Here is a 109,767-nt window from a genome sequence, read left to right as displayed (position 1 = left end):
GAAAAAACGAAACTGAGTTTCATTGCAATTTTTGGGATCATAATCATATATTTGTTTTATGAGATATGCATGAATGGAAAGATTTATTTCTCTTCTTTCATTTGATGCACAACTCATTGTTCATAATTCATGCATGGCTGAGTTAGAACAATAGAAAGTAAAACTACTAAATTTTCATTTGCACGAGCAAATGGCGACTTTGGATGAGTTTTTTAGGCTTTTTCTGCTATCCTTTGTAAAAAATGAAATCATGACCTTAATATCCATTCTTTTACCTTTCAAATGACATCTCATGCGTAAAAAATGATCTACGCCTACTCGAGGAAACCTAACTTGAAAATATGCTTCCATTTTACTCAGAAAGATGGATAGTAAGTAAGGAGTCAGTTAGCTTTCCCGACGCCTGCCCGACTTGGCAAATAACAATGGCCTTCATGCTTCAATGAATTTACACAACCGTGAAGAGAGGGGTTAAAAGGGAATGTTAGAGACGGTTCGGAATGGGGTCGTATATTAGCACATGATCCAACCACAGAGCAAGGGTGTTCATCAGCGGAATGTGAAGGGGGAGAAAAGTAACTGAAAAAGCCTTCCGAGCCCTCCCCCCCCCCCCCCCCCACACAAAACAGAACAAAACAGAAGACGACTTTTTGTCCTGCACTTGTACCTTTGAAATGTACAAAGCAAGTTCAGTGATAAATAAAGTGAAGAACCCTCTCTTTCTGCTTCCCCGCCCCCTTCAAAAACTTCGAAACCCTGTCACTGATGAAGGACTAACCACGCTTGAGGGAAATGTAGAGAGGAATGAAAACAGTGAAATAAGTTTGAGGTATAAAATCATCAGAATGTGTATCATTGTTTTACGATTTCACGTAGCCATTGGACTGCGTGCAGCCTGAGAATACTCACGATATTAGTCTTTAATTATTGGTTATGTCTCATAGCTTATTCTTAATGAATGACAACAAAGAGCTGTTCGTCTCATACAGCATCCTCTGTAAATATCCCCCCCCCCCCAACAACATTCACTGTAGCACTTCGGTTATTTTGTGTGAATTCAATGGTGCAGATGAGCCCATTGTCTAATGCTATGTCGGGAGAGCTGAATGCTTGCTTTTTTCGACTATCCGTAGAATTGGCAGAAATGAAGCATGCTTTCATACAGATTTTTCTCAAGCATGCGTTATTCATATTTGACTCGTAAGGTCTCATATGAAAGAAGAAAATATGAATATTTGGGTTAAGAACTTTGTTTTTCGAAACCGTAACGTTAAAAGTCTGAAAAATTCACTTAAAGTCACCATTTGCGCGTGCAAATGAAAATTTGGTAGCACCACTTTTCATTGTTCTAACTCAGTCATGCATGAACAATGAACATTAAGTTGTACATCAAATGAAAGAATAAAAGGTTATCTTTCCATTGATGTATAGCTCGTAAAGAAAATGTATGATTTCGATAGTAAAAAGTTGCACGGAAACCCGGTTTCGTTTTTTCTGGGACACGCTGTATAGGGTTAAACCAATTATTAGCTTAATGCATGTGATATCCAATACACATTTTGTACTTGATCAAGGTGACTGTGACACATCAGAAATGGCTTAAACGATGGAATAGTGACAATTTTCCTGACATTTGTTCCATTTTGCTCACACTTTCCCAAATAAAAAGCATCTTTTCTCTTCATTTTTGCCTTTGTGAGCTACCTTAAAGGGACTGTGCAGTACTGGTTGAGGTGGGGATTCATGTTTTGAACATTCCTAAGAGAGATAATGAGAAACCTCTTATGAAATATGAAAGAGCATGTAATTTTAAGAAGGATTCGACATTTATTTGATGAAAATTGGTTTTCAAATGTTTGAGATATCCAAAAAAAGTGATAATAATAAAAGGTGAGAGGCCATGCCTTTTATTAGGATCTCTTTGTTTCACCTTGTTTTTGGATATCTCAGCCATTTCAAAACCGATTTTCATCAAATAAACTTTTGATACCCTTTAGAATTGCATGCTCTTTGACATCTCATAGAGTGCTTTCTGAATATCTTGCAAAATGTTAAAAGCTAAATCCTCACCTTGACCAGAACTGTACACACCCTTTAACGGAATGTTCTGAAATTTCATGCATGACAATTCAGGGTTTATTCAGTAAATTAAAGTATATTAGGTGTCATTTCTGAATCCCGAATGATGTGATACATGTGTATCAGTAAATGATTATAGAAAGTAGTGACTCCTGTAGTTACTCCTCAAATATGATGACAGTGGCATTGCCCATTTTGTTTTTGCATAATACTATTTCCTTCCTAAAGAATACATTTTTTCTCCTTTTGTAAAGTGATGTCTATTCTGATTTCCAACAATGCCTTGCTTACTTTTCCTACAAAGTTATGCTGTCTTTGATTGAAAAACATCAGAGCAATCAATCAGAATTTGCATGTTAATTTGTCTGTCATTTTGCGTGATGATACAACAGTCCGAGTTGTGATGAGATATGATGAATTACGTGTATTATTATGAATAATCACAGAGAGAATGTGCAGTGTAGAAACGAAGAGACAATACAATTTATGCCCTGCATTATGAAATGGCCAAACTCCATTTGCCTGTACCAAGTACATGTACAGTACTTAATCATAAAAAAGTTTTCTGCAGTCATTACAGCTCAAAAATGCAGAGAAGGTAACAAGAACTTCAGGAGTTTTTCAAGGGAATGTGAGAACATACAGATTAATTTGGTTTTTTTTAAACATTTATTTATCAATTTATCCATTTATTTACTTTTGCTGGAAATTTACTGGACCATGCATAAAAATGTAATGTTATAGTACGATATACCAAAATTTATTTTACCATTATGTCAAAAAGACTTTCTGTGTGCCTCAGACCTTCTGTCAGTTATTGGTTTGTATTTCTTCCAACATAGTGTGTGCTTGCATGCGTGCGTGTGTGTGAGAGAGGGAGTGTGTGTGAATCCTGAATGTGAATGCTACCAAGAGGTGTTGTGTTTGACCAACCAAACAAACAGACAGGGATGCAGGAAAGTTCTGGAATTTTGAAATAAGACCCAGAGTGTGAAGGGGGACAAGTGTAAGTTTCTTCTGAATTTTTGCAAGTTCTGAATTCCGATATCATATTCATGATCATATGGATAGGCAAAATAAAAATCTTGGAGACACTGCTGAAAACAGTACTGTGCTAATATAACCCGATTCACAAAAAAAAAAAAAACCACCAACACACACACACAAACACATATTTTACATATATACATTATATATGTATATATATATATATATATATATATATATATATATATATGTATATATACACTCAACCAAAAAAGTAAGTTCCCCCTTAGCATTTTTTGATATATCTAAAAAAGTATTTTACCGATTTTCATAATTCAAACGGGAATATATATATATATATATACATATGTATATATATATACATACATATGCAGAAAAGGGAAGCAGGAAAGTTCTATGATCATATGGATAGGCAAAATAAAAATCTTGGAGACACTGCTGAAAACAGTACTGTGCTGACCCGATTCACACACAAAAAAAATTACATAATTATATACATTATATATACATATATATATATATATATATATATATATATATATATTATATATACACTCAACCAAAAAAGTAAGTTCCCCCTTATCATTTTTGGATATATCTCAAAAAGTATTTTACCGATTTTCATAATTCAAACGGGAATGGAGAGGGAATTTTATTACTCATAACATGAATGGCATATCATTGCTGCCAGTTATCATTATTGGTGTGAAAAAATGAATTTTATGTCAAAATGCATGGGAAAAAAAGTTGCACTTTAGTGATTTGCATTGACTTTTACACAAATAATCAAACAATCTCTCATGATTCTGAACTTTTAAGCATGGTTTATTGTATATTTCTCTATCTCTTTCTTTTCATGAGCATACAGTGAAGTATTTGATAAATGATATGTCCTCCATCCGCTTCAATGACCAGCCGGCATCTCTTCCTCATACTGTTAACTTAAGTTTGTACTTGGCGCTGCTCAGTGTTGGCCTATGCTCTCTGCGAAAAGCACATGGCTTCGACCAACATTTTCATATCGAAAAGGCCTATTGTGTAAAAGTATGCATAACATCTGTTTAATAGGGAAGCACATTGTACCTGAAGAAATTCCCGAGAATTACATAACAATTTAAAAAGGTCATCTGCTTAACTTGCATAGGAAATGTATGCAATATGCTTCATATAACCTCAAGTGCAACTTTTTTTTCCCGATGCATTTTGACATAAAATGCATTTTTTCACACCAATAATGATATCTGGTAGCTATGATATGCCATTCGTATTATGAGTAATAAAATTCCCGATCCATTCCCATTTGAATTATGAAAATCGGTAAAATACTTTTTGAGATATATCCAAAAATGCCAGGGGGGAACTTACTTTTTTGGTTGAGTATATATATATATATATATATATATATATATATATATATATATATGTATGTATATATATATATATATTCATACATGTGATATAGATATATGTTATGTATAATATGTATGTATATACATGTATATAATTATATATATATATCAGGGCTCCACACTAACTTTTATTTTTGGTGGCCCAAAGGCAAACATCCGACCTTTTTTGGTGGCCCGATCAGGCCACCAAATTCTTCATTTCTGAAATTTTGGTGGCCCGACGTGCGTTTTTGGTGGCCCCGGGCCACCGGGCCACCGTTAGTGTCGAGCCCTGTATATATATATATATATATATATATATATATATATATATATATATATATATATAGTTGGTGTTCTCTCGCTTCAAGAACACTTTAGAAAGAGTGAATCGCTTGAAAATTTGTGTGCCGAAATATATATATATATTTTTTCATATATTTATATAAATGCCTCCCCAATTAAAAAAAGAAATACGGAATTGTCTCAGAAACATAAGTTTGAGAGTTGTTTTTATGCCTCCGCCAACGAAGTGGCCGGAGGCATTATGTTTTCGGGTCGTCCGTCCGTACGTCCGTCCCGTTTTGTTTTTGTCGATATCTCAAGAACCGTGAGGTGGTTTGGCATCAAACTTATTATGAGGGTATATCCTCGGGGAATGATACTTTGTTTGGATTTTAGGGTCACGGGGTCAAAGGTCAAAGGTCACAGGTTATTTTGTGAAAAAAGGTTGAAATTTCATGTTTTTCTCCATATCTCGCAAATGGTTCAAGGTATCTTCATGGAACTTAGTATATATGCATGTACCGATGGGCAGTGATTATCTAGGGAATTTGGGGGTCATGGGTCAAAGGTCAGGGGGGTCAAAGGTCAAGGTTAACTCCTCAAAATATCACTACTTTCCTTATATTTATGCAATGCCTGAAGGATTTTTTTTTTTACTTGATGTATGCATGTATAACCCAATATATATTCTGTGGGAAGTTTCTTGCCAAAAGGTCAAAGGTCAAAAGGTCAAAGGTCAAGTGAAAGTGCTAAATTGCACTTCCTCCTCCATATTTCAAGAGTAACTCAAGGTATTATCATGAAACTTACATATTTATGCATGTTCTACCTAACAGTGATTCTCTTTGGAACTGTGAGGTCAAAGGTCAAAGGCCAGGTTTAGATAATACTATTTTATCATTTGATACTGAAATTTTACTTTTTCTCAATACCTTGAAAATTACTCAATGCATAAATTTATAAAAGGGTCAAAAGTCAAGTAAAACTCATCAGTTCCCCCAAATACCTGCACTCTGACGTTTTAATCATTCATCCAATTGAACCTAGTTCTAGGAAAGTGAACATTCAGCACATTTGTGTCAAACCTGTCATTTTAATGTTTTGCCAATTGTGTGAAACTGTCATCACGCATTGTCAAGACATTGTACTATAGACCTATTAGGAGAACCATGCATTATTGCGGAGGCATACACCAGTCGCCGTAGCGACATTTCTAGTTTTTTTTTTATGCCTCCGCCAAGAAGTGTGACCGGAGGCATAATGTTTTCAGGTTGTCCGTCCGTCCGTCCATAATCAATTTTGTTGACAGTGTTGCTTAAGAACCGTTAGAGGCGTCCAAATGAAACTTGTCATATTATGTATGTATGAGTGGACGAAGTTGTGCCTATCTCCTTTTAGTTGGACATGTTCAAGAACAAAGTAGATATAATACCATCCGTACATATATTTTTTTCATGATCAAAATTGCTTAAAAGTTGAATTGGTAAATGTATCACCTTGTATTATGTATTTCCTGTTATTGATGGAAAAATAAATAATTGAATTGCATTGAAAACTGTCATCTCACTTTGTCAAGACGTACTCTAGACCTATTGGAGAACCATGCATTATGACGGAGGCATACCAGTCACCATAGCGACTTTCTAGTTTAGTATAAACGTTCTTCATATGTTTGTTTATTTTAATAATGATAAGTCTTTTGCACTTCTGTACATTAATCCGCTTCGAAAGTCTCAAAGATATTTTAAATGAAAGAACCGTAAAACACAAAGAGCAAAGCAATGTTAATCTCAAAATACATTGCACTCCATTATTGTATATCACTCTTTTACAACACGTTTTAATTAGTACATATTTCACTTCTTTCACATTTATTCAGAAAAACATACTATTGCAATAATAAGGTATTTTGTTTTTGACCTATCAAGAACATGTTTGTTTGTTTGTTTGTTTGTTTTTTGCATTCATCTTGGGAACGGAGAATATAATTTCTTCGCTCTCTTAGTTTTCATTTTGGTTATAAGTGCCATATAGACTTTTTTTATATCATTTGTTATCATTATTTAGTGAGCAGATGAAAGACGAAAAAGTCAAAGATGTGAAGCAAGGAACGAGAAAATGCGTTCCTCTGCTTCCTTACAGAGGTGCCATGTATGCACATAGGGATTTTCGAAATATGGGAAATGAAACTATTCGCTAAGAATGTGAGGGTAATACATGTACATGTATCAGTTTTGAGTGTAAACGTATAATGTAAGGGAAAAGCTAAATACCAATAATATATGCTTTATCATAATTATTTCTAAAATGTGCCTGTAAATTATGTATTTTTAGATATTAGGAAATCACTCAAATTTTGAAAACTTGTAATAAAGTAAGATTGCACATAGAAATTATACACTCAACAAAAAAAGTAAGTTCCCCCCTAGCATTTTTGGATGTATCTCAAAAAGTATTTTACCGATTTTCATAATTCAAATGGAAATGGATAAGGAATTTTATTGCTCATAACATGAGTGGCACATCATTGCCACCAGATATCATTATTGGTGTGAAAAAATGCATTTTATGTCAAAATGCATGGAAACAAAAGTTGCACTTTAGTGATTTGCAACGACTTTTACACAAATAATCAAACAATCACTCATAATTCTGAACATTTAAGCATGGTTTATTGCATATTTTCTATCTCTTTCTTTTCATGAGCATACAGTGAAGTATTTGATAATTGATGTCCACCATCCGCTTCAATGACCAGCCGGCATCTCTTCCTCATACTCATAACTAAAGTTTGTACTTGGCGCTGCTCAATGTTGGCCCATGCTCTCTGCAAGATGCGCTGAAATTCTTGCAGTGAAGTGTCTTCTTTCACCTTCTTGCTCGCTTTCCGCTTAATGATATCCCAAAGATTCTCTTCTGGATTACAGTCAGGAGATCTTGCAGGCCACTCCATACGTTCGGTGCCATTTCCCTCAACAAACTAATCTACAACTTGAGCGCATGATGCAAAATGGCCATAGGCACATTAATGTGATCAACCCAGATTGGGAGTACAAATCACATGGCTTCTACCAACTTTTCATATTGAAAAGGCTATTGTTTAAAAAGTATGCATAACATCTGCTTAATAGGGAAGCACATTGTACCTGAAGAAATTCCTGAGAATTGCACAATTTAAAAAGGTCATTTGCTAACTTACATAGAAATGTATACAATATGCTTCATATAGCCTGAAGTGCAACTTTTTTTCCCATGCATTTTGACATAAAATGCGCTTTTTTACACCAATAATGATATCTGGTGGCAATGATATGCCACTCATGTTATGAGTAATGAAATTCCCTATCCATTCCCGTTTGAATTATGAAAATCGGTGAAATATTTTTTGAGATATATCCAAAAATGCTAGGGGGAACTTACTTTTTTTGCGGAGTGTATAATGTAATATAATATAATTATATACATATATATATACATATATATATATTCATATATTTATATATACATACTTCTGCAAGGCTGATATTAGGCCTATATCTGTTGCACAGTTACATTCATTATGTATTCACAATCTAAATCATTTTTACGGTATACTTCTTACACCTAACTGTCTTCAAATGTACTTTCTTAGATTATCATCATAATGTACACATTTGTAAGTCATCAACAGACAAAATATTTAGTAGAGAAATAATTCATTTTTGTTATTAAGGATTAACTTTGCATTGAACATCTCAATTTTCAGTAGCATGCAGAATATTAAGCCACTTTTCAGGTTGTTACGTACAACCCTTTAAAGACACTAACGATATAATGAAAATGCCTATTACGGCGTCTGTAACAGACATTTACCTGCGTTGGTGGCGTATAGGGGCAGCTGCTTAACTGGGTTAGCAAAACGACACGGGAACATCATTTCCCATTCTAAATGGGTTCCTTCACCCGATTAGATTATCAGCTAAAAAGATACAGTATAAAATCGCTTATCATTGAATTTAAAAATGTATTCCGCTTAATGAAATCGTCGTGAAAACGCAGAAGACACATCTTTAGGATATCAAGCCAAATGCAAAAGAGAATTTAAAACAAATACGGGGTAAATGAAACAGCTTGTTTAGGCCTGCAATGATATTTGCACTCCCTCTCCCCGAGACGAGACTGCATACAAAGCATTTCTCCCACACACATCATACACACAGCATCCACATAATACACACACGCTGCATCCATGAAGTCAGCGTTACAGACCCACACACCAGGGCACACACACACACACACACTGTGCATGTCTTCTGCCGCAAGCCGCCGGCCGCTGATCAATGAAAAATTCACGTTGCTCCATCCTCGCTCCTTGTACGCCATCCATCCACCGTGTTATGTACATTGCAGTTTAGTGTAGTGAGGATGTACGCCAAAAAATCTCAGGTCTACTCCTGCAGCGTTCAAGTGAAAGCCACCCAATCGGCTCCGCCAATGTTGCAGAAAAAATGAATGCAAGGACGAATTGCTCTGCAGGCCTTGCCTAAAACCCACCGGGCATCCTGTACCATCAGTGCAGACGTGATGAATATGTCTGGAAAGGACAAGGATTCTGACCTTATCTGAATCAAGGAAACACCGAGAAAAGGAGGAGAGCATTTCACCCTGCCTTTGAAGCCTTTCTGGTTGGTGAGCCTCTTGCAGACAGGTGTTTTGGCGGTGAGAGAAGGAGTGGTGGTTGGCGGCCAGTAAGGACGGCATGGAGAACAAAGGTACGACTGATATATTGCAAACGAAAGATATTTTAATCTGCCACCAAACTTCTCATTATGCTTATAAAACTTAGATAGCTCTTCCATCATCTTAACGTTATTCTTCAAGGCCATTTGGTAGTCAAGTTAGTATTCATTCCTACGACAGTGTAAAACTGGACCTCCTGATTGACCTCCTGATTGACCTTTTAATGCCTCTAAAGCCGGGTCCATCTTTCACAGAATGATATAATTGCATGACTAAATGTTTCTGTGAGTGTTCTCAGTCATCCAGGTAAAGTATCTCATGATGACTTAATGGTTGTAGATGAGTGAATATCCGAATACAGATTTTGATACATTGGTGTCGTCCCGGTAGGCCTGATAGCCCTAAACCAGTTTACTCATGCCCTCATATTATTGTGTACTGTACATTAAGGGCTTCACTGTACTAAATATATAGACCTTAATACCAAAATATATTGTAGTGAATTACGCTTCATTAAACCAAACAAAATTAGCACCGCATTATATAGCTACCCATCATGCTATGCCGACGACTTTTTAAATATTTTGATATTCCCTTGGATAAACAAACCTTTATTGAGACTCACTACATTTTCCATCGGAAATTAGATACCTTCCGTGTTTGTGGCGTAGACCTTGGTCTATGTACCGCTGGCATAGTTCATGGCCTTCTCAGTGATATGCAATTTATGAGATAACGATATGATGAGAGACTGCCGAGTGAATAAGCCCAATTTTTCCCCTTTTCAAAGCAGAGTGAAACTGGGGCTGAATTATACATGCAAATACTTCATGTATCAGCGGCCTTCACTGAGGAGTGATGAGTATGAGAAAATAACAAACTAACAGACAAACAAGAGCTGGAAACGGTATCTCATCAATGGATGATAAATGAGGTTTTTTTATTGTTTTGTTTTGCGGAATAGTAAATGCGTTATCAAAGGTCCTGTTTGCCTTTGGGAGCAGTGATTTAAAAAATGAGTTCAAGATATCACTTTTGATGCATATGTGTAGGTCAGTTGTATCACAAAACATCCTACCGTATAATATTTTTGCAATAAAGCCTAAAATATAAGGAGATATCACTATTTTTATCATTAAACCATAACTGTAGACGGTTTAGCCTGTAAACATTTTTATTATAACTATTGTTCACATTTTGTATATTTAACAATACTTAACATCGATTATACTGGTTCAAATTTTTACATTGGATGTTTCTATCCCTAACTCACATTTTATAACTGTTTTGAAGCACTAATGCAGTTTTTTTGTTTCATCTGCAAATGGTAAATTATGCCTTTAAAGATCAAATCAATGTCTTTTCTGTTTCTGTACCAGCAGTCATTCGTCGGTTGTACGTGTAAACACAAATTATGTACAATGTACTAACACTGTATTGACTTTAGAAGACGAAACTTACATACATTAGGTTTGGCCACGACAAGATATTTCTTGTAAACCCGTTTAAAAGGCACATCCCCAACTGATGTTTTCCGTGATAAAAAACTCACTTACCTAGCGGCCACGGTCAGGGATTTTTGTCACAAAGTCTTTTGAGAAATCAGTGAGATACAATGGAATGAAGATGTGTTCAAACAATATTACACAAATAAAAGTAACTGCATGTTACTAGTATACCTCGAGATATCTCACCATGTTCAACTTTTGCTGTGTGTTGATTGCTGATAGGAGCAGGTCTGTTGTTTGTGAGTGTCTACAAAAATCCGGAGCACTGATATTTTTTTCGTCAACCGCAAGCCTTCCAGCAGTATAGTTACTACCTTTTTTCTTCTTATATGCCTTCTCTTTGAGATCTCTCTCCCTCTCTCCCTCTCTCCCTATATATCTCTCCCAGTATACATGCACTCATTCCTTCTTACTGTCTAATATTCGCGCGCACACACACACACACACACACACACGTATTATTATTTCGCATTGTGTTCTTGACAGCGGTCACCATACTTCTATGTCGTTACATTTCAAAAAAATCACACACACACTCACACACATTTATCACTCTTTAATTTTACTGAAGTACTGCATGGACTTCAAGTGCCCTTAAAGAACATTGCAGTGTTTTGATTTTAATCAGCAGTACACGAACGAAAGCGAAAGAAACAGCATCAAGAATGAAATTAATCATACGCATACAGAAAAAAAAACATTGTGTTAAAGCTGACTAAATAGCATGCATGAAGAATCAGTTTAGTTGCTGAAAGGAGAAAGTGCAGTGGGTCGTGGATGAGAGGACCGATGTCACTTCAATGATAAAAGCCACCAGCACATTGCTATATGACTGATTTAGGTTTAAGAATATATCACACGTATGCCTATAATACTACATAATACATTAACAACCTCTGCCCAACTTCCTCATTCAATTGTCTATTTCGTAACACATTTGAAGATAATGATGTAGTGTATAGATAGACGCATGTATACAATGTCGTGATACATATTTTGAATCACGCACACATTCAGAAAAGTCTGAATACACCCCTGGCGTCTTTGTATTGTGGTAGACACACACATGACATACTGGGCTTTCAACATGAGTGTTCATTCATTGCAGATCAGCTCCGCAGATCCCCCTTCGTGAAATAATTATGAGAGGTAGCCATAATAAAGATGATGAACAACTGGTCCTCGAGGAAGCAGAAAAAAACTGGCCATACACTCGGTTTGGCTGGTATACCAGAAATCCCCAACATGCAGCTGTTATACAAAGACCGTATCGAGCTATCATATTCATACGCGTCTTCGATCATCGAGAGATATCCGATCCGCGCCAAGCACCGGAGGGATTTACCTCTATTCTATTATGTGTCGACCTTACCTTGACGTTCATAGAGACCGTCATTCTTATTCAAACCCACTGTTCTGCAGAGGAGTGAATGACTCACTGACTAAACGAATCATCTGGTTGGCCTTGGATTCCCTGTACTCGTACCATTAATAACCTGGTTTGAACTTCGCTGTATGTAGTATATGATTGTCATTACATTGAACAATGACTATAGCGGAAGGAGAGAATATACCACTTTTAGTACAGAAACCACTAATGTTCACTCTCCGTATTACACCGTGAAATATGAACAATGAACGTTTGCAGTTTTGAGTCGCGGTTCATATGACAATCTCAACTCGAGTGTTACTGCTCAGTTAAAATTATTGGCCACTCATCCCAGCCGAGTTTAGATTTGCAACAGACGGAAATATTAAACATATCAAGGTGAACACGTATAGTTGTCCTGAATGCCGACTAATAATAGCCCTTTTCCGTTCTTTCAATTTCGAGGTAAAAAAAAACACACAACACGAACAACGCTCAACTGTAGAACATATAAATTCTACAATGACATATGCCAAAAAGACGAAAGTAAAAATGTGTGTCCCATAATACTATAAATACGTGATTGGATGTTTACTCACGTAAAACTCGCTGAACACGTTTTATAGAGAACTGTTAGATTTCCTGTAGCGATTGCCATGACAGATACAACAACACCCCCCCCCCCCCAATCTTATTTAGTACTGGCCGTTATTGTCTTTGTAACGTTTAACCAAGGAGGCATCACACCTCCTTGATAGTTTAACTATGGACTTAGGTCCATGGTTTAACCAACCACTGATCAGCCAGGGAAAATGGGAAAAAATTTCGCACCTCCCTTGTTCAGGTGTGGACTGTCCCTTCCCTTTCTTCGCCGCACCCTATTTTCAAGACCCCCCCCCCCCATACACACACATAGTGTACAACATTCTCCCTCTCCCCATTCATTTGTGTTCCTTCCTTCCTTCCCAATCATTCCCTCCTTCCATTTCTCCCCCCCCCATAGCTCTCGATCGCTCTCCCCCTCTTATCCACCACCACGGGCCCCTCCCCCTCATGGTGACCCCCCCCCCCTATCCACAAGGCTCTCCCCGCCCTCTCTCCCCCTCTATACCCACACCGCTCTCCCCCTCCCCCTTCCCTCATTCTCCCCTATTTAAAGACCCCTCCCCTTCTCCCATTTCCCCATATCCCCTCTCCCCTCCTTTTTCCCTCCCCCTTCCTGGCGGCGCGGGGACACAATAGTCATGCGCAGAGTACTTTGAGTATACGAAGGATAATGTTACGTTCACATCGTACATACCGGCGTTGCGGTCACCAGGGTTGAGTCATATCCCGACACCAGACGACTTCAAAGATAGGAAAAGACCGTGCGCTTGTACTGCTGCCACAGAGCCAGACAGAACCACACACAATGACTTCTGCTCGGGACTCGAGACAGACGCATCGCTGAACTTGAAACACGCGTCTTTGGATTTATAAATCTGAGAGAATTTCGGTCAGAGCTATCACAATACGCTCACAATGGAGTCGAATTCAGCAGAAAAAGGTAGGAGTTTCACATCAACCGATTTTTCGCGCACCGGCCGGTCCTCTATCCTCCATACGTGCTGTTTCAGGTTTTGTAGAACGAAGATAATCTGTTGTTGTTTTCAGAGTGCATGACCCTATCTTATACTATTGTGTAAATTTAGTGTGTAATATTCAGTTAAGGGAATGGACATACAATCTATGAAATACTATGCTTTGCATTTTCTCCGAAGGTATATTGGAGTGCTGCATGAATCATATATGCCATTATGCAAAAGCCAAATGGCTCAAAAGTTTTTCATCATGGTATGCCGGGCCTATGCAGGGATGTTTTAGCATTTGCTATTCAGCATAATATACTGTATTTATTGCTGAGATTCGTGGAAGAACTGTGTATCAAAGTGAAATGATACATTTGAGTCATCTTGAAATGACGAATATTCTTATATGCTGCACCTGTATCACCAGCGCTTATTGTGAACTAACATAATTTTACTTTAGTCAAACAAAAAAGTCAAAGTCAAATTCTATGGTGCGACGACAAAACATGAAGGTAAACATAATGGCTATTACAGCAGTTGTACGATGACTTTATTATGTTTGTGTCTTTGCCTATTTCGTTTTTATTGATTCGGGGGGGGGGGGGGGTGGGGGGTAAGAACAAGGGAGAATGCGTCATTGGTCGATAAAGTCAAGCTTTATTTTATCACCACTGATCACTATAGGTATTATGGAGTACATGCAAACGTCGCTTCTGTTATTTCACGGATCTCATTTGCTTTGATATGAATGCTTGCGTTTTCACTCAAGAAGTCTATGAGTGAGACCAAAGCAAGAAGGCCTACATGAGCTGAACGTATAATTCTTTTCACCGAATGCCCCTAGCGATTGTTTATACTTCCTATACGTTGTTATTAGTGCTCCCATACCTCACTTCCGCCGACTTACAACTATATACTACACATCGTATTTATACCCCTTTGCTATCATACCCACCCCCTTAGTGAGTAGATCGGTGTCACTTCTTATTTTCCTGGACATAAGCTTCAGTTGTCTAATGATCGGACATCCTGGCATCTTATCCTGTTATGATGGATTCCTGACCGGAACTTCACACAAAACAGAATACTCAGTACCCTGGTCATGCTGGTTATAATCTCTGAATCATGTGATCACTCGGTACATGCCGCCTTTGAGTCAAAAAGCGATGGTGTCTTAATGCAATTAACACTTTCGGGACCAGCGCTAAACACGCCATTGCAATCTTATGTGGCGCACATTGCCAATGGTTATGGACGAGTTAAAATCCATGGGTACATATTAGGTCGAGACCTATTGCAGGCCTTCTGTTTACTGAACTCACACCGATGCTGTAACCACAGTGATTAAATTATTGAGCTCATTTCGACTCTGCACACCACGCCTATAGATACAGAGACAATAATGAGAATATGAAATGAATTCATGCCATATTTGGCTCTTCACTGATGGGAATACCGTTCGCTATACATCGCCGTCACGAAATACCACCTATAGTGGCATTTGTTTTTACTTCGGTGCTCCGATGCTCCTTGTCGCATGCTCCACGCGCCCAGCCGAGTTTTCCCCCATCAATATTCAGACGAGACTTCGCTAAAATGTTTACCCTGGTGCAAGATTGCCGCGCCCTGAGGAATGAAGCTCTTTAAATGTCACGTTCTACATGCATTGAAATATTACTCCTCACACAAACATCTGCCAGGGAGCTCCATTTCGATTTCTAGGACATCTCATTTTGATTGCAAATTGATCGTGACCCATTCGCCACCACAGTGTGACAGTTTTCGATCATGAATTGATAATAGCAAAATAGCCCTGCAAATCTGCAATCGTCTACTGCGATGCCGTAGACAAACCTAAAGAATCTTGTGCGTTCGATTTCAAAACAGCATTCGGTTTAGATGATTCTAATGAGTATATAGTTAGATTGGACCCAAATCAACCGTGCCAAACTATGTACAGAGATATTCAAACTGAATCAAGTGATATTATGTCAAATTCTTCTGGAGTAGAGGGATTTCCAATTTCACCATTGAACAAGTCTTGAGAAAATAAAAGGACAAATTCACCTTATTGTATAACACGCATGTGGATTGAGTGAATGAAGCAATATTAGAAAAACACACCAGTGAAAGTTTGAGGAAAATCAGACAGTCCGTGTAAATGTTGTGAATCTTTAAAGTTTCTGCGAGGTCACTGCTGGATGAGAAGACTACTACTCAGCATAGTGTGGACCGATATAAGGCAAATGTTCAGTGAATTTCATAAAATTTCGTGTGTTTTTTTTTTCAAAAGAAGTACACTTTCCCTCGACTTGTTACCAACGTATGTTAAGGGTAATATGATTCCCCCTTCCTTTGTAAAGATGCAAGTTCTCTTTTATTATGCGAGAAAGTGAAAACACGTTGAATGTTCTTTATATTGTCCTTATATCGTTCTACACAATAATGTGACATCACAAGCTTTAGTAGTCTTCTCATCCAGCGATGGCGGCACTGAAAAAATGAACAGATTGTCTGAGTTTCCTCAAACTTTCACTGATGTGATAGATCTGCTAATATTGCTGCATTCTCTCAATTCGGAAGGTGAACTTGTCCTTTAAAGGACTGTCAAAATTTTGATCATTAATCCTATAATCCTGCTGCAGAATTATCATCTTGCCTTCACTTCATTGGCTCCTCTCAATTTCACTGTATAATCTTCTATTGGAGAAAGATGAGATAAAACTGGTCAAAGTCACCGGATCTGAAAAAAAAAAAACTTCGGAAAGAAACATGCTCTAAAAATCGCCAATTTGAGATAGAAGCATGAATTTTGATCAAATAAAATGTGTTGCCAATAAGATAATCAATTATGAATACAGCAATCAAGCGGCCTTCGGATATTCTGCAACCAAACCAAATACAAAATTAATGATGTGAACAACAAAGGGCTCTAATTCTCGAAACACTGACGATGTAGAGTATAAATCTATAATGATAAAAGGAACGGCAACGCAAAACAATAACAACAACAAAACAACACCACAAAAGATGGTTTTTGGCACTTGATGTATTAATGCTTGAATGGGGGTGGTGAGGGAGTTCAATGTTTTGTAGAGTTAGAAGGGGGATGGGTACTGGAAGGGAAAAGAATGTGAGTACAACTGTATTGCTGAAACTTAATCAGCTAAGGAATAAAACAGGGGAAACCCTGATTCATATCAGTTTCTGCAGTGCTACATTATACAGAGTCAGAATATAGGCGGAGCTATGTTAGATACGATATTTCACTTGGGATCTTTTGTATGATGGTATCATATCTCTACTAATTCATATTGTATATGTAACGGATCACCATGTCTATACCGTCACGATTGTTGTAAAAAATTGATAGACCAAGCCTATTAGCATTAAAGGCTGTCCCTATATTTCTGAACATGACCGTGGAACGTAAACATGAGTTGACTTTTAACTGATCGAAAACTGGGGCCAAGAGTTCATAATATTATCTCTTGTTATTATATGCAGTATACTCGTTATTATAACCGATTTTCTTTTTTAAGCTACAATTTTGAGTAGCATAATCTAGATGGGAAAATTCAGGGACGATGAAATACTGCTTTTTCATCCACGTTAGAAAAACAGAGTACAACTATGTATACAGTGTACGTTGATGGAAACAGGCCTGTGAAAGACATTGGCATTTATTGCCTTCTGTGAATGCCATAATCATGGGGGAAAGTCATCGCAAACCCTGCAGATAGTGTATGCGACGTAGGGTTATAATAAAGAGACTAGGTGTCACCCACAAAGGTGATGGCAAAATGTGTTTCTGTGGCTGGCTGGTATCTCATGAATATTCCCATACAGAGAGATAGGTGAATACAACGCTGTACATCCATATATCCGACACAAGAGCGCGCGTAAAATCGGTCATACATACGATACGACCTCTTCTGCCGAATCCTGAGGTCGATACCACTTAAAGCCATTAACAGCATGTTGTCATTTTCACAGTCGATAACATATAATAAGTGTATTATGTTTGACCAATATGGTGTGTGAGTGCATACACAGATCGAATCCTTTCAAAATGAACACTAATTAAAACAGAGGTCTAGATTAAATCGCACATAACCTGTGTTGAGATCCTATACAGTCATACTAAAAAAATAGACGACTGCCATATGAAGTGGTTTGATTCAACCAAGAAAATATAAAGAGAATTCCACAAAAATTAATTTTTCATTAAAATTACACATTCCATCAGTTTAATACTGATATATGTTAAGGGTAGTAATTATTCCCCTTGCTTTCCAAAAACCTCCTTGATTCAACCATGAACCTACTACACAGGACGTTCATCGCTCGTTAATTAATTCATGCACCTGTTTCCGTCAAAGGCGTTACAATTACATTTTACACGAGCTTTCCTGCTTTGATCTCAGTATTTCCGCCGACAGCCAACCTGGATAAAAACAGTTAACAGAAATCTAAAAACTACATGCGCAGAAGATCAAATCAAGAGAAATGCATGAACAGTTAAATGTAATTTACATTGCGAAATTTCAATTTCAATTTCAATTTCAATTTATTTTCATATTTCTCGATGAAAAATTACATCAAATATAACAAAATTAAATGAAATACATGACATACATAGAATATTGCAAATATGTAAAACATAATAGTGGTCGATCTGTTCAGTTTGGAATCTGTGAATGAATGCTAAAGAAATATGAAGGGACCTACTTAAAAAGCGAGCTTGTTGAGCGTAGGTCCCGGTTAAAAACGAGTTTAAGATTGAGAAGGGGAGCACGGGTACAACAATGACCGGAACATAAGAGAAAAACAAAAAAAAAATAAAAAAGTACAAATATACAGTTATATAGCAAATTCTTCTCTAGTGCAGGTTAGGGATCGGAAAAGCCACATGCTGTATATAGGCGGATGAACCATTGTCGTTCTGGCAATACAATATGACTTAATATAGTTATAATAACAATGATACCGTTCAGACAGTATTAGAAATGTGTACATTGCGTGTATTAAGAAGGGAACACATGCACCTGCAAATCCATTAAAAAAGACATCGAACAACCAGTTGCAGTGCAGTGAGAATGTGAAATACCAGCTGTTTCCTCGTCCCAGCTATCTTTAAAGAAGGAAAAATATACATAAACACAGTGATAGAATTTAAGGGCGCAAACAGCTGGGCTCTTAAAGTCTGGTTTTACATGACAACAACCCTGGAGTACAGTATAACGGGATAGTCCTGGACAGCACAAAACAGAATTTCAATGAGCTGATGTAGCGTAATTATTTCAGGGACCTTTCCAGTCGACAAAAAAAAAAAATCATCGCTCAAACAATTTCATTTGCGAAATACACGTACTTTCCAAGAGAAAGCAAATATTTTGGCAGGTCGATTGCGCTTTGTTACTCTAAAGAAAAAAATCGAGTGAAAATATTCACTCTCGAAGGAGTGAATAAAAAAAAGAGTGAATTTAGAGTGAAATTGGAGTGAATTTTGAGTGAAAATGTTCATTTTCACTCATTTTGGAGTGTATCACTCGAAGATTTTGGAGTGATCCCTGAGGTCACTCCAAAACGGTTCATTTTCACTCAAAATTCACTCCAAGTTCACACTAAAATCACTCTTTTTTGTGTTCACTCCTTCAAGAGTGAATGTTTTCACTTGATTTTTTCCCCATTTTTTCATTTTTTTTTCCATTTTGCGCACATTGTTTCAGGGAAAACACGGACAGTAATTGTGGATGATATAGTTTATGTATGTCTCACCATCAAAGGGGAAATCCAGTCCAAATATCCAATCCAGTCCAAAGTTAGTCTGATAAGAAAGAGTAAAATATTTCGAGTTCAACGGTAAAACTTCGATCAAAATAGGGTGAAAAATAAGGAAGTTATTACATTCTGAAGTTTCGCATTTTTTTTTTCTCAGGAAACAGTTCTTGAACGGTCAATATGAATATGCAAATGACAAAGTGAGCATGTCATACCCTCACAACTTGCCAGATAGTTTGTACATAAAATTTTGGAATTTCCAGTTTTTCATTCAAACGCATTTATGCCCGAGGCTCAAATCCTGATATATCTAACTGATCACTATTCTGAAGTTATTCAACCATTCAGGAATAACGTCATGTTTTAGACTTCAAGGTGTTCAATGACAGAAATATTGAATTTTCGTAATTTTTTTGTACACTGTCAATGGAAAATTGCGAGGTTATGACATGGTCAGCTCACTCATTTGCATATTCATATCCACTGTACAAGAACTGTTTTGCAAAAATAAGCAAAACTTCAAACTTCATAACTTCCTTATTTTTCACCCGATTTAAGTCATATTTTTACAATTGAATTTGTAACATTTTACTCTCTTTTATCAGACTAACCTATTCTGGGACTGGATTTCCACGTTAGATGCGTGTCCACAAGCTTAGTGTCCACTTCAGTACAGTAATTATCAATTTTGTGACATAAAAATTGCCATGCTTTGAGGTTTGCTGCCCCCCCCCCCCCCCCCGTCATTGGCGTTTATTCAACGGTAGTTATATAGTTGAGTCTGGAAAGGCAATGAGGGAAACGGTTCTTCTGTCAGTCACAATGCACGAATACACAATCGCCATTGTCCAAACATCTGAGGACCGTTTCATGAAACTTTTTGTCGGTGATTTGCACTGACAACTGTTAAAAGCTACTGAAATCCTTGCGTCTGATTGGCTGATAGCAAATTTGTCGGTGAAAACCTCCGACGAACTCGTTGATGAAACACCCCCCAGAATGTGCTCATTAAGATGCACATAATCAGGTGGCGGCGGTGATAATGGTGATGATTCATAGTGCATGTTATGTGTAGTAGGTCCATGATTCAACTTATAAAGCTCGTGATTCTTATCCAAATAAGACTGATAATGTGACGTATGTTTCAAAATATAATGATGTGACATATTTTGCAAAATATTCGTGATTCTTAGGTTTAATGTGATTAATTTTGATTATTATTATCTCCTTTGACGCTACATTCAACATCGACACACTGATTCTCTTTCCAGCCGAATATGAAATGATGAAGCGTATACTGGTATTCGTGTGACATTTTACGTATTACAGGAATAATGAGAAATCACTCGTCTTATGTACGGGAATGGCGACAGCAGCACATTTTCTGGATCTGTGTCCGTGTAGTCGGGGAAAATAAATCCACCAGGAAAGAACAGCTGGGATTCTACATGATGCGAGCTTTAACGCAATATCAGTCGTGTTCATCACACCTTAATTCCATTAATGGTATCCTGAGTATACTCAAATCAAATCACCGGCCTGTCAGACAGGAAAAGGAAAGAAAAAATATCTGTAGGTCTATATATAAATACTATACATTATTATTAAGATCTGAAATGATATCAACTCAATTTACCATCCATGCACACGGCATTTAGGGACTGTGTTCTCTCTCATGTATTACGGAATATTGTTAACGTGAAAGTTTGCCATTAATGTTGGCTGTATATAGGATGGAGAGGGAAAAAAATAAGCTCAGGCGGAATTCGAGAGTACAGGGAAACATCTGTTTAAATGAGTCATTAACAGGAAGTGAGGCAGAAGCAAAGGTATTAATTACATAATTATAAACCAGAAGAGTGTTCGTAAAAACAGAATTTGGCACAACATCCAATATCGCTATTTTACACTGTTATAGACCGTGAGAACAAAACAACAACTTCCAATTAACGTAGTTGACATCGCATGTTCTTTATCAATATTGCGCAGTGGCGTGTTATGGAAACATGAAAGAGCTCTTTACTCTCATTGTGTTTCACTGCATGTGCCAATGCTTATAGTGACTGATCAATTTTGCTGATGATTAATTAGAATGTCGTATAACTTTCATTATGTTGATGACTGTGCAAGTGATAATTCTCCCATTGAACAAAAGCACCAATGATAAAATATCACATGATGATATTAGGTGATTTTATTGATTTATATAGGCCTATCATTTATCATGTGCATGCAGTACAATTGGAAATTGGGAGGTTATTGTTAGAGTGCAATTAGGATCTACGGTATCATCACTTCTTGTTCATGAATTATAATCTTAATTGTGACCGATGGTGCTTATTGCGATCGCATGAACAAATCAACAATTTCTGTAATTTCCTTGTTTTTCCGAGATTTTCATGAAAATATCAAATTGTTTCTTGGTGTGATTTTTTTGCCTCAATCCCCGTCGAGTCATGCAAGGATAGGAGTGGAGTTTGTCATAATTGAGAAAGGAGTGTGCGTTCAGACCGACACACATCATGACCATATGACATGTGAGAACGCACACGAACAATCACAATGAGATCGTGTATATTCACGTGAATTATGATTGCACTCACACCACCCTTCACTTTAAAGGAAACCGAAACCCGAAGAGCAATGTGGATTGAGTGAAAGCAGCAACATTAGTGGAACACATTAGTAAAAGTTTGAGGAAAATCGGATAATCGATGCAAGGGTTATTAATCTTTAAAGTTTTGGTGCTGTAACGACTGGATAAGGAGACTACGAGAGTTCATGACGTCATATGTGGACAACAATATAAAGAAAATATAAAGAGAATTCCACAAAAATTGATTTTTCATTAAAATTACACATTCCATCAGCTTGATACTGATATATGTTAAGGGTAGTAATTATTATTCCCCTTGCTTTCTAAAAGCGGTTATAGCCAAGTGCTATTTCGTTAGTACGCTAGAAAAGTGAAAGCATGTTGAATTTTCTTTATATTTTCTTTGTGTTGTTGTCCACTTACGATGCCATAAACTCAAGTAGTCTCTCCTTATCCAGTGGTTCCCACACCAAAACTTTCAAAATCCATAACTTTTGCATCGAATGTCCGATTTTCCTCAAACTTTCACAGATGTGTTCAACTCATGTTGCTGCTTTCACTCAATCCACACTTCTCTTGGGTTTTTGGTTTCCTTTAATATCCAGATCTGTGTGAAAGCTTCAACGCAATCATTTCAACAGCGGAAAGTGCACTTTCGCTGCCCTCAGTGTTTTGTCACCCAAAGAAACCTCACGTCTCGATTACTTCGCTTGGTAAAGAAAATGTCCGCTCCGACAGAATGACAAACGCTTGCATGTAACTTAATGTCGAGATGTAGAAGATCAATGATGTGGGTGATCTTGTTTGATTTTTTAGAGGCCCTTCATGCGTGGGTTTACGGGTCCATCTCTGCCATTAAGTGCAGGCTTTGTGACTGGATTCCGTGTGCTGTCTTGTCTTAACTGTGGTATAATTAAGAAAATAAAAGTTTTTGGGCCACTTGCGTAAGTCGTTCTCCACGGTATATAGGCCTAAACAAGCAATGCTTTTTATTGGAACCCTCATTTTCTGTTGTTAGAATATACATAATGTATCAAGTTTGGTTTGAATCTATGTATATATGCCTCATATGGGGCTAATTTTTATCTGACAGTCAACCAATGTGTATATTCAAGATCCTTTCTACTCTTCTTATGTTGTATATGAAAAAAGAAATAGGGTGAACTAAATTAAATTGAATGGCTTGGTAGGACCATAGGCGTGAAAAACTTTCACTTCTAAGATGAGAAGAGCAGGACTGTCACTTGGTTCCATAGCACGAAAAGAGCAGTATATAATGCTATGGATAACGAAGTGAAAAGCATCTTAACATACAATCCAGATAATTTGTCAAAGTATGAACTTGTACACGTGATTATATGACCTCGTATGAAATTATGAAGTAGATCCTAATCAAGATTGGTAGCTAGCGTAAACGTGACCAGGCATTTATTTTGTCTATCGCGTATAATTTCGCCCCTTTGACCGGTCATTAGCACTTTCGCGTCGCCATGGTGACGGGGCGAGATTTTGTCGTCTTATTTACTCGCGAAAATGGCTGCCGCGGAATTTAAAACGCCAACATTTGGCATTCTTTCGACGACAAGGATTTTCTTCATCATTTTATAAAACAAATAATACACATTTTGTTCGGGCATAAGGACAATCACCCACACTCGGTATCTTCGAAACAGTCCAAACGCCTTCGGCTTCATCACATTGGGCGTGTTATATACAGACCGTTCCAAAGGTAACTTGTGTGGGTTATTCTTACTAATACCCTCTCTGATGTGTATTATTTGTATAGGGCTACTACTGAACTAAATGCGTGGACATAATGAAAAACGACCACTGTAATTTAAGTCGAGGAAAGAATCGAGGAGCAGAAACCGTGGACGTCTAGTAGAGATTGACATTGAATTCCTGGCTGTGGTAGGTTATAGGTTATAAGTTTATTGCACTACTTGTATTTGTACTTCTATACTTCCTGCATAAGGCTCTACACAATTATAAGAGAGGCTATACGATTACAAAACTTACTGTCACTAACTGCAGGCCTACTTCGTGTTGTATCGATGTAACCCTAGACATTCACTGTCTGTGACTCTGCGTGGCCATGTGCTGTTCATATTAAAGGGATTAAAGGGATACATTCACTCTTTTTCTCAAATGTGCTCTCATAATTGCTGCGCTGATTTTCCTTGCGAGATGATTCATGGAAGAGAGACGCAAATGCCTCTGCAGCGGCATAGATGGATAGCGATAAAAAGGCTAATACCTTTGTCGATGAATGTAATAAATTTCCGTAGTTAAAACTTATTAGAGTACCATCAGATATGTATTTATTCTGCCACCTCATTATAGCCTGCACTGCGAGGCAACCGTCCTTTTTGGGCACGCAGGGACAAAATTATACTAATTGAATGAGATCCCGATATCAGCGTGTAATATAAGTGTAATCGAACCTTGATTTAACATTTAGCGATCAAATCATTTGCTGCAAACGCATTTTAGATTTGCATAGAATGATTATGTTTATCTGAATGTGGCAACAATAGCTTAACGGAGTCAGGACTCGAGATTCAAATTCTGGATGGGAAGCACTCGCTATGTTTACTCAGACGCCATTTTGTCCGAGTGTTGTCAGTGGTATAAAGCCAGTTGGCCATCTTGCAGTTTGTCACTTTACATAGCTCATATCTAGTATCAGGCCCTACCACGATTATCATTATAGACCCATTAGGACTACTTCAAGTTGTTTTATTTAATCTTCAACAAATTGAGGATACAATAAAATGTTTGGGTATAGCCTACAAATAATGACATGAAATCAGTACAACAATGCAAAAAACACAGGGAATTGTTAACAGAGATACAAATAAATGCTATATCTTCATGGTAACTGCTGAAACAAAGTTGTTATGGAAATGGAGGGGACTGCTAAAAAGCAGCGCCTGTAGTATACGGTCCTCTCTTAAAAAAAAGGAAACCAAATTGTTGATATACTGTTTGTAATTGTTAATACTTATGTTCTTTATAGCTTCCTCTATGTTTTAATGATTAGTTGGTCCTCTGTATAAATGGCTACAAATTACCATTTTTTTTATAGGCCGATTCATGTAGTCCATTGTTAGGTTGCCCACTTCCTATGTATATGGCAGTACCAAAGTTGTTTATACCCAGCATGTTCACTTCTCATTTCGCGTACAAATCAGTTCGTCTGTGTATCAATCGTTCTCATATCAGGTTGGTCTCTTACAACAAACCTGTCTACATCTGATTCGTCTAGATATATCACCCCTCGGGTCTTCGTTGTGTATGTCGTCTATAATATTCATCCAATCTATATAATGTCCATGTCCTCTACGCATCATTTCGCCAACTATGTACAAGAAAACAAAAACAAAACAAACCCTCCTATAACAAAGTTTATATTCTTCAAAAATCTTTTCGCAGGCACGCGTAACAATACCAGATTTACGAATTGAATATTCGAACAGTAAATTCCCTTGATTTAATGTTGTTTAAAAAAATACTATGTAATACACTGTTTGGCCAAAATCCTTGATTATATACGCTTACTATACAGCCCATACTTTGGGCATGGACAAATCTGTCACAATGCGTATCTAATGACCAAATTGACATTAAACTAATCAAACCAATTAAAACTATAGACCTTGTAATCACTTGGCAATATTGAAAGGGGCCGGTGTGGCCGGGTATTATACCAACTGATATTTCAAGAAGAGGTGATAGACGAGATGACGATAGACTACAGTGGTTGCAACCCGAATGGATATCAAACACATTGTTGTTATATACGAAAATGGATGTCAAACACATTGAGTTAGACGAACCGTATAGACCATTAATGAACATTTGGCAAAAATAGCGATTGCACACCATGAACCACATGTCAAATATACGCATAGAATTTCACATACACACCAATGGACAGGTGATCAATGTGCTGGCACACTGAGGGTTGAAATAAATTGGTTTAGATTATTTGATTAGTAGACCAAATAGTTATGAGATGAAGTGGGAATGTGGTAAATGTTGCGTGCGTGCAGTGTTAGTGTGTGAGTGTAACTGGTTGTGTTTGAATTTTTTCTTTCTTTCTGGGGACCTATATACTCCCACAAGCATCTGCTCCTATTTAGGTTCACACCGTGCAGCTGTATACATAATCTTAATCATTCATTACGAATGTAACGTATACTCTAGACTGATTTAAGTTCATTTTGTGTCATGTGATATCATTATAGTCTTTATATACTGAATTTCCAAATTATGCGTTACTTTTCATTGTCATGGATGTATGTTACAAATACAACACTGTATAATTTGTCTGGAAACATAAGAAATGAAATGAAATGAAATGAAATGAAATTTTAGACCTTAAATAGATGAATATAGGAAGAAATGGGCTTAGACAGTATGGTACGAGACTATCTGGATCATGACGGGGTGGCTGTAGATCAATTGGCCGAGTCCTCCCGAGTGGAGTGTCAGCGAGATGTGATCGAGTTTCACGAATCGATCTGTGACGCGCAGCCAAATAGCTCCATGTTATAGTATTATGTATGGCTGTGGCGCTGTTAGCACTGCGTGCATTACAATGACAGATCGAAACACAAACAGCGAATGGGTATACGAGCATAATATCGTGGATGTTACAGTTGCCTGTTGGTTGGTATTTTAAATGTTAATCAGATAGCAAATGTGAATCAAAAGTGAAATATGTTATGAAAGCGAAAAAAAAAGAAAGAAGAAAGTGACAATCGCCGGCCTTATGCCAAAAGGGCCTTAACACCATAGACTTCGTACACTATTAGTGCCCTTTTGGCATGAGGCCGACGAATGTTGAAATATCGGTGTAGGTATAGTAATCGAAAACCTCATCAGTAGTTATCTCTTCTAACAAGACATTTTATATCATTGACGTTCAAATTACACTCTTGGTTTCAATATCACGTACAACTCCTATCTCTATTCAGAACACAAATAAGTAAGTATAGTGACTTAAAAGGCAGTATCGTCTTCATTTATTGTACTATGTTAGAGCATAGTCAAACATTAAATAAGTAGGTCTAAGTATACTTTGCAAGTGGCATTCAAGTCACATGACCAACTGCTTGATGTAGGTGACCATGGAACGCCAAGTTGGTGAATTATTCGTTCCCTGGATTTAAGGGTCGTTAAGTTGACGACGCATGCATTCGATTTCTATGCAGTTTCAACTGATCTGTTTCATTTACAATACGGCTTTCATTCCAAGCGGCCTTCTCGTGAGGAAAAAATCCATGAATACATTAACTATATATGTGGAGTAAGGAATTCATATGATTGCCATTATTATTCCCAACCAAGGAATGGATAGACTAGGCATCTAATTTATAACATTATACGTTGAGCACAGGGAAGCTTTGATTGAAGTGAGCCTATATTTCACTCCACAAAGAATATATCTATATATAAATTCATGAATTTGAAGAATATATCTATCTGTGTATCTAATCATGACCTTTTTTATCTCTGATTATATATATATATATATGTCCATCTATCTTGTCTGTGATCTATCTGTTTTTATATCTATCTGATTTAAGAAAACGTACGCAGATATACATCAGAGACACAAATATATAGACATTCACACAAATATAATTTATACCTGTGTAAAAGTCTGAAACATTAATAGGTGCTTGGTTGAGAAAATTGAAACTCAAACACGTCTTTCCAATGCATTTATTTCCTTTTGTATGATTACATTTATGTGGCATCTTTGAAATGATTTATTGCAAACACACCTCACACATGCACACACACCCGCACATTCTCTCATCAATGCAATGATGAACCGATTCTTCCAAATGTGAGATCACCGTACTACATTATATATATATATATATACATATATATATAATTATATTATATATATATATATATATAGTTACATATTATATATATGTATATATATATATATATATATATATATATGTATATATATAATTATATATTAAACGACATTTATTCAAATTCCACATTGTGGACATTGTAAACATAGAACATATCGTGACATTTCTGCATATGATTACAAATGTGGAGGGGACCACTAAGAAGCAGTGCTTGTAATATAGACCCCCTATCTCAAGTATACACGGGACATATAGACAAATATAGTTTAACAGTTTCAAAAGGGAAAGCAAAGTGCTAACGAAAACACTACGTACAAGTGCTTGATTATGAGCCCTGTGTATAATGTTACATAGTATAGGATTATGTATACATGGTGTTTACATGTATACTGTTAAAATTATGAATTAAAGAAGAGAATATAATCCGAGTATACATTTTTGAAATTACTATACCAGAACACATTTAACTACCATGAAACACATTACCAATACCTTTCAAGAAGCATAAGCTTCGTGCTTGTTTTAATGAACGATCAAAAGAATTCTATTCTTAGGAAGATGAAAATCATTTTCTTTTGGAATATTTCCATATACATGTAGACACATATGGATATAGTCCTTTCTTACTGAGAATTGCACTGTTGTTTGTAAAATCAACTAGAACAAAGAGAGGGTATCTATTTGATGTGCATGTTTAATTTCATAATGAAAGATGAAAGATTGGCAAAACTGCGATGGCCTTGTAAACCTGGATAGGAAATGAGCACTTTTTCCCCGCAGATGGTTAAAGACTTTAGCGCAAACTTGGCTTCCAGACGTGTACTGAAATGTCAAAGGCTAGGCGAGGCTATGATTAAGAAAAAGGGTCGTGTTCTATCGCAAAATTCTTGCCATGTTTTCCAAAATTTTCAGTCATTATTAAGTCATCAACAAAAGGAATGTCTTGTCTGTGAACATACAATTATTGATATTCTATATGCTGATATTCTGTGTGCAACTGGTACTATAGAATAGTCTTTTAAACATGATGGGATGAAGCTACAGTGATACCTGTATGGCAGCTCCAATTCGCGAGATCTATTTATAGTTGAGCTTCAACACTTTCAACAGAAGAGCATGCGTCAGAAAGATGCAAATGAACATCTGTTTTTCCTTTGTAGCTCAGCAATATTATGGACGCTGAAATGCAGTGTAAGATTAACAAGACACAATGCTATTTTTGCCCATCTTTAATGTATTCATCATTGGCGAATTGAAAAAGAAAATAACTTCACAGTTTGGGATCAACGTACATACATAAACATTATGTTCTTTACCAATAGAAGTTATGTTTAACTTATTATCAGGTCCGAGGAAAATAATGTGTCGTGAATGTGTGATCTAAATACCCTCTTAGGGGATAGACTGATGATTGTGCCTCTGCTAGTCTTTGCCGTCTCTGAAACACTAGGGCTAATGTGCTTTATATATTTTCTAGCAGATTTAGAAATGCTTCTTCTAGTTTGTCCATTGTCCAATTAAAGTTCGCGTAACTCAACAAATAAAGACATGCCATGAGAAAGATTAAATAGTTTTTGTATTTACCCGATGATTACATCTGTTTGTCACTTTTCGTTAAACTTCATGATTACTACCACTACTCTGTATAAGAAAGCATGATTATGTAACTTGTATTATGACAAATTAATGAAACTCTTGCATCGAGTTGTTGATGTTTTTTTAATTGCAACAACTGATTGGAAATTAAATTGTCCTACATAGACGTAAATAAGCATCGAATTAATTGCATTATTACGCGATATGATATGTTCATTTGCTTTTGTTGCTGCGGGGACTAAGTGTCAGTGTCTGATCTACCCGTGAAAAAAAAGTTCTAACCATGACAGGTTGTTTCATGAGTCAATCAAGGTTTTCGTGTTTATTTTCGTTTTACCAGTGCCAGTGAGGTTATCTAAATATTTGGATCACTGGATGAATCAATTAGCAGAAATGTGGCATACGGGACAGAATTGCTTTTGAAATGAATAAACGATTAAGCATAATAAGTGAAAGAAAACAAAATAGTTGGGACAATGATTGATGAATACAGAGACATGAGAATTACCACCAGTTATTTACCGCTGTCATATTGCCATTCTATGTCTGTCATATCGTGTTTTTTTACTTTTGTTTTTCTCTGACTGCAGGCTGCAAGGCGTGCGGTGGTCTGCACTGTGGACCCGGGCTTATCATCGGCATCCTTGCTTGTGTCTACTTTATCATTATCCTTCCATCGGGTGAGTTGGCATGAAAGGCCAAAGGGGCCGGGACCCGAAATCATGAACGAGATCAGTTTATATCCATGCAGGTTTCACTGTCAAAATGTAAATCTATGCTGAAGAATTGATTTAAAAAACATAGGAAATAGAATATAGAACACTTGCAATTTCATGTATTCCCTCCGTAGTGATACAGTAATCAACCGATTTCACTTTAATCATTATTTTTTTGGTTTTATTACTATTTTTGTTGAACCTTTCTATAACAAATTCTTATACTTTAGACGGGATTGATTGTGAACATGATATTTGTCTCAGCATGCCATGTGGTGCCTCTCAGTGGCCTTCTGATGACGTAATTTCTGATCTGCATGCTGCATCGTAACCATGACTGGACTGTTGATCACTGAAATGAGTCACACTCTCTGTAGCTGTGGTGCGCCTAATTTCGATTAGTTCTCTCATTAATTTTGGCTCAGCATGGGAGGTGTTATTTCTACCGCGCCAAGAGTTTCAGAGTATTCAACAGGTGCTCTCGAACACAATCCTGACCATTCCCCCCCCCCATTCCTCTTTGCCACAGTTACGTGAAATAATGCCAGACAAAATACGAGAAGCTGAGAGTCAAGAGTGAGAAAAGATGATGGCTTCACGTGTTTTCACGATACAGTGATAATGGTATCAATCTGATACCTCATTAATCTACACACATGTCTTCATTGAGTTTGTATCTTTTTGACAGTCAATATAAAAAAAAGAAATATCGTTTCCATCAGTTTTTGTTGTTTTGTAATGGTAAGAAATTATATGGGAAAGGCTCTTATTCAAGAAAAAGTGGAAGGCAAAAGGCGGCGGGGGAGACCAATAACTCTTGGAATGAAACGATTAAAGGACTTGGTTGCTCGGCTGCGTCCCATCGGGCATCAGACGGGGAAGGTTGGCGTGACGTCACCCATGTCACAGCAGCACTTTGTGCCAAGTATTTGAAACTGATGATGATGTAACAAACTATTGATGACAACTGTTATTGGGAAAAGGCTGCAGTCACTATTATAATCATTGACCAAAAACGAATTTGTTTGTTTCTTTTTTATGACATCATCACCTTTCACACCGATTTTCATGAAAGTTATACAGTTCTATTTGTTTATTTTTCCTCTATTTCATCATAGTAAATTTTAAGATTATATACTTGAATGAGTGACCGACTGAATATAGTTGTAACAGTTTGAATACAAGGGGAAGAGTTCGAAATAGATAAAGAAATTTAAGTAGTTAGGCTCGACAGTAGAAGTTGATGGGGTGCATGGTAGTAAACAGGTTAGTATGACAACACAAGGTATCAGACAAATGAAATGGGCAGGCCTACTATTTACGGTGATGCCAGCAATACTATATTTGGAAGCAGTATAGCAATGATGGAGGTAGCTAGAATGACAATGCTATATACGATATTCATCGGAGACATCCCAAGACGTAGACACCCACGAGTCATACGGCCCACGAGCTGGACATTGAAAAAAGGTCCATAAGTTATATATATCCACAGGTCATACAGCTCGCGAGTCATATAGCCCACGAGCTAGACAACAGGTAAAACAAGCCCACGAGTTAGACACCAAGTAAATAAGGCCCACAAGCTCGACACTCACTACGTGAGTTAAGCCCACGATGTAATGTCGAGTTCGTGGACCTTATATGCTTAGTGTTGGCTCTCTTTGCCCAATGACAAGTTGGTAGACCGTATATAGCTCGTGGGCCTATATTTTACTTGATGTTGAGCTCTTGGGCCTCGTTTACTTAGTGTGAAGCTCATCGGCTGCATGACTCACGAGCTGTATGGCTCGTGGACTGTACGTGTGACTCGTTGATGTCGAGCTCTTGACGTTTACCCTGTATTTGAAACAAGAATGAGGGTGAGACAACTGAACTGCGCAAAAGCTGAGGGAAGCGAGGATGGGGGTCAAATGTGCATGTGACTGGGGCATAAGAAGATGGCTGTATGCTGCATGGAAGGAAGAGACTGGCTATGGGAAAGAGGGAGAGGGGAAGACTGCATCAGCAAGAACATGAAAGCAGTTGGGTGGAGACAGGAGAAAACTCTTACATAAAATCATGGAGGGAGTGCAGCTCAGAGGATGTACACTGTATGCATGCCTTCTGGTAATCCCATCACCTAGGAGGAATACAGCCATCAGGGAGGAACAACCGAAGAGGATTAAGACGAAAGAGAAGAAATTGGAGAAGAAGAAGAAGAAGAAAAAGAAGGAGAAGAAGAAGAAGAAGAAGAAAGAGGAAGAAGAAGAAAAAAGAGGAAGAAGAAGAAGAGGAGGAGGAGGAGGAAGAAGAAGAAGGAGGGGAGAAGACGAAGGAGCAGAAGCAGAAGAAGAAAATGAAGAATGATTAGTACGAATTTTGAAAAGAAACAAGTGATAATGCGCTTGCTTCTTCTGTACCCTATAAGGTTGGAAAGACACTGTCTTGAAACCAGAACTTGGGAAGGACTGAGAGGTGTATACTGTATGAATATCTTTCCTCTCTCGATTCGCGCCAAGCAGTGCGGAAAAAATGTTGCAATTTCGAAACTGTGTGCGTGACAAATACCGTGTGATTAGAAATTGCAAATGAACAATTGTCGATAGGGTATTTGGGCGAGCATAACAAATTGAGATTCGCAACATTTGCCGGCAAGCTCTTTCTTATCCAAAGGTGCTGCTCGTACTCCAATCGACATCGGATTACAGCAGCACTCTAATGCAGGGGAAATTACCCGCGATGCACACTATATGGATTCCTGTAATGTTTCCCATCGGCAGTAGTTTGGTGAGAACCTTTTTGTCGTGATTTACGGAGATTTAGCAAAAAGCACGAGCGGACTGCCGTCTTTCTGTATAACATGTTTTTTAAATTGCCCCGAGCAACGGATGCCTCAACCGACAAAACTTGAGTCGTCTTTTAGTACGACACCTTTTACTACAAAATATAACAAGGGGCGAGTGTCTAAAAGGTGGCGGTGATCGGTGGTATCAGAGAAACTAATGAATTGAGAAGGATTCAATAAATGAGGTGTAGAGATCTTATTTCTAGCAAATTTATAAAGGGCCTGCACAAAAAAAAAAAGACAAGAACACAAACACAACAGCATTGTAACCTGAAGGTCTGTCAGATGCAACTTGTATACACACAGAGCTTTTGACTTTCCAATCAAGGATCATGTTTACTCTGTTCGAAGAGAATTTGCAACTGTTCTGTTATGTAGAGCTTGATATCAGCTACATATCAATTAAATTGGGATTCTTAACGATCAGATGGGTATTTTTGCCTGGTTATACAAGTTGCTGAAGATTCTAGTAGTTTACAAGTTACAAAGTAAAAATCTCGAAAGATTAAAAATCTTTGGAACAAAATTATTAGGTATCACGCGATCAACTTGATACGTAATTTACTCTCTTCACATAAAATTATATCAGAAGTGGATGCAGGTTCACTGACCGTATTTGTCCGAATTTAGAGTGTCGTAGGGAACTCCATCTGTAGAAACGTAAACACATTAATTCAATAATATTTCTGTGCGTAATGCTTTAGAGGGATAGAAATCTTTTATAGCTCTGCTTGGTGGCTCTCCAATTATGGAGCTGATTCGCTGTCATTAGCATGATTATGGAACTGCGCGCTCGATGTATACATTTTTTTCTCTCTCTTTCGGTATTATAGTCCTCCGCCTGATACCGGAGAGGAAGAATAAAGTACGGTGTGAATAGGACGAGAGAGAAGAGCTCATCTAGTAATCCGTTTCAATTCACCTGATTTCATATTGTCCCGTTTAAATCAACATCAAGACGGGAATATTGCTTTTCTCTTTTTCATGTGTGTTTGCAACGGTCGGCATCTATAGTCTATAAACAGGTAAAGCCGAAACTTGCAAATGTAATGTTTATAGATTAGGGCCTATATATCCTAAAACAGTGATAAGAAGAGAAGAGAAGAGAAGAGAAGAAAGAGAGAGAGAGAGGGGGGGGGGAGAGACAGGCAAACAGAGTGACAAACGAGAAGACGGTGCACAAACAAATTAGATGTTGATAAAGTTATCATGTTTGAGTTATTGAATCGAAATTGATCAAAAACATTATCTGTAAAATGATTTATTCCTTGGTGAACAGTGGTATATGTCATGGTTGATGACCTCAACCCTTCTCCCTATAGCGAGGGTCACTCTCTTCATCAACCTTTTCTAGGTTGCCTACCAAGTTTGCCCATACAGTGCTCCAGCACTGACTACATCTGATGGCAACTTCCACCGCCAACGAATTATAACTCTATCTCCTCTAATTAGTAACTCTTGGGCCGTATATGGGGTCACGATAAGTACTAAATTTGACCGAAATTTTTTTCAGATTGTTGCCTTCCACATTTGAAGATTTTATTCCAACTTCGTTCCCCTCCCATTTTTTTTTCCATAGTATTCCTGAAAGCTCATGCTGACCTATTTGAAGGTTTGCCAAATTCAACCACAAGTGTCACGTACACGAGATCATATTTCTTAAATGGATAACCCCGTAACCCCGTCTTATTCGCCCCCACAGGAGAGTTCGTAACACTTTTCACCAGATGTGTGCATGTGTGAGTGTGTGTTTATCAATTAAACAAATGAGATACTGGGTGTTTTATTGTGACCTTTTCATGTCTACTTCTACTGTCTTTTTTTAAAGATAGCACACAGGAAGGAAATATTTCTCTTAATTGTGTTCAACTTATACGAATATTCTGTATTCAACTTATACGAATATTCTGCATGTTTATTCGTACAGTGTTAGCAGTTTAGATAACTGTTCCTGGAAATTAATAAATATCATTTACCAGATACTCGCGTGGTCTATGTGAGTGTGTGCATTTGTGTTTAGGGGAACGATTGTGTAGAATAGTTTGGTATACTTTTGAGTGGTACGCAAGAGCCTCATAAGCTTACCCACATTGTGCTGCGTGCCATAGTCCCAACAGCATTTGAAAATAACTAGTCCATGTGGTAGTCTGCAGTATAGGTCAAATTGTCATGTCTGAAATTTTACTTGTCACTGTCTCCAATGACGAATAATCGAGCTGTCATCTGGTTGGAGCTTTCTAAGAAACAAACAGACAAAGGTCATGGATAACGACAGCCTAACCTAACTAAGTAAACGATATGGCATCGTTTGTAATGACAGACAACCGTTTATATATAAAAACGCAGAGAAGACAAACACGGGAAGAGAGAGGGGGAGATGCGGGTATATTGTGCGCGTAAGAAAGGAAAAGGGAATTATAACACTGGAATTGACGGATGAAGGTCATGGGTCATCCACTAATATAAACATTTTCTCCAATTGTTTTGGCAGCTGATTTTCATCGTTTTTGCTGACGATTAGATTCATGTTATTGATACATGTTTGACTTGCGGAAGATGACATTATTATCGGGATGGTGTACATTCTGTCGATCATCAGAGCACATCTTCTGTAGTTCAATCTACGCATTTGTCTTTCGATGAACTTTATCATCAATACATACTTTTCTTCTTCTATAACCACAGGTCTATTCCTTGCGATGGTGGGCGGTCCTAAGAGCGTCGTCCTCCTCCTCATTGGTCTCGGCTGTATCTTCATCCCCCTCCTCCTCTTCCTCCTCGTGTGTCTGCTCATGAGATGTCGGCGGAAGTACACACGGGCCACTCGTCACGTGCGAATGAGCGAGTCGACGGCTCCAGCTAACGTGTAGCAAGGGGTGGGCCGCCTCACCCCTGAGGTACACATATATTGACACGATCAGGATGTGATACCCAGTTTGTTTCCTGTCTCTTTGAATACAACGCAAAGAGATATGCATCTCCAGACTGACGATACAGGAGAGGTAGTCGACTCCGCCATTTCCCTCGACCTTCCCGTAGATGCATTTAGGAACGGATGTCGGCACGAATGTTTTGTCGGAGCTTTAAGAAGACCTTCATACCGGCTGCGTCAACGTAGGAAGACGATGGCAGTGTGTTGATGAGGCGCAAATCCGGAGATCCCCCAATGTGAGCAAATGTGTTTTGTAAAACGTCACTAGATGAGTTCCACGTTTGTCTGTGGCTGTCAAGCAAAGTAAACAGATCACTGAGAGAGAGAGAGAAAGACAACGATCCACATAGAGAACAATCTACCACTGAGATGTTGCATTACAGAAGCAACCCTGTCACACATGAATTCTGAAAGATGATCTTTGACTTGTGCAAAGACTAAAAAAAACTTTGTTATTCAAACTGTAGGATACCCTGTTGACCATGACGATAAGTACTTCAATTGAAACGGAAGATAACCGTGAATACTTATATGTGTTACCATGTAGTTGTTGCCAGAGACAGATGAGCACTATGATAACAGGACATTCCAACGTAACGTTTGGAAGGAATCGACTTGCGCTTACGACGGAATTGTGTTCTGTCAGTGTCTTACAGAGACAGCAACGTTTATAGAAGACGGTGTCTCATTTTATTAATATATCCAGGAAAGCAGTCATTATTTTGCACGGGCCATGTTTAAAAGCTGAAGGTCCGATGGATTTGTACAGGGTATATGAATGTATCGATATCTCTGCAGTGAGAGTTGACATAATATAAAATCCGTTTCTTTGCAGACATCGAATTAGATCTGACTGCCCGTTGTAATTTTAACATCTATCGAGATAGCTGTTGCAACCGGCTACTCCGAGGCATATGACAGTTTGCAGGGATTGTACAAACATGGGGTATTCGAACACTCGGAGTGAATAATGGTGCATTCATAAGCAAGAGAGTGACAGTAAAACGTTTTAAAAGACGTTAAAAAACAACCCGATAACTTATCGATGATCGGAGAGGATGATATGTGTTTCACCTGCGCCAAACTCATCACATTACGCCAAAGGTTGTTGATAGGGGACAGCTTGTTTTGGGAAGATGAGAATTCTGCTTTGGGCATTATGTGCAGCGGATTCCGCATTCAGGATTTTTTTTTTCTTTTGACACAACAGGAATTACGAGTGCAAAAATCAGAAGTTGAACCTGAATTCATACACACACAAAACAACAACAAAGACATACAGACACGAAGCAGAGAACAAGAAGGGGAAAATAAAATAAATGGCCTTATATCTGACTGAGAAGGTAAAATAATCCACATGATTGGCAAATTCGTATTTTCGAGAAAGTCACATTCTGTTTTCTTGCAAACGGACAGATGAAGCATGGTCCAGAGAACACTTGATAAGAAAAAGAACACAGGAAACCATAGCTATCCATGGTCTTTTGTTCTTTTTCTTTTCTGTGAGGTTCATGGTTCATGGTTCAATTGGTGAGTACACACCCAAACAAAATAGGGAACAATGACGACGTCAAGACCAATGTATCATAGAAGAATTAGATGGGGCACATTATGGAGTCTATGTGTATCCATATATACAAAATATTCTTATCTCTGTAGGTGTTTTAAAGCCGTTGCCCTAGAGGTACCTCATCAGAAATTCTTGATTTATAGGCTTTGAAATTCAGCTCGTTGAATAGACTGAACCGACTTAACCAATCACCCATTATCTTTTGGAGAACCCCGAAGGGCCATTTCTTTATATCCACTTCAAACACTTTGTATTCAGTGTCTTATCTTTGAAATCACCATTGTATTTATGTATAAGATCATCATGCGCCACCATGTCACTAGTCAGATTTTGAGGGCTTCTGAACAAACTAAAGAAAACTTATCCCAACAAATCAATAGGTAAAAAGGCAGATTGTCGTCCAGTGGTTTTTACATACGACAATGCGACCATGTAAGTCTGAAATAGAATATGAAACAAGTTCATTGTGTTACAACTTATAAACAAGCGTCCATTTTGTACAATTCTGACTTCATAGTTATCGGAACAGACAAGTACAGAAGTACAAGAACAGACAAGCTGGCTTTCAATGAACTTTGGTAAGGGGTAAATGGTCGCGGCTGTTGAACCGTCACCTTGCAATCTTAGTTACGAACTGATAGCTACATTCGACTGACTGACTGAAATGTTTATCAATGCGAGGCATGAGTTCCTAAAGTGCAATGAGTAAGATATTTAAAAAAAGTTATATTTTGCGTGTTTAAACGTATTTATTATGAATAACGTTCTATAATGCTTCTTCTTGCATGTAATTTATGATTAGCATTTTGGTCAGTTTCGCGACCTATGGTTTTTCATAATTTGTCTTGATCTTATAATGCAGTTTTAACCAATCATTTCAACGAAAGGGCATTTCCTTTAGAATGTTTTGTGGCTGAATCACGATATGCTCTGCCTCGTCTGTGTCTGGATCTGCAATGATCGTTTGTAAATACACCTGGTGTATATATATGCAGTTTGGAGCTGTACTATTATTTATGCGACCATTATGGTTACTTGTGTATTTAAAGCGATCGTCACGACACAAACCGTGCCTGAATTAAATGCTGGTTGGGAAATTGTGGTAGGGCCTACATTTTTAGATTACAAGTGAGTCATTTTAGAAGCCAAATACCTTTTTTTTTTCGCTCACGTCTATTTCCAAGGATATTGTGCAATCGCTTACAATGATGTACATAGTCACTTAACAGTGATTATCACGAAATATGTCATGGTGTTTTATAATCATTATCGGAACATCAGCTCTATACTTATCGATGTAAATTGTTCGAATTTAAGGATTGGTTATCGTGTATATTCAAGCCATGTAGAAATAGTATTTTGTCTAACACAAGCCAATATTATAGTTTATACCAGCGATTTGTACGATTGGCCAGTCAAGGTATACGATAGAGTTTAAGCGTGTATTGATGCAGAAAACATTGATTGAGAAACTTGAGCTTATCAAAGCATCATCGCGGAAATCTTGTCTATGTGATTCTTCCTGTTGGAGAATCCCTTAATTAACACAAACAGAACAGTTCGCTTTCTTCACAGTCATGGCTCCATCTTGTATTCCATACCATGTACCGTCAGGATTAAACAATTTTTATAATAATGATAAGAGAGTATAAATTATAATTATAAACATGCAGACATAACGGAGAATCCCCATAAAACCACAGCTATGGACGATCGCTTCTTATTCAATTTACGGTTATCACTTATCAAGGCTTGGTTTTGACGGGACAACTTCAGGAAGTGATTGATTACTGATTATTGATGTTTTTATGACGCATAGATTACAAAGTTTACTGAAATGCAATCCCAGGGATCACTCAAGTCTGTAGTAAGTAATAGCATACCGTCAAGTGGTGGACAGAATAACCGTTGCGCCCTGAGAATGCGCATGTGTAGAGTCGTTTATGATTATCCATTCGTTATCTTCGATCTTGAAACACATTCCCTTGACCACTTTTCAACAACAAAAAAGAAAAAGAAAATAACGAAAGGGAGGTAAAACAAGCAAAAAAAATTACCTTAATCATGCTGCTTTTAAGGTGTTTAGAGCGTAATTGTAATTGTACATTCCCATTAAAGATCGCATTCCTTTTAATGCATCATGAAATGGTCTCAACCAGAAACTGATATTTTGTGTCTAATGCCATCACGAACTATCCAGAATTATCTTAATCATATGGAGTATACATTTCAGTGTAATTCAGACTTGAGTCTTGTTTCCGTTCGGCTATCTATATTGTGATATATTGTTGTGACATGTTTTAACAGTGTAATTACGATGCTAATTGCCATGCCAAATTTGTTACCGCCAACGATTCATAATGATGATTAATCATATTTCTCTATGCAAATTGTGTTTTTAGTGATGTGATGCTCAGCTGTTAGTACTTTTGAAGCACTATCAAATGCTCTGAGAAAGCCGATGTGGGATTGAGTCTACAAGTATTATGAGAAACAGATGCAGTATTTGCTACCTTTCTCTTTGCAAGCAGATATACTGGTCTTTTTTTTTTTTTTGGTCATTGTAAATGACGATCAGGGTCGGAAATAGTGAGCATGGAATTATAACATAACAAAGTACTGATTAAGTTGTAAAGAATGCTGAAAATAAGCATGAATAAACCAACAATGGCAAGATTGAGCTACATCACACGGTGTTCTCATGACGCATCACTGAAGAATGATAATGTTCCTACATGTATCTCTACCGCTGAATAACGCTTCAAGTAGAACTTAGTGTTTATTTCTTCGTTTGGTGGATGTTTGTCGTAATATTCTGTACAGCTTCGGGATTTTTGTAGTGAACTGGGTAGGGGGAGAATTCATCAAGAGTTTTGTCAGATTTTTTTTTGTGACAAACTGTTTTAAGCTACCGAAACCCTTGCATATAATTGGCTGAGAGTGAATTTGTCAGAAATAATAATAATAATTAAAAAAACGATCTGACAAAAACAGTAAAGCTTGATGAAATGCCCCCCCCCCCGTACACTCCTTCTTTGTTGGTAAGTGCAAACATGACGTAAGCATTCTACCAAGTGATTTAGAGAGTCTTGCTCTATCGGTGCCTTCATGTACAAGGATATTCTACTCGTCTGCCCGTCTCTTGGAATTGGTTACGTTACTGTAATCTATCAATGTTGCTTCATGATACCTATCATTGTCATTATCTCACCATAGGCCTGCATCTCACATCCAATGCTCTTCAACATTCCGCTGTCTATACTTCCTGCATTCTTTTGCATTCCATATTCCTACCAACAAGGAAGAAAGAAACCACTGTCACAAGAAAATATGGTTACCAATGAAAGCAAGTACAGTGATTAGAGTCTATTTGAGATTAATCAACACGAGTCAAATGCCTTGTGATATATGACGACCAAGAGGGAAATATCCATATACAGTTACGTAAACAAAAAACAACCACATTATAGTTAAAGACCGCGACAAATCAAAAGACAAACAAACAAACAAACAAACAAACAAATCTAACCGGCGAGGAAACACATATGAGAGCAGAGTAAAAAACTAGAGCAACAGGCAAACAACAACAACAAAACAAAAACACCAGAAAAAGAAGAAAAGAAAAAAGAAAGAGAATGAGAGAGAGAGAGAGAGAGAGAGAGAGAGAGAGAGCGAGAAAGAGTTTGACGGGAGTTCGAAGTGGTAGGTACCGTGGTAGGGATCAGAGGGGTGAGGGGAGAATAAAATACTCAGTAAGAGGGAGTTAGAATTAACCCGAGAATGTGAGTGATCTTGATCTTTTCGAAAATGTGACGTCACAATCATCTGTGCGCATGTCTAGGCAGTGTGCAGAAATTCCTGAGTAAAGTAGGTCACAGTTCATCTTTTTCGAAAGCATGACGTCACAATCATCTGTGCGCATGGCTAGGTAGTGTGCAGGAGAGCCATGTATGAACAAGTATTTTTTTCCTGAATGTAGGTCCAATAGGTTCCCAGTTAGCCATCGATTTACGATATCTTACAAAGCCATCCATCGCAATTCTGCACAATGCTATGGTACCGAAATCGGTTTTACTTTATTGTCATTACCATTCGCAAATGTGCACTTTGCCTCTGGTTGAGGTGCGAGTCCTGGGGAGGGAGTAGACTCTACGGCCGCAGTGCAGACTGTAAAGTGGGACACAGGTCACGCTGCTGCGCGCTAATGACGTCATAATTTCCTGTGCGCAAAGTCATTGACAAGACGAAGCGCGTTGGCACAGGATCAAGATGCCACCGTGCTTATTACACTTCATCGCCTAGCAATGAACACATAAAACGGCAATACTAACGCAAGAGCTACACACCACCAATATAACAAGAAACAGAAAATGAAAGATGAATTTTCCTAGGCTTCCAGTTTTGGGCCTTACTACTCTCGCTTTTTTGCACCCAGTGGCAGATTACTTCGAAATTGGCTGGGGACAGGACAACTACGACATAAGCACTCGAACTGTTGAACAAGAGATGTGGTAAGGACAACACTGATAATTTGGTAGAACTTCATACTGCGTCAGTTCCCGGCGTGATAAGCATTGCAATAATATTTATGGATGAGATTCCTCTACCTAGACCATGTACAGAATGATCAGGCGAATTATAGGGATTATCTTATGGAATAGCTCAATACTGAGTAGGTTACCATTTGGTCCAATTCTCTTTACAAATACATTTCCGTGCTTAGCTTCTGCTTACTAATATTCGCCTGTAACTATTTTCTAGTCACTGTGCACACGTCCGGTGCTTTAAATTTGTCGTGCATACCGGTAGGCCTACACGTATGCATGATGTCGAAACCATGCAGACATTTAGGAATTTCTTTGCGTGTGCTGTGAAAAATGCTATGATAGTAAAAATAAGTCAAGACTTCTATTACATCTTTGTTTTAAATCCATTCGGTCCTAAAGTAAAGCACTTACTCTAGTTCCCTCTATAGTATTCTTGACTAGAATATGCAAAACGTTGCAGGCTTACATAGCATAGGAAAACATATAACTGAGTAGTTAGTGTAATACATTGGATTCAGTTATTGGACGATTTTTGCTCATGCGGTTAAATTTGCCCATACTTGTAGGTACTTAAAACAGCATCTTTGATTTTCTGGGCTGTGACATTACGTATTGGTCACTCTGGGTATTTTGATGCATTTTTATTTAGTGTTCATCTCTGATGCAAATGAACTGTTTATTTTGCCAATATTTGACATCTTGCGTGAGACGCAAAAACTGAACTTATGTATAGTTACAACATCTAAACGCACTCACTCAAGCAGTTGTCCAGAAAGGGGCCCTTGCCTTTTAGCCCCCATCCCTTTCTAAGGGGGGGGGGGGGGGAGGACAGAAGAGTGAATATATGGCATATATCATCTACCTCCGATATGAACGTATGTGTACATGCACGCACCATAAAAGATACATATGAAGAGTTTGTTTGCAAAAACCGATAAGTCCATTTTTGAAGATTTTGAAGTACGGTCTCTGTCATAAAGTACAAAATAATACCTTTTAAATGATATATTGGTCACTACATAAAAAGGTAAATTTTTAAAGTTATGGTCACAAGAAGCAAAAATTTTCTTATCATTCTCTTTATTTTTCTTAACCTTTAATCGCAAATATCTCCATTTGGCAAATATGGACTTATCGGTTTTTGCAAACAAACTCTTCATATATACGCATACACCCATATAATTGTAACATAAATTCCAGGGTAATGCAAAATAACTTTCTTTCCTAACCTCCTATCATCAGTATGAGAGTATACGATGTAAAATGCAAAATAAATGTTCAACTCTGGGTGAAAGGAAGGCTTGGAAAATGGGTAAATAAGTGGTACACTTTTGTTGTCACTAACAAGCGCCAACGTGTATCAGAACGGAGTGCTGTTTGGCCTTTGGGCAGCTGGGGTCGCTATCTCCGTGGGTCGTCTGCTAACTTACATCATTGTAGGGGATCGGGCACGAAAGGACGTCCAAACACAGGTACGAGTTGAAAGGACCAAGAAAACACATCAACACACATAAATATAGATACACACACATACACTACATAAACGCACGCAACACATACAAACGAACAAAAACGATATTTCAATAAGGTGATACTATCATAAAATCATATTCTATGGCTCGATATTCCTATCGGGCTCTCTGCTTTGAATGTTGAAACTCGACTCTCTAAAGGTTTACGTGAAGAGACCACACGATTTTGTAAAATGCACGTTGTATTTTTTTCTTATGTTTTGTATTCTGCGATACTCAACGAATATAGGACCTAAATGCAACTCAGTCTTCTTTTTTCGTGTTGAAATTATTTCTAAACTCAATAGAATGCGCCTCAGCAGAATTAATATAAGACCTTTGCACGTAGTCTTCAAGCAAGAATAAATGACAGTATTCAATATATCTCTAATTCATCATGCACAAATCAAGCTTCAGAATTAAAGTAATTTTGTGATTGTTCAAAGACGCAATAGTCTTCTGTCTGAGCGAAATATCAGTTTAAGATGTCAAAGGTTTTGTCAGCGTGAAGTCCCTATAGCCACACTTAAAACCATGATTCCTGATTGATATACCCGTAAAACCATGACAGTCACTTGAGGCCGGTAGAATGCCGAGATATTGGGACCATTCCTATCTCAAATCTCTGCAGTCGTTGCAACAGGGCACAAGTGTCTATATGACATCGCAGTTCAGTATTTCCAACATTTCCCATCTAGCATCGAAATGTTAGTTTCAGATATGAGGGTTAATCTTCCTTAACCCTCTCATCCGACTATCGTTCCGCCTTGAGCTCATTTTGTCATTGTTTCTTAATGTTTGCTATCCCATTCGAGGGTCTGTTCATCTAGGCAAAGCGTATACTTTAGTATTTAAAGCTTGTGCAGGCCTCTGGCAGATTTTTAAATTTCCTTCCAGAATGTCACATTCCTAAAAGCTATTAAAAAACAAACAAACAAACAAACACACACACACACACAAAAAAAAAAAACAGAACAAAAACCAGAACAAAAAACAAACAAACAAAACAAACAAAACAAAACCCAGACTGAGCTATCTGTATAGCAATTGTGTTTTGGAACCGTTGGTGATATCGTATTCATGGATACATAATAACGGTATGTCTTGTCTGTTGATGTTGAAAAGAGACATCTACAGAATGATTGGGGCCTAACACAATAATTTCTGAATGTCTGAAAATTCTGAAAAAAAAAAGGGGGGGGGGAGGGGCAAAGTTAGATAAAGTTGATTTGAAGGGAAAACATGGTCATGACGAAAATGAAATTCTGCACATCCTCACACGTAATTTTCGATGAGATCCTTTACTCTTGATTTTTGTAATGGAATATGATTTTGCATTCTGTCTCAGAATAAAGAATTTTTGTCTGTCTTTTACATTTCAGACTGATGACATAGTTAAGGAGCAGTGTGAGGTGCCAGTGGAAATAGAGCATGGGGTGCAGGAAGAAGTAGAAAAGATACCGCTTGAAGAAGACGATAAGGTTTGTGATACATGTACTTTCAGTGTCGAGAGGGGGCTTGCGCCATAACGTGCGATTAAAAGATAACAAATCTTGACAGATCTTAATGAGGAGTTTGTTGCTTCAATTTGCAATTACTCATATGCCTCACAGTTATCCCAAAGGACTTAATTACGAAATTCAACAAGGGAGATCTTGTCCATTATAGTGTCCCGTCTTTTTGTTGTTGTTCTTATGAGGAGCACGGTTAGAATAACTGGGAACACTTCAATCACTCACCATATATTACGGATATAAAAGTGTATCATTAGACGCTGACTGGCCGCTGATATTGACGACCTCATCAATATGCCCAAGAATTTTACCTAATCCCCTCCCCTAATTCTTCTCCTCACTACTGCTGAAACATATTAGATAAGATATTATCAGAAGTAATGTCAGTGAACTGCCTCGTGAAAATTACGAAAGCCATACCAATTTCCTCGTTACATGATCATGACAGCTGTCATGCCTGATCAAGTGTGAAACGAGATCCTCGTTTCCCCTCCAGAAATATGACACCTACATGCATATGTTATGTTCCCTGCAGTATGATATACAATACGATTGCGGTGAAGTGTCTGTGAAATTAAGAACTGTTTAGAATACGTCTGTCATTGAAGTAATATGCTTTGTATATTTTAGACAAAATGCAAGAACTAAAAAGGGAGCGGAGCATAACCGGCTTTGACAAATGTTTGGAGCATGATTTGTAACAACGTATATAAACATTATCTGCTTCATTTATCATACGCTTAATAGACTTCAGAATCAAACGCAGAGAAGGATGAATCAGAAGATGAATCAGTTGCCTCGCGTCAGAATATTGTCGATGCACCAACAATGGACAAAGAAGAAACAAAAGAGCTCAAGTCCAAGACTTTGTCACCGGAGATCAAGGCTGATCTTGATGAGAAGAGAGACGACGAGACTTTGACTGACGACAAAAGAATCTCCGTCTACAAACTTCCCGCCATTAAGAAACACCACTTTCTGGTAAGTGTTAACCAAAAAAGTCAGAATCAAATCCATTGGTGGTGCTGCATGAGTATGACCTCGGTGGAGCTTGAAGAGAAAAATAACTCAACAGAGCCGAAAGACAGAATAAGTAAATGAAGAATAGACATACTTCGGGGGCGAAAAAATGGCGAAGCATATCATATCCGTGAAAATGTAAGGAAGATTGAGTAATCCCTTCAATAGTTGTGGCTTCTTAAAATTTGGGTTCATTTCATGTACCATCCTACTTGAAGATGGGAGGTCATACAACAATTTGTGATTTCACACCAGGGAAAAAAATACAATCTATATACATAGACATGTTGGGAAAAGAAGAAGAAGAAGACCAAAATAGAACTACATAAAATATGGTTTGCCAACATCAGGCCTCAAGAGAGCATTTGATCTAACTCTTCCAACCTATGGAGAATAAATCTCATTGACAAATCTAGACGCCGTCTAGTTTCCATTTCAAAAGAAAAAAAAAGAGAAGTTGAAAAATTATTTCCTAGTTTTTTTCCCAACATCTTTCTGGAATGTGCAGAGTTTCCCTCTATTCAAATATCTTTTCTCTTGAATAGATTGTCTGCTTATGTTTCTAGTTTCACTGTGCATGTCTGCTCTTTGACAATCACTAAACCAACATTGAAGTCTGAGGGAAAAAAATATCTCTTTAAAGTTTTACTTTCTGCGATGCTGATCTAGCTACGCGTGTAGCAATTCTAAAGTTTAGATTTCTGATCAAATTTCAGCGATTTATGAAACTTGCATTGTCTGTACCCTTCGGCAGTCAGGTACGCCACGTCACATGGACGGTGTCATTTTTGTTATCTCACGTCGGAAAGCTTAATGGCCTCCATTGTTCAATAGGAAAAGTGAAAACAGGCTATGGACAAAGTGTGTATTTTCATCTCAAAGGAGATTCGTTTATCAAATAACATCACTTATACAGTTCATCTGCGGTGAATTTGCAGAACGGTGAGCCCGGAGTCTTATCTCTCGCGGAAAATGATTCTAAAACAATGATTCTGCATGATCTTCTAACAGTGTTGATTTTATGGGGAACCGTCTGTCAAATGCATTTGATCCTTAATGCCCGTCTTTCTTGGTTTGAATTATATAATGCTCAGGAGCAAGGGAATGGATAACAATCAGTACATCGTACGTTTACAGTGAGAATGCGTTGGACTGCTATTAATATGTCACAGAGCTACCAAGTCTCACGCATTCTTCGTGAGACTCAAGCATTTAGGGTCCGTCTCACGATCTCACGCATGGCACCCATTTTTCTCACGCATCGGGAGCATATAACTTAAAGGATTAAAGTGAGAGTTGCAATTGAAGGCATATTTTCCGTTTGTCTTTCAAAATAAGCAAAAAAATAGTCACTTAAGTATGCACCAGCTTGCACCATTGAGAGCTAAAAATTGAAAAAGCTCCCTACCGTAGGAGGGCGGACACCCCCCCCCCCCTCTCACACCCTCCCCTCGCTCAGTCGCTTCGCTCCCTCGCTCACGCACTACGCCGAGTCATGAAAATCTCACTCATAATTTTTTTTTTTTTTTTTAAATTGGCATCTATGTGTCCACTGAAATTTCGTTAAATCGTTAATCCATCGTATGAATAGAGCGATGTGGAACCCGTATATACAAATGTACTGGCTCTAAGTTTCTTTCTCGGATTATAGTGTCGTGTCATGGACCTCCTTGTAACTCCCGATGCATTACAATAGAGATCTGTTGGAATCAGATTTAGCCCTCGACATGGTCATCGACAGTAATGAACCATGACCATCCCTTGTCTTGACTTCAGATAGATTCTATCAATTTGTTTCGACATAATTATAGTACATGTAATGTATAATGTTTTGGAGTATTAATAGTCCGCATTCGTTTGAATTTACCTTCTACACATGATTGTCATTATGTTAGCCTCAAGTTAAGGCACAACACAAGCTCGATAAAATCCACTTGTTTATTTCTTTGGTGTTTGGCTTTGCGTTTTTAGTTTTGTCCTTTCCCCTTACACCCCCCCCCCCCCATCACCAAAACATATACAATAAGAACGACATTTACAATGTATACAATACATAAGTGTGGGGGACCAAATAAAGTACAAAAGGCTTGTTTGTAAAAAGGCCCATATAAAAATATACAATTCCCTGCGTGAGTAACGATTCGTGAAATATTCAATATCCTCTCTTCGAGTGAGAAAAGGAAGAGATGGCGTCAAAACAAAGATGTTGACGTCATTGATAGCAGATCAAAGCGAAAAAGTGAGAAGCGCGGAGGGGGGGGGGGGGGGGGGGGCAGCTTCACCGTGACAGCGTGAGCATTATACCAATTTGTTCCACACATCGCAATTATTGTAATTAGTATGCATGGTGTATTTCTTTGCTGTCACAGTTTCATTTTACTTCATTTGTTGTTTTTGCATGGCACAATAAAATCAGCAAATCACTTTCGAAAACAAACACATTGATTTACCATTAATCGTGGCTTCGTGAGTTGACGGCAGAATGCGTGAGTAATATAAAGGTGATTACATCATTTCAGGTGCGACAGGATGGGATGCGGGTCCTCCGACAAGCCGTGCAAGGCGACTTCAGTCTGGAGAAAGTCTCCCTCGAAGGCATCCGAAACTTTCTCTTTATCGTCGCTAAAGGTACGACACACGTCCGCATATAAAGTTGCCGTGGGAATTTAACTCTCTGTTTACCTGCTCACAGATTTGTATGTGAAATTTGTGAAAATTTGACGTATTGGCACAGAAAAAGTCACTGTATGCTACACGAGTACTACAACCCTATCTTTGTTAGAGATTTCGTGCTACACGAGTGCTACACCCCTGTGTCAGAGATTTTGTGGATGCATCGAGATAAAGTGGGTAAAAAGGCTTCTTTAACAGAAGGGGGGGGGGGGCGGCATTTCATCAGGTGTTTTGTCAGTGACTCTTCACTGACAAATATGCTCTCAGCCAATCTGAAGCAAGGATTTCCTTAGCTTAACCCTAATCAGGCTGGAGGGGGGGGGGGGGGGGGGGGGCGGAATCCGCCCCCCCTCGACGTTTCGCGCTATATCTTCGCAACGCGATAAGCTCCCGCCGCGATGTTTCATGACTTTTTTCTTTCAAGTATCGCGCAACTTTTGAGACCCAAATTGTTGCGCCCGCGCGTACCGTTTTGACGCGACGCCCGTTCGAAAAAAATTTGTCAACCCCAAAATTGCTCCAAAACGTGATTTTGTGTACAAATCCAATGCAAATTGTGTTTTTTCAATTAATTCACATAAAAATTCATATCTTCACTTAGAATGGCCGAAATTAATTTATTTTAGCATAATAATGCTTCGAAAAATGTCTGTGACAAATTTTGGCCAAAAAACAAACAAAAACAAAAGGTCAAAAAACAAAGTACATAAGAAATTACAAAAACAATAAAATACATAAGAAATTGAATTCGATACAGATTTTTTTTTATCCTATGTCTCAGAAGAATGATACAAGAAACATTTTTAAAAAGAAATTAGCTTAATTGGAGCATTAATAAGTGATTTAGAGCCCAAAACTGATTTTATGCATAAATTACAATAATTAATTAATATAAAATATAAGAAAAAATTTTCGGAGAAAGCAACCATACATTTTGATAGAATACGTCGCGGGCGTCGCATGTGCCGATTTTCGGCGCGATCGCGCGTTCCATAGGCGAGATCTGACCCCCCCCCCCCCCCCCCCCCCCCCCCCGGCCCCCCAGATAGCATAGCCAAAAAAGCCCAGCCTGATTAGGGTTAAAACAGTAGTTAGTGATCGACAAGTTTCATGAAACGCTGCCAAGATTGTGGGTCCAAGCCTTCTGATGCCTGCTAATCACAATTCCCCTCTTCATCTCGTCATAGTAGAACAGCCACGTGGCAATGATATCGTAAAGACAATAGCATGGAATCTGGGGAAACACTGCTTGTACTGAAGAGGCTACGCTGGGTAAGAAAATCCGACAACACCGAGATGATGGAAATTTCGAGTTTCCGTTTCCTCTCTCGGCCTCTCAGTAATCTCCCATTGCAACACTTAAACGGCACCCAGCACACCGTGTGACATGTCTTCCATCAAAATCTATGCATGGCTAACCAAGAAGGCACTTTCTGGTGTAGCTGACACAGGAAAAGCGGGTCGAATCGATCACTAATCTCAATGCGGGCAGTAATTCACAAACGGGACTCAAATATCAGATATGTATACTTGTGTGAAATCTTGATAATAGCAACATTTTTATCCATAAGGGTTCTGCCTCGTAACAGCAGAGAACTGTATACACGTACTTACATAGGGAAACAGTTTATTTCCGAAATCAGTCAACGTTTGGGATGTGAATGTATAGAGGAGGTTAGATATTATGACGCGTAAGGAGTCTTCTTTTTGTTAATCGGGATCAAATGAGGCATGCCTTACAACATACGCCCTTTTATTTGCACATGCTCATATCAGGTTCTCCCTCCCAGCTTGCTGAGCTGGAAGCGAAGATCAAGGCTGACTACCGCTGGCTGACCCCCGTCAGGACACCGTCCAGGAAGTTGACAGGAGATCTACCGATCCAGGGTTCCCAGGTCACTACACTCCACGAAGCCACCCGCATCCCGGCCAGACCCCTGAGGAGAGCTCAAACGCCTGGCCTCACGCCTGGCCACATTTACAAAACTCCAAATCCAAATCCTCCAAACTAGATTTTTCAGCACAACTTTCACTATTTCCATCACATGCACCACACACAAACAACTTAGGCCTACCACAAAGTTTGCTAAAGCCACTCACACAACAGTGTTCAATATGCAAGAAAAAAAGAAAGAAAGAAAAGGGCATCTAACTGAATACATAATGGAGTAGACTTTCACTACAGCTGGTACTGCAGTATTAAATAACAGTAGCTGCAGAGTGTAGACATATGATAATGCACATGAAAATTGAAAGTACATGTATAAGCTTTTTTTTTCTTTTCTTTTTTGTTAGAATGCTCATCATGCTTCAATTTTCAAAGGACTTATTTTGCTGCAGTTGTGATTCTCAGATAGGCTCTACTTCCTTATTGACCTGCAAACACTTGAGGGTTCGAAAAATAACTCCGTGGGAGGTTTTCAATACTGGGATGATATTTCACACACCACACTGGTTTTGATAGAAGGGCTATGATTGTCAAGGATGTGTTACCGTGTACATCTCACACACCAATCATTTCTGTCATAAAATGTCTTCGGCGAAGAAACACAACAAACATTGCACACGTTGACACACTCGAAGACTAGCATCGTTCTGAACATCAACAGGAAATGAACGCTCGACTCGGAGTTAAGAGTTATCATCTTATGAAATGTATTCTTCGAGGAACTAAAAATCAGCCCTGCAATCCAAGTCTTAACACTTTCCGTCTTTCAGTCTTTTTATCATAATGATATTTTGCAAAATAAATCATCAACTCAAACAAACCTCTACTTGCGTGCTGAGAAACATTTGTACATGTACCATGTACTATATGCATAATGATGTATGCAATGACGGTAGCAGAAATGAAAAGTAGGAAGAGGTACATGTGTACTCACAGGTTGCTGAACTGGGAAGAGTTCGCTTTGGCAGACTCCTGTCAAACATCATTAAGTGATTGATTACCTGCTTGTCATCGGTACTTGCTCTCACATTTCTTAGTGTAACTCTCTGTACTGAGGATGATTACTTGCAATTACTTGTAATTAAATCATCAACTGAAACATGACTTTGTCATGCCAGTCAGACATGACAAAGAGCAAACATTATATCATATGCAGGCTCTTAGTTTGTCCAGAACATAGTTTGCCTTAACTTAATATTGAGATTAGTCTCACAATCAATGCTGACTTACTGCAGTACTGGGTCCAGGTCAACCAACTTGCTCTACATAGCTTCCTATGTAAATGGTACACTCCTGACACTGTGTGTACAATCAAGTCTGCATATGTACTGTTATGGCAGTGAACGCATATAGTTTGGTATTAGAAGAACGTCAAATATACACGTGTGAAAATACCACACACTTTCCTTACAAATCTTCAACATGACTAACAATATGGATTGAAGTTTGTTAAAAGGCCACATAAATCACATGAAAATATAGTACTATATATTCACAATGTAAGTAGAATTTCATTCTATCATACACTGTATTGATCAATTTCCATGTAATATACAATGAGTAGTACTGAGTGTCCCTTTAGTATGAAAACAACAACAACAACAAAGCAAATGGGGAGATACAACATGAACAAAGGGAAATCTGATAATGATGGACAAATGTAATCAGCCCTGATTGGCATAATGATACTTCTGGTGCATGGAGGTCCAAATTATAATCCTTGATACTACAACAATGGGGTAGTTATTGAAACAATGACAATGGTTGGTTGAATGAACTTTTGTCTGCTTTCTAGTAGAGCTGTTTTTCTTCTAACTCCAATGACTTTTATTCTATGCAATGCATGCACTTGTATCAATACTAATGATGCGCCTATTGAAAGAGACTCGAGAATGGTGAGTGCATTATCTGGCAAGTCCAGATCCTCCTTTGTAACCTCGCTACAATACATAACAGGGAATTCATTCTAGCAGTTGCACATGAGTGTTGTAGGCTAAGTGTAATTTACATTATTAGACAACATGAGTCTAGCAGGTTTCTGAATTGAGTGAACCTGGAATTAGGATGGGTTTGAAGAGTGGTGCATTTTGGGTGTGTAAAAGTATTCAGGTTTCAATACAGGACACATTCTCACACCTCTACAACTGCATCTAAACAAATCCAATTGATTCTAGACACATGTGGAACTTAACTGTATATCTACCCACTACACCTAGAATACCAGAGCTACCATAACATGATGGATACAAGCTTGCAGTCATACAAAAAAATGTATATAATTTGTATGAACGAACCTTTGCTCATAAAACCACATTTACTGTGGAATATAAGTGAATAAAACACATCTTTACAACAACATATAAACCAATTTAGAATATCACAAAATAGAGGTTTTAGCACTTCAGATTTTGTTAATTAAATCAGTGCAGATTACTCAGTCAAGTTGGAAAGGAGGTAGCCATTGCAATCAAGGCTCATTGCATCAAATGTAGAAGAAACAAATTTTGGTGGTTTGAAAAGTAAATATGGCACCCTTGTTACATTACGCATGCGGAAATGAAAATCATATAGACATCTACTACTGTATAAGTCTCAGTTCATAGGGCAGAATACATGGTGACAATGTCTTTGAATCTTGGATTACATAGACATGTTCATTAGATGAAAGAATACAAGTTAGCTGCATCAAACATGAAGTGGGTACGACATATACTCTGAAGTCTGACATCAACTCATTTCAAACTTTGGCACATACTGATGTTAAAAAAAAATACTTGAACTATTTCTTCTTCTTTCTGCTCTTCTTCTCAAATGGAAGCAGATTAGAAGCATCACCAGAGAAAGATGTCATCTTGTTTTCGGGCCAGGAGGTGGACTTGCTGCTGCCGGTGTCCACCTGGCTGTTACTCCTCCCCTCCCCTGACGCTGCCAAGGAGTCGGCTTGACTCACATCATTGCTGTATCGCTTCTTCAGCCTCTCTCTGATCAGGAGACTCTTGATGAACAGCTTCCAGTGCTTCATGGCCCGAGCCTCTCGTTTCTGGCAGGATTCACAAAATATAAAAAAAAGGGAATCTGGCGAATATAGGGGAACCTCATCTCAAGCTGCTCAGGACCAATGAAATTTTGTCATCATATCAATTATCTTGTTATATCAGGGATAAAACTAAAAGAAAGTAAAAGGCATGGGATCTACGAAGTTACCACACTACATCAGGTATCACACAATATCCAACATTTTAATATGGGGTTCTACTGTATAACATTGCTTCTTTTCATTTAGCAGTAACAGGCCTAGTTCTAATTAAGGTGGGTGTTTTCCTCTGAAGAAAGCTGCTCAGTTCTTTGTTTGGAAGAAATAGACATACAAATTCCTCACTTGCTACGTGTGCAAATTTCATGGCAAACAAAGCAAGAAGTTTCAGCCCCTCATCATAATATTCCTGTTGGAAATTTTACCTTGTGCAATCACACAAAATGACAGACTGGTACTCACACACACACAGGGGCAGGAGAAAGCCTTGATTTCTTCATCAGATCACACATTAATACATTAAATGGTTCATAATATTACCACAAGTACAATACCAGCATCAAGATCGAGTACTTCTCGCTTCATTTTCACTAGTTACTGCATAGACCTCCAGTGTTGATCTTTTGAATAACAACATCTACTACTGTAAGGTGGGCATCTCAAGTACAGAGTAGTTTAAGTATGTGTTCCTATTCTGGGGTCTACACTGCCCTCATGTGTTTGAGACATATCACTTTATTTATTTGATATAAGACGGGAAATGTATCAAAGACTTCTCTATCAAATCTATAATACATTTGATTGGTTTATTGATAGGTTTTATTTCTGTATTTCTTTTTCATACATAAATGTAACAACAAGTTACTGAGTAGAATACGGTTTGAATATAACAGTTGAAACAGGAGAGTGATTAATCAAAGTGTACATTATTCAATAATTCAAAATTCAATATTGATAGACAAATAAAATGAGAGAAAGAAAAATTGATCAGATCAACAGATAGATAGATAGATTGATTGACTGACTGACAGACAGATAGATAGATAGATGGATAGATAGATGGATAGATGCATACAGAAAGAGAAAAAGAAATACTGGTACCAGACTGCCAGCACTCCCATGTCTTTGGAATGCTCTTATCATCATCAGTTCAGTACCTTAATTCTGAAGCTTGTTCACTTGGCAAACGACCTGACACTGGAAGACCGGTTAATATTTGGTTTCTCCTGGCGCTAATAAGGGCAAGAATATCAAACCAAATGACTGAATTTGAAAAAAAGATAAATCTTCCTACCTCCTTTGCCTTTCTCTCCATCTCCACCTGTTCTTCCTCCCACGCCGACACCAGAACCTCTTCAAACTCCTTGCAGACCACGAACCCATCCATTCTGAAATTACAAGAAGTCATGTGACATTATTTCTGGTAGCAAACAAAAACATCAGTCAATTCAATATCCACATGGGGAGACATAACACTGCTTTTTGACAAAGTCTTGTTCTTGAGGGCTGGTGAGTGTCTTTGCTTTAAGATTGCCAGTACAGGTAATGCTGAGACTTGGCTTGGCAAATTAAGTGATATACATAGCTTTCCTGGATGTGCACAAAGCAGCATGGACTCTAAATGTGGGCAAAACATTTTCCAAACCCACTTGAAGCAACTATAAAACCTCCCACCCATTACACATGCACACACTCACACACACACACAAACACATGGGGAGGCAGAAAATTGTCACAGACTGTGAATACTGAAGAACATTTGGCATAGGTTGCTGTCAGGGTCACACATACACTGCATATGTCGCAGCTAATGTCTTGAACAAAATAAAACAAAACAAATCAAACAAGAACAGATTAAAAAAAACACATAAACCTTTTGTCTTACTTCACTAATGTTATTCAGTGACCTTATCTTGAAGCCACATGGGATTATACATCAGTATGGTCTATTTCACAAGTGCTCCTTCCCTTGGTAAAAAAAAGAAAAAGACTATGTGGAACACTTACACAGGATGAATATACCCAGAGTGAAAGTCCCATCCCATCATGGCCGGAGCACAGTCAATGTCCAGTTTACGGGCTACTTTATTAAGTCCAGGGACTGGTCAAGTAAGAAATGGAGAAATGCGAAAGAAAGGAGACAAACGGTCAAACTTACACAGGGTGATTGAAGCCAGAGTGAAAGTCCCATCCCATCATAGCTGGAACACAGTCAATGTCCAGTTTTCTGGCCACCTTGTTTAGTCCAGGAACTGGTCAAATGCACACAAATGATTTTAGTAGGAAGGAGTAAAAAGAAATCTGTATGCCTCCTTTTTTTTTCTTGTGTCTTTTGAAACTATGAAGCTATTCTGGCAGTGATGTACACCATTTACACCAACATAATCAGGAAGATCCCAAAGAGCAAGCAGGGAGATACACTACTTGTGTGTTACATGCATCTTAATGGGCAAAAATAATTCCTGAATCAGGAAGATTTTATTTATTCTTTTTTCAAAACACGAAGAAATATTGAATATTTTCAGGAAGTCTGCTGAATCTGGGAGACTTGGCAGCTCTGGGTCCTGTCGTAAAAAAATTTGACATCAAACATAAATCAGAAAATCAAACACATGTCTCTGAATATTCAATTCTGATTGGCAGATACAGGACTTATGTTTGATTTTCTGACTTATGCTTGACTGCAGCTTTTTATGCAACACGCCCCAGGATTATAACAATCCATCTGGTATCCCAACATACTCTTCAAATGGACGGTGCCAGCTGGAAGCATGGATGGCTTGAAGAGCTCCACATTGCCGTACTCATTCCTCGGCACCTTGCCATCCACTGCTGGGGGTGGGATGTAGTCCTCCACCTGCCACTTGCCGTACACGCCCAGGATGGCCTCTTCGGTCTTTATCATGCCCTCTCCTTTTTTCTGCAACAATGGTTGGAAGAAACGGGGCAACATGAGATAGCGTACATCAGTGCAAAATAATGGGACCATTAACAATTTTTCTTGTTCTGCGCTCTAGCTCTGCTCATAGGTCTTATTAAATAATATGCTCTGTGCACAATCCTAGACGTGTCACATCAAGCATGTACATAAATGACTGTGGAGCAGTAACTGGTTAACTTATAATCACCTATTCTCTGGAACTCTAAGTTGTTCTTTGACAGATGTAGTATTACTGGCACACTGAGGCTATCCATTCATGTTGTGAACGAAGCATGATCTCACATGTTCATCTTTGAAAAGTTTATTCTCTGCCCGCTTATCAGTGCACCATCACACAAAAACCTGTCACCGATATCTAAATCACTAAATCTGAAAGACATGAAACATTATCCTACAAAACTGATGGTTCACTGAGAGTACTCTGATGGCAAAAACTCACCCACTTTGGTCTTGGCTTCACCATCTTGTAGGGCTTTTCCCCAACACGGATAGCTTTCCCTTCTTTCAGCCATGTCTCACGTGTATGCAGCTAGAAAGGAAGATGTAGAAGTAGAATGTGCAATGACAAAGTCTTTACTGTGGGCAATGTTCACTCCAGGGGAAAAAAAAATACATATTTTACCGACCAATAGTGAGCAGCACACAGCATCTTTACACATCATTCACTTCAAAAAAAGAAGAGAAGGTGCAATAAACATTATTTGGTAAATAGTACAATTGTATATCTTTAGTAAGAATTTAAAGACAAGAAAAACTTGCATCATCTGTACTTAAGTACAAATACCGTGCCATGTTATCTTTTTCTTTTTAAAAGAAGAAAAGCTAAGAATTTTCTTGATTCACTTTCCCAGACTACCATCTCTGAACCAAATACTGAGAGAGTGCACTGACCACTTTGGCACCAATGCACTTACCCATGACTTGCTGGAGTATTTCAATGCCCTTCCAAAATGTGGTTGAACTCAAAGTTGGATAAATCCAGAAAGGTGTGTGTGTGTGTGTTGATAAGAGGAAAGTTTCTGTGTAATTATTAGATTTGAAAAAAGACTAACCTACTAATGAGAAAAACTGGTTGTATACAAAGCTACAGAGAGACTAGCCAAGATGAGCTTACCAACAAAGTCTCCATAAGTTAGTGTTCCTCATTGGTGGGTTAGTCTCTGTTCAAGTCTAAAAATCATCACAGAAACTCTACATTTATCAAAATTGTGTGACCATGTGACATCCGACATGAAAGCCATTACAGTACCAAAGGATTTGTAAGATTATATAAACCCAACTCAATGACAGTCTCACTTTCGTGACATCTATACCGAATGATGGAGAGATCCACATCATCAGATGCAAAATTGGTGAATTCTGTAGAGTGTGGGTTTAGGTGAGGTTGTGAACTTACAGTGTGAACACACTCCCTGGAGTAAACAGCCTCCCCTCTACAGTAGCCCAGTATGGCTGGTTCCTCTGGATACAGTGCCTCAAACTTCAGCAAGTGCCTTTTGAGGGCATACCTTGAAAATACCATTGGTATGAAGAAACCACAAGAAGAAAAAAAAATCCCAAATAAACGAAACCATAACCAAAAACTGGAATCCATTAACACTGTCACATGAGTAACTCATCATCCAATCAGCAGGTTTAGCAAATTCAATACAAAGTCTGCAGTGTACAAAGTTGAGTAAGATGCACCTTTTTACAATAAAATCAACAAGGTTGAAGAAAGAAGGTCATGTCATTTCCATTCCATGAATTACAAGATGTAATGGCTAGCTGATGTGATCTCTAAGCTAAAAATATAAACAGCAAATAAATAATTAAGTCTCATCCTATTTTCATTTGGAAATACAATAAGAGTGGTTGGATGATTGTTACCTTACAGAGTATACCACAAATAGAGACTAACAATAGAATGGATGACAGACTATTAAACTTACAGATTTATGTTTCATGTGTCACTGAGCTCATTGTTACAAGTTTCAGTGAAGGAACTGTTCCACCCAGGATAATTACATTACAGATTACGAAGTGTGTGATGAGGCAAGAATTCTGTCTGCAGCACAACTGAGAGACTTTCATCATTGAAACAGATGTATTCAAACAAAATTTAGAGCAAGGTGATGAGTGAACTCACAATGGATGATTCTTGTACTCTGCAATTGATGTCGGGAGTGGCTTGTCCATCAGGTCATCTGAAGTCACAACACAAGTTTCAATTTACAATTAATGAAATCCTGCACCCTACTAACAACAGGTACACTTGAGTTCATGGACTTTAAAGGGACTGTACACTTCTGGTCAAGGTGAGGATTTAGCTTTTAACGTTTTGCGAGATATTCAGAAACCACTCTATGAGATGTCATGGAGCATGCAATTCCAAGGGGTATCAAAAGTTTATTTGATGAAAATCGGTTTTGAAATGGCCGAGATATCCAAAAACAAGGTGAAACAAAGAGATCTTAATAAAAGGCGTGGCCTGTCGCCTTTTATAATTATCTTTTTTTTTTTTATATCTCAGCCATTTTAAAACCAATTTTCATCAAATGAATATTGAATCCTTCTTAAAAATTACATGCACTGTCATGTTTTATTAGAGATTAGAGGTTTTTCATTATCTCACTTAGGAATGTTATAAACCTGCATCCCCACCTCAACCAGTACTGTACAGTCCCTTAAAATTTTAGCAGAAAAGACCATGGTCTCTGGACAAAGATATTCCTGCATGTCTTTCATCTGTCACAAACATAGGAGTATATTGCATAAAGTGTAGGACTGTGTTTTTACCAAGACTCTGAGTCCCTGCTAAAATTCATGTCCTTCAGACCATGCAATATCTTGTGTCATTCAATTAAAGTAGACCACCATTAAATATGAGATATAATCAATCTGAAGCATATCAAATCATCTAAGAGTTTCAGAAATTTCATCCAATATTTCTTTCAATTTCTACAACCTGGCTCCACCAAAATGATTTCAAGAACTGATAATTAAAATGGAAAATACATAACAAATAGAGAACATTTGTAATGACAGCATCAGCTGGACATAAAATTTAAAAATAAATTCTGCAAATGGTAAATCATACTTTAAAAAAAAAAAGTGGTGCAAAGGTATGGAGTACTTTACTGTTTTGATTTATCATTAACTCTGAACAGAACACACTTGAGTGTTCTTGTTACTAAGGGATTAGTATCTCTAGCACTTGGTCACTCACTCTCCAAGTCATCATCTTCCTTTTTGTCTCGCTTCTTGTTGCCACGGAGAGGCCTCAGTGTCTCCTCCCACCACTCTTCATCGGGGCGGAGCTTGTGAGTGGCTGTCAACCACTTGGAGGCATACCGCCTTGTGACATCCTTAATGCAGCCATCTAATGGACCAAGAGATTGATCGACTTTATTTTTAATGACATGCAAATTGGCAAGTGAGCACTTCTAGCATTATAAATACTGGTAACACTATCTCCTCCTTTAGTTTCACTTCATGGTGAGAGTTATAATACAGAGCAAACTGAGGTTTTGAGTGTTTCATTCTCACAATACATTGATATACTGAGAAAGCTGCTAGACACCAGTCATTTAATATTGAGGTTTTTTAAAAATCAATCAGTGCTCAGGGATCTTTAGCAAAAGCAATACTACATTGTGGTACAAGACCTTTGCTGAGATCACCTCTTAATAACACTTAACCTGCTTCAGATATTATTTTGAGAGCACATAAGATTGAGATGCAATCAAAAATAATATTGCTTATAACTAGAAAACCATTAAAAATTTTGTATATGCATCATGTTGTACATGTGACTGTCCTTGTGGTATTATGATGTTCCAGCCATTTATGAGTGGATATTGATTCTACGATAGTAGTATTGAAGCCAATAACTCACCATTCTCGACTCCAATGACATACGTTACTGGCTGAGAAGCCATCTTTTCACACATCTCTGGTTTGTTCAGTGACGATCTCACACAGTCCACACAGATCCAGCGACCCTCAGAAGGCAGGTATACTTCAAGCCAACAGTCAGAACCTGGCATCACACCAATGACAGTGGCAATCATGACAATCTTACATTTTTTTTCACCCTAAGTAGTCTCTCCAGAGTATGCACCATTTTTCACGAGTGCCTATCTTCATTATCAACCCATCACTGTGCAGTACTAATTTACACCCTGGGGTCACAAGTATCATAATAGGTATAACATCTTGTTCACAGATGTGCTGGGCAGAACAGACATCCAGGGCCCTGTCCATCTAACCACAGTACTCCTAGTACGGCATTATGTAACTTGTTGACATCTGTTGTTATAATAAGTTCCTATTAGACCATTGAACTCTTTCTGCGGAAAAATTCTGGTGGTTGGATAGGCTACTGGGTAGCTACAAATTCATATATGAAATAACATACACCTGCTTTATCAACCCCAATGTCTACTAAGATGCTCTTAATGAGATGTTGAGAAAACTCTGTGCGTGTGTGTGTGTTAGTTAGTGCACTCTATATATTTTTCCAATCAAACACAAATCTATAGATAAATCTTTCACCATTCTGACAGTACCCATCCAGAATCAGTGCGAGGTGACTACTTTTGAACAGTTCTATTTAATATGGTTACATAACATCCGAAGTTATTTTTCATCAATATCATCCTCAAACTGTTATTTTGGGAATGGGCAATACATACAACACATGGAAAGTTAAATCCTATGAAGGTTAATAGGTGAAAAACATCAACTCACCCTTAGCTTTTGGATTTTCCTGCACTATCACATCATCTCCTGACTCGCTGGAAAGAATTTTCCTGGAACCTTTTTTATTCTTCTTCCCACTTGATTGAGGCGGCCTGGAAACATTCACAACCTTCACTTCAAAGTCGCTGTCTGACGAAAACCCCTCTTCAATGCTGGATACCGAGGTGTCCAACTTGGCCCTCTTTCTGGAGGGGTGAAGAGGGGTCCCCTTGGAAGTTCTCTTTGATGGCTGAGATCTTGGTCTCTGTCTGGTGGAGGAACGTTTCAGTTCCTCCTCGAAGTCACTGTGTTCATCCTCATCAGATATGTCCTCATTGTCTGACCAGTCATCTGTGTCTTTGGCCTTGGAGGCGGCTTTCCTCTTTGTTGCAGTCCTCTGCCTGAGAGCCCTCTGCGGTCTTTTCGGAGTTGGATCTTTATCACTCTTTACATCATGCTTTCTCACTGTCTTTGTAGCCTCTTCTTGGTTTCCCTTGAAGCTTCTCTTAGCAGATCTGGACTGACCCTTGGATGCAGGAGTCACAGCTTGGTGAGTGTCTCTGCCCCCTGGTTCTCCAGCGCTCTTCTTGGACTTGATCTTGGCCTTACCACTGATGGGTTTCTTTGAAGCTTCCTCCCCTTGTGACTGTGGTGATGTCAGAGATTTCCCACTGCCACCTTGAGATGTTGAGGCTTCCTGATCTGGTCCATCCACATTAAAGACTTCTTTTTTTGGAGGCCTCTTTACTGCTGCATTCTTATTCTCTTGTTTGAATTTCTGCAGACACAAGAGATGAAACAGACATGATTATAAAAGTCATCTCATGCACATCTTTAGCAAGAATAGGGTTACTCTCCATTCAAATCCTATTTTTTCTTTAATCTATGTGCAGCAACAAAATCTATATCATTTCTATAGCTGTTAATTTTTCATTTTCATAACACTGATTTACAAGACTACAGATGTAATGTCTCCATCACATAAAATAAATCCAAACTCAACCAAAAATAAACAATTATTTTAAGGTGAATTCATTTCATCTTTTCTACATCATACCACCAGACACAGCAGATCTCAACATATCAGAAGTAAAATTCCCTCGTGTGTAATATCTGAAGTCAGCTGAATTGTATTTGCAAAGATACTTTGTATAAAGACTGACAAAATGTTGCATAGTGTCACAGTGTCATTTCTACCGGTCACATGGAGATGATTGGTATTCATCAACAAAGCAGGAAATTCTTTATTTTGGGTCCTTGCCTCACCTTGGTAAGAAGCTTAGCCTTGTAGGTCAGAGGTTGTAATGAGAAAACAAGACGGACATCAACCTTGAGGGCCCTCAGCACAATGGCACACATCTGAAATCACAAGAAAAAGCAACAACCTCAAGGCATGGCACAGACCACATAATCACTACACAGAGATTTTCAACAGTAGGGCCTAACACTAACAATTCAATATCTCATGTCATTCATATAAAAAGTAAAAATAAAAGACAAGTCATTCTTGTAATAAAAAAAAAAAAAGTAGATGGTGCCAGTATAAACAGTCAGTTTTGATTTATGAGGAAATTTGTAATGCCATCTCATCATGCACTCTGTGAGAAATAGACTTTAGTTCACAATTCATGACTGTTGTTCTAATTCAACTACAAGTGCATGGCCAATAAATTGATTTTGACTGGTTTTTGTTTTTACTTACATGTACTTTCTCCCTCTCTGTAGCCACTTTCTTGGTCTCAAAGCAAGATGGGAGAATTTGAAATAGAGATGATCTCTTGTCCTCCCTCACTTCATCACTGACCTCAACTGAGCTACTAAACCTGGCATGGTAGAAAGTGAATAAAGTACAATGTAATGTTGGAAAGCAAGATGACTGGTAACTATCATTGATGTTACACACACATGCAGGATTCAAGATCCAGTTTGTCAATTTGGTGGAAGTTTGTAGCCGAGTGAGGCTCTTGGGCCAGGGAAATTATGTCAGCTCTACAACAATCAACAAAATATTGATACCCCCTTGAAAAGTTGTCCTCCCAAGGAGAGGGTGGTTGTGAAAGTTCAGAAGCTTTCTGGAAAAGACCTATCCTGTGCACCCAATCTTGAGAATTTAGGTTGGAAATATCATGCTGTGCACATGAATGCAAATGAGGCACTAAATCTGTGTGTGCCTCACTCAGATCATTATTTTAAAGAAAAATTCATGATTTGAAGTTATTTTCTTTCCAAGTAGAACACTTTCCTTTAGTCTAAAATTTCAGCTCGTTTGGGATCCTCTTTTGGGATTTTAAAGCAAAGAAGAAAATCTATGTCCTACTTTGTACTTGAATCATCATTTCTTGTTATCTCAACTGTAAAATCTTGAAGGAGATTAGCAGTCTATTTTACAACACAACAAATTGAATACAAGTAAGCATAGTCTACGAGTAATATTAGGACTGGTTGAATGCACACCTACCATTTAACAACTTTGGTAATGAAGTTGATGTTAAGTGATTTAGGTTTGTGGTTCAAAATGTCCCTGGGTATGATGGAGAGTCCGAGGCACTGGAGTTCTTCATCGTTGCAGACTTTGTTGCTATGGAGACAGGCAGCAATCAAAGTAACAAGATGGGCCTACAAAGGAACAACAGTAACAACAAAAAGACAAGACAATCAACCTTCACTGCACATGATTTGTGGCCAGTCCAGTGACTTACAATCGAAAATATTTGCTTTCAGGTATAAGGTAAACCCTGAACGCTGAACTGATGATTATGTGAAATATTCTTATTATATATAGACAAAAAGGCACATTCTTTGACATTTTGATAAGATAATACAAGAAGACATATTGATGTTGACTGACAGCCTGCTTTACTCTCTTCACAGACACATACTTTAACCAACGCATACTCCACTCGGCTTTAAACTGCCTTGCTAATACGTAATAAACTGTTCGTTCATCTACATTGTTACACTGTTGTAAAAACTGTGATAAAATTGTGGTTAAATAATCAAGTTCCAGCTGTATTATGTGAACAATGATATTTCAGACTCTGACCTTAATAAGCAACATCCGTCCCACAAAATATTTTGCCCTGTATCCTGATATATTCTTCCTATCAACCTGCGCTTATTAGGTAAATTGCTGAAATGACAAGAAATGCTGCATAAATAGTGCATCTTTATAACATGAGTTTTAATTTAGATTTTCTTTGTTTGATTTTTGCTTTATTATTTATTACCCTTTTCTGGGTCTAATTCATTAAACTTGCCTCTTCTATGTGATTGACAGTATGAGTTTCACTCATACACACACACACACACACACACACACACAAAAAAAAAAAAAGATGCTAGACACTAAGGTGTATACTCACTGACATAAAGTCCGAAAAACAGAGCTTACACCATTTCAATGAATCCTATGAAAATCCCCAAGATGTCAACGATTGTTACAGAGGTGAGAAAACTTTCCTCTACAAATCACCTTGTGTAATTGGAGTCGCCGTTCTTTGTTGTATTTGTTCACCTGCCACTGGAAATATGTTGCCCAGAGGTGTTCTTTCTTCCTGAAATTGACAAAAAGTTTAGACAAATTCATGCTGCATGTTCATCAAACAAAATCATGTTTTTTCTTTTTTGTGGAAAAAAAAAACATTATAGTACCATTCCATTTGACAAGAGAACACAGAAGAGACTTGGATTTATTCTAATGAGGGCAACACTGACTACAACAGTATTGTTTCTCAGTTCAAGATACAGTGCACTCCTGTTTATAATGAACACGGTTATAAAGAAATTTTGGATACAACAAAGTAAAATTCAGCCCAAAATTTCAGTCTAAGCATATCTTCATAAACTTTGCTTGTACGAAACTAATCAAATTTCAGTATAATGAAAGAAAACTGCCAGACTTGAGGACTTCATTATCAAACAGGAGTCACCTGTATTGGATTAGATCCATCACTGAAGACACCTTTAAAACTTTAAAAAGAGAGAGAACTTGAGCTCACCGTTTCTTGTCCTTGGATGTCCCAGGGAGGTCTATGTCAATTTCCAGGGACGTCTGCTCTGCATCTTTTTCCTGTGGTTTAATGGTAGGTTCCCCCGATTCATTGAGGGGTGTGTCTGAGAGCATGTACAGAAAAGGGCACAAAGAATATGGATACTGGTACAATGTGTATATAGGACAATCAACTGCAAACACTACACCATATAGCCTAACCAAAATCAGATGAGAATGCATCACCCAGGAAATGAATTCTTATGAATGCAAGATCAACAACAGGGTTCGAAATTGGCGATGGTCCGCTGGCCATTGGCCACCCAAAATCATGTCGGACTAGCTAAAAATCACAAAATTCTGAAGTAACTAGTCCGTCTGGCTAGCCAAAATATTGCTTCAGTGTCAAAATTGATTCTAAGTAGTCCGCCTGGCTAGTTTAAAAAAAAGTTAAGTGCGACCCCTGATCAAGTATGTTATTATGAAATTAGATCACATAGATGAGGTTGATGTGCATAAAGAAGGGATTATCTGATACAAAATTCATATTACTCCATTGTTTTGTGAACATCATGTTGCATTCTATGACAGAAAATGACAACAAATGGTAGCATTGTGACATATGGGTGCTGTGTCAACATCTTAGTGAAGATGTGACATCAACTATCAATTCCCCGTTAATTCCTAATGTAACTTTGTATGTAAATCATGGATGATCATGCCATACATTACAAAGACTGCTACCATTATGTCAAGAGGCTTTACCTTCTACTTCCTCCCAATCTGACTGACTGTCATCAGATGACATGTCGGCATCCTCATCTCCCTCGACCGTTTTCGCCTCGGCAATGGTGACGTTGTTCTTCTCTTGAATCTTCCTCTTAGCTCTTGTCACACCTTTTCCAGACAACTTCTCCACTTTCACAACCGCCCTCCCCTTCTTGGAAGGACCATTCTTCAAGGGGGTATCAACATTTTGATGATTTTTCTTGGCCTGCCGCTTGGAGGGTGGCTTTTCAGATGGTTTTCCGCATGGTTCTATCCCCTTCCTTTTTCTTTGACTTCTCGTCGATGAATTCATAGAGATGTCATCTTCACGAGTGTTCTCAGTTTTCTTCAATTTTGACAAATTTTTCTTCTTTGGGGCAACTTTCTTCTTCTTACTCTTTTCTTGCTCCTTCATTCCTCCTTCATCGCCTGAATCGCTTTCTTCATCTTCTGAGAGAGTCATTGGAACAAGATTTTTGGGGGTTTCTTTTTTGGGAGATTCCCTCTTGAAGTTGTCAGTTGATTTCTGCGTGACTGACAGCTCACATTTACCATCTGTCTGACTCTCACTTCCAAAGTACTCCGACTTCAAAACAGATTTTGAGGTCACTCCACTGAGTTGGGCAGGTTTATTAGAACTATTCGACTTCTCTGTTTCATGCTCTTCTGGTTCATCAAAAAATGACTTGACTGGCACCTCTATGGGCTTTGACTCTGCATCATTGTAACTGATGTCATCAAAAAGAGACTTGGGCATGGATGTAACCGAAGCTTTCTTTTCCCTTACTTGCGGCTTAATGTCATTGTTTTCTTCGTCGGATGAAGAGTCACTTTCACTCAGGGCGAGGACAGCTTCTTCAGATGGTTTTGACGAGAATCTCTCTGGTGGTTTCTTTGAAATTTGCACCTCTTCTGCTTCGCAGCTGTCACTTGCATCCTTCGGTGTCTGCATATGCTTAGTAGACTGCTTCGATCTACGTGATGAAGCTTTGACTTTTGGCAACTCAAAATCATCATCAATATCATCGTCCTCAGATTCTGATTCAGAGTGGAAAGTGACCGCATCTTCTTCCTCCTTATCGCTGGAAGCCACATCATTCTTCATAGCTGCCATCTTTTGGACAGCCTTGAGCTTGGAACTTCTTCCTTTGGGTCTGGATCCATTCTCTACACTGGGACACTGTCCCTTTGCATCACTACCTTTCACTCTCTTGCTCATACTGCCCTTGTCATTTTTCTCCATGTCAGTTTTTCTTGATGGTACTTTTATGTCTGTAATCTCTTCTCTCGCCTGTTTTACTTTTCCCTGCACTGATGCTTTTGATCTCTCTTGTTGAGGATGCTGTGACGTACTCCTTGCCTTCCTTCTTGCCATGGTTCTATTGCTCTCAAGAGACGATTACAATTTCAACTTTATCAGTTTCTCATACTCGTAGGAAGTGAATCCACCTGCAGCAGGAATAAAGAAAAAGAAAACATGCTTTATACAAACATCAAGCAACATGAGGGATATGGTTTTGTTGTATATCTAATACAAACACAGGGAATTATGGTACTACAATTGTATGTGCAGTTTATCAGAGAAAAAAAAATCCTCACTGCAATTGCAACCAGTGAAAATAAGGTCTGCAGACAAGAGGCAAGTAAGTTGATACTACGATTATCAATGGAAAAGTAACATGAACACTGGGAAAAACATTGCCCAGCCATAGCTAGAGTGACATCAATGATCAATGTGGATTCTGTTAGGATGGTTCATATCACAGAGAGCACAGTTGTCAGTAAACTTTGACAGGTTCTACAGAAAATTATGTCTGCTATTGTTTAAAATAAAACCCTTTACTTGCTCACAGTCACATGCTCAAAAAGCAGCAAGCAGCAATAAATTACTGACCATGCACAACACATCTACATGCAGTTATTAATGGGTTTTAAACTACACACTAGTTGTAAATTACAGCAGATTTTTATAATTTTGTATATCACAACTTTACAAGTCATCATAGACATGTTACAAAGAGCTACTGACATCTCCTCGCTATTACAAAGCCAAAGGTATAAATTGCGACCAGTACAACTGCGAAATGGAACGCTTTGTCTTTTTGTCATTTTGGGGTTAAAGGACACCGACAAGTCCACCTTCATAGACACCAGGGGGGCGTTTCATCAACGAGTTCGTCGGAGTTTTCACCGACGAATTTGCTATCAGCCAATCAGACCAAGGATTTCATTAGCTTTTGACAGTTGTCAGTATAAATCCTTGCGTCTGATTGGCTGATAGCAAATTCGTCGGTGAAAACTCCGACGAACTCGTTGATGAAACGCCCCCCTGACGTGGATTGAGTGAATGCAGCAATATAAAGTCGAACATATCAGTGAGAGTTTGGCGAGGAAAATCGGACAATCCATTCATAAGTTATGAATTTTTTAAGTTTCTGCTCAGTCACTGGCACTGCTGCTTGAAAAGATTAAATAAATTTACAGTAGCTAGAGAGTAGGGTTTCAAACTACAAAGGTAATTTACAGCTTGTAGAATTGTGATGGGGGAACCTTGTGATGATGTCAATTCTGCTCTGAGCACTACACATAGAATCTATGCACATCTGCATCTGCTATCTCTCAGCATAGTACCGTACCAGTACCACTAACCTGTTACGTAAAAAACACTGCCTTCATTTGTACATTCTTACAATGCTTTGGCCAATCCTATTCCTATGCAATGGCAAGTTGAACGCCGTTCGGGCCGTTCTAATTATCAGTCGTGATTGATTCTCACCTCACTGGCTGGACACGGGCCCGCGCAGGCGCAGCTAGCAGGCTGCTATTCGGGTTACTCGTACGCGACGAGGGAGAGTAAACAGCTGATCTGGAGACTCGTAATCATAGTCATACCACCTGCCTGAGCCATGAATAAAGCATTCTTACCGATATTATTACTAGTACTTTCTTGAATACTTGCTAGCTGTCGGTTGCAAAGAGATTCGCGGGAAACATTGCAGGGCACGTGTCTTCGAACCGAAAGTTAGTCATCTCGTTACTTAACAAAAGTCAAATGTTATGTACACAATTTTCCCAGGTCGCGAGAGTTAGTCTTGCATTACAGATGTTTCATAATCTTCACCGAGCGGGCGGAGTGCTGTAGAGAGAGGTGGTCGTGATTGCTGGGCAGGCTGATTCGAAAGTCTACTAATGTAGAGACAGTCAATACCTCAATATCCACAAGAGAACGGTCACCATCATCATGGCTGAAGAAGCAGAAGTTGTAAGTTCATTAAAGTAATTTGAAAATTGGGTATGAAGACTGGGACAATGTGAATTACAGCGGTTGAAATCACGGTACAAACAGTGGCAAAACAGTGTGTACGAGAAAGGTACAAGCCAAAGTTTGCAACTCGGCTCGGCACGCTCCTGTGTACAAAGTACAATTAACCTGTAGCTTTGAATGGGTAAGAAGTGAGTCGTAGTGTCCGGTCGACCGTGATGGCATTTTTTTTTTTTTTTTTTGGGGGGGGGGGGTTCAACAATTTAGTCAGCCTCTGGTTTTGATTGGCTGAGATGCTCTGGTCACTGACTGTTACTATGGTAACTTTTAATTTCAATTGAAATTAAAAGTTCTACTAGGTCTAGAATCTAGTTCTCTTGTTCATGCTCTTCTGGTTCATCAAAAAATGACTTGACTGGCACCTCTAACACGGTGTTAACAACGACAACGTTAACGCGAACGGTTAGTCTATGGCCCATGGGCTTTGCCTTTGACTCTGCATCATTGTAACTGATGTCATCAAAAAGAGACTTGGGCATGGATGTAACCGAAGCTTTCTTATCCCTTACTTGGGGCTTAATGTCAATGTTGTTTTCTTCATCGGATGAAGAGTCACTTTCAGATCACTCAGGGCGAGGACGGGCGGCTTCTTCAGACCGTTTTGACGAGAATCTTTCTGGTGGTTTCTTTGGTAGCAGCACGGACCAACGGTCAACAGCGTAACCTTTTAACGTTAAAAGTGCATTCAGATCGCATGAACTCCCGATTATCAGAATAGATGTACCGTTTGCACATGCTAAGTTGTGAAATGTTTATGTCAATATCGATAACATCAATAACAGCTATGTTAAGTATGTAGTGTCATTAATGAAGATTACATTTAATGAGTTTGAAGTGACAAAAAATGATGTCAAGTATCAAAACTCAACGCTATTGTAAAATTCGCGCTGAGCTTGCTCTTTGTTGTGGGCCGCTCCGGTACAGCCCTGTTCGCTATTTATACAGCTACTGGGATGTGTATAGTTAACACATAACAGCATACCTGAGTTTCGGGACAGAGGGCAAATTCCCATACGTTAGCATGAAAAAGGGGGACAATCGCTGCAACTCTGCGAGCAAGCTGAGTACCTGAATTGTGCACAGTGGTGTAGGGTTCGACCTGGCGCCGAGTGGATTTTGTTACCGTAAATCGGGAAGTGTAGATCTACATTCATTGATTTAAGTTACTGCTCCAAGATGGGTAATAATGATAATAATATGGATCATCTACTTTTGGGGATACAACATTTATTGCCCATACAACAAGAGCAGCTCGCCAGCTGCTCAGTGCGTGGGGGTTTCTCAGGATATCACCTTGATGCATGGGGAATGAGGTACCAATAATATAGGACCGTAAAGTGCATGATTGCCTAGATTAATTACTACCTCTGCCAAGGAAGGAGGTTATATGCTTTGATCGGCGTTTGTTTGTTGGTTTGTTAGTTTGTCTGTGTGCAAAATTACTCAAAAAGTTGTGAACATTCCAGAGTTGGATATAACTTACAGTGAAGCTTGAGGATGAGACAAGGAACAGTTGATTAAATTTGGGTAGTGATCCTAGAATTTTTATGGATTTTATGAAGAATTTTCGATATTTTGGCAGGTAGTGTCAATGAATTTGAAAGCGTGCTCTAGTTTCTGTAAGGGTGAGGCGCACCATGCAGCTGGAAGTTGATGACGTAACTAAAGGCTGTCTACATGTGTATTGGCAAATTGGGCGATTTTCGGCATGCATACATATGGGTGGAAATCACTGATCTCTATGGAAGAACAAGATCAGTGATGGAAATGAGCTGCTTTTGTGATGGAGGTCTGTGCTCTCAGAGTGCTTCTTCAGCTTTAGAATATATCAAAAGCATTCTTAAAAACACAAAGTTTATGCCAAGCAATATTTCCAGGTTTGACTAGATCATATCACCATCATCACTATAACTCTTTTACTTATTTTATTCCCCCGTTTCTCCCTCTCTTGATAGCTTAAAATTGATATTTCACAGACCAAATTCAAACACTGCTTCCCATAAGGCCTGTTTTACAGGAAATCTTTCTTTCAATATACATGGGCACAGATTGAGATAGCAATTTAACTGGTGAGAATGATATACATGTAATGGTTATTATTTTATCCTCTACACACAGCCCACACAGCCAGCTAATACTGTAGAGGAGCCACTGGACCTGATTCGTCTCAGTCTGGATGAGAAGATCTATGTCAAGATGAGGAATGACAGAGAATTGAAAGGAAAACTGCATGTAAGATTTAGTGGACTTCAGTTGTAATATCTTCTCATGATTTAATTTTTTTCTTGAAAGTGTGAGAAGAGCTCCTGTGTGTTGCATCATCTATGCTTTATTCTTTTTTGTATTTAGTCAACTGTTGGTGTGAATGTATGAGATATCGTAGAAATACTGGAATTGTTGATAAGATCAGGATTAATGTAATTACATTGAATTCAGATATTAATTAGAGAATGAATTTCATTGTCATGGACCTACCTGTTCTCTTGTCTCTGTTCCCCTTTTATGTCATATGTGTATTGAAAATATACACTTGACTCCGAAATCTGCACCTGTGTTATATGTCAAAATACAGGTTGTACAGTCCTTGAGGCATGTGCCCAACAGCTTCCCTGAAAGTTATATCCTGCTGCATATCACTTTGTATCTTTTTCTCCTCAAAATTATTTGTCTGTGAAAAAGATAGGAGCAAATATGCCCAAATTTTGAGTGATTAAAAAAAAAAATGCAGCACCATTCATTTTTGCAGACATATCAAGAGGACATTTGCCTGGGTGCTCTCTTAATTTACATGTAGCTATGACACTTAATCTTACATTGACTATGTTCTGTAATATATGTGGATGTCTCTTTCATTATTAAGTCTCATGAAGATTGTGTGATCAGAAGTAGAGAAATCATGAGGTCTGCATACACTGCATGTAACAGATTTCAAATGGTGCTAAAAAATGTGAGTATGCTGTACAAGTATGGTCCAAATTTACAAAGATGGTTAAAACCAAATTTGATGTTTGAATTTAGCCTATAGAAACTCAAGTGTGAAATAAATGTAAGTGCACTCCCATTATAACGAAATTCTGATAACAGCAAAGTGAAGATTCAGGTCGCAACATCATCCACTCTGTATTTTGTTTATTTGTTCAGTTCTAATGAAATTTCAATGTAGCAAAAGATAACTGCTGGTCCCGAGGACTTTGTTATAACATGAGTCCACTGTACCTTGCACATTTGTGTGTCAGCATTCATTCATTGTTGTACGTGTGAACCTCTCATAGTATTATTTTGATATGTCATTCCAGGCCTATGATCAGCATCTCAACATGATCCTTGGTGATGTGGAAGAGACAGTCACTACTGTGGAAATTGATGAAGAAACCTACGAAGAAATCTACAAGGTCAGTCTGATGAAGAGGTCAAAGATTATGCTAACGCAAAAAGAAATACTACAGATTACCTCGCTTAAGTCGACCTCGCAAAAAGTCGAATAATCACCTATGTCGAAGGGTTTTTCAAGTCCTCTTTTTATATTCTATTGATTTTAAAGGGGAAGGCTAGTAACTGATCAGTGGGAATCAGTGGAAATGCTGGGAGATGATTGTTCCAATCCTTATGGGATTCATTCAAGAGTTCATTGTATATCTATTGTTGTGTGAAAATGATTTGCTTCAGAATGGTCTCATATTCAAGTAATGTGCAGTTTAATGCTTCCAGGTTAGCGTCCCTGGTCAGTGACGGAGCATTAATCTGCACATTACTTGAATATGAGACCGTGCTGAAGCAAATCATTTTCACACAACAATAGATATACAATGAACTCTTGAATGAATCCCATAAGGATTGGAACAGTCATCTCCCAGCATTTCCACTGATTCCCACTGATCGGTTACTAGCCATTCCCTTTAATCCCTCATAAGTCAAATTTTCTCTGATTAGAAGCTACAGTATTTCTGCAGTCCAAATAGATTCGACCTCGGCAAGGTTAACTGTATATCCATCATTGTAAATCATATCACTCTCACCTTTAGAAATAAATACTGTGAAAACTCACTGCAACAGTATCAAACTTGTGATACTTTGGTAAGTCCAGCTGCAATGATAGGGACTGAAGATCTCATGATATGCCCATGACTCTTATGGTCGAATACAGTCCATTTTAAGTTAAAGAGTCCATCAAAGTTATATCACCTTCATATTCCTGCCTTCTTTTTGAACCTGTTCCTTGACCAAGATTCAATAGTTAAATTCAAGATTTGTTTATACTTCAAATGGAATTTTGACCCGACAGTGGTACATTTTGAAAATACAATGTACAGTGCACTCCCGTTACAACGAACACGGACCTTATAATGAAATTTCGTCATAACGAAGTGAAATTTCTGGTCCCAGAATTATCGCCGTTAAAGTCTATGGTACAAAATTCGCTTATAACGAACACGGTTTTAGCAAAATTTTTGTTATAGTGAAGTCTTTTCCAAGCACAGTGACAAAGAAAAACAAAAGAAATGTGCTCCGTTATAACGGAATGCGGATCGCTTCCGAAAATACGTAGTGGAACAAACATTTTTATAGCGTCTCTGCATGGGCGAACGCTTTACATCACTGTGTGTACGCTTAGTGTGTCATGCACAGTTTCCGAGGGGGACTTGGATTATTGTAATACAGTAATCTGACATTGAATAAGGTTCGTTTTATTGTTCCGAAGGTACTTTTTTACAAAACACACAAATTCTGATGCACCTACATGTCCGTTAGTTTAGAAATGAAATAGGGTTTGTTATTACGAACATTTTGGCGTTATTCAAAAAGTTCATTATTAATAAGGTTCGTTAATCCGGCAATGAAATATAGTTCTTATTATCACAGTTTGTTAGTCAGAAAATGATAGGAATTCTAAACATTCGTTAATCAGAACATTAAAAAAAAAGTTTCGTTAATCCAAAAGTGAAAAAGGTGTGTCCACTAACAAAACTTACGAATTACAAACTTTATAATCGTCTTAAGATAACCGAACCTTTGAAATAAGTAACCTTTCTCATTTTCTGTTTTTGGATTTACAAACCTTCTTCGGAATAACAAACCTTATTTCATTGTTGGATTAAAAAACCTTTGGAACAGCCAACCTTCGGAACGTTGAACCTTTTTTCATTTTTTCATTTACAAACCTTCAGAATGACGAAACTCATTTCATTTTCCTTTGGTAAATGAACAATTTATTTATATCTAAATTATGAACTTCCGGAATAACGATTCGTCGGAAGAGCGAAGCTTCAAAATAATGAACAAACCTTTGGAATCCCGGGAATGGCAATTTTTTTTTTGGAATAAGGAGCCTTTCGGAGTAACAAACTTTAGTAAGAAACAAATCTTTGGAATAGCGAACTGTAACCAAATCCTAAACCGTCATTTTCTGTACGACTTATTGTCTGACAATACAAACAACTTTATGTTCTCTTTTGAATGTAATGTTCAAACGAAATTAAAAAGGTACCATCCCATTTCACATAGCTTTCTAGTGTATGATGAGTATTCAACAAACAGAATATGATATATGCGTGGTTTCCTTGATTTTGTTATATACTGTATTTGTTCGGTTATAACGAAATTTTGTTTTAACGAAAGAAACATTTCATTATAACAGGAGTGCACTGTATTTAATTCTTGATCCTGCTACAGCATACCTCTCCAGCATGCAAGCACCACTAAAATCAACTAGAAAATGATTTGTAGATTGACATCATTTCACCATATACTCAAACCATTTAAAATTCTTCTGTCAACTGTCTTTAACTGGTATACATGCCTCATAAAAATTCTTTAAGATCTTCATAACTCTTGCTATATGATTTGTTTTTTTTTTCTTTCTTTTTTTTTCCAGAGTACAAAGAGGAATGTCCAGATGCTGTTTGTGAGAGGTGATGGTGTCATTCTGGTCTCTCCACCCCTGAGGTCTGGGTCATTATAGCATCGTGATCTGCATGCTGTCATAGGGTTACACTTCAGTTTGGTATCATATTTAGACCTGTAATTATTTTCTCTTAATGCCTCTACCAGAAGGGGTTTGAAGGTAATGATGAGATCATAGATGTTTGAAGCGAACTTATTTCAGAATAATCAACCTTCAGGATGGGAATCTTCACAAAGAATAAGGTCAGATCCACAGACCAGATGAGTTCCAACTGTACTACAGATATGAATATTGTATGAACAATTGTGCTTGCAAGAGAATTGTGCACACTCCAAGACTGACTTTGCATAACTGTTTAGAATAGAGTACAGTGTATCTTACTTGCGTTTTAAGAAACAAGTACAGGGGAGTCCCCGTTATAGCGAGGGTCTGATACGAGAGTCCTCTTTTAACTGAGTAAATTGTCGGGACCCAGCAAATGTTAATTTCTGGGAATCTAAAGTTTCTTTTGTTTCAAGATAAGTTTTGCCCCCCCCCCAAAAAAAAAAACCAAACAAAAAAACAAAAACAAAACAAGAACAACAACAAGAACAACAACACCAACAACACCAACAACACCACCACCACCACCACCACCAACAACAGCAACAACAACAACAACAACAAACCCAAAGAGGAACAGCAAAGAATTTGTGCAGATGTAGCAAGGAAAATTTGTTGTCTGGAACCAAGAAGTGGGCAAAATCATGTGGCTCGTCAAAATTAGAATACTTCTGTTGAATAAATACACACAACGCTATCGAAAGAGGGACTAATTTTGTTCTTTTGTTTTCATATATTTAGAATTAATATCTCTGCAATACATGTTGCTAAAGCAGGGCTCAACATTAGCAGTGGCCCATTGGCCCCGGGCCACCAAAAGTTGATGTTTGCCACCATATTTCCAAAAAGCCATCTTTTGGTTGCCAGAATTGGCAACCTAAGATTCAAAATAGATATGTTATATTTCCTTTTACTTCAGGCCAATAAGGGTTTTTTTTTTATGCCTCCGCCACAAAGTGGTGCCGGAGGCATTATTGTTTTTTTTTTTGCCACCTAATTTTCAAATTCAAAGATATTAGTGGCCCGAACAGGCCGCAAGAAGAAAAGTTGGTGTAGAGCCCTGTATCAAGACATTGTTTTCTGAAGTACCATTATTTTGCGCCAACAGCGCTATGTTGTAAAGGATGATTGAGATATTCAGAAGATTTGTTGACAGTGTGAAGATTCATTGTTAAACTTATTTGATAAAAGACGGGTCCCGTCTGTGCCATGATACAGTGAGAATTTCTTCAAAGCACTTTCCTCCCCCCCCCCCCCCCATTTTCCTGCTCAGCACTATTATGCCATACTATGTGTACAGATCTGAGGGTGGGATGTAATGAGGTAACTTTGCCAGACCTGGGTCCCGTTTTATCAAAAGATAAAATCGACTTTAAATTTCCTTACCGCACAGACTGCCAGAGACTTACAGTTGAAATCAACTATATAATCAATTTTAACTCTTCATAAAACAGGGCCCAGGGATCCGTTTTATGAAGTCATCACATTTGATTTTATTAAAGTCTTGACATACATCTCAGAATGGCCAAAGTCACTCATATGTAGCCATGAGAGACTTTCAAAGAGAAGTGAATCCATTTCATAAAGTCTCTTATATGCGTGTCTTATGAGCAAAAAGTCTCTCACAAGACTTTCATGAAACGGACCCCAGGTGTCCGTGTTATAACAAGACTCCCATGTATCTACAATGTTTGTTTCATCTGTGTGATAAACTGGATAATGCAAATATCTACAGCTGCAGAAATGAAAGATGAAGAATGAAGCATTATTTATTTGTGTAGAACCCATGCTTTTTGCCTCAGAAGATATTTCAGTGTAGTAAATTGTAATGTGCTGTATTCTTGGTAACCTGCTAATGATCACCTTTTAGAGTTTACCACAAATTGAAGTAATCTTTGTGAAACACTACGGAAAATACAGTGTGAAAATGGATGGCCATCTCTTGCTTGCAAAACTTGAACCTAGAGGGCTTTAGCACCATGTCTACGTACTTACAGTTGTCTCAACAAATACATAATAACTAAATTATGCAATCAAATTACATTGTATTATGTATTTCTGAGTTTATGTGGGGAGAAGTGATAGCACCTGCCTATTGCTTTGTAAGGAAAACTTAAATGTAATTACATCGTAGTAAGTGTGTTGCATACTATATCAACATGTAAGCTTGCTTCTCATCAGAAGATACAGATGATACTAAGTAGAAACAACCAGAGAGGGAAAACAAAAACAAAACAAAAACAAAACTGTGAGGTCTCTACACATGTCTAGTTAAAATTATTTTCTTCAAAAGATGTTAAAACATGTATTTTAGAAAAAACACAAATCAAGAGAACTTGAGTGAAACTCATGGATGTGATGAACCAGCCGATCTTATGTGACTTTTGATCGTTGTAATTGTGATGTGATCACTTCAGGTTTCTAAAATCATCAAAAGTATCTACCTGCTCAGTGCTGTTATGAACTTATGATAAACTGTTACAGCTATTGTATACAGTGTGACTGCCCTTCAAAGAAAAAGGTGACCAACAGTATCAGAACTGCAAGTTTTACTTCCATGAATACATTTACTTGAAAAAAAAAAAAAGGTCCAAAGGAAAAATCTTGTGATATGAAGAACATTGTGGTGGGTATATCCCATTGATCTTGTAGGTGTGTATAAGAATTACAAACACACATCCATTTTTTTTTGTCCTGTTGAACTATGTACATACTTTTTATTAAAATATTTCTACAAAAAATTTGAATTTGTCTTTACTGATTTTGTATGTTGTATACACTCTGTAACACAAGCATAAAAATGTTTTCAGAACTTCTTTTGACATGCACTGTATATTTATATGAGATTTTATGGATTTGTGGCATTTGTCACAAATACAGTACAGTTTGTATTGGTGACAAATACCACAAATACATAAAGATCTCATAGTATGCATGCACAACAGAACATTTTGTGTGTTCAGCGGAAGAATTGTACATTGTAGTTCGAGCAGTAGTAATAGCTATGCCACCAAGATGCACATATTTCAAGTATTCATGTATTACGCCAGAGTAAATCTGCAATGTATCTGGATGGACATAAAGTTGACAAAGACCTTGAAAATGTAGTTACTCTTAAATCATAACAGTAATGTGGGAGAAAAAAAAAAGAGAAAGGTGTATTTTGATACTTATATATGGGCCATTCTCCGATAAAGCGTGCAATTACCGTTGTAGAAATGACAAAAAATCAACATAAGAGATTTCATTTATTTTTCATCATTTCAGAAACTTCAATCCCTTAGGAATACAAAACAATCAATGGGTGATTTTTGAGAGCCCATACTTTTCCTAGAAACATTTCCAAACGTAGAGTCCTTTTTTTTGCATAATCACTATTATTAAAACCAAATATCAGATACGTTACCAGAGGTAGCATCACAAAACTGTTGATTGTCTGCTTATTTCTTGCTTTAAAATGGCAATGATAATGTAAAACTACAAGCTTAAACATCTACAAGCATCGTGGAAACATTTTGGAGTCAGCTTTGATCTTAATCTGTAATAAGAATGATCGTAATCTATAAAATGAAGGCTAGATAAAAATCAAGAACATGTACATATTTCGGCTTGAAATATGTTTCCCTAATCTAACTTTTTACCTGCATTTGAATTACAACAATAATCTCATTGATTATGTATGCAACTTTATGAACAAGTATATACCTCTCATAAATAGCAAATGCCAGGTAACATCTCTGTCAGATTAAATACATTTCGGATCGAAAGAAGAACGGTGTGTGGTAACGTATCTGACGCATCAGACGTTCCACTAGTATACAATTTTAAACCCAACACCAATCATGCCAATATATTCATTTTAACTTGTAAGAACATCACAATATGATTATTTTCATTAAAACACCGCACTTCTAAACGTAAAAAAAAAATGTTCTTGTCATTGATAGATTAGATCATTCTTCAATAAAACTTTAAGATGTACATAAAATACGAGTCAAGCAGGCACAATTCCACAATGCTTCTAAGTTTCTGATAAAGTTCCGAAATTTTGTTATTATGATACACGGAAGACTGTAAGAATGAAACTGGAAAAGATATAAGCAAGTGATAAATATAAATTCAAATTCCTTTGTTCCTGTCTGTAATAAATTAGGTCTGAAGAACCAATAAGCGATGGTAACGTATCTGACAAAGTATTTATGTTTATTGGCATAATAAACTACCAATTTACATCAAACCCCGATTACTCAAACATATGATTCAAAAACCTGATGCAAAACGTTAGAAATTGTTAGACATCAAATCCTGTCGATATTTTCAGAACATAAACCTGCAACGAAGGGAATGATCTTGACTTTAACCATAATACTAACCCCATTTTATGTAAATAGATGCAACAGTATAATGAAAGGTAATAATGAAAGGTAGACCGTTCATGTAGTTGCGTTTGCTGTGAAGTTGAAAAAAAAAAGGTTATGGGTACCAAAACTCAGCCTCTTAAGTCTTTCTATGTTATTGTGGGACATAACACGCACACAGGCACACACACAAACACAACAAAGCAGAAAGAAAATGAATTTGTAACATGTCTGACGGCACTTTTTGTAAATGCCACAATAAGTGATAGTACATTTCTGGTTTAGACGAGTATAGGTTTTAACCTTTTGCAAGATAATCGAAATCCACTTACACGAAATACTTTACAGCATATAATTCTATGAAGAATTAAGTATTTACTTCATGAAAACGGCCCCGAAGTGACTGAGATGTCCAAAATAAAGTACAAGAAAGATGTCCAAATAAAAGGAGATGAGCCACTACGTTTTGTTTGAAACTTATTCTTTTACTTTATATTAGACATATCGGCCACTTCAAAACCGATTTTCTTCAAATAAACTCCTAATTCCTCTTAGAACTATCCTTTTAGCAAGTCATAACAAGAGAGCCCGTTGTGAACCGGTTAAATCCGCGCGCAAAAGCGCGGCGCGGATAATTTTTTATTTTGTTGGTAACGTATCTGACACTTTTGATGGTAACGTATCTGACGTGCCGTTACCGTTCCCATACTATTATCTACTAAAACATTCATTTTCTCAAAAAAAATTTGTTGTGTGATTAATCATTGCCTTAAGTATTCAAAAGTATCTGAGCTTCGTTTTTATTTACAGCATACTTTTTTCTAAATGAATTAAAGTTTAAGTAACGTATCTGATGTGAGCTTATCGTAACATGAGGCTTCCGCGGCTTCGGATCAGTATATTTATTTTGTAACAAGAGATTCAATGAATAAATCATGGTTCAATGTATGCGTTAGGTTGACTTTGTTTAACACATGAAATTACACTGCTATGCGGCATTTCTTTGATCTCTCAAGAGTCTGAAAAAAGGGTAACGTATCTGACTGCGATTTGGCGACATGATATCTCTTAGAAAAATATCAAAACATCATATTGTTATGTAATATTATTTTTCATTCAGGCACTCGAGGGGCAATGTAATGAGGTACAAAAGATTTGATCTGAATGATTTGTTAACAAGTAACAACTTGTTATATGAACACTTCCTGTCCTGGCGACATGGGGTTTTTAGGGTTACATCAAACTTCGGATCGTATTTCTAATATTATCCCGGACGTCCCAATAGCTTTATTGGTATTTATTTTACAGGTCCGACCTCTCAGATGAATTTAAGCAAAAAAATTGATTTCTGAGGGACAAAATATCAATTTAAACTGTACAAACATGCTGGCGCCACGAAAATCACAGTTTTGCACGCTTTATCGGAGAATGGCCCATATGCTTGGCACATGAGTATAAATGTGCAGCTGGCAAATGCCTTCACTCTTTTGTAATGTTTCATATAAAGTGATGTACATGTTATCTTTCACTGAAATGGGACATGAGCAATACATATTGTATGGCTTCATGGGGAAATCTATTGTACATCTATATATGAGCAATTTTCGGCTTCCGACAAATAAACAAATAAACAATAAAAAGACATGAGAATGGTTAAAGATTCCACCTGACTTTTTACTTCGTTGTAACTGGAATTTCGTTATAACTGTGTTTGTTAAATTTTGGGAGTCCACTTTACCCCACATCTACATACATTCACACACACACACACACACACACACACACACACGCACAACACTCAATGCCCATGAAGTGCCTATGGCAGCATGATGCTTTATGAAGCATTGGAAGAGTGTGTTCACACTTCTCCACAAGACTTGAACGTGAGAGCAAATGTATACCTAGCATACTACAGCAATACCATACACAGATGCACATAATACAGTTATGTGCACATATATCATCTAACTTTTCCATTTATTTTCATTTTGTTGTTGTTGTTAGGAATTTAAGTCACTCATCACAATAAAAAGGTAATGTATATTCTTTTTTAAAAAAAAGGTCTTTTTAAATTTATTCACATTCTAATCAATTTACAACTGTGACAAACATGGAAACAATTGGCATTACACACACCATTTTGAACATCAATAAAAAAGTCCAACATCAAATGAGTCGAGGCAAATGTGATGTACATGGACCCTGAAGTTCGTGTATAAAGTTGAACCATTTTTTTATCCAGACCTAAGTCCAGGTAAATGAGGTTGATTTCATGAGGCATATGCCAGTCTAAAGGGAAAAGCACTGACCATGATTCTATTACAATTAGAGCCCACTGTCTGCTCACATATTCATTTCATCAAATTTCCAATTCTTCATTTTACAGGGTTTTTATGAATCACCAAATTTGGGGAGTGGCAGACTTTTTTACATTCTACTGATATTTATGTTACTTTCCAAATGGGCCAAAAAACAAAGAAACAACCAAACAAAACCAAAAAGATTTCTAAAAAACAACAGTAAATGAGTATCAAGTTCAATACAAACAAACAAGTCTGATTTCAAATGTGTTGGAGGCTACTCTCTAGGTTTTATCATTTCTGTTCACTTCCAACTTACGAAGAGGTCTGCTTATATCAGATTTTACTGAAATGCACAGAATGCATAAATTCAGCACTTAAGTGGACTCCTGTTATAACAAACTACTCGGGACCAGCAACTTTGTTTCGTCATATCGAAATTTCGTTATAACCGAACAAATAAGCAAATAAAAAACAGAGAGAGGATAGCCTTGTGGCCTGAATCTTTAAATCATTATAACCAAAATTTTGTTATAAACCGTATTTGTTATAACGGGAGTGCACTGTACTGGAAAATTAATCTGTGCAATGCTATGTTGGACCTGTCATGCATGGTCAAAATATCATTCTGAAATATGTGTGATGATACTGTAACAAACGCTTAAAAGATTACCATTGGTTTTACTATAACATCATAGCATGTTGCTTTCATTTTCCAACTTTCAAAAGACAACCAGTGAGAAATTGATAATTCAGATGAAAATAATCACTGGAATTGATATGCCAAATATGATATAGCATGTACAGTGCAGTTTACTGTTTAATTCCACCTAACTTTTTAAAGAGCATAGGTATTGTATACTATCCACGATATCTTATGCTTCTTCTACTTCGATTTTCATCAACAACCCCTGTCGTTTGCTGGATACTTCACTTCGGAACTCAAATTATTTACTGGTAAGTGTTATAAAATGGGCTTTAGAATCTCTGTAATCTGATTGGTCATTTGTCATACATTGATTTTTTTAATTGATCCACACTGATCCACGCTTGCACTCATACACTTTTGGGGGTTATATGCATTTGGATACCTCAAAAGGTATCGCATTATGTCTGAAGTAGTAATATATGCTACTAAAAAAATCTTTTTGCATATATGAAATACACAGTGTTAAAAGGAAAGCAGTACAGACTGTTGGTGAGGTGAGATTAACAAATCCTGAAGCATTCATTAAAATTCCACTAGGAATGCATCCAACAGTCTCATGACCAGGCTTCACAGCAATTTGCCTGCACTGCAACCAATTCCACCCTTTTGTCAATGTTGAGCACAATGCCAAAGGCTTGGTCGTGGTCCTCCAAACAGAGATTGCCTTCTGTGCAAATGTGAACCTCTGAAGGTGTCAAAATCGACCACGCACAATGAGATGACAGGTAATCACTCTCAAGGTGTTTGCGTTATCACAGTTCGGCCAGTCGGCTCTCGTCTGCGCCTATCATGTCATGTGAACGTCCAAGGAGAGTCTGCTCCTCTCTTCAAGGAAGAGTCGCGGTCATTCATTGAAATCAAACGGCTGAAAGTCTTCTCGGAATGTAGCGGCCATCTTGGATTCCTCCTCCTTGGTGTAGTTGCAGTTCTTCCAGTTGATCCTGTCTGGCATGTCCAACAGCTCCTCCGCTGCCATCACCTCTCTGCAAGGCAGACGCAAGTTTTCATATCAGAGTACGCCTTTACTGATATATTCTCCATGTGAGGTGTCATGGTTAAATGAAATCAAAGCCCACATATAAATGTGGATCGAGTGAAATTAACAATATTAGTAGAACACATCAATGAAAGTTTGAGGAAAATCAGATCATTGATTCATAAGTTATGAATTTTTAAAGTTTCAGTGCTGTCATCACTGGATAAGAGTTCATGATGTCATTATGGACAGCGATATAAAGAAAGCAAGGAGAATCCTACAAAACTTAATTTTTCATGAGAAGTACACAGCCAATTAACTTGTTACTGACATATATTAATGGAAATATTAATCCCCCTACTTTCTGACAGTAGTATTCAAAAGTCAAGTGCTCTTTCATTAAGCTAGAAAAGTGAAAATATGTTGAATTTTCCTACTATCAGTATTATTCCTTATCTTTAATGATAAGGCATCTGTTTGCCTTCTGTATGAATGATTAAATTTATCAAATTGAAATCTGCTGGTATGATACACTGAAAAACGACATGCAAATAAAACCAAAATGAAAGACAGTCACTTACCTGCCAAACTGAAGAGGAAAGAACTTCTTGATCCTGTGAAGGAGCTTCTCACCATTGTTTAATTCAGCATAGAAATATGGGGATCCACAGGAGAGAATCTAAACACAAAAGGAGCACAGTCAACTCTTCTGGAGCAAAACATATCTGGGTAGACATACAAGAGCATCACCTCACACAAACTTCAAATTAAAGATTATTATTTGCACATACAATTAAATTTTGCCACTTTGGTGTTCCCATATGCTTTGACTTATCCGCTGTTAAACATGATGTTGACAAACACATAGGCAACCGTACTGCAATCTTTGGAACTGAGCTACCTGCCACTCTATAAAGAGTTGGGTTAGTAAAGAGGTTTGTCTGTATGTACAGGGCGGTGAGTTGGCTCAGTCGGTAGCGCGTCTGCCTCACGATCACGCGGCCCGGGTTCGAACCCGAGTCTGGACTGAGCAATGTTGTGTGTAAACATACCGTCCCCTCTAGCAAGAGGCAAAACACTCTGTCCCTCGGATAGGACATAAAATGGAGGTCCCGTGTATGAGAGAGTCACAGCTCATGCACGTAAAAGATCCCGCTTCATTCATTCATCGAAAAGAGCAGGGTGTCTAACCCGGTGAAGTGGTCCCACCGCACATCCAACTGGACCCCATGGAAGACCAGCTTAGTGTAGCTGAATATGGGCTATCCAGCCATCTTCACAGATGGAAAATGAACAACAACAACAACACTGAGTCCCCCCCCCCCCCCTGATAGGCTTATAGACATATTCATGACGAACACAAAGATTCAACACTTCTCAGTAAAGTCCTTTCTGATGTGCATTTTGAATTCATATACATTATACAAGATGCAACATGAATTGCTTTGTTATTATAAAAAACACTATACATTTTGTATGACTAACTGTGATATCAAAGTATAACAGCCACTTCCATGTTGAATCCTGCTGATGTGGATAGGTCTACAAATCGCACATTCTGAAAGTGTTTGGTACCAAACTCTCTACTCACTGTTATGTCCTAATAAGTGTGTGTTGTGATAGAAATGATCCTCTTAAAAACCTTGAAACCAAGCTAGAAATAAACAATTACAAACAGAACTAGTGAAAGAAAGAAAGAAAAGAAAATTAGCTCTACCTGTTTGAGTTCTGTATGTTTGGGGATCTCTGCCAGCTCCAGTTTGTGTTGTTTTGCAATCCTGAAGAACACTTCTTTGATGTCATCTGCTTTTGACTTGTCCACTGGTATGACCTGGATAACCCATAAAACTCTTATTAAAATTGCTCACATTCTTGTATACAAGACATGGGTCAAAGGCTGAGGTACTTTTTTGTGGAAAATATAGGGTCTGACTTTTTGGGCCCCCTACTTTTATGCAGGAAATATGTTAAGACGCTCCTCCCCTTTTGTTATTTTGCTTGTCAGCCTATTTTGGTACAAAAGTAACAGCAAAACACCCCCTCCCCCATCCTGAAAACGAATTGATCCCTGTTCCCATAAAGTCGGTCCCTCACTTTGAAAAACATAGTGCCAGCCCTGTGTCCTACTTGGTAACTGAAGACAGATTATATCACCTATACAAATGTATGTAAAGTTGAATCTTTGCTCTGCTAAACGTCACCAAAGATGTTAAGGTGAGATGTGAAATTAAAACGATTACTGCTGACAACAAATGTACTTAATCAGGGTCAAGTACATTTACACATCAAAGCCAGCAAGTCATTATCATAAGCTATTGCCACTAAGAAGTGGTCATTTCCAATGATCAAATACTTGTACACCACATACACATATTTGCTATTCCCATTGGCATAGGGTTGAGGATTGAGGTCAGTCTTTAAATTACAGACTTGCATCATCATTAAAGTACAAAAAAATAACACACTGACACTACTGGTGTACCTGTAGCTGAAGATGTTGTGTTCTGAAGTTCCTCTCATAGATAACACATGTCTTCCCCTTAGACTTGTAGAAATTCCTCAGTGCAGACTTAAATTGATCTAACTCTGTTTGTACATCCTACAATGTCGGGGGTAAAAAAAGGGAAAACAAATGAAAATCAACAAATGCTGCATAAATAAATGCAAACATCAACGATGCAATGAAAATTAAGAACATGTACCTCAACAGATAAACTGGTACAAACATGAAAATGTAAGATTTGCACTGTTAGGTGGCAAGAATCAATATCAATACACATTGTGAGAAGTTAATGTACTGTAAAACATGATATTTTTGTGGCATGAAATTTTTTGCAAATTGGATCCAATACCCTTTTACACAGCACAAAATTTTCACCAGTTGCCTCTAACATTCAATGCGTATAATGTAGACAAGAACATTTGCATGCATTTCAATGTTGTAAATCTTGGCTCTTTAGAAATTAGCGAAAGTAATATGCACGCAAACATTCCTTATTTACAGTATACTATCATTAGCTATATGTATGCAAAATAAACAAGAAAACACACAGAAAAGTATAAAACTTACTTCAGGCAGATCAAGGGAAGACTGGTAGTGTCCAATGGGAAGAATTAAGCAGTGGTCTGAGACAAGTGCTCCTTTGGCTAGGGCCACATAGCACTGTAGCAGAATCACAGGAGTAAGTGGTGGTCAGAATCGTAAAGTGATCATAACTGAGGAAATAAAATATAAGTTTTCTCTCTGAGTGATACTCTTATTTACAATGGACTCCCGTTATATTGAAGACCTCGGGACCCGCAGTTTTCTTTCGTTATATTGAAATTTTGTTATAACCAAACAAATAAACAATAAAAATACATAGAGTGGACAATGTTGTGGCCTGAATTTTGACTTTGTTGTGACCGGAATTTTGTTATAACTGTGTTCGTTATAACAGGAGTGCAATGTAATGGCCTGCCTTAGAAAAGGCCTTATTATACAAATAAGCCACTTTATAGAGGACATTAGTGAGAATTATTCCTCTGTAGTAACTATGGACTGTTGAAGGGAGAGAAGGTGGATAGTTACTAACATCAGACAAAATTATGCGCACTATTTGTTTCATAAAATGGTGACAGATCCTTGTCATTTCACTAAAATAAAATGTTACCAGAAATAAGTCAATTTTTAGTGCTGAACTCCTACTTGCCTTGTGGTTCAGCTATTGTAAACTGAACCATGTATGAATAATTGTAATGCATTTATCATACCTGCCAATCCTGAGACATAATAAATCTGAACAAACAAAGAAAAATTATTAAAAAATTGGAACTTTCATAAATTTCATATACTTTACTATTAACAGATATTTCCTAAAAATCAGAACACACTGAAATTAATGCATTAATACATTTTTCTGTCAGTGAGAAATCTGAATATTCAGATTAAAACTGAACAGTTGGCAGGTATGATCTATTATCAACAGGCAATGCAGCTGAGCGTAGATAAGCGGTTGTTAATACTGGTCATAAGAATATTTCCAGTGAAAAGTATATGTGGCTATTGTGGGTAGAATAAAAGACTGGTCACATGATATCTCTTTAACCAATCATTTGATTAGGATCTATACTATCCCCACTTCATAACACACACACACACACACACACACACACACACACACACACACACACACACACACACAAAATCATACGTCTGTGTGGTACTCACTCCTGCACCTTTGTACTTTGTACAAACCTCGAATGGTCTAAGCATAGCATACATCTAGCTAACATAACTAACCATTTGCTGTTACAGTCTACAACTTGCTCAAGATAGGTGTACTTCGTTGAACATGCACCATGTTTACAAGCTGTGCATATGCATGCTTTCATTTGGATCAATTTCAAGAAATGGATATCTCACCGATGTTCCCACACTGCCAACAAGATGCTTTTCAACCTCTGGACTGCCAAGACAAAACCAGCACGGACCTGTGGGCTGAGCTGTTATAAATACAAAAACATAAGACTGTTATTAACCCATGATGGCAGGTGGTACATGTACTGAATGAACTGGAACACACTTAATATTCATCTGTCGTCTCGGCTCCCTGACTACAGTCAACGGCTATAATATTTACTTTTTCTTAGAAAAAGTTCAAACCAAAGCATTCGTTTTGCATGCTCATTGGCCCAAATGTCACAAATATAAATCTGATAAAAGTTGCCTTATTATCATAAGCCATTTTCCATTCATTGCAGGAAAAAAAAAATGTAAAAAAATGTGATGGCTCTTGTGTACATGCAACACATTTCTGTAATCCTAGTTTTAAAGCAGTTTGGAAATATAGGCAAAACTACCACACAAAACACCTCCTCACATCCCAACCATATCTACTTTAGTTTTGATCATCAATAGCACTAAGAAAAAAAACCAAAACACACACACACAAAAAAAAAACACAAAACAAAATAAAACAACAAAAACAGAGAGAAGAACATGCCATACAGTATGTGAATTAAAGGAGGTCCCTTTCATTCTATAATATTGACGACAATGATCCTTGGTGTCATTTGATACTGCCGTAATTATTGATGAAGCCCTCTTCCTCTTATGACCTACGATGCTTCTTGAAGGGTCTTTTGTGTTGCCTCTCTCCATCTGACCTTTGACCCTCCTGTCGCTGGTGACCTCCGCCCCTTTGGTGGTGATGCCTCTTGTGCCCTTGATGTGCTCCCTGCTTTGACCGGTCACCCATTGAGAAGAAGAACTGCTTGTTCTGGTTGGAAGGTGGCACAGTGAGACAGAGGTGCGAATCAGTCGTAAATGTTCCCTTTTTGCATCAGCGTAACATTTAAACTTGATTCTTCATAGTTTTCTGTTTCTTTTGATCTTTCCGAAGTCATACAAAAAGAAAAAAGTACACTTCGATTAATTTCATAAAACCTATCAGTTGTTGGGATGAACATCACAATGCATGATAAATGACCGGGGGGGGGGGGGGGGGGGGGGGGGGGGGGGGGTGTTTCATAAAGCTGTTTGTAAGTTTATGAACTACTTATGAACCACTGGTGATCAGTTCTTGTCCTGAATCATTAAAATTCTGATAAGTATAGCACATAACTTTTACGTACAGTTTAATGAAACAGGGCCCTGGCTCATCAGTACTATTCAGCAAGAACAGCGATAACAGACTGGAGGTACATATATAGGCCTACATGCAGACAATGATCCATACTTCAGTCATTCAAATACAGACTGCACATGAATATAAGTTTCAAAATACTACCAGAAATAATTCTTACTTTGAGCACACGTTTACAGTGGATAACTGAAACTATACTTCAGACAACGCTTTTCTCCGTTCCAAATTGGTCTACGTTGATTAACATAAAAGCACTTAAAATGATTGACACCTATGCACAATATGCAGTGTTGACGTTAGCATGCTGAGTTATCAAGCTGGTATCTACACGTTTGCAAGCTTCTCACGAGTGGAAGCTGACACACTATCTTTACTTTGGTAAAATACCTCCGTTTCTTCCTGGCGAGGTCTCTTTGTCCAGGAGAACGGACACTCGGTGACTTCGTCCGGCTGTTTGACCAACTCTACCTGATTCAGTCTGTTCATGGGTGTGATGTTGAAAGCATACAGATACTGCAGAAACACATGGGGAAAAAATAAAGAACATTGACAATCACTGGTAGGCAAAAGCAGTGTCTTCTAAAACATCTCAATGTCCAATATTCTCTAATGGTAACAGTCGATACAGTACATTATGCAGCAGTCACACGTTATTTTGACAATGTGAGTCATATCTGTGATAAGGGATTAAGATAAATCTAAAGTTTCTGTTTACTCTGACACTGCATCTGTCCACCATGGTAGTTCCTATTTATCTGATTCTATGGGTCCTCCATGAATAATGCAAATGGAAAGTTCTTGCAAAGACAAATATAAATCTATTTGCATTAGAATTTACACCATAGAACTGTTATTTTCTCCAGCACTTGCATTTTTTCAGTACTAGCATTTTCTAAAAAAGATTAAGATTACCTTATGATGACTTAAATGGCTAAACTATAGATAAATGGGCTGTGATACTTTCATATGCCTGGTTCCCTGTGTGCCTCATCTCCTCTTTCACATCAGGTGAATTTCACTCCAAGACCCTCAATCATGTTGCATTTGTTAATCATGCAAATGTGCCCTTATTCAAGAGTATCAACTGATACCAAAATTCTATTTTGATTGTGAAATATGTCAGAAAATTTCTACAAGAAAATTTATCTATTGATAAAGGAATTCTATTTTGATGATCTAGATCAAATATGTCACATAAGTTTACAAGTTAATCTAGGACAGGCTTTGAGAGAAGGATAGAAAAAATAAATAAATGAAACCTTTTTCTTTTCTGCATTGCCAACTTTAGCAAGGCCAAGAAACCGCGTAACATGCTTGGCACTCTCTGCTAAGATCCTGTGGTTCCTGTACGGAGTTCTCTCATAGAAGACATTCTGCATTGCTGAGAAATGGTAACGGGGTCGAAGCGCCAGGGCCAGATCTCCGATGAGAGACGACGGATTTACAGGTTTGACATTCTCCTGCAAGCCAGTGAAACAAACATTTATTTTTGCAATATCATCCTAATCTCATGTTTCGCTCAAATTTTGCCATTGGTAAATATATTTGATTAATAAATATATTACAAACCGTACTTGACTTTGCATCGCAAGAGCCTGATGATGAGGGAAATATCACTGATTAACCAATAATCTCAATATAAATACTAGAAAAGCACTCTCAGAGCGCAAACCTCCATCAAGCAGCTACTTTCCACCAATGATCTTGCTCTTCCAGAGTTTGCATGCTGAAAAATTGCCCGTTATCCCAATATAGAAGCCTTTGTATTGTCATAAACCCTCGGCTGCGCGGCGCACCTCGCCCTAGCAGAAACTAGAGCATGCACTTTCGTGCGCGTATGAAAACCTCAAAAATGCGCAGCTTGAACTCCCAAGTTCATTGACCCTACCTGCCAAAATATCGAAAATCCTTCAAAAAAATCCATAAAATTTCCTGATCACTAAAAAAATGTAATCATCTGTTCCTTAAGCATTCTCAACCTTTCCTGCAAGTTTCATCTGAATCCTTGAACAACTTTTTGAGTTATTTTGCACACAGACAAACAAACAAACAAACAAACAAACAAATAAACACACAAACAATCAAACCAACAAACCAAAACCGATGAAAACATAACCTCCTCCCTTGGTGGAGGTAACAAGATCATACTATTGCGTGAATGCAGACATTAAACAGATTTCTAGCCCTGACCTTGACATCATCATTAATGTTTTTACAATCATGTGCATAGGAACTTACTGCATTATTGGCATACTGCGTCACACCACTTGGCCACTGAGATGTCAAGAGTACATCCACACCTTTGAATTTGCTGTTGGACACCAGGGGCAAGCCCAGAGCATCTATATCTGCTCTTGTGAAGTGGCAAGCATCTCCAGCACCACTGGACTCTGTTCCACTCAGGTATGCAATCTGCAAGCCCGACGCTGTCGAGTAGATGCCCCGTTTACCTGGGTTTGGTTGAGAATGACAAAATGTCCAAGAGATAAGTTCAGCACACTGCATCTTACCCTTCACTCTCATCATAATCATATCCTTATGGCAATATCATTCTTTGGATTGCATCTGGGACACCATATGACAGTGATCAAATACAAAACAGTCATTGTGCTGTGCAAATCCCATCATCTACATGCATAAATGACTATCTTAAAAAAAAAGACAGTTTCATAACTTCGTCAAGAGTATCTATAGATATCACTAAGCATGACAAAATACAGTGGACTCCCGTTCTGACGAAGTTCTCGGGACTGGCAGTTTTCTTTCGTTATACTGAAATTTCGTTATAACCAAACACATAAACTAGAAATATCACTTAAGGTGATTAATACCCCCGCCCCGTGACGACAGTCTTACCCAAGGAATGATCTTTCCTTGATCTTCTGCCATTTAAATGCCGTTACCATGGCAACGCAGCTTCCGACACGTCCAAAAAATATGTCTTGCACATCTTCCCACAAAGACTATTGTGTGTGCCACATTTCATAAGCTTTTGTCAAAAACTGAGGAAGTAGTTCAATCCACAAGATCTTTCCTTGATCTTCCATTAATATGCCGTTACCATGGCAACGCAGCTTCCGACACGTCCAAAAAATATGTCTTGCACATCTTCCCACCAAGACCAATGTGTGTGCCACATTTCATGAGCTTCAGTCGAATACAGAGGAAGTAGTTCAATCCGCAAGATCTTTCCTTGATCTTCTGCCATTTATATGCCGTTACCATGGCAACGCAGCTTCCGACACATCTGAAAAATATGTCTTCCACATCTTCCCACCAAGATCAAGGTGTGTGCCACATTTCATAAGCTTTGGTCAAAAAACTGAGGAAGTAGTTAAATCCGCAAGATCTTTCCTTGATCTTCTGCCATTAATATGCCGTTACCATGGCAACGTACTTTCGGGTACTGTCAAAAAATGCGTCTTGCACATCTACAACCACAGGCACACATCTGTACCAAGTTTCATGGAAATTGGGCAAAAACTGAGGAAGTAGTTTGCAACACAAAATTTTCCATCATTTTGGCTCATAATATGTGAGCTGTTACCATGGCAACATACTTTTTGTCACTGTCAAGAAATGTGTCATGCTGACCTATATCCTAAGACAAACATTCAATATGAATTCCATGAGAATTGGAAGAACACTGATGAAGCAGTTTTGCCATGAAGCATTTTGCCCTATATTTTACCAATAACATGCCGTTACCATGGCAACGCACTTTTTGCCACTGCGGAAATATGTGTCTTGCACATTAACATATTCAGACGAACATCTGTACCTAATTTCATAAAAATTGATCAAAAACTGTGGGAGGAGTTCGCGACGCAAGATTTGTACCCATTTTTGCCCATAATATGCCGTTACCATGGCAACGTACTTTTGGGTACTGTCAAAAAATATGTCTTGCACATCTACAACCCAAGGCACACATCTGTGCCAAGTTTTATGGGAATCAGTTGAAAACTGAGGAAGTAGTTCGCGACGCAAGATTTGCAACGGACCGACCGCCCGACCGACCGCCCGACCGACCGCCCGACCGACCGCCCAACCGTCCGCTGATTCCTATATACCCCCTTCAAACTTCGTTTGGCGGGGGTATAACAAGAAAAAGCATAGAGCTGATCACTTTGCGACCTTGATTTTTATTTCTTTGTAACCAGAATTTTTTTTATAACGGTGTTTGTTATAACGCCAATGGGAGTACACTGTATAAGGAGTTTGAGGCGGTCCATCCACACAGTCAAGTGATTTGACTACACTATGCATGGCAAAATATTGGAGTTTTGAGGTGTTCTCTCCACACATTTTTAAAGGACTCAATGCAAAGGAAGATGCAGAAGGTATTCCACAAAGATTGTGGTGATGCTATAGTTCTATGTAACTTACTGACAAGATTACCCTCTTCTGAGTTAACCTCATTATGATGTAAAACCTATTTCGAGATAGTTGCAAAACACATAGCGTGTCATAGTAAGTTTCATTCAACAGCCTAATGTGCTCATTGTGCCACAACATCAACAGAGCAATTAAAGATTGACCCTTGACACTTGACCTTCATACATCCATCAATGGCACAGAACTGTGACTGGGGATCACTACATGTATATGGATGACCTTATGGATAAAAGAAAAAAATACAGGTGAAGAGGGAGGCATTGTCAAATTGACGCCATGAGCCACCGATGGTGCTATATTGTAAGAGAGAATTGGAAGGTCTCCTTTTCATGCTCAAGATCATACATGGGCCCAAAACTTTGGAACAACCTTCCAACATCTCTACATCAAACACCTTCTATTGATGCTTTCAAATTGAACCTCTAATACCTACCTTATTAATTTGAATTGCTGATTGTCTACATGTACATGTATACTGTTTGTTTGCTTATTGTTCTTATGCTCTATCTTCTATGATACTATGTTGTATATAATGTAATCTAACTATTCATTGTTTCCACAGCACCATTTTTTATCTCTTTAGGTAAAATGAGTGCTTTATAAGAGTTCACAGTTATTATTATTATTATTATTATTATTATTATTATTATTATTATTATTATTATTATCATTATCACTATTATCATCAATATTATCTTTATTACTATAATTATAATAATCATGATTATTATTATTATCATTATTATCATCATCATTATTGTTATTGTTATTATTATTATCATTATCATCATCATCATCATCATCACCACTACCATCAAGTGACCACCCATGAGAACATCTAGAACAGATCTGAAGTACAATGTATAAAGGGTAGAGCATACATAACATCTGTTTCTGAACAGGCCAATGCAAACTGGCTTTTAATGGCACCTTTGAATAGGCATGCTTCACTTGGACTTACCAAGAAAAGTGAGGTTATCACAAATGCTGCATCCATCACTGTCATCGTAGAAGATTTCGTGGTCTGAAGTATTAGGTCCCAAGATGTACGTTGAAATGGGTACTACAACAGAGCATTTCAGAGCAGAATAAAATCGCTCAGCATTACTCATGGCTGGCAAAGATACATATTTTCATCTTGGTATACAAAGCAGATGAAAGTAATATCTACAACTATTGGATATGCATACCATTGGCAGGAAAGATACTGTTAACTGCTTTGCTATTTAAGTACTACAACTATTGGATATGCATATCATTGGCAGGTAACATACTGTTAACTGGTTTGCTACTTATCTGGTATTGTAGTGCTAACATAATACCCAGAGCAATTATGAAAGAGTATTCCCCTACAATGTACATGTACATGCTTTGCCACACTTAAAGGGATAGTACAGTATTGGTGGAGATGAGAATTGGGCTTTTAAGTTTTTGCGAGATTCCAAGAAAACAAATAGTACAGAGCATACCATTTTAAGAGGAATTCAAAGTTTATTTGATGAAAATTTGGTTTGGAATGACTGAAACATCCAAAAACAAAGTAAAACAAAGCAATCATAATAAAGTGTGGGTCCCACACTTTATCAGAATCGCTCTGTTTTGGATATCTCAGCCATTTCAAAACCAATAATCATCAAATAAACGTTGAATTCCTCATGGAATTACATGCTCTTTCATATTTCATACAAGGTTTCTTATTATCTCACCAAAAAATGTTAGAAACCTGAAATTAGGTCTCAACCAAAACTATACAATCCCTTTAAGGTTTTATACAGACAATTTTCTCAGAAGTGTGTCTATCCAGTAACCATATTTTTCAGTCTATTTTAGTGGTATATTTTTAGAAATAAAGTTGGATAAATTATATCACATAGGAGAGCTGGTGAATCAATATACAGTGTATGGAACTTCATGGAGCTTTTATGCTGATGGGTCAAATGAGAAAGTGAAAAAAAAAAAATTAATAAACCCAGCTGAACTCCTCATGGTTTCCTTAACACAGCATATCTTTGTACATTGTACTTGCTATTCATATCACTTTCGAAGGAGATTGTCAGGGAGGGGTACAAAAGCGGAGGGGGGGGGGGATGTCATGGTGAAAAGTAGAACCTACAAAAATCCTGTAAACCCCACTACCCCTCCACCAAATGATAGTAGCATTTGGGATAAAGGCTGAAAAATCTCACCTTCCATTTTACCAGATTGAAGAAGTTTCCATTCTGCCAGGGCAGATTCACTAGTTGCGAAGAAATTTCCCACACATAGAAGCATCTGAAAACCACATTGAATTGAATCTATTATTCACATGAATTCACAAGAATGCAGTCAGTGCAAATAGAGAATGAAAGATCACAGGCACATTTGAAATATTTTGTACTTGCCCTGGGCATGTTCACTATTAATGGACACTATGAACATAAATAAGTGAGATTTACACTTGTTTGCTTCACACAAGCACAAAGGAGCTGCTGAAAGGGATAATGACTGTAAAGTTCAGGGCATCATGAAGATAAAGTTTACATTAATTTCATACATAACTGGTATGTACACATCACTATAAAACTAATGCAAATAACATTAAACTATGAAGAGGACATTTAAAAGGAAAGAGAAGCAGAAAAGCAGAAGGAACCGCCTTTTTGAATACTAGACAATTTCATGACTGCTGGATGTCAAATATAGAGAACACCAAACTTACAATAGGAGTGTTTCCAAATCTGAATATATATTGAAAATAAAACTTTGCTAACAAAAAAGGGGGTGGGGCTGGTCCATCTAGGTAATAAGAAATGTAGTGAAAATGAAACTGTAAAGAATAGACACACAATTTGCTGTGACTAGGCATAACTCAATCTTCATTTTATTTTTTTCACTATCATTTTTTGTTCAAATTTTACAAAGCTACTGTAGATTGCATTTGTTTGATATAGTCTACCCTTATATTGCACAATGATGGGCCAGTGCTACGTTGTACATCTGCAGGGACATGGCATATCTCCAGACTCACCTCAAATGGTCCTGCTTTCTTAATCACATTTCGAATTCTTGTGAAGAGCTGTGAAAATCTCCCCTCCACATCTCCACAGACCAGGCTTTATTGGGAAGATAATAATGTAACAAAATGAGCAGTGCATCAAAACATATCACGAGACCTTGAATTGACAGTTGGGCATATATATCACTGTTGGCCTGGCTTCACTTGTTTTTTCTGTTTATAGATTTTGCACATACTCTTACTACCTTTTTATTTAGTACCGGTACCTGCTATCTATGGTTTCTTGTTGAGCATAGCATTTACCTATATCTACTTTACTAATGATTTTCTTGACCATGACATTGCCATTGACATTGTCGGATAATGGAATACACTGTGTATTTCAGACATGACAGCACAATTCATTTCGAGGAAAGAGTTCCTTATGTCCCCCCCCCCCCCCCCACTAGTTTGCACAAATAATGGTTAGATAGGTTGCTGGGGTTTTTTTTGTTTTTTTTTTTTTGCTGATGGTAGACTAAATAAAGGTTTAATATGGGAAGTCTTCCCATAAATGGCATAACCTTTATTTAGTTTATTATCGGTAAAAAGGAATGGTAGGCCTAGTTTGTTTGTTTTGTGCAACTTGGTGGGGGGGGGGGGGGGGGACATAAGGAACTCTTTGCCATTTCGAATGTTAAAAACACCCAAACATATGCAACATACACGTGTACATAAAGTTGATACTAGTCTGTTTTCATCACTTACGTAGCTACCAGGTGTATGTCTGGTACACCTATCAAATCCAATCATTGTGTCAGTTACCCTTCGGCCCACACGTTCAATTAAGTTAGTAAAGCCATTAAAGCCTCAAGGGACTCCCAGATCAGTTCAAAGGCATAGTGTAATAATAGCCTGGAAAGAAGGAGTAAAATATGGCAAGAAAATGGCAATTTCATCAACATCTGATTACAAGTAAAAAAAGTTGTGAATTGTCAAAGATTTGCTAAGTTTTGTTACTTTATGCAGTGTAGTACTATAGTAGGATCCTATAACCACATGTGTGTGTCTTTACCAACTAGAGTTTCTAGCCACATGCTGTTTTGTTGGGCACAATTTAGTAACTTCTGTAATCAGCTGGTTATTTTTATCTAATATTGATCGAACCTTGGAACACTTTAGTCACTGGTTGACTGTTGTGCTAGTATTAGTAAGTAAGATTTCTCTTTAGACTAACTTTTATTTTTCTAGACTCCAGGACTTCCCCTTTAACATTTCAAGTAAAATAATGTGGCAGTGGAGAACTTCATGATCATGAGATAGGCAATCTACATCTAGGATGATCCAAATCTTTTGTAAATTATACTGCCACTACTTACTGCTCAGCTTGTCTTCAGCTAGCTGTGTAACTAAGCAGTGCTGAGCTCATGCATGAATGATAAATGATCAATACCCCTAGTTAGAGTCTAGCCCTCTAGACTAGTTTATAGAAACGAATAAATAGAGGCTCTTGGTAGGTTCAGTTTGTCTGAAAGATCAGTATGTAAATTATCTGATCATAATATTGGAGATATTCCCCCAAGACTTTATCTGGCTTCACAGAATCTCCTCTTAGATCTAACCCCCGTTAGTCTAGGCCTATATCGTGATATGGAGAAGAACAGTAGACCTTAGATTTAAATGTTAAAAAAAAAAAATCCCAAACAAGAATTTCCAGAAATGATAAAAACTCTCGAGTCTTGCTTCTACAGTTCCACTTCTACACTAGCTCCTCCAGAAGACCAGACAGATGGATTTTCCTGTCCACATCAGTTCGGGAAACCCACTCACAAGGGGGGCCCCTCCTTATAAGTAACCCGTCCCCCTTATAAGTAACCCCGTCCCCCTTATAAGTAACCCCCGGGGCACCCCTTATAAGGAGTCTCCACGCTTTTTTGCAATGCAACGCGAAAATGAAAGGACTGCGGCAATTCGCTTGATTATGTCCATAAAGCTTCACAAGTTTCCTAGTTACTCACGAAATTTGAGCAAAATCGGTTTGAGGCATCATATCTAAAATCATGGATTTAAATGCGATGTCAAACGACCCATGCGAATGCTGAAATGCGAGCGATTACTGGCGTGAGTGTCGCCAGGCGCGGCGGCGCGGCAATGCTTGAGTGCAGACGTGGCGACTGAGTACGGAGACTTTCTTCGTACTCAATCGCCACGTCTGCACTCAAGCATTGCCGCGCCGCCGCGCCTGGCGACACTCACGCCAGTAATCGCTCGCATTTCAGCATTCGCATGGGTCGTTTGACATCGCATTTAAATCCATGATTTTAGATATGATGCCTCAAACCGATTTTGCTCAAATTTCGTGAGTAACTAGGAAACTTGTGAAGCTTTATGGACATAATCAAGCGAATTGCCGCAGTCCTTTCATTTTCGCGTTGCATTGCAAAAAAGCGTGGAGACTCCTTATAAGGGGTGCCCCGGGGGTTACTTATAAGGGGGACGGGGTTACTTATAAGGGGGACGGGTTACTTATAAGGAGGGGCCCCCCTTGTGAGTGGGTTTCCCGAACTGACATTAAAGTAGGTTAGATTAGAGCATGGCCAAATGGGACTAGACTAGGTTCTAACGTTAAGACCTAACTGTTAGGCCCTACCCTAGACTTAGTAGAGAGCCAAGATTACAGATTAAGAAGTCAATGTGACAATGACAATGACTAGAACCCTAACTTGTTAGACTGGCTGCTCTTCTTAACGTTCCTTCTATGGACTAGACCTAGACGGAGTCTAGGTCTAGATCTAGTTACCTCAGCTCACCAGAACATCTATACCCTAATATCAACTGTAACATTTATAGAACTCTACAGATCTACCCTTGTTATCATGTCTAGACCAACTCCATTCTAGATCTAACGTTAGGCCTAACGTAATATTTAGAACTCTAACGTTATTCAAAGCAAACTTCAGTATATTTACAACATAGAGATAAACGTGTGGGACTGAACACGCGTGCTTTACAATAATTTACCTCGTTGCACTATTTCCATACTGTTAGCGTTTCAAGGAACTGCGAGACAGAGATGGACATGTGGTACATTTTTACGCAAGCATGATGTTCATGACAGAATCATAAAAGCAATGAAGAAAGGTACTCACATCTTCAGTGGCTGTTCTGCCATGTCACAGACTCCAGTGTTGTAACTTGTACTTATGACTTTACGTGCATGACAAACAGAGCACAGAAGTGCGCATGAGGGCTACTCTCGCAGTAAGCCATGCATGGAGCCCAAAAGCGGCCATTTTAGGAAGCAAATCGCTCTACGTGACCTGTAAGAGTGAATTCTGCCTCCCTTTAATTTTCTCAATTTTATTAATTTTTTTAAAGCTTTATCAACAGTTTTCTATTATATTTTCTCTTTCAATTCAAGTTTCTTGCTGAGGCTTGCAATTTTATGAAGTTTCTTGTATCATTTCCATCAGGCGTACATGTATTTTGATAATTTGGTTGTGCATTACTACAGTACAGTTTATTCCTCATGACATGGTGAAATACTTGGAAAATTTTCTAGCAAAAAAAAAAGAAGGAAAGAAAGAAAATCTTTCTCGTATTATTTTCATATTTTGATAATTTGAATGTGTATTATAGTTCCACATTTGTATGATTTTTCAGCCTTAAAGGGACTGCTCACGTGATCTGGTAGCCAGTGTCATTTTCTTCTTTTTTGTTTCATTTCAAAATGATGTTGGTCAGTATTACAGGGATCGTGCAGTTTTGGTTGAGACCTAATTTCAGGTTTCTAACATTTTTTGGTGAAACCTCTTATGAAACCTCTTATGAAATATGAAAGAGCGTGTAATTCTACGAGGAATTCAACGATTATTTGATGAAAATTGGTTTTGAAATGGCTGAGATATCCAAAAAAAAAACCACAATTCTAATAAAGTGTGGGACCCACACTTCATTACAATTGCTTTGTTTTACTTTGTTTTTGGATGTTTCAGTCATTCCAAACCCGATTTTCATCAAATAAACTTTGAATTCCTCTTAAAATGGTATGCTCTGTACTATATCAGTTGTTTTCTTGGTATCTCGCAAAAAGTTAAAACCCAATTCTCACTCAGTCTCGACCAATACTGTATACTGTCCCTTTAAGTTTGTTGACGGTGAATTTTTATTTTTTCAGGGGGAATTTGTAAAGGAGTATCGCAACACGAGGGACTCCGTAGCTTTAAATATCATGGCTGTTGCTTTAAATCTTGATAGCTTTATTTTATCATTCCTTTGATCCGATTTCATCACGCAGAAATTAGTTTTTTGATGTCATACTATTATATATAACTTTCATTTTATATTCTGTACGGTACTAAACATGGTGCATATTGTATCAGATTTTCATCTTTCTAATTCACTTTCTATTCTGTATAACTAGTGGTACAATACATGGTTCATTATATTCATTCATTTTTCTGATTGATTGATTTGCTCTTGGAATATCTGTGATGTTTGTGTATTGGATTTCAGTTGGTACTTGCTGATATTTTTCATCATGGTGGTGCGCTGTGGTCATGGTAGTCTAGCTTCTGGACTCTTTTTACTCGTAGCAGTGATCGTGTACACGTCAAGCCGTATGAGGGCGTGACACCCGAGGATTGCGATACGCCGAGAACTGCGATACCCGAGAACAACGTTGGGCGCGCAGTCTCTCGAATATCGCAATCAGAAAGTTTGCGCCCTCTCTTGGCACCAAGGAAAAGGGGACGGAGCCCAGACTAGGTGAGTGGTGGAGAGAGAAAACAGATAAGCACAGTAGTTGAAAGCGGCCCTCTCACGGCGTATATCTTATAGGCCTGCAGACGATGGCCAAAAAGTGGCTTTAAAAAGGCTCAACTGGCAACTATCGTATAACAAGCAAATTTTAACTTTTTTAAAAAGTATACATCCTGACACTATCCCACCTGAAATTTACCCCAAAAAATCTAATCGGAACATGCTCAAATGACGTCATCAAAATGGCCTCTTAAGAACTGCAATTTTGCCAGAATAATTGTCACTTCGACATCTCTAATAATAAAAATGGAATATTTCGGAAAGGAAGTAATTCTAGCTACAGTAATGCTATTTCTCATGTACCTCAGGTCATCAGCCATCAATTATGCTCATTTTCAGTTGAGCTGGTGAGTTGTACGCATACCAATAGCGTTTCTATAGCAACCTTACACTGACGTAGTAGAAATAAACAAAAAAAATCAATAATTTTCATAATTTTCATTTAATTTCTTGAAATATAATAAGAATGCCTAAATATATTTTTTGATGTGGCTTGTTGGTTTCAGCGAAGTGCCGAACCAATTTCCGTCTTAATCATGTGTTAATATGGGGGAAATATAGTCATTGCCATGGTAACGCTTTCATGAAAAAAAACCCTAAATGATGAAATGTAATTCTTTCTACGCAAATAGTTATAGATTAAGCTTAATAACTTTCAAATAAGTAGGTGCCCAGTAAACGTATCCAGTCACTAGATGACTCAACTCATTGTAAGGCTAACCATGGTCACCAAAATTGTTTCCATGGCAACGAGAAAGAGCTTCGGAAACAGGTTTACGCAATGGAATGAGAGTGCAATTTCAACATATCTGTCAAGTGTCATTTTGCTTGTGTATTCTGTTTATCAAAATATATTAATATGGATGTCACATTTGAGGTAAAGAACTATGTGACAATCTTTATTAATTACATTGCATTTCTTGGAAACAATCGTGCCCTTGCTATAAGGCACGACAGCATGTACGTTTGAAACATATATATTCGCGTCATAGGATAATATATGTTTTCTATATTGCCAAGAGGAGAAGGGCATTTTGGGGGCACACGGCACCGGGTCGCCCTTCAATAAGCACCCTCTTTATCATGTAGATCTTGTAAGGTAAATCTTCTTCTATCATTTCGATGACTTTTCATTGATGTAAGAGCATATTTGCTGCATTGCCGGACCTACTTTTAAAACCATTCACGTTAGAACAACTGTATTTGCGTTGCTAATATCCGTATTTTGTAACAAAGGCCGTTAGCGTAGGTGTAAATTTAGACACCTCCCCAAAGCTTACCTTTGAATGTTCACCTTTTTGACAATGTAGTTATTGTAGAGCAATGCTTCCTCTAGTAATTGGTTGCATTTTTGGATACAAAAGTGCCTTTGCTATACGGCACGATGGAATTTCGAAAACATGTACGTTTGGAACATATATATATTTGCGTTATATGATATTACAATGTTTTCTATATTGCGGTGAGGGTGGAGTATTTTTGGCACATCCCACAGGGTTGCCGTTTAATGCGCACCCTCTTCACTCTATAGATCTTGTAAAGTTAAGTCTCTTCTATCATTTCCATTGCTTCCCGTCGATGAAAATTGTATTTGCTGTATTGCCGGGACTACTTTTACAACCATTCACGCTAGAACAACGGTATTTGCGTTGCTAATACAATGTGTTCTCTAACAAGAGGGCGTAAGCTTAGGTGTGAATTTAGACACTTCCCAAGGGACTAATTTTAAATGTTCACCCTTTTGACAATTTATTTATTGTAGAGCAATGTCTCCTCTATTAATAAGTTGTATTTCTTGGACACAAAAGTGCCTTTGCTGTACGGCACGATGGCATTTTGAAGACATACACGTTTGGAACATATATAATATATTCGCATTATATGATTTTATATGTCTTATATATTGCCGTGAGGGTGGATTATTTTTTGGCACATACCACAGGGTTGCCATTTGATGTGCACCTTCTTCACTGCATAGAACTTGTAAAATTAAGCCTCTTCTATCATTTCCATGACTTTTCATTGTTAAAAAGTGTATTTGCTATATTGCCGGAACTGCTTTTAAAACCATCCACGCTATAGAACAACGATGTTTGTGTTGTGCTAATATCTATATTTTGTCTTAAGGGGGCTTGAGCGTAGGTGTATTTTGGACAATTCTCACGGGGTTGTCTTTTAATGTTCACCCTCTTGACGATATGGATATTGTAGAGCAATGTCTCCTCTATTAACTACAACGTATTTTTGAAAACAAAAGTGCCCTTGATTTACGGCACGATCGAAGTTTGAAAACATGTATATGTTTGGAACATACTACCTGTATTCGCGTTAATGATATTCAATGTTTTCTATATTGCCATGAGGGTGGTGCACTTTGGAGGCACATCCCACAGGATTGGCATTTAATGTGCATCCTCCCACTAAATAGATATTTTGAAGCAATGCTTTTTCTATCATTTCAACGACATTCATTGATATAAAAGTGTGTAGCTGTATTGCTGCAACTACTTCACTAAACCATGCATGCACGAAAGAACGTCGGTATTTGCGTTCATAGTATCCGTGTGATGTAATTACGGGTCTTGAGCGGTGGTTATAGGGATGAATTCGGGTACCTCCCTACGAGTCGCTGTGACTGTGCACCACTTTTTAAAGATAATTATACACATTGTAGGAAAATGTCTCTGTCAATGCCAATTCTATTTCATGGAAATAAAAGAGTCTTTGCTAGACGGCCAAACGACTTAAAAATAAAATCTCGTACGCTTAAAACAACGGAAATCGCGTTGGTTGATGCATGTTGTGTAAATGGTCGTGGGGATAATATGATCGAATGGGGTGACTTTGGGCAGAACCTACAGGGTTTCCTTTGACTGTGCCATCTTCAATATCTCAAAACCCTCAAGAATGCAAGAGATGAATCATCAAGACTCGAGCAAACCACCCTCCAAACAGAGTTCATTCATTGCAAAATTAGACAAATTATAGATGCTGACACTTGTTTAATTTCGTACTTTTAAGCTATCATTATCTGTTGGATAACAAACTCTAATTTTATGATATTATTCATGCTAGTTTACTAAGGCTGTAAAGTTTGTGTTTGGTGAAGAGAAACTGAAATATCATATTTGAACACTCTTGATATGCTCATATCGGGCACTTTCATGCATTAGAATATTCTGTTGGCTCGCGGAACACTTTGCATAATGCAAGAGGCCGAGATTATATACGTGGAAATGTTTGCATCGCACTAACTCACATTGCAAACATAGGTTTCAAAATTTTCGGTGTTCCTATCTGAAACCTAGAAGCATTGTTTTCATGGAATCACTGTATTTTTATCATTATGGGAGCTAATTTGCATACTATGCAAATGAGGCCCAGACTATGTACATGGAAATAGTTGCGTCGCACTAACTGACATCGTAAACATAGATTTCAACACTCTCGGTGTTCCAGTCTCAATCCTAGAAGCATTGTTTTCATGGAAACACTGTATTTTTATCATTAGGCCTATGGGAGCTAATTTGCATATTATGCAAATGAGGCCCAGACTATGTACATGTCATGGCGAATGTTTGCATCGCACTAACTGACATTATAAACATAGGTTTCAACACTTTCGGTGTTCCAATCTAAAACCTAGAAGTATAGTTTTCATGGAAACACTGTATTTTTATCATAATGGGTGCTAATTTGCATATTATGGAAATTTAGCCACTATGCCCCTTTGGATTTCTTGGGACTTTGAGTAAGGTGTTTAGGAGCCCATAACAGGTAGCACTGTAGTGGAATTTCCTACTGCAATTAGTATAGTGGGTGAAACCCTATTTTGACTGGACTAATGTGATCTATGACAAAAATGTGTATCCAGTTTCTGTTAACATTGCTTCATTTCTTTCAGAAGTACAGTATTTGTTGTAGTAGTCCATCGAGTATAATGAGCTTGCTTTGATATCGTACAGAAATCCATGCAAGACCCGTTTCACCGACATTGATTTCAGTGAGATCAGTGTCAATTAGTGTTTTCAGTTTCACTTAGCAAGTCCTCGTGACTGAAACATACTAAAAAAAGTGAGATAGCGAGACTGAAACCAGTGAAGTGAAACTGAAACCAATGAGAAGTTTGGTGAAACACCCTATGATATAACAGGACTGTAAGAAGGGAACAGCCATGAACTAACAAGGGGGCTGAGGTGATGGAGGAGGGTCTCATCTAATATGAGAAATTGACTTATGCCTAATTGGCTTGAACAAAATGTCAGATTGTCTTATGATTGTGCCAAATGCAAAACGAAAAACAAAAAAAAATCCAGCTACTGAGATGGAATATACATAATACACCACTAATAATGAAAATTGTGATATCTGGACAGCTGTGTTATAATGGCTACAGGCAAATTTGAGTGTAACCATGGTGGCTATTTATGGTCTCTCACAGGTTAGGTCTCAACTCTAGTCTATTAAATTTGCATACTTATATGAATTTCGAATGGTGTTTATCGTTGAGAGGGTGTTACATTTTTTGTTTGAGAAAAAAAAATGTTTTCAGCATAAAGTTGCCACAGAAATGACCTAATTTGGGCTCAGATTTTTTGAAAAGAGGTCACAAATGGGCCCAATTTTGTTTGAAGAAAGGCAGGAAATAAGAAATACATACACTGGCAACTCATCTAATGATTATGATGTCAGTTGTATAATGAACACTTGAGATATCCTTAAATTCTCATTGATTTTTTTGGTTTTGGGGTGGCCATATTGATGACGTCATTTGAGCATGTTCCGACGCAGAAATTTCGGGTAAATTTTACTGGTAAGTTTGTTAAGACATATACTTTCAAAAAATTACAAAATTTGTTTGTTATACGATAGTTGCCAGTTGACCCCCAAATTCAGCCTCAATCCGCAGGCCTATTAGGGAGCTTCATGGCATTCCACTTGGAGAGAGTGTAGTGGGGTGGAGGGGAGAGCACCAGTGGCTATACGTAGGGCGTGGCCTTGAACTGAGTCCAGCTTCTTAGCGAGTGTTGGGGAAATGGAATTGTAGATTTCACATGAATAATCAAGGTGGGGGCGAACTAATGAACGATATAATAATAACGAGGTTTTAGTATCAGCGCCCCAGGACGTGCCGGATACAGACCGAAGAAGGTTAAGGCGTCTATTACATTTATTCAGTATATAATTTACATGAGATGACCACGATAACGAGGAGTCAAAAATGACGCCGAGGTATTTGTAATTTTGCATAATTTCTAAAGGAGTATCAGATACATGTATATTGAAATTACTGGCGGCAACTGATCGTGGATAAAAAATCATTACTTTGGATTTATTGCTTGATAAAGAGAGGCCCCATTGTTTCAGCCAAGAGGCGATGTTGTCGATGTCCACCTGTAATTTGAAATTGATGTATCGTAGGTTGGTGGAAGTGCGCCAAATCGCTATATCATCTGCGTAAAGAAATATATTGGATCTGCTGCAGTAAGAGATGTCGTTGATGAAAAGAGTAAAGAGAATTGGACTAATAACGCTTCCTTGAGGAAGACCGATATTTTGGTGATAAGTGTCGGACAGAGAAGAGTCAATGCATACTTGTATAGTCCGCGAGTCTAAAAAGTTGCGAATCCACTCAAGAAATCTACCTTGTAGTCCGATGGATTGGAGTTTGGCAATGAGAGCGTTGTGGTCGACGGTGTCGAATGCTTGGCTGAGATCTAGAAAAATAGCTGCGGTGTAATGTTTAGTGATTAAGGATTTACGGACATCTGATTCAAGAAGAAGAAGGTTGTTGGTTATTCTGCGATGAGGTAAGAAAGCGGATTGAGTGTGAGATACCAGATGGTGTTTGCTTATGACATAGGTTAACCTGCTGGATATCATTCGTTCCATGATCTTGCACAGGAATGGAGTCAGAGAGATGGGACGATAAGAACGTATGTCGTGCTTATCCTTGCCGGGTTTCAGAATGGGTTTAACGATAGAGTGTTTCCAGTGGGGTGGTAGGGTGGAAGTGTCCCATATGTGATTTATTATTCGTAACAGCGAATGAATCATGCTATCAGTCAGGTGGGATATGAGAGCTTTGTTGATCCCGTCAGCTCCAGGTGAGGAATTTTTGGCTATGCGGATGGCTCTTTTTATTATAGTTCCCTGAGTGTAAAGGGGGAGTTTAATGGGGTGTTGTTATCATGAATGATATTCGGTGTAGCCGTAGTGGGTAGTTCACGTGTTGAGAAATGTGAAGAGGCGGACTTCTCACAGAATGAGGCTGCTAAAGCGTTGGCTATAGTTAGAGGGTCAGAAGAAAGAGTACCATTGATATGGAGAGGAGGGAAAGTCGTGCCATGCTGGCGGTTATTAGAAAGTATTTTAATCTTACGCCATATGGTAGAGAGAGGAGTAAAACGGTTTAATGTATTACAGAACTGTTCAAAATGAGCACGTTTGGCAGATTTAATCGTTTTCCTCGCCAGAGCGGAGGCTTTGAGATAATCACAGAGATCAGAATATAAATATGAGCTTTCCAATCTTCTTTTAGCTCTGTGTTTAGCCTTGATAACCTGGGTGCATGTTGAATTCCACCACGGATTAGGAGGAAGTTTTTTTTATTTTATTAGTTGGAATGGCGGTTTCCGCTGCTTTCTGGATGCACAGGATAAAAAAGTTGTAGAAATCATAAATGTTTTCAATGTCAACATTTTTCATCTTGTAAGTATTGTGTAATTCCTTTTCAAACAGCTCCCAGTTGGCCCTGTGGAAGGATAGGGATGGTTTAGGTAATCTGAAATCAGTGGGAGTGATGTTGGGTACAGGTGCATTAAGTGCTATATCACATTTGATCAGGAAGTGATCACTTCCCATAGTGGTAGTAGAGACAGACCAGTTGCATCGTGCGGCTAGAGAGGGACTTGCAAGAGAGTTAAATCTATCGAAGACGATGTCCCGCGTGAAATATCGATTCGTGAAGGGGAGGAATCATTCAATATTAATCAGCTGCTTCCCCAACCACCCTTTTACACGTGGTTCGCAGATCCGTAGCGGGCTTCCCTCTCTTCTCCTGTAACCTAGCTCACACGTGTATCGACAAATGGTGCCCGATGTAAATGGAGGTGCGCAAAGTTCAATGATGGCGTGCTCAGAGCTGACAGGTTCCCCACACTCTTGTTCTTCATCTTTGCCGGAGAAACTTTGGGGAAATTAAGAGACCATTGAAAGCACTGTATAGACTATATATACTTAGTCGTGAGTTATAATGCTGTCGACACTCATGCAGTGCTCTCGAGTTCAAAGCCCGTGGTGCCTACATCTTTGGACAAGGACGCATTGACTTTATTATTCCATATTCCACAATTTCCATGGCAATTATAAATTATTCAAGAATGCAATGTGAATTTTGTCGAAAACAAACAAATTAGAGAATGAATACTTGTGAAACATGAGTAATCTAAAGAGAATCATTAGCTTGCTGGGCTATGATTCCCAGAAACTATCCGTTGGTATACGGATTCCATGACAGATTATGAAGTGGGAAATGCGCACGTCGACGAAAATAACAAAATGAATGATCATTACTTGATCACAAAAGAGCGGGATGATCATCAGCGAGTGAGATGCTGAAATGCTATACAACCGCGGCGGAAGATCCTGGTGCGCGCAGAGAAAGAGGAGGAACGGCCATTGTTTAAAGTGGACGGTCCGTTTCTCCAGATCACCACCCGCCCGAATCTCCCGTCTACATGGTCTACACTGAGGTCTAGACAC

General features: G+C 38.0%; 5 protein-coding genes across 7 annotated transcripts; 3 read left to right on the top strand and 2 right to left on the bottom strand.

The window, feature by feature from the left end:
- The first annotated feature begins 9,387 nt into the window (after positions 1-9,387).
- LOC139744568 (uncharacterized) lies at positions 9,388-37,757 on the top strand. Of its 2 annotated transcripts, none has more exons than XM_071655001.1 (3): positions 9,388-9,511; positions 30,394-30,483; positions 36,032-37,757. In XM_071655001.1, the coding sequence occupies exons 1-3, from the start codon at positions 9,499-9,501 to the stop codon at positions 36,214-36,216; spliced, it is 288 nt and encodes a 95-aa protein (XP_071511102.1). In that variant the 5' UTR covers positions 9,388-9,498; the 3' UTR covers positions 36,217-37,757. The 2 variants fall into 2 exon arrangements, with proteins under 2 accessions (XP_071511102.1, XP_071511101.1); XM_071655000.1 differs by lacking the exon at positions 9,388-9,511 and adding an exon at positions 13,710-13,902.
- On the top strand, positions 36,319-51,125 carry LOC139744553 (uncharacterized). The gene is made up of 7 exons (XM_071654988.1): positions 36,319-36,460; positions 42,284-42,359; positions 43,744-43,867; positions 45,289-45,387; positions 46,168-46,401; positions 48,960-49,068; positions 50,890-51,125. Exons 1-7 carry the CDS (start codon positions 36,319-36,321, stop codon positions 51,123-51,125), a joined length of 1,020 nt encoding a protein of 339 aa, XP_071511089.1.
- Positions 51,126-53,779: 2,654 nt separating this feature from the next.
- LOC139744567 (DNA repair protein complementing XP-C cells homolog) lies at positions 53,780-69,433 on the bottom strand. 2 transcript variants are annotated; one of them, XM_071654998.1, is made up of 17 exons: positions 69,291-69,433; positions 66,512-67,963; positions 65,757-65,871; positions 65,231-65,312; positions 64,217-64,374; positions 63,461-63,581; positions 63,025-63,117; positions 61,768-62,536; positions 60,914-61,057; positions 60,245-60,397; positions 59,165-59,222; positions 58,433-58,544; positions 57,476-57,565; positions 56,838-57,015; positions 56,254-56,347; positions 55,390-55,483; positions 53,780-54,101 (listed from the first exon to the last, which is right to left on the bottom strand). In XM_071654998.1, exons 2-17 carry the CDS (start codon positions 67,887-67,889, stop codon positions 53,841-53,843), a joined length of 3,900 nt encoding a protein of 1,299 aa, XP_071511099.1. In that variant the 5' UTR covers positions 67,890-67,963; positions 69,291-69,433; the 3' UTR covers positions 53,780-53,840. The 2 variants fall into 2 exon arrangements, with proteins under 2 accessions (XP_071511099.1, XP_071511100.1); XM_071654999.1 differs by lacking the exon at positions 56,254-56,347 and adding an exon at positions 56,103-56,196.
- Positions 69,434-69,719: 286 nt separating this feature from the next.
- LOC139744565 (U6 snRNA-associated Sm-like protein LSm3) lies at positions 69,720-76,892 on the top strand. Its single transcript, XM_071654997.1, has 4 exons — positions 69,720-69,776; positions 71,955-72,068; positions 73,133-73,228; positions 75,709-76,892. Exons 1-4 carry the CDS (start codon positions 69,756-69,758, stop codon positions 75,793-75,795), a joined length of 318 nt encoding a protein of 105 aa, XP_071511098.1. The 5' UTR covers positions 69,720-69,755; the 3' UTR covers positions 75,796-76,892.
- A 6,446-nt stretch (positions 76,893-83,338) lies between these two features.
- On the bottom strand, positions 83,339-100,389 carry LOC139744552 (CWF19-like protein 1). The gene is made up of 14 exons (XM_071654987.1): positions 100,332-100,389; positions 97,216-97,300; positions 96,395-96,479; positions 95,170-95,271; positions 92,049-92,260; positions 91,070-91,270; positions 90,198-90,323; positions 89,288-89,444; positions 88,589-88,668; positions 87,254-87,346; positions 86,666-86,782; positions 85,901-86,014; positions 84,765-84,862; positions 83,339-84,190 (listed from the first exon to the last, which is right to left on the bottom strand). Exons 1-14 carry the CDS (start codon positions 100,352-100,354, stop codon positions 84,052-84,054), a joined length of 1,632 nt encoding a protein of 543 aa, XP_071511088.1. The 5' UTR covers positions 100,355-100,389; the 3' UTR covers positions 83,339-84,051.
- Between the last annotated feature and the right edge of the window lie 9,378 nt (positions 100,390-109,767).

Source organism: Diadema antillarum, unplaced genomic scaffold, assembly GCF_040938485.1.
Source record: "Diadema antillarum isolate AM-2024a unplaced genomic scaffold, OU_Dant_1.0 seq00001189_RagTag, whole genome shotgun sequence".
In the NCBI taxonomy this organism is placed as follows: domain Eukaryota; kingdom Metazoa; phylum Echinodermata; class Echinoidea; order Diadematoida; family Diadematidae; genus Diadema; species Diadema antillarum.
Note: the sequence above shows the minus strand (reverse complement) of the source record. Positions and strands in the feature narration are given on the sequence as shown.

Excerpts from the sequence above, each read along its gene's own strand:
- LOC139744568 (XM_071655000.1), top strand. The coding sequence starts at position 13,878 with ATGGAGTCGAATTCAGCAGAAAAAG. Across the intron at positions 13,903-30,393 it reads GTCGAATTCAGCAGAAAAAG|GCTGCAAGGCGTGCGGTGGT; the intron begins GTAGGAGTTTCA and ends CTCTGACTGCAG. Across the intron at positions 30,484-36,031 it reads TATCATTATCCTTCCATCGG|GTCTATTCCTTGCGATGGTG; the intron begins GTGAGTTGGCAT and ends CTATAACCACAG.
- LOC139744552 (XM_071654987.1), bottom strand. The coding sequence starts at position 100,354 with ATGGCAGAACAGCCACTGAAGAT. Across the intron at positions 92,261-95,169 it reads TGATAACCTCACTTTTCTTG|GTAAACGGGGCATCTACTCG; the intron begins GTAAGTCCAAGT and ends AACCAAACCCAG. Across the intron at positions 89,445-90,197 it reads CTCGCCAGGAAGAAACGGAG|AACAAGCAGTTCTTCTTCTC; the intron begins GTATTTTACCAA and ends CCTTCCAACCAG.
- LOC139744567 (XM_071654998.1), bottom strand. The coding sequence starts at position 67,889 with ATGGCAAGAAGGAAGGCAAGGAGTACGTCACAGCATCCTCAACAAGAG. Across the intron at positions 58,545-59,164 it reads GAGTACAAGAATCATCCATT|GTATGCCCTCAAAAGGCACT; the intron begins GTGAGTTCACTC and ends GGTATTTTCAAG. Across the intron at positions 54,102-55,389 it reads TGGAGAGAAAGGCAAAGGAG|AAACGAGAGGCTCGGGCCAT; the intron begins GTAGGAAGATTT and ends GAATCCTGCCAG.
- LOC139744553 (XM_071654988.1), top strand. The coding sequence starts at position 36,319 with ATGCATCTCCAGACTGACGATACAGGAGAGGTAGTCGACTCCGCCATT. Across the intron at positions 36,461-42,283 it reads TTCATACCGGCTGCGTCAAC|TGGCAGATTACTTCGAAATT; the intron begins GTAGGAAGACGA and ends TTTTGCACCCAG. Across the intron at positions 49,069-50,889 it reads TCTCTTTATCGTCGCTAAAG|GTTCTCCCTCCCAGCTTGCT; the intron begins GTACGACACACG and ends TGCTCATATCAG.
- LOC139744565 (XM_071654997.1), top strand. The coding sequence starts at position 69,756 with ATGGCTGAAGAAGCAGAAGTT. Across the intron at positions 69,777-71,954 it reads TGGCTGAAGAAGCAGAAGTT|CCCACACAGCCAGCTAATAC; the intron begins GTAAGTTCATTA and ends CTCTACACACAG. Across the intron at positions 73,229-75,708 it reads CCTACGAAGAAATCTACAAG|AGTACAAAGAGGAATGTCCA; the intron begins GTCAGTCTGATG and ends TTTTTTTTCCAG.